Source organism: Borostomias antarcticus (genome assembly GCF_949987555.1).
Source record: "Borostomias antarcticus genome assembly, chromosome: 28".
In the NCBI taxonomy this organism is placed as follows: domain Eukaryota; kingdom Metazoa; phylum Chordata; class Actinopteri; order Stomiiformes; family Stomiidae; genus Borostomias; species Borostomias antarcticus.
Window position 1 is genome coordinate 7,090,602 of NC_140261.1, and position 128,339 is coordinate 7,218,940.

Here is a 128,339-nt window from a genome sequence, read left to right on the forward strand (position 1 = left end):
GTGCCTGGGTCCAGGTAGAGGCAGGGGTCAGGGGTAGGGTGGGGGTAGGAAGAGGATACGGACCCGGGGTAGGGTGAGGGGAAGGGGGTACTGGACCCAGGCCTAAGGCCGGAAGTGGACTGTTGTATGTCTGTGTGTGCGTGTGTGTGTGTTAACTAATTTGCTACGACATCTGCAGCAGACACAGGGGTATCTATCGGACTCAGGGTGGTCTACTGGTGACAGTGGGGCATCCACTGGACCTGGTTAGAAGATAGGAGGGAGAGAGAGACGCACTAGGGAGAGGGGAGGCAGAACAGGGTTAGTAGCACACGGAGCCATATATAGAGCAATACATTACGTCAAACTACATTTTCAGAGCAAGAAAGGCTAAGAGCATCATGGGAGAGGTGTGGCAAACACTAATGTGTGTGTGTGTGTGTGCGTGCCTGGGCCCAGATAGAGGCAGGGGTTGGGGTAGGGTGGGGGGTAGGAAAAGGATACGGACCCGGGTTAGGGTGAGGGGAAGGGGATCTGAGCCCAGGACTGGTGTCCAGTTTGTGTGTGAGTGAGTGTGAGTGTGCCTGGGTCCAGGTAGAGTCAGGGGTCAGGGGTAGGATGGGGGTAGGAAGAGGAGGTGCAAGCCCCACCTGGACTGGACATGGCCAGACAGCAGTATCTGATCATGGATGGCTGTGACTGTGTCCATGATACAGCAGCGTTTCCGCTGGTAAGTTTGCCGCCACACCAAACATTTGATACAAAAAACAATAATACAAATTAGGCTATATATAAATAAAACTTTCTAAATATTTCTGCCTAAATGCGCTTTCAAAACCACTGTCGCGCCCACATTAGGACTATTTATTTTCAATAAAGAGCCTATAGGCCGCGCGCTCTGTGCCGCTCCATGCTGCTCCTTTCTGAGGTGATCGGAAGACTCGTGAAGGGATTTTTTCTTCAGTGAGCGGAATGAGGTTACAAGGAAAGATAGGTAGGATATTGATGCTCAAATATTACCATAGTGTTAACCAGTGTTTGAATTGGGCCAAACACTGGTGCTGGCACCTAGGCCTACAACTCAAAATGCCTAGCCTACTGTCTAAAATACATTTATGTTAGTAATCTAAGTGCCGTTATAGCTACAGTTAGACGTGCCGACAGCTCCTGCCCATCTCAAGCACGTTGGTAAAGCCTTTGGTTTTATAATTCCCTGATGACAACTAGCGGATCCTATAACCTAATATATCAATAACATTTTCCAGATGGACATACAACGATTTTTGAAGAGGAAGAGAGGGGAGAATGATGAGACCAGTCAGGTAGGCTAGGTTATTGAAGAGGAAGAGAGGGGAGAATGATGAGACCAGTCAGGTAGGCTAGGTTATTGAAGAGGAAGAGAGAGGAGAATGATGAGACCAGTCAGGTAGGCTAGGTTATTGAAGAGGAAGAGAGAGGAGAATGATGAGACCAGTCAGGTAGGCTAGGTTATTGAAGAGGAAGAGAGAGGAGAATGATGAGACCAGTCAGGTAGGCTAGGTTATTGAAGAGGAAGAGAGGGGAGAATGATGAGACCAGTCAGGTAGGCTAGGTTATTGAAGAGGAAGAGAGAGGAGAATGATGAGACCAGTCAGGTAGGCTAGGTTATTGAAGAGGAAGAGAGAGGAGAATGATGAGACCAGTCAGGTAGGTTATTGCCGGCTAGCCATGATTCACATCGGGGGGATTAAGGAACAAGGCAAACTACCTGTAGTAAGCTAACAGTTTGCCCGCTTCCCAGGGACCAGTAAACTCTGTTCGACCAAGAGGAATACCTCATGCAGTTGTCTGATCGGACAAGTAAAAAATGAATATGATAAATTGGCCTTGTGTTGCTAACGTTACTTAACGTTATCTGAAAATACAGTTTGAGCCGAAGCGGAGCTGCTCTATTTGAGCTACGCGCTGCTGTCTGTCTGTCAGTCAGCCCTTCAAGGGAGCGTTGCCAAGGAGACATCTACCTACTACTGTAGAGGGCCTCCGGTGTCTACTGTAGTCTACTATAGAGCGCCTCTGCTGTCCACTGTAGAGATCCTCCGGTGCGGTGTCTACTGTAGAGCGCCTCTGGTGTCTACAGCGCCTCTGGTGTCTACTATAGAGCGGCGTTCCTCTGGTGTCTACTGTAGGGTGGCGGGCCTCTGGTGTCTACAGCGCCTCTGGTGTTTACTGTAGAGCTCCTCTGGTGTCTACAGCGCCTCTGGTGTCTACAGCGCCTCTGGTGTCTACAGCGCCTCTGGTGTCACTGTTCAGAGCATTGGACTCCCACCTGGGAGACCGGGGTTCAAGACCCGGTGGGGATGACTTTATGTTATCATCAGTGTAACTGCTTTAGCCACTGACCGCTACCATTAATGTTATGGAAGCTTCTGCTAGTTGTTGTGAGCTCATGAGCTAACTATCCCGCTCTCATTGTGCTGGATTAGCATTGGAAGCATTGGAACTGATGTGTCCAGGCGACAAGACCTATCTTCATTTATCAGACATTATTTCATGTCTATTTCAGTTGCATGACTAGCTTCCATCCTACCAGTCCTGAACAGAAACAAGCCAGCCACACACATAAACCAGGCTGGACCTGGTTTGGGTAATTTGGGGAATATGTAGTGTATACTGTATAGTACACCAGATGTAGCAGCACAATCTGGATGTAGCATGCTGCATCTGGCGTAGCCTACTGAGAAGAACCAGAACCACCCAACAGAGGGAGGAGCTGGTTACTGGGTTCAATAGAGAATTGCGCTGCCACCACCTTTTATTAACCGGTGGGGTCCGGCGTCAGAACACACACGCACACACAGGCGTTAGAAAAAGGACATGGCTTTATTAATCATTTCATTTCAAATGCACACATCAGCATGGCTCAGGACGCTCCCCAAACCCCCTATAGCTGCCCCATCCCCAGGCGCTCCTGGCTTAAACTATAACACTGCACTCTCACTGCAAAATAATATAAACTGCACTGCAAAAGAATATAACTGCACTCTCACTGCAAACGAAACATGCGCGTGTAAAACCAAAACTCCAAAACAACCGGCCTGCCACACCGTCTGAGATCAGGACACATCACTTTCCCTCTCCGAAAGCTTAGCTTCAGTTAATATAGGATTCATTCATTAACAATGGTTATGGTTAGCCATAGTTTGTGACAGGCTGTTGACATGCGACAGCCCTGAAAATGATGTTGAAGGGCATTCCAAACGAGCGTTATTATGACACTCTACTCCCCATGCCCATTTTACAGCATTGCCACCCAGTGGATATAATCGGAATTACACACTCTATTCAAGGAGGGGAATCGGGACAAAATGAGTTTGGTCGAGTTTTTATTACAGTGATTTGATCACGATTCAAAGACCAACCGTGCGGTAACAGTGCCAGCATTGTATATATAAGGAATACATTGATTATTTTGTATGTGGTTTTAAATGTTTAACTATGATTGGTGCATTTCATATATTCTGTAGGCTTAGTTGCCTTAGTCATATTAATTTTGTTATTTTTATAAAAAAATGTTCACATAATAAGAATACTTCTTCCTTGACTTGAGTCAGTCATGGCAATTCTAGAATTCAAGTTTGGTCATACTGTAACAGATTGTGTCACAATGATATGACATCATATTGGAACACAATCTATGACAGCCACATTCTAGTTCATAGTTCCATTTTTCTCTGTCAGTGGTCAGTGACATTTTGAAGTGGTTGGTTTATGCAATGCAATCCAGTGCTCCTAACTTCTCCATGGCCTCCCTGTACGTTGGGGATCTGCACCCCGATGTGACAGAGGCCATGCTGTGTGATTTATTTAGCCCCATGGGGAAGATCCATTCTATCCGGGTCTGTAGAGACAGGATCACCAGGCGCTCCTCAAGGTACGCATATGTCAACTTCCAGCAGCCAGCTGACGCCAAACGTGCTCTTGACACCTTGAGCTATGAAACAGTCATGGGCCGACAGCTCCGGATCACGTGGTCTCGACGCGACCGCACCCTGAGGGACAACGGAATTGGGAACGTCTTCCTGAAGGGTTTGGAAAAGTCCATCGACAGCCAGGCCCTGTATGACACCTTCTCCGCCTTCGGCACCATCCTCTCCTGTAAAGTGGAGAGTGACGAGAACGGCTCCAAGGGCTACGGCTTTGTGCACTTTGAGGCTCCGGAGGACGCTGAGAGGGCCATCAAGAGGATCAATGGCATGCTCCTCAACGGTAAAAAGGTGTTTGTTGGCCCTTTCAAATCCAGAAGAGTACGAGAGGCCGAGCTGGGCGTCCAAATCAAACAGTGTACCGGCATCAGTCTCTACATAAAGAACTTGAAGGAAGAGATTGATGAGATGCGACTGAGGAAGGAGTTCTCTCCCTTTGGTACCATCATCAGTGCCAAAGTCGTGATGGAGCGCGGCCGCAGCAAGGGCTTTGGGTTTGTGTGTCTGTCCTCCCCTGAGGAGGCCACCCAGGCCATCGCAGGGATGAACGGACGCATCCTGGCCACCAAGCCCCTGTATGTGGCCCTGGCCCGGCCCAAGAAACAGACCAACAGATACAGGCAGCGAATGCCTGTCAGGCGTGCCACGCCCAGCATGGAGATCAAACTGCCTGCTCAGCCCTCTGGATCCTCCATGGCTGCCATCCCTCACGCGTCCATCCAGTGTGTCTCCGCCCAGACCACGGGCCCTCGTCCAACCTCTGCTCCTACAGCTCCTGCGCGTCCTGCTGTCTACCCGCTGGGCATTCGGGAGCGTGCGAGAGAATGGAGGTCTCGGACGACCTCTGCTCCTACAGCTCCTGCGCGTCCTGCTGTCTACCCGCTGGGCGAGGAGTCTCGGACGACCTCCATTCTGGCTGCCACTCCACCACAGCAGCGGAAGCAGATGCTGGGTGAGTGTAGTGGTCTGGTTGACTGTTCACTGTTAATTGTCTGGTTCACTGCCAATTGCCTGACCCACACTTAAAGCCCTTGTAAAGACTGTGCCCCCAGTTAATTTAAATTAACCGTCCAATTTTCCCCTCAAGAACACAACATGGAGCCTTGGTCCAGCCCACACGGGACCATGTCGGGTTACAAAAAGGTAAGTAACCCCCCTAAAGGTTTATATTTCATATACCATGTAAGCATGGTCAGTCAACTTTATCTGGTTTTGTACAGTCCTGGACCTACACCCACTCTCTATTGAGACCAGACAACTCTTTAATGCCAGGCCACTGTAAAGGTTCTCAGGATTTTGTCATTTCTCAATATCCATACTCAATTTCTATAGCTGAGCTTAAGAGGGAGAACATCAAGCTCAGGATTTACTTACATACCATGAGCAATGAGCAAAGAAATTATTGGATTAGTTTCAGTGACTTTCTTTTCATTAAAACAGAAAACTCCACCTCAGATGATCTCCTCAACAATGGAGGATGAGGTCAACGACCTAGCGCTGCAGCTGGAGGCCAAGCTGAGCCCCCCTCGGCCAAGGGAGAGTGGGAAGATGGGTTTTTGGCCTTGTGTTGCCCCTGCGCCAACTCCACCTACTGGCCTGGCACTGGAGGCAGAGGGCAGGCCTCTGAGGAAGGACAGAGAGACAGGGCACTCCTGCTCCTACATCCGTGCTCCCGTGAGTGCCCTTAAGCCTGCTCCCCCTGTGATGGCCTCTCCAACACTCGAGGAGGAGGTCAACGACTTGGCACTTCAGCTGGAGGCCAAGCTGAGCCCCCCTCGCCTCAGGGAGAGTGGGAAGACAGGTTTTTGGCCTTGTGTTGCCCCTACATCCACTGCAACAATTGGCCTGGCAATAGAGGCAGAGGGCAGGCCTCTGAGGAAGGACAGACAGACAGGGCACTCCTGCTCCTACATCCGTGCTCCTGTGAGTGCCCTTAAGCCTGCTCCCCCTGTGATGGCCTCTCCAACACTCGAGGAGGAGGTCAACAACTTGGCACTTCAGATGGAGGCCAAGCTTGTGTTGAGCTGCCCTCTGGTCAGGGAGCAGGCTGGGGATAACCCTCTGGCTAGGGAGCAGGCTGGGGCTAACCCTCCTCCTGCCAGTGGACCTGCCAGCACAACGCCTCACACCGTTGGTGCCTGTAAACCCACTCCACCTCTGATGGCCTCCCCAACAATCGAGGAGGAGGTCAACGACCTAGCGCTGCAGCTGGAGGCCAAGCTGAGCCTCTCTCACCTCAGGGAGAGTGTCGCCCCAGCTGCCTCAACTCCACCGATGGGCCTGGCGCTGAAGGAGGAGGACAAGCCTCTGAGGACGGAGAGACAGACACGACACTCCTGCTCCTCCACCCGTGCTCTGAAAGGCTCTGGACGAACAACTCGTAGACAGGAATGGGGTGAGGTCAAAACAGCCTGGACAGCCATTTGTTTTTTGATGCTTTCCATTCTGCAGGTTAAACAATATTAATTTTGTGATTTCAGATCTGACGGACATTAACGTCCAGCTGAACCCTGCATCAGTGAGCTCGAGCTTCACTATTCAGCTGGGTGTTGACTTTCAGACGAGAAAAAGCTGGTAAAGTCTATCTATCTATCTATCTTTCTATCTATCTATCTATCTATCTATCTATCTATCTATCTATCTATCTATCTATCTATCTATCTGTCTATCTGTCTGTCTGTCTGTCTGTCTGATTACACTGACATTGTCTGTTTTGACAGATTTGACGGATCCAGTTTCGGATGTTCGCCTGCCTGTGCGGACAGTGCACACATACACACACACACACACACACACACACACACACACACAGAACTACACACACACAGAACAACTACACCCCCCCCCCCCCCCCCCACAGACAAACACACACACACACAGAACAACAACATACACGTGCACACACACACGCACACATACAGACATTTGTATTCTCATGTTAGCTTTGACACTAGACATTTCTAACATAGCACATTTAGATCAAGGTCCAAGTCAAATTACTTGAGGTACAAACCTGAGGTCATTATTTTGCTAGTACACTGCGCTACCAAGTGTGCTTCATGTTCTGCTGGAATGTTACCCGAGTTGGTGGAATGTTTTCCAGAGCTCCAGACTTCTGTGTGGAGAGCTGTCCTTCTGGTTCCTGGTTGAAAGAAGGTTCTCAAGGGTTCTAGACTTCTGTGTGAAGGGCTCTTCTTCTGGTTTCTGTTTGAAGGTAGGTTCTCCAGGGTTCTAGACTACTGTGTGGAGAGCTGATCTTCTGGCATCGTTCACATCCGTCCTACTGTCTGGTTGGGTCGTACATCAGCACCACTAATCTCTCCAGCAGTAACATTGACCCTCTACTGACCAGGGTTATAATAGTTTTGCTTTTTTCATTAGTTTTTATTTTAGCCTCGTGAGACCATCCTGATCTCGTGAGCTCATGTTGTTTCACTCTGTGCAAAACAAACCATCTGGCGCACGTCAGGTTACTTCTGCGCAGGGGCACAGCTAAAGAAATAATGGAGGATAGATTTAATATCCACCCAAAATACTAGGCTTATGTATGAAATGAAAAAGACTAAAACTAAGGACATTTTCTCTACAATTTTAGTTTATTTTAGTTAGTTTTGTAAACACACAATACAGTTTTAGTTAGTTATCGTTTTTTTGTAAAGCCTAGTTTTTATTTTTATTTCAGTTAACTAAAATGTTTTTTCACACCTAGTTTTCGTTTTTTAGTTAGTTTTCGTTAACTATAATAACCTTGCTACTGACCTCACTGGGCATGTAGAAGAGTCCACTGAAAGCAGTGTTGACCTCTGAGGAACACGTCCACGTTGTCCAGGCGTCCTGTCAGACAGTGTAGATGTGTCCCAGCCTGTGAAAGGACTGGGTGGCTCAGACACTGGGTGGCATTCATAGTGGTAAAACATTTGGTGAACAGCTATGTACCGCGGGTGTATGTCTTTTTATTATGGATTCATTCAGCATACGGCTCATGATGTAGGTGTCGGCCTCTGGTGTCGGCTCAAACTTTTGGTACAGAGCTGTTCAACAAATGTTTTCTGAGTCTCCCAGTCCTTTCACAGGCTGGGACACGTCTGCACTGTCTGACAGAGGAAACAGGACACCTGGGGAATGTGGACGTTTCTCAGAGGTCAACGCTGCTTTAATTGATCTCCTCAGCATGTCCAGTGAGGTCAGTAGAGGGTCACTGTTACTGCTGGAGAGATTAGAGGTGCTGATGTACGACCCAACCAGAGAGTAGCACGGATGTGAACGATGACAGGAGAACAGCTCTCCACACAGAAGTCTAGAACCCTGGAGAACCTACTTTCAACCAGGATCCAGAAGATCAGCTCTTTACACAGAAGTCTAGAACCCTTGAGAACCTTCCTTCAACCAGGAACCAGAAGGACAGCTCTCCACACAGAGGTCTCGAACTCTGGAAAACATCCCACCATCCTGGGTAACACTCCAGCAGAACATGAAGCACACTTGCTAGCACAACGTACTAGCAAAAGAATGACCTCAGGTTTTAAAGTAATTTGACCTGGACCTTGATCTAAATGTGCTAGGCTTTTCTCATACATTCCGTTACATTACTACATACTGCATTTGTTGTACTGAAATAAATATTTTCAACAATATAGCCTACATTTGTGTATGTGTTTTTGTGGCGGGCCTCTGGTGTCTACAGCGCCTCTGGTGTTTACTGTAGAGTGGCGTTCCTCTGGTGTCTACTGTAGAGCTCCTCTGGTGTCTACAGCGCCTCTGGTGTCTACAGCGCCTCTGGTGTCTACAGCGCCTCTGGTGTCACTGGTCAGAGCATTGGACTCCCATCTGGGAGACCGGGGTTCAAGACCCGGTGGGGATGACTTTATGTTATCATCAGTGTAACTGCTTTAGCCACTGACCGCTACCATTAATGTTATGGAAGCTTCTGCTAGTTGTTGTGAGCTCATGAGCTAACTATCCCGCTCTCATTGTGCTGGATTAGCATTGGAAGCATTGGAACTGATGTGTCCAGGCGACAAGACCTATCTTCATTTATCAGACATTATTTCATGTCTATTTCAGTGGCATGACTAGCTTCCATCCTACCAGTCCTGAACAGAAACAAGCCAGCCACACACATAAACCAGGCTGGACCTGGTTTGGGTAATTTGGGGAATATGTAGTGTACAGTATACTGTATAGTACACCAGATGTAGCAGGCACAATCTGGATGTAGCATGCTGCATCTGGCGTAGCATACTGAAAAGAACCAGAAGCACCCAACAGAGGGAGGAGCTGGTTACTGGGTTCAATAGAGAATTGCGCTGCCACCACCTTTTATTAACCGGTGGGGTCCGGCGTCAGAACACACACGCACACACAGGCGTTAGAAAAAGGACATGGCTTTATTAATCATTTCAAATGCACACATCAGCATGGCTCAGGACGCTCCCCAAACCCCCTATAGCTGCCCCATCCCCAGGCGCTCCAGGCTTCAATTATAACACTGCACTCTCACTGCAAAATAATATAAACTGCACTGCAAAAGAATATAACTGCACTCTCACTGCAAACGAAACATGCGCGTGTAAAACCAAAACTCCAAAACAACCGGCCTGCCACACCGTCTGAGATCAGGACACATCACTTTCCCTCTCCGAAAGCTTAGCTTCAGTTAATATAGGATTCATTCATTAACAATGGTTATGGTTAGCCATAGTTTGTGACAGGCTGTTGACATGCGACAGCCCTGAAAATGATGTTGAAGGGCATTCCAAACGAGCGTTATTTTGACACTCTACTCCCCATGCCCATTTTACAGCATTGCCACCCAGTGGATATAATCGGAATTACACACTCTATTCAAGGAGGGGAATCGGGACAAAATGAGTTTGGTCGAGTTTTTATTACAGTGATTTGATCACGATTCAAAGACCAACCGTGCGGTTACAGTGCCAGCATCGTATATATAAGGAATACATTGATTATTTTGTATGTGGTTTTAAATGTTTAACTATGATTGGTGCATTTCATATATTCTGTAGGCTTAGTTGCCTTAGTCATATTAATTTTGTTATTTTTATAAAAAAATGTTCACAGGTCATAATAAGAATACTTCTTCCTTGACTTGAGTCAGTCATGGCAATTCTAGAATTCAAGTTTGGCCATACTGTAACAGATTGTGTCACAATGATATGACATCATATTGGAACACAATCTATGACAGCCACATTCTAGTTCATAGTTCCATTTTTCTCTGTCAGTGGTCAGTGACATTTTGAAGTGGTTGGTGTATGCAATGCAATCCAGTGCTCCTAACTTCTCCATGGCCTCCCTGTACGTTGGGAATCTGCACTCCGATGTGACAGAGGCCATGCTGTGTGATTTATTTAGCCCCATGGGGATGATCCATTCCATCTGGGTCTGTAGAGACAGGATCACCAGGCGCTCCTCAAGGTACGCATATGTCAACTTCCAGCAGCCAGCTGACGCCAAACGCGCTCTTGACACCTTGAGCTATGAAACAGTCATGGGCCGACAGCTCCGGATCACGTGGTCTCGACGCGACCGCACCCTGAGGGACAACGGAATTGGGAACGTCTTCCTGAAGGGTTTGGAGAAGTCCATCGACAGCCAGGCCCTGTATGACACCTTCTCCGCCTTCGGCACCATCCTCTCCTGTAAAGTGGAGAGTGACGAGAACGGCTCCAAGGGCTACGGCTTTGTGCACTTTGAGGCTCCGGAGGACGCTGAGAGGGCCATCAAGAGGATCAATGGCATGCTCCTCAACGGAAAAAAGGTGTTTGTTGGCCCTTTCAAATCCAGAAGAGTACGAGAGGCCGAGCTGGGCGACCAAACCCAACAGTGTACCGGCATCAGTCTCTACATAAAGAACTTGAAGGAAGAGATTGATGAGATGCGACTGAGGAAGGAGTTCTCTCCCTTTGGTACCATCATCAGTGCCAAAGTCGTGATGGAGCGCGGCCGCAGCAAGGGCTTTGGGTTTGTGTGTCTGTCCTCCCCTGAGGAGGCCACCCGGGCCATCGCAGGGATGAACGGACGCATCCTGGCCACCAAGCCCCTGTATGTGGCCCTGGCCCGGCCCAAGAAACAGCCACGGGTGTATCCAACCAACAGATACAGGCAGCGAATGTCCGTCAGGCGTGCCACGCCCAGCATGGAGATCAAACTGCCTGCACAGCCCTCTGGATCCTCCATGGCTGCCATCCCTCACGCGTCCATCCAGTGTGTCTCCGCCCAGACCACGGGCCCTCGTCCAACCTCGGCTCCTACAGCTCCTGCGCGTCCTGCTGTCTACCCGCTGGGCATTCGGGAGCGTGCGAGAGAATGGAGGTCTCGGACGACCTCCATTCTGGCTGCCACTCCACCACAGCAGCGGAAGCAGATGCTGGGTGAGTGTAGTGGTCTGGTTGACTGTTCACTGTTAATTGTCTGGTTCACTGCCAATTGCCTGACCCACACTTAAAGCCCTTGTAAAGACTGTGCCCCCAGTTAATTTCAATTAACTGTCCAATTTTCCCCTCAAGAACACAACATGGAGCCTTGGTCCAGCCCACACGGGACCATGTCGGGTTACAAAAAGGTAAGTAACCCCTCTAAAGGTTTACATTTCATATACCATGTAAGCATAGTTAGTCAACTTTATCTGGTTTTGTACAGTCCTGGACCTACACCCACTCTCTATTGAGACCAGACAACTCTTTAATGTCAGGCCACTATAAAGGTTCTCAGGATCTTGTCATTTCTCAATATCCATACTCAATTTCTATAGCTGAGCTTAAGATGGAGAACCTCAAGCTCAGGATTTACTTACATACCATGAGCAATGAGCAAAGAAATTATTGGATTAGCTTCAATGACTTTCTTTTCATTAAAACAGAAAACTCCACCTCAGATGATCTCCTCAACAATGGAGGATGAGGTCAACGACCTAGCGCTGCAGCTGGAGGCCAAGCTGAGCCCCCCTCGCCCAAGGGAGAGTGGGAAGATGGGATTTTGGCCTTGTGTTGCCCCTGCGCCAACTCCACCTACTGGCCTGGCACTGGAGGCAGAGGGCAGGCCTCTGAGGAAGGACAGAGAGACAGGGCACTCCTGCTCCTACATCTGTGCTCCTGTGAGTGCCTTTAAGCCTGCTCCCCCTGTGATGGCCTCTCCAACACTCGAGGAGGAGGTCAACGACTTGGCACTTCAGCTGGAGGCCAAGCTGAGCCCCCCTCGCCTCAGGGAGAGTGGGAAGACAGGTTTTTGGCCTTGTGTTGCCCCTACACCCACTGCAACAGTTTGTCTGGCAATAGAGGCAGAGGGCAGGCCTCTGAGGAAGGACAGACAGACAGGGCACTCCTGCTCCTACATCCGTGCTCCTGTGAGTGCCCTTAAGCCTGCTCCACCTGTGATGGCCTCTCCAACACTCGAGGAGGAGGTCAACAACTTGGCACTTCAGCTGGAGGCCAAGCTTGTGTTGAGCTGCCCTCTTGTCAGGGAGCAGGCTGGGGCTAACCCTCTGGCTAGGGAGCAGGCTGGGGCTAACCCTCTGGTCAGGGAGCAGGCTAGGGCTAACCCTCTGGTCAGGGAGCAGGCTGGGGCTAACCCTCTGGTCAGGGAGCAGGCTGGGGCTAACCCTCTGGTCAGGGAGCAGGCTGGGGCTAACCCTCCTCCTGCCAGTGGACCTGCCAGCACAACGCCTCACACCGTTGGTGCCTGTAAACCCACTCCACCTCTGAAGGCCTCCCCAACCATCGAGGAGGAGGTCAACGACCTAGCGCTGCAGCTGGAGGCCAAGCTGAGCCTCCATCACCTCAGGGAGAGTGTCGCCCCAGCTGCCTCAACTCCAGCGATGGGCCTGGCGCTGAAGGAGGAGGACAAGCCTCTGAGGACGGAGAGACAGACACGACACTCCTGTTCCTCCACCCGTGCTCTGAAAGGCTCTGGACGACCTACTCATAGACAGGAATGGGGTGAGGTCAAAACAGCCTGGACAGCCATTTGTTTTTTGATGCTTTCCATTTTGCAGGTTAAACAATATTAATTTTGTGATTTCAGATCTGACGGACATTAACGTCCAGCTGAACCCTGCATCAGTGAGCTCGAGCTTCACTATTCAGCTGGGTGTTGCCCTTTCAGACGAGAAAAAGCTGGTAAAGTCTGTCTATCTATCTATCTATCTATCTATCTATCTATCTATCTATCTATCTATCTATCTATCTATCATCTATCTATCTATCTACCTGTCTGTCTGTCTGTCTGTCTGTCTGTCTGTCGATCTATCAATTTATCTATCTGATATAATGTTCTGGGCTGAATTACACTGTCAGTGAGGATAATGCACTGAAAATCTTACTATTGTCTGTTTTGACAGATTTGACAGATCCAGTTTCGGATGTTCGCCTGCCTGTGCGGACAGTGCACACACACACACACACACACACACACACACACACACACACACACACACACACACAGAACTACACACACACACACACACACAGAACAACTACACCCCCCCCCCCCCACAGACACACACACACACACACACAGAACAACAACATACACACACACACACATACAAACATTTGTATTCTCATGTTAGCTTTGACACTAGACATTTCTAACATAGCACATTTAAATCAAGGTTCAAGTCAAATTACCTTAAAACCTGAGGTCATTATTTTGCTAGTACACTGCGCTACCAAGTGTGCTTCATGTTCTGCTGGAATGTTACCCGAGTTGGTGGAATGTTTTCCAGAGCTCCAGACTTCTGTGTGGAGAGCTGTCCTTCTGGTTCCTGGTTGATAGAAGGTTCTCAAGGGTTCTAGACTTCTGTGTGAAGGGCTCTTCTTCTGGTTCCTGTTTGAAGGTAGGTTCTCCAGGGTTCTAGACTACTGTGTGGAAAGCTGATCTTCTGGCATCGATCACATCCGTGCTACTCTCTGGTTGGGTCGTACATCAGCACCACTAATCTCTCCAGCAGTAACATTGACCCTCTACTGACCTCACTGGGCATGTAGAAGAGTCCACTGAAAGCAGTGTTGACCTCTGAGGAACGTCCACGTTGTCCAGGCGTCCTGTCAGACAGTGTAGATGTGTCCCAGCCTGTGAAAGGACTGGGTGGCTCAGACACTGGGTGGCATTCATAGTGGTAAAACATTTGGTGAACAGCTATGTACCGCGGGTGGATGTCTTTTTATTATGGCTTCATTCAGCATACGGCTCGTGATGTAGGTGTCGGCCTCTGGTGTCGGCTCAAACTTTTGGTACAGAGCTGTTCAACAAATGTTTTCTGAGTCTCCCAGTCCTTTCACAGGCTGGGACACGTCTGCACTGTCTGACAGAGGAAACAGGACACCTGGGGAATGTGGACTTGTTTCTCAGAGGTCAACGCTGCTTTAATTGATCTCCTCAGCATGTCCAGTGAGGTCAGTAGAGGGTTAATGTTACTGCTGGAGAGATTAGAGGTGCTGATGTACGACCCAACCAGAGAGTAGCACGGATGTGAACGATGACAGGATGACAGCTCTCCACACAGAAGTCTAGATCCCTGGAGAACCTACTTTCAACCAGGATCCAGAAGATCAGCTCTTTACACAGAAGTCTAGAACCCTTGAGAACCTTCCTTCAACCAGGAACCAGAAGGACAGCTCTCCACACATAGGTCTCGATCTCTGGAAAACATCCCACCATCCTGGGTAACACTCCAGCAGAACATGAAGCACACTTGCTAGCACAACGTACTAGCAAAAGAATGACCTCAGGTTTTAAAGTAATTTGACCTGGACCTTGATCTAAATGTGCTAGGCTTTTCTCATACATTCAGTTACATTACTACATACTGCATTTGTTGTACTGAAATAAATATTTTCAACAATATAGCCTACATTTGTCTATGTGTTTTTGTGCGTGGCTGTAAGCCAGCGTTAGTATAGTATAGCAGTTGTCCGGTTATCACTCCCTCCCTCCGTCACTCTGGACAATGTTGGCCTGCAGTTCTCTGTTGGAACCACAAGAGGCAGTAGTCCCAGCACACCAAAATCAAGAAGGACACCAAAACCACCGCCGAGCTCCACTGCACAAATAGAGTAGTGGTGAGAGCATTGGACTCCCACCCTGGAGACTGGGGTTGAAGACCTGGTGGGGATGACTTTATGGGACTTTACCCCAAACCTCCACATGTTCATCCTTTCACTCCAACCTTTACCCCTTGCCTTATAGATCAGATCCTGTCCCAACCCCACCCCATATTCTAACCCCAACCCACACTAGGGACTGGAAGAAGGACACCAAAACCCACCCGCCGATCTCCACTGCACAAGTAGAGTAGTGGTGAGAGCATTGGACTCCCACCCAGGAGACCGGAGTTCCCGGTGGGGATGACTTTATGTTGGGGATGCCGCCCATGTTGGGGATGATGCATTACATCTTAAATGGTGTTGAGAGACTCGTGTTGAGGAATCTGATTAGCGAGAGAACATTTACGCTGAGTTATTAACTATGGCAAATTTTAAACTTTAAAACATGTAAATAAAACATGTAAATAATGTAATGAAATGTAATGCATCATCCCCAACATGGGCGGCAGCAGTGAGTAGGCTAAACAAAGCGGAGAGCGCCGAATCGCCGGTAGAAGAAGACAGTCGATGCGCTGTGGATATTAGACATTTAAGTGTACAAATTTGCCTTTTATTTGAAAGGTGGGGGATTACAAACTGTAGCGACCTCAGAGAAAAGACTTTAATCTTTCCAACGGTGTGTTTACTTTGGTGAGTAACAAAACGGTTTTGTCTGTAGACTCGGACGAGCGGGCCGAGGAAACGCATTCATAGGTAAATTGCATTGAGAGTAACAGGGCGTTATCTGTAGGATATCACCCTGGACCAGGTCTACGACAACTCGTGCTCAAACACCACAACGCCTTTTATCAAACTGAAATAGCCCTGCCAGTGCTAACCATCTCTGGGCTACTGTATTTAACATAATAACATCGCATTCATAAGCCATCGTTCTGACACCATAAGGGGAAGCTTGTCAACGACATGCGACAACAGGTCCTTATCTCTCACATAGCAGCAAATTCACACACATTGCCAACATGATCAATCTGAAATGCATACGGTTGCGTGTCCACCGACAAGCTGTATTTTAGGGCGCTATAGGGACGAGAAAATAACTTACCTGATATAAAATGGGCACCGCAAATGTCCTCAGTCCAGTCCGTAGGCTATGCTTAGCCAGAGGCGACTCCATTTCTGAAAAGGCCGGTTTCCTCTTGAAACGAATAAAGTTTGTCACTAGAGCGCCGATTTGTAGCCTACACTCGTAGACGCAACAGCCAGACATATTGATGGTATATAAAATACTAGTCTTTGCACTAAAATACAGCTCGCTCTGAACTCGTCTGTCTCCACCTGCTTCTGTTTCAAGAATGCCCGCATACATAGCTGGGTCTATAATGAACAAATATGACCCACGCTCTATTTTAACAAATGCTGGGTTTTGAAGCCTCGGCGCTACCAGTAAATAACTTATTTAGACGCGTTCTGTCCGAGTGAAATTATTTTTCTGAGGTAGTCTTCTTCTGTGGTGGTGGCGGTGCTTTGAAGCTTCAACCAAGCATTTGTTAAAATAGACCCTTTGGCTTAGGTAAGTGAAGTTTCATGTTTATCTGACACTTGTAGGCTAAATATGAGCGCCTCTCCTAACTAGGCCGACACCGATTTATTTTGACGGAAAAGTGAATGGTAGAAGTGTTTTAGAGGAAATGTTTTCGGTGGTGTGTGTGTGTGTGTGTGTGTGTGTGTGTGTGTGTGTGTGTGAGAGAGAGAGTTTGTTAGCAGGATTACATTAAAACGACTGGACCAATTTTCACAAAACTCGGTGGAAGAGTGTAGCATGGTCCAACCTAGAAACCATTCAAATTTGGAGCAGATCCGAAACATGGGTCGGGTCCACGGGCCGCCCAAACACGGCCGGCCGTTCATCTCCATTCATTATTTGAACCGGGATTATCGGGAAACATTCATGATGTGTTAGCTAGTTAGTCTGTACTTGCTAGCTAGCCAAGTCAGCTGGCTACAGCTTGCTAGCTACCTTGCTAGCTAAAAATGATGTCTTGCTTCAAAGTTAGCTAGCACTAGGACTAGCTGACAAGCAATGATCTACATACCATATTCGGGGATCATCAATCTATAAAACGTTCACAGTATAATAAGCCTGCTCCCCGGCCTAAGCATAGCCCAGTCCACCGAGGGGACCCCCGGCCCCCACCCTCTACCACTTGGCCTTCAGGTGTGAGGCAGCAAAGGAAGTCCCCTAAGCCCAGTGGGCCCGCCACTGATCCCGCCCCCCCATCTGTGCTCGTCATCGGATCTTCCATGGTGCGCCATGTAGTGATCCCGAAAGCCCGGACCTGCTGCTTCCCAGGAGCTAAGGTCTCGGACATCAGGACTGTTGTCCCATCACTCCTCGCAGAAAATCCCCTGGCCTCATCCATTATCATCCATGTCGGAACAAATGACATCAAGCTCCAGCAGTCTGAGCGGCTGAAGGAGGATTTCAAGGACCTGATCTCCACTGCTCAGGCGTCAGGAAAGACCTGCATCATCTCTGGCCCGTTCTCCTCCCCCCGGTATGGTGATGCCAAATATAGTAGGATCCGTCAGCTCCACATCTGGCTGAAAGGCTACTGCTGCCAGTTGAAGCTTCCCTTCATAGATAATTTCACCACTTTCTTAAACCGCTCGGACCTCTTCGCCAGGGACGGCCTCCATCCTAGTAGGTCAGGTGCCCGTCTGCTCAGTATGAATATGGACCTGACGCTGAGATCTTCCAGCGTCTGATGTGGGGTTAGCCCGACCCGTCTCAACCACCCTACTGCCAAACATAAACCTCCTGTACCCGCGGGTCGGGCTACACCAGCTCCATCTCACCAGCGCCCCATCACCATAGACCTTGATTCCCTGCCCCTCACTGAGACCTGGCATAGCGACGTCTATATTTTTATAAACAAATTCTGCCCACCTGAATATGCCATTCAGCGAATTATCTCCCACCGCACCCCTAGTACCATAATGAAACAGTCAGGTGGATCTAATATAAAAAACCTGATATCCGTTCCAGTGAATATACCATCCAGGCCTACTAGTCAGGCGAGCCAGCCCTTTTTTCCGGAAGCTATTTCAATGGCGATTCTAAATGTCAGTTCCCTACCAAACAAAACTTTTCTCATTAATGATCTTATATGTGAACGCAAACTAGACTGTATGTTCCTAACTGAAACCTGGCTAAATATAAATGGATCAGCAGCCCTCATTGAAGCCTCTCCTCCTAACTACAGCTTTTTTCAATCTATCAGAAGTGGGAAAAAAGGTGGAGGAACAGCCACCATAGCTAAAGATGCCCTCAGCTGCAGGACCATCTCCTTTGATGATTTCGCCTCTTTTGAATACCACGCTATTGTCCTAAAATGCCAGCCCCCAGTTCTGGCAGTAACCATGTATAGGCCTCCCAAACAATGCCCTGCTTTCTCTACAGAATTTTCAGAACTCCTGTCCATCATCCATACAAATTATGATAAGATTATCATCATTGGAGATTTCAACATACACATAGACACTGAGGCGGACTCGAAAGCTAGGGACTTTATCAACCTCCTAAACTCCATGGATTTTACCCAACATATCTCTGAGCCAACTCACAACCGTGGCCACACCCTTGATCTAGTGATCACTAAGGGCCTGACTATCACTGTTTCCTCTATTAGTGACCTCGCCCTCTCCGACCATTTCTGTATCTTCTTCACTGCATTAGTTCCTAAAGTCAAAAGTAATACTGAGCGCTTTATAAAGAAACGTTATCTTACCTCCGCAGTAGCCGATAGTTTTAGAGAAATAATGACCACAAACAATTTATCAACTCCAGAAGTGGGGCCCTTAGGAACTATTGAAGACCTGGCAACCACCTTTAACACCAGAGTAAGGGCAGCCTTGGATTCTGTAGCACCTATTAAACTGAAAAGGATCACAACCAATAATAAAGCCCCATGGCGAAATGAGGAAACATATCAACTAAAGAGAACCTGCAGAAGTTCTGAGCGTATATGGCGAAAAACCAAGCTACAGGTCCACCATGATATTCTCAAAGATCATCTCTCTGCTTTTAATAAAGCAATAAGAAATGCAAGGAAAGACCACTTCTCAAAATTGATATCTATCAACCGAAATAATTCAAGAGTGCTCTTCTCAACAATTGATAGCCTAATAAACCCTGCCGTAAAAACACCTGATAACCTGCTCTCTACCTCCAAATGTGAGGAATTTGCAGCTTACTTCAGAGATAAGATTATGAATATTAGGAGAAATATCACCCAGGAAAGGCCATGCATCCCGTTTACAGATCCTCTCCCTCCATGCAATGGACATATGAGCCTGTTTACACTGATTGACACAGAAATGTTGAGGAAAGTAGTATCCAAACTCAAAACCTCCACATGCCTGCTGGATCCCATCCCCACCGATTTTTTCAAAACTATTTGTGACTCTGTATCCTATGACATTTTAGCCATTGTTAATGACTCCCTATCTACAGGTGTCTTCCCACCAATACTTAAAACTGCTCTGGTGAGACCCGTACTGAAGAAAAACAACTTAGACACTTCAGTTTTTAGCAATTTTAGACCAATCTCCTCCCTTCCATTTTTGAGTAAAATTCTGGAAAAAATTGTTTTCACACAGATTAATGATTTCCTAGCTACAAGTTGTACCCTTGACCTTTTCCAGTCCGGCTTCCGCGCCCATCATAGCACAGAGACGACTTAGTCAAAGTTGTAAATGACCTCAGAATTAATGCTGACTCCAAAGAGCTTTCTGTTCTTGTCCTCCTGGACCTGAGTGCAGCCTTTGATACTATAGATCATGCAATCCTCATCGAAAGACTGGAAAAGTGGGTTGGCCTCTCTGGTCCAGTCCTAAATTGGCTTAAGACCTATCTAACCGGTCGGGATTTCTTCGTTGCCCTCGGTGAATATAGCTCAAGAAAGATCCCTATGACCTGTGGGGTGCCCCAAGGATCGATCCTAGGACCTCTACTCTTCAGCCTGTACATGCTGCCCCTTGGCAGTGTCATCAGGAGGCACAATATTAGCTACCATAGCTACGCAGATGATACTCAACTTTATATTTCCGTAACGCCCAGTAACTACAGCTTGGTTGACTGCCTTGTCAAGTGTATTACAGATATAAATGTATGGATGTCACATAATTTCCTCCAACTAAACCAGGACAAAACAGAAGTACTGATCATTGGAGAAAAAGCTGAAAGAGAGAAACTAGCTGCACACCTAAAAACTCTGGAAATTGACACAAATTGCCAGGCTAAAAACTTAGGTGTCATACTTGACTCAGATCTTAATTTCGAAAACCACATCAAGAATATTACAAAGACATCCTTTTACCACCTAAGGAACATTGCCAAGGTGCAACCCTTTCTCTCTCAGGCTGACACCGAAAGATTAATGCATGCTTTCATCACAAGCAGGCTGGACTACTGCAATGCTCTACTATCAGGCCTACCAAAGAAAGCAACCTCTAAGCTACAAATAATACAGAATGCTGCAGCAAGAGTCCTCACTAAGACTAGAGGAAGGGCACACATCACACCAGCGTTAAAATCACTACACTGGTTACCAGTCAACTCTAGAATAGAGAATAGAGATTTAAAATACTATTACTAGTCTATAAATCTCTCCACAGTCACTCACCAGAATATATTTCAGACATGCTTGTTAAGTACATGCCAAACAGACCACTTAGATCCTCAGGCACTGAACTTTTAACAGTTCCAAAAGCCAGGACCAAGAAACATGGAGAGGCAGCTTTTAGTTTCTATGCCCCCAACCTCTGGAACACCCTACCGGAGTGCCTAAGAAGGGCTGAAACAACGGAGGTCTTCAAGCGAGACCTCAAGACGTACCTTTTCGACCTAGCCTACAATCACTAGCTAGGACCCTGAGATACAGAAAGGCAGCCTCAAACCTACCTGTGAATCCTCAATCAATCAATCAATCAAAGCTTTATTTATATAGCGCATTTCATACCCAGAGGCAACACAATACGCTTTACAGAGAACAAGGGAGGTGGGCAGACATCCCACCCCTTCATATTCCAGAGGGAAGCAAAAAAAACAGTAATCACCCGGGGGCCAGATAAGTGAGCTGTAAAAATTCTTCCCTGACCCCTCTCAACGAGGCGATCGAGCAAGCTCCTGGAGCATGTTTGTCTACCGGCTAAGAACATTTATAGAGCAATAAATAACATTAAATTACATTTTCAGAGTAAGAGAGGCTAATAACATCATAGGAGAGACATGGCAAACATTGGTGTATGTCTGTGTGTGCATAAATGTGCCTGGGCCCAGATAGAGGCAGGGGTTGGGGTAGGGTGGGGGGTAGGAAAAGGATACGGACCCGGGTTAGGGTGAGGGGAAGGGGATCTGAGCCCAGGACTGGTGTCTGTCAGTGTGTGTGTGAGTGTGCCTGGGTCCAGGTAGAGGTAGGGGTCAGGGGTAGGGTGGGGGTAGGAAGAGGATACGGACCCGGGGTAGGGTGAGGGGAAGGGGGTACTGGACCCGGGCCTAAGGCCGGAAGTGGACTGTTGTATGTCTGTGTGTGCGTGTGTGTGTGTTAACTAATTTGCTACAACATCTGCAGCAGACACAGGGGTATCTATCGGACTCAGGGTGGTCTACTGATGACAGTGGGGCATCCACTGGACCTGGTTAGAAGATAGGAGGGAGAGAGAGAGGCACTAGGGAGAGGGGAGGCAGAACAGGGTTAGTAGCACACGGAGCCATATATAGAGCAATACATTACGTCAAACCACATTTTCAGAGCAAGAAAGGCTAAGAGCATCATGGGAGAGGTGTGGCAAACACTAATGTGTGTGTGTGTGTGTGCGTGCCTGGGCCCCGATAGAGGCAGGGGTTGGGGTAGGGTGGGGGGTAGGAAAAGGATACGGACCCGGGTTAGGGTGAGGGGAAGGGGATCTGAGCCCAGGACTAGTGTATGTCAGTGTGTGTGTGAGTGTGCCTGGGTCCAGGTAGAGGCAGGGGTCAGGGGTTGGGTTGGGGTAGGAAGAGGATACGGACCCGGGTTAGGGTGAGGGGTAGGGGGTACTGGGCCCAGGCCTAAAGTCGGAAGTGGACTGTTGTATGTCTGTGTGTACGTGTGTGTGTGTTAACTAATTTGTTACGACATCTGCAGCAGACACAGGGGTATCTATCGGTCTCAGGGTGGTCTGCTGGTGACAGTGGGGCATCCACTGGACCTGGTTAGAAGATAGGAGGGAGAGAGAGAGGCACTAGGGAGAGGGGAGGCAGAACAGGGTTAGTAGCACACAGAGCCATATATAGAGCAGTACATTACATCAAACTACATTTTTAGAGCAAGAAAGGATAAGAGCATCATGGGAGAGGTGTGGCAAACCCTGATGTGTGTCTGTGTGTGTGTGCGTGCCTGGGCCCAGATAGAGGCAGGGGTTGGGGTAGGGTGGGGGTAGGAAAAGGATACGGACCCGGGTTAGGGTGAGGTGAAGGGGATCTGAGCCCAGGACTGGTGTATGTCAGTGTGTGTGTGAGTGTGCCTGGGTCCAGGTAGAGGCAGGGGTCTGGGGTAGGGTTGGGGTAGTATACATTGATACTTGTCCTGCTATGCAATGTATGTATATCAAGTAGTGTACAGAAGCTGGTTATCCTGAAACAGGCCTGTTCTGACTGTTGTGTTGCTTCAATGACTCAGTGTGCTACTAACCGTTTTTCTGTCTCCCCTAGTGTCTCTCTCTCTCCCTCCTATTCTCTAACCAGGTCCAGTGTCAGCTGCGGAGCTGTGGATATCGTAGTATTTAGTACACACACACACATGTACACACAAGACACACATCAGTCCACATCTGGCTCAGGCCTGGACCTGATGCTCTTAGCCTTTCTTGCTCCGAAAACTTAATTTAAACTTAATTTAATATTATTTATTGTTCTTTAAATGTTCTTAGCCATTAGACAAATATATTCCAGGAGCCTGCCCCAGGTTGCCTGTTTCAATATCTGTGTGGTCTGAATGGCTCTATGTGCTACTAACCCTGCTCTGCCTTCCCTCTGCCTTCCCTCTCCCTGGTGCCTCTCTCTCTCCCTCCTATCTTCTAACCAGGTCCAGTGGATGCCCCACTGTCACCAGCAGACCTCACGAAGTCCGATAGATACCCCTGTGTCTACTGTGGATGATGTAGCATGTCCATAGAATATTCTCTCTCCTATGATGCTTTTAGCCTCTCTCACTCTGAAATGTAATTCAATGCAATGTATTGCTTCATAAATGTTCTTAGCCGGTAGACAAACATACTCCTGGAGCTTGCTCGATCGCCTCGTTGAGAGGGGTCAGGGAAGAATTTTTACAGCTCACTTATCTGGCCCCCGGGTGATTACTGTTTTTTTGCTTCCCTCTGGAATATGTAGAGAGTGGGTCGTATGCCCTCCTCCCTTGTTCTCTGTAAAGCGCATTGTGTTGCCTCTGGGTATGAAATGCGCTATACAAATAAAGCTTTGATTGATTGATTGATTGAGTATTAAGATATCCCTACAGCGACCATGCTTAACAATACACCTTTGCCAAATATAAAAATAATGTAGCTACTGTTTATCATCAAATTTGATGATTTAGTTGTTTGTTGGACGCCGCCGAGGAAAACCTCCAATACCGAACTTCCCGCCCCATTTTTAGTTTCTGGCTGACCGACGGCAAGCTCAGCCAATGAGAACGGTTCAATATACCAGCGTGCCCGTTTGAAAGACACAAGAACCACAAGATCACTCAAATAGCCAATCGGGTGCAACAATCATGACTTATTTCCTGAAGACGCTCATACTGAAATGCATAAAACATTTAAAAAAACAACAATTGTAGTTAGTCTTTGTAAAAAAAATTGTTAGTTTGGCCCCGTCGAATCGTTATGTTTAATCTTCTCATTCATGGAAGTTCCACTATCGAAATGTCTCCTCTTCTTTTATTAGGCCTACAACCATGGATGTTTAGGGGTTGTAGGCCACAGGAGGGCAACAGAGGGCCCTCTGAAAGACCTGAATAACACAATCACAAACTAGGCCTATCAGAAGGAGAAAAACACTTTATTAACAAATGATTTACTACTGCAGATTAAATATAATCATAATTGCACACAAACATTTCATGAAAACACCACAACAGAATTATCTAAGCCTCAGAGGGAGTCTGGGGGTATAACAGGAAGGTGCAGATAGTCAGTGTGGAAACTAAACTACTGCTGGTTTCTAGTGATCCGAACGATCCGATTCTTTTGAACGGCTCTTTAAAACGAACGATGGGAACCGATTCGCAGTTGTGGGAGTTCTTTTTGTGTGTTGGCTGTAAGCCGACACACCAAGAAGAGGGAATCCTATTTGTCACTCCTTCCCTGCCTCCCTGTTGTCGTTGTTGACCTGCAGTTCTATGTTGCTACCACAAGAGGCAGTGGTCCCAGAACATCAAAACAAAAAGACTCCACAGATTTCCCAGGTCAGAGGTGGCCGAGTGGATAGTGTGCTGTTTGTATTATACCTCCATGTGCGCTGCCTATCACCGCAAAGGTTGTGAGTTTAATCCTTGGTGTGGACATACCAAGGTACCATGACATATTTTGATACTGGATGTTATAGAAGTTATGTAACGAGCGTGGGTCATATTTGTTAATTATATACCCTTTTACAGCCTAGTCAGCACAAGTATGCGCGCGCATTCTTGAAACAGTGGCAGAGTCAGAGGAAGACAGACGAAATCGCCATTATTAAGCGTACGGACTGGACTGAGGACATCATCAAAAATGCCTGAGTTTGCGGTGCCCAATTTATATCAGGTAAGTTATTTTGACTACCTGGTTTCACTGGAATGTCTGGTTGAAATGTAGCCCTTCTCAGTCCCGTTGTCAACAGTCCTTTGCTGGTGCATTCACTTTTCCGTCCAAATAAATCGGTGTCGGCCTAGTTAGGAGAGGCGCTCATATTTAGCCTACAAGTGTCAGATAAACATGAAACTTCACTTACCTAAGCAAAAGGGTCTATTTTAACAAATGCTGTGTTGAAGCTTCAAAGCACCGCCACCACCACAGAAGAAGACTACCTCGGAAAAAGTTATTTATTGGTAGCGCCGAGGCTTCAAAACCCAGCATTTGTTAAAATAGACCCGTTTCCTTAGGTAAGTGAAGTTTCATGTTTATCTGACACTTGTAAATATGAGCGCCTCTCCTAACTAGGCCGACACCGATTTATTTTGACGGCAAAGTGAATGGACCAGCAAAGGACTGTTGTCTGGCATGAGCGAGCGGAATGTGACAACGGGACTGAGAAGGGCTAGTTGAAATGTAGAGTAATATCTGAAGTAAACAGTAACCCATAACCTGGCTGCATGCTAAGCTAAAGCTAAGTTCAGGAAATGAAGCCAAATGATAGCTAGCTAACGTTAGCTAGTGCTGGCTAACACGCTAGCTAGTGTTAGCTACCTAACTCGAGGCCCGAGGAGTTGGAGATACTATACACGTTCTCTCAAAGTGTTTTAGCTAAGGTTAGCTACTACAAGCTAGCTAGTCCTTGTCACCAACACTTGCCTCACAACGTACGTAGCTAAACTATTCACACAGCAAGCAACGTCAGCTGACTGGGACTGTCTCGTGAGTAGAATAACCAGTGTTGTGAAATACATTGAACAACTGGTCAGTTGATATGTTGCACAGCAAACGAGCAGGACAATATCATTAGAGCTAGGTTAGGTAGCTAGCAAAGTCAGCTTGCCCAGCTGGTAGGGTTATAGGCTCATTCCTATGGGATAGCTTAGTAGTTTGTGATTTAGCAATGGGTTGACTAATCACTAGATCAATATTTTCAGTTGGGGATAGGACTACAACCCCACCTGTGCTGTGGCACCAGGAATCTGCTCTGACCACTGTTTTTATTCACCACCATATCATGTTATTATGCAGATTAAATGTACTGTATGTCTACGCGACACTAAAACGGCTTTATATAAATGTTATTTGTGGCCAATATTTTAATGCACTATCTCCCTTCTGTTCTGTTGCAGCTTTGATGCTGGGATGCCTAGTGTGGTTGAGGCCAGAGAACACCGTGATGCAACATCAGTCAGGTGTCGGCTGCAGTGCAACGCTGATGTCCAGCCCCCCCAAAGATGGTCTTCAGGTGCAAGCCCCACCTGGACTGGACATGGCCAGACAGCAGTATCTGATCATGGATGGCTGTGACTGTGTCCATGATACAGCAGCGTTTCCGCTGGTAAGGTTTTGCCGTGGCGCACCGCCACGGCAAGATCCTTGCCGCCACACCAAACATTTGATACAAAAAACAATAATACAAATTAGGCTATATATAAATAAAACTTTCTAAATATTTCTGCCTAAATGCGCTTTCAAAACCACTGTTGCGCCCACATTAGGACCATTTATTTTCAATAAAGAGCCTATAGGCCGCACGCTCTGTGCCGCTCCATGCTGCTCCTTTCTGAGGTGATTGGAAGACTCAGCGCGTGAAGGGATTTTTTCTTCAGTGAGCGACATGAGGTTACAACGAAAGATAGGTAGGCTATTGATGCTCAAATATTACCATAGTGTTAACCAGTGTTTGAATTGGGCCAAACACTGGTGCTGGCACCTAGGCCTACTCCTCAAAATGCCTAGCCTACTGTCTAAAATACATTTATGTTAGTAATCTAAGTGTTGTTATAGCTACAGTTAGACGTGCCGACAGCTCCTGCCCATCTCAAGCACGTTGGTAAAGCCTTTGGTTTTATAATTCCCTGATGACAACTATCGGATCCTAATATATCAATACAATTTTCCAGATGGGCATACGACGATTTTTGAAGAGGAAGAGAGAGGAGAATGATGAGACCAGTCAGGTAGGCTAGGTTATTGAAGAGGAAGAGAGAGGAGAATGATGAGACCAGTCAGGTAGGCTAGGTTATTGAAGAGGAAGAGAGAGGAGAATGATGAGACCAGTCAGGTAGGCTAGGTTATTGAAGAGGAAGAGAGGGGAGAATGATGAGACCAGTCAGGTAGGCTAGGTTATTGAAGAGGAAGAGAGAGGAGAATGATGAGACCAGTCAGGTAGGCTAGGTTATTGAAGAGGAAGAGAGAGGAGAATGATGAGACCAGTCAGGTAGGCTAGGTTATTGAAGAGGAAGAGAGGGGAGAATGATGAGACCAGTCAGGTAGGCTAGGTTATTGAAGAGGAAGAGAGAGGAGAATGATGAGACCAGTCAGGTAGGCTAGGTTATTGAAGAGGAAGAGAGAGGAGAATGATGAGACCAGTCAGGTAGGTTATTGCCGGCTAGCCATGATTCACACCGGGGGATTAAGGAACAAGGCAAACTACCTGTAGTAAGCTAACAGTTTTGCCCGCTTCCCAGGGACCAGTAAACTCTGTTCGGCCAAGAGGAATGCCTCATGCAGTTGTCTGATTGGACAAGTAAAAAATGAATATGATAAATTGGCCTTGTGTTGCTAACGTTACTTAACGTTATCTGAAAATACAGTTTGAGCCGAAGCGGAGCTGCTCCATTTGAGCTACGCGCTGCTGTCTGTCCGTCGGTCAGCCCTTCAAGCGAGCGTTGTCAAGGAGACATCTACCTACTACTGTAGAGCGGCGCGCCTCTGGTGTCTACTATAGAGCGGCGCGGCTCTGGTGTCTACAGCGCCTCTGGTGTCACTGGTCAGAGCATTGGACTCCCACCTGAGAGACCAGGGTTCAAGACCCGGTGGGGATGACTTCATGTTATCATCAGTGTAACGGCTTTAGCCACTGACCGCTACCATTAATGTTATGGAAGCTTCTGCTAGTTGTTGTGAGCTCATGAGCTAACTATCCCGCTCTTATTGTGCTGGATTAGCATTGGAAGCATTGGAACTGATGTGTCCAGGCGACAAGACCTATCTTCATTTATCAGACATTATTTCATGTCATTTCAATTCACAGCTATTTCAGTGACATGGCTAGCTTCCATCCTACCAGTCCTGGACAGAAACAAGCCAGCCACGCACATAAACCAGGCTGGACCTGGTTTGGGTAATTTCGGGAATATGTAGTGTATACTGTATAGTACACCAGATGTAGCAGGCACAATCTGGATGTAGCATGCTGCATCTGGCGTAGCCTACTGAGAAGAACCAGAAGCACCCAACAGAGGGAGGAGCTGGTTACTGGGTTCATTGGCGATTTTATAGGGGGGGCAGGGGGGACAAGTGCCCCCCCTGATTGGACAGCCCAACTCTGCTGAGATTCTTTTTTTCTTTTTTTTTTACTAATTAACACAATTATTAAATACATACTTGTGGTTGGTACCAGTTTGTGTTAGATCATCATTCATTTTAAAAGTGTATTTATTACTTAAACTAGGCTACCTTTAAAAAAAATATATATATATTCATAATCCACTAATGGCACAACTCGTCCGTCGAAAAAAATGAGATCTGACTACTGCTCAGTGCTCAACAAGCTACAACTAGCCAACCTGCTCACAATGGCAAAAAGAGCTATACAAACAATTTACCACTTCTTCATAAAATAAAATAAAATCTGGCAATGCTAATGAAGAAGCTACCACTCGAAATGACAGCGCAGCAGGTGCAATCGAATGCAGAAGTGCTCCAGAGGCTATCGAAGCTAGCACACTAGCACTAGCAACATCACCAGCACTAGCACTAGCACTAACACTAGCACTAACACTAACACTAGCACTAGCACTAACACTAGCACTAGCACTAGCACTAGCAACATCACCAGCACTAGCACTAGCACTAACACTAGCACTAACACTAACACTAGCACTAGCACTAGCACTAGCACTAGCACTAACACTAACACTAGCACTAACACTAGCACTAACACTAGCACTAGCACTAGCAACATCACCATCACTAGCACTAGCACTAGCACTAGCACTAACACTAACACTAACACTAACACTAACACTAGCACTAGCACTAGCACTAGCACTAGCAACATCACCATCGGCGAGGAAGCTAGCACCAGGCAGGCAGTTGCAGTGTGATGTTGTGGTGTTGGGTATAATGGCCTAGTGCTCGGTCATAAAGTCATATTGACATACTCGTGGTGTCTAGATGAAGTTTGATGCGTTGTACATATTGAATTGTCATACGGATTTCTTATTAGCATACTGTTCACAACTGGTATTCTTTGTAAATAGATGGGACGAGACGGCAGAACTGTTTTTTTTTTTTCTCACGTCAAAATGTTGCCCCCCCTACTCTCAGAGGGTAAAATCGCCTATGACTGGGTTCAATAGCGAATTTCGCTGCCACCACCTTTTATTAACCGGTGGGGTCCGGCGTCAGAACACACACACACACACACACACCACACAGGCGTTAGAAAAAGGACATGGCTTTATTAATCATTTCATTTCAAATGCACACATCAGCATGGCTCAGGACGCTCCCCAAACCCCCTATAGCTGCCCCATCCCCAGGCGCTCCAGGCTTCAATTATAACACTGCACTCTCACTGCAAAATAATATAAACTGCACTGCAAAATAATATAACTGCACTGTCACTGCAAAACTATATAAACTGCACTGCAAAATAATATAACTGCACTGTCACTGCAAAATAATATAAACTGCACTGCAAAATAATATAACTGCACTCTCACTGCAAACGAAACATGCGCGTGTAAAACCAAAACTCCAAAACAACCGGCCTGCCACACCGTCTGAGATCAGGACACATCACTTTCCCTCTCCGAAAGCTTAGCTTCAGTTAATATAGGATTCATTCATTAACAATGGTTATGGTTAGCCATAGTTTGTGACAGGCTGTTGACATGCGACAGCCCTGAAAATGATGTTGAAGGGCATTCCAAACGAGCGTTATTTTGACACTCTACTCCCCATGCCCATTTTACAGCATTGCCACCCAGTGGATATAATCGGAATTACACACTCTATTCAAGGAGGGGAATCGGGACAAAATGAGTTTGGTCGAGTTTTTATTACAGTGATTTGATCACGATTCAAAGACCAACCGTGCGGTTACAGTGCCAGCATCGTATATATAAGGAATACATTGATTATTTTGTATGTGGTTTTAAATGTTTAACTATGATTGGTGCATTTCATATATTCTGTAGGCTTAGTTGCCTTAGTCATATTCATTTTGTTATTTTTATTAATTTGTTTGCACAGGTCATATTAAGAAACTTATTTAACCTAACTATATAAATAGTTAATACTTCTTCCTTGACTTGAGTCAGTCATGGCAATTCTAGAATTCAAGTTTGGCCATACTGTAACAGATTGTGTCACAATGATATGACATCATATTGGAACACAATCTATGACAGCCACATTCTAGTTTATAGTTCCATTTTTCTCTGTCAGTGGTCAGTGACATTTTGAAGTGGTTGGTGTATGCAATGCAATCCAGTGCTCCTAACTTCTCCATGGCCTCCCTGTACGTTGGGAATCTGCACTCCGATGTGACAGAGGCCATGCTGTGTGATTTATTTAGCCCCATGGGGATGATCCATTCTATCCGGGTCTATAGAGACAGGATCACCAGGCGCTCCTCAAGGTACGCATATGTCAACTTCCAGCAGCCAGCTGACGCCAAACGTGCTCTTGACACCTTGAGCTATGAAACAGTCATGGGCCGACAGCTCCGGATCACGTGGTCTCGACGCGACCGCACCCTGAGGGACAACGGAATTGGGAACGTCTTCCTGAAGGGTTTGGAGAAGTCCATCGACAGCCAGGCCCTGTATGACACCTTCTCCGCCTTCGGCACCATCCTCTCCTGTAAAGTGGAGAGTGACGAGAACGGCTCCAAGGGCTACGGCTTTGTGCACTTTGAGGCTCCGGAGGACGCTGAGAGGGCCATCAAGAGGATCAATGGCATGCTCCTCAACGGTAAAAAGGTGTTTGTTGGCCCTTTCAAATCCAGAAGAGTACGAGAGGCCGAGCTGGGCGTCCAAATCAAACAGTGTACCGGCATCAGTCTCTACATAAAGAACTTGAAGGAAGAGATTGATGAGATGCGACTGAGGAAGGAGTTCTCTCCCTTTGGTACCATCATCAGTGCCAAAGTCGTGATGGAGCGCGGCCGCAGCAAGGGCTTTGGGTTTGTGTGTCTGTCCTCCCCTGAGGAGGCCACCCGGGCCATCGCAGGGATGAACGGACGCATCCTGGCCACCAAGCCCCTGTATGTGGCCCTGGCCCGGCCCAAGAAACAGACCAACAGATACAGGCAGCGAATGTCCGTCAGGCGTGCCACGCCCAGCATGGAGATCAAACTGCCTGCTCAGCCCTCTGGATCCTCCATGGCTGCCATCCCTCACGCGTCCATCCAGTGTGTCTCCGCCCAGACCGTGGGCCCTCGTCCAACCTCTGCTCCTACAGCTCCTGCGCGTCCTGCTGTCTACCCGCTGGGCATTCGGGAGCGTGCGAGAGAATGGAGGTCTCGGACGACCTCTGCTCCTACAGCTCCTGCGCGTCCTGCTGTCCACCTGCTGGGCGAGGAGTCTCGGACGACCTCCATTCTGGCTGCCTCTCCACCACAGCAGCGGAAGCAGATGCTGGGTGAGTGTAGTGGTCTGGTTGACTGTTCACTGTTAATTGTCTGGTTCACTGCCAATTGCCTGACCCACACTTAAAGCCCTTGTAAAGACTGTGCCCCCAGTTAATTTAAATTAACCGTCCAATTTTCCCCTCAAGAACACAACATGGAGCCTTGGTCCAGCCCACACGGGACCATGTCGGGTTACAAAAAGGTAAGTAACCCCCCTAAAGGTTTATATTTCATATACCATGTAAGCATGGTCAGTCAACTTTATCTGGTTTTGTACAGTCCTGGACCTACACCCACTCTCTATTGAGACCAGACAACTCTTTAATGCCAGGCCACTATAAAGGTTCTCAGGATCTTGTCATTTCTCAATATCCATACTCAATTTCTATAGCTGAGCTTAAGAGGGAGAACATCAAGCTCAGGATTTACTTACATACCATGAGCAATGAGCAAAGAAATTATTGGATTAGTTTCAGTGACTTTCTTTTCATTAAAACAGAAAACTCCACCTCAGATGATCTCCTCAACAATGGAGGATGAGGTCAACTACCTAGCGCTGCAGCTGGAGGCCAAGCTGAGCCCCCCTCGCCCAAGGGAGAGTGGGAAGATGGGTTTTTGGCCTTGTGTTGCCCCTGCGCCAACTCCACCTACTGGCCTGGCACTGGAGGCAGAGGGCAGGCCTCTGAGGAAGGACAGAGAGACAGGGCACTCCTGCTCCTACATCCGTGCTCCCGTGAGTGCCCTTAAGCCTGCTCCCCCTGTGATGGCCTCTCCAACACTCGAGGAGGAGGTCAACGACTTGGCACTTCAGCTGGAGGCCAAGCTGAGCCCCCCTCGCCTCAGGGAGAGTGGGAAGACAGGTTTTTGGCCTTGTGTTGCCCCTACATCCACTGCAACAATTGGCCTGGCAATAGAGGCAGAGGGCAGGCCTCTGAGGAAGGACAGACAGACAGGGCACTCCTGCTCCTACATCCGTGCTCCTGTGAGTGCCCTTAAGCCTGCTCCACCTGTGATGGCCTCTCCAACACTCGAGGAGGAGGTCAACAACTTGGCACTTCAGATGGAGGCCAAGCTTGTGTTGAGCCGCCCTCTTGTCAGGGAGCAGGCTAGGGCTAACCCTCTGGCTAGGGAGCAGGCTGGGGCTAACCCTCCTCCTGCCAGTGGACCTGCCAGCACAACGCCTCACACCGTTGGTGCCTGTAAACCCACTCCACCTCTGATGGCCTCCCCAACAATCGAGGAGGAGGTCAACGACCTAGCGCTGCAGCTGGAGGCCAAGCTGAGCCTCTCTCACCTCAGGGAGAGTGTCGCCCCAGCTGCCTCAACTCCACCGATGGGCCTGGCGCTGAAGGAGGAGGACAAGCCTCTGAGGACGGAGAGACAGACACGACACTCCTGCTCCTCCACCCGTGCTCTGAAAGGCTCTGGACGAACAACTCGTAGACAGGAATGGGGTGAGGTCAAAACAGCCTGGACAGCCATTTGTTTTTTGATGCTTTCCATTTTGCAGGTTAAACAATATTAATTTTGTGATTTCAGATCTGACGGACATTAACGTCCAGCTGAACCCTGCATCAGTGAGCTCGAGCTTCACTATTCAGCTGGGTGTTGACTTTCAGACGAGAAAAAGCTGGTAAAGTCTATCTATCTATCTATCTATCTATCTATCTATCTATCTATCTATCTATCTATCTATCTATCTATCTGTCTATCTGTCTGTCTGTCTGTCTGTCTGTCTGATTACACTGACATTGTCTGTTTTGACAGATTTGACGGATCCAGTTTCGGATGTTCGCCTGCCTGTGCGGACAGTGCACACATACACACACACACACACACACACACACACACACACACACACACACACACACACACACACAGAACTACACACACACAGAACAACTACACCCCCCCCCCCCCCCCCACAGACAAACACACACACACACAGAACAACAACATACACGTGCACACACACACGCACACATACAGACATTTGTATTCTCATGTTAGCTTTGACACTAGACATTTCTAACATAGCACATTTAGATCAAGGTCCAAGTCAAATTACTTGAGGTACAAACCTGAGGTCATTATTTTGCTAGTACACTGCGCTACCAAGTGTGCTTCATGTTCTGCTGGAATGTTACCCGAGTTGGTGGAATGTTTTCCAGAGCTCCAGACTTCTGTGTGGAGAGCTGTCCTTCTGGTTCCTGGTTGAAAGAAGGTTCTCAAGGGTTCTAGACTTCTGTGTGAAGGGCTCTTCTTCTGGTTCCTGTTTGAAGGTAGGTTCTCCAGGGTTCTAGACTACTGTGTGGAGAGCTGATCTTCTGGCATCGTTCACATCCGTCCTACTCTCTGGTTGGGTCGTACATCAGCACCTCTAATCTCTCCAGCAGTAACATTGACCCTCTACTGACCAGGGTTATAATAGTTTTGCTTTTTTCATTAGTTTTTATTTTAGCCTCGTGAGACCATCCTGATCTCGTGAGCTCATGTTGTTTCACTCTGTGCAAAACAAACCATCTGGCGCACGTCAGGTTACTTCTGCGCAGGGGCACAGCTAAAGAAATAATGGAGGATAGATTTAATATCCACCCAAAATACTAGGCTTATGTATGAAATGAAAAAGACTAAAACTAAGGACATTTTCTCTACAATTTTAGTTTATTTTAGTTAGTTTTGTAAACACAATACAGTTTTAGTTAGTTATCGTTTTTTTGTAAAGCCTAGTTTTTATTTTTATTTCAGTTAACTAAAATGTTTTTTCACACCTAGTTTTCGTTTTTTAGTTAGTTTTCGTTAACTATAATAACCTTGCTACTGACCTCACTGGGCATGTAGAAGAGTCCACTGAAAGCAGTGTTGACCTCTGAGGAACACGTCCACGTTGTCCAGGCGTCCTGTCAGACAGTGTAGATGTGTCCCAGCCTGTGAAAGGACTGGGTGGCTCAGACACTGGGTGGCATTCATAGTGCTAAAACATTTGGTGAACAGCTATGTACCGCGGGTGTATGTCTGTTTATTATGGCTTCATTCAGCATACGGCTCATGATGTAGGTGTCGGCCTCTGGTGTCGGCTCAAACTTTTGGTACAGAGTTGTTCAACAAATGTGGGGCACGTCTGCACTGTCTGACAGAGGAAACAGGACACCTGGGGAATGTGGACGTTTCTCAGAGGTCAACGCTGCTTTAATTGATCTCCTCAGCATGTCCAGTGAGGTCAGTAGAGGGCCACTGTTACTGCTGGAGAGATTAGAGGTGCTGATGTACCACCCAACCAGAGAGTAGCACGGATGTGAACGATGACAGGAGAACAGCTCTCCACACAGAAGTCTAGAACCCTGGAGAACTTACTTTCAACCAGGATCCAGAAGATCAGCTCTTTACACAGAAGTTTAGAACCCTTGAGAACCTTCCTTCAACCAGGAACCAGAAGGACAGCTCTCCACACATAGGTCTCGAACTCTGGAAAACATCCCACCATCCTGGGTAACACTCCAGCAGAACATGAAGCACACTTGCTAGCACAGCGTACTAGCAAAAGAATGACCTCAGGTTTTAAAGTAATTTGACCTGGACCTTGATCTAAATGTGCTAGGCTTTTCTCATACATTCCGTTACATTACTACATACTGCATTTGTTGTACTGAAATAAATATTTTCAACAATATAGCCTAGATTTGTCTATGTGTTTTTGTGCATGGCTGTAAGCCAGCGTTAGTATAGTATAGCAGTTGTCCGGTTATCACTCCCTCTCTCCGTCACTCTGGACAATGTTGGCCTGCAGTTCTCTGTTGGCACCAACAGGGGCAGTAGTCCCAGCACACCAAAATCAAGAAGGACACCAAAACCACCGCCGATCTCCACTGCACAAATAGAGTAGTGGTGAGAGCATTGGACTCCCACCCTGGAGACTGGGGTTGAAGACCCGGTGGGGATGACTTTATGGGACTATACCCCAAACCTCCACATGTTCATCCTTTCACTCCAACCTTTACCCCTTGCCTTATAGGTCAGATTCTGTCCCAACCCCAACCCTTATTCTAACCCCAACCCACACTAGGGACTGGAAGAAGGACACCAAAACCAATTTGCTGATCTCCACTGCACAAGTAGAGTAGTGGTGAGAGCATTGGACTCCCACCCAGGAGACCGGGGTTCCCGGTGGGGATGACTTTATGTTGGGGATGCCGCCCATGTTGAGGATGATGCATTACATCTTAAATGGTGTTGAGAGACTCGCGTTGAGGAATCTGATTAGCGAGAGAACATTTACGCTGAGTTATTAACTATGGCAAATTTTAAACTTTAAAACATGTAAATAAAACATGTAAATAATGTAATGAAATGTAATGCATCATCCCCAACATGGGCGGCAGCAGTGAGTAGGCTAAACAAAGCGGAGAGCGCCGAATCGCCAGTAGAAGAAGACAGTCGATGCGCTGTGGATATTAGACATTTAAGTGTACAAATTTGCCTTTTATTTGAAAGGTGGGGGATTACAAACTGTAGCGACCTCGGAGAAAGGGCTTTCATCTTTCCAACGATGTTTTTACTTTGGTGAGTAACGAAACGGTTTTGTCTGTAGACTCGGACGAGCGGGCCGAGGAAGCGCATTCATAGGTAAATTGCATTGAGAGTAACAGGGCGTTATCTGTAGGATATCGCCCTGGACCAGGTCTACGACAACTCGTGCTCAAACACCACAACGCCTTTTATCAAACTGAAATAGCCCTGCCAGTGCTAACCTCTGGGCTACTGTATTTAACATAATAACATCGCATTCATAAGCCATCGTTCTGACACCATAAGGGGAAGCTTGTCAACGACATGCGACAACAGGTCCTTATCTCTCACATACCTTGAGATGTCGTATGTCCACACCAAGGATTGAACTCACAACCTTCCGGTGATAGGCAGCGCACATGGAGGTATAATATAAACAGTGCACTATCCACTCAGCCACCACTGACCTGGGAATTCTGTGGAGTCTTTTTGTTTTGATGTTCTTGGACCACTGCCTCTTGTGGTAGCAACAATGGAACTGCAGGTCAATAACACGACGGAAAGAGGAAGGGAGCGACAAATAGGATTCCCTCTTCTTGGTGTGTCGGCTTACAGCCAACACACAAAAAGTTATGTATCCAATTGTATCCAGTTCTTTTTAAATGTCAATTTCTCTGCCATCTTGGGACACATGCACCATACACACATGTGAAATATCGAACCAGCCTTTGCTCGTTGAACGGAGTTTATGGAGTTTCATGGGATAAAGTCGCATGGTGACATGGCTACTTTTCTACTAGACCGGTAAGCTAGCTAACTAGCTATTGTTATCTTTCTTGGAATCTGCATAGCCAGGCCTAACGTTATCTCCAAACTACTGCATCTAACGTAACTTATTACATGGCACTCTGAAATACTTGATTGTGATTACTGATTAGTGTAACGTTATGTTCCTCTCGGAGTGAAGATCTTATCACAGTATGACTGAAACAGTGCATTCTCTGGCAATTTGGCAACCAATACGTTGTGTTGTTGCAGTTCTTATCTTTAGACACTAGATGGGGAAATAATCCACATACAACATATTATACCTTTAAGTGCTGTAATAATTAAAATAAAAAAGTTTCTGGGATGTGTTCCCAACAGTATATTGTTTGTTCTAGATACCCCACTCTCTTGAACATTTGTTCTATTATATGTTAGATGTTTGTATTTTTATACATGTAAAACACTAACTACCTAAATGCGCTTTCAAAACCACTGTCGCACCCACATTAGGACTATTTATTTTCAATAAAGAGCCTATAGGCCGCGCGCTCTGTGCCGCTCCTTGCTGAGGTGATCGGAAGCGTGAAGGGATTTTTTCTTCAGTGAGCGGAATGATGTTACAACGAAAGAGAGGTAGGCTATTGACGCTCAAATATTACCATAGTGTTAACCAGTGTTTGAATTGGGCCAAACACTGGTGCTGGCACCTAGGCCTACTCCTCAAAATGCCTAGCCTACCTTCCCTGATGACAACTAGCGGATCCTATAACCTAATATATCAATAACATTTTCCAGATGGGCATACAACGATTTTTGAAGAGGAAGAGAGAGGAGAATGATGAGACCAGTCAGGTAGGTTATTGCCGGCTAGCCATGATTCACACCGGGGGATTAAGGAACAAGGCAAACTACCTGTAGTAAGCTAACAGTTTTTCCCGCTTCCCAGGGACCAGTAAACTCTGTTCGGCCAAGAGGAATGCCTCATGCAGTTGTCTGATCGGACAAGTAAAAAATGAATATGATAAATTGGCCTTGTGTTGCTAACGTTACTTAACGTTATCTGAAAATACAGTTTGAGCTGAAGCGGAGCTGCTCTATTTGAGCTACGCGCTGCTGTCTGTCTGTCAGTCAGCCCTTCAAGCGAGCGTTGTCAAGGAGACATCTACCTACTACTGTAGAGCGGCGCGCCTCTGGTGTCTACTGTAGAGCGCCTCTGTTACGCGCCTCTGGTGTCTACTGTAGAGCGCCTCTGTTACGCGCCTCTGCTGTCTACTGTAGAGGACCTCTGGTGTCACTGGTCAGAGCATTGGACTCCCACCTGAGAGACCGGGGTTCAAGACCCGGTGGGGATGACTTTATGTTATTATCAGTGTAACTGCTTTAGCCACTGACCGCTACCATTAATGTTATGGAAGCTTCTGCTAGTTGTTGTGAGCCCATGAGCTAACTATCCCGCTCTTATTGTGCTGGATTAGCATTGGAAGCATTGGAACTGATGTGTCCAGGCGACAAGACCTATCTTCTATTATCAGACATTATTTCATGTGATTTCAATTCACAGCTATTTCAGTGGCATGACTAGCTTCCATCCTACCAGTCCTGAACAGAAACAAGCCAGCCACACACATAAACCAGGCTGGACCTGGTTTGGGTAATTTCGGGAATATGTAGTGTATACTGTATAGTACACCAGATGTAGCAGGCACAATCTGGATGTAGCATGCTGCATCTGGCGTAGCCTACTGAACCAGAACCACCCAACAGAGGGAGGAGCTGGTTACTGGGTTCAATAGAGGGAGGAGCTGGTTACTGGGTTCAATAGAGAATTGCGCTGCCACCACCTTTTATTAACCGGTGGGGTCCGGCGTCAGAACACACACACACACACAGGCGTTAGAAAAAGGACATGGCTTTATTAATCATTTCATTTCAAATGCACACATCAGCATGGCTCGGGACGCTCCCCAAACCCCCTATAGCTGCCCCACCCCCCAGGCGCTAAAGGGTTAAATTATAACACTGCACTCTCACTGCATATAATGTAAACTGCACTGCAAAATAATATAACTGCACTCTCACTGAAAACGAAACATGCGCGTGTAAAACCAAACCTCCAAAACAACCGGCCTGCCACACCGTCTGAGATCAGGACACATCACTTTCCCTCTCCGAAAGCTTAGCTTCAGTCAGTGGCGATTTTACATTAGGGGCAGGTGGGGCAGTGCCCCACCAGGTGGCGCTGTTGTGCAAGATGCATCTTAGCCTACAACTGTGTTTCGGAAAAATCTATTTTATAATTAATACAAAATAGTGATTCAGTGGTGAAAATGAAAATAGCATGTATAAATATAATAAAACTGACTGACACTATGTATAGTGCTGTTTTGCAGTAATTCCCTTTGTATGAGTGTGTCACAGACTGCTCTGACTCGGCAGAGGGGCACCGAAGCGTTCTCCCCTACTGTTGCTATAGCGACAATGTGAGCGTGGTCGGGAGTAATGTGAAAAAATATCACGCAGATTTAATTGGGTGGAGGGGCAGAAAAGTCTCTTCCCCTACGAAATCTACCTGGCAACAGGTTTAGCCAGGGAATAATGAAACAACGTTGATCAAAGTTGAACTACTGGGTCATTGTCGATGTCGATCTACGTTAGCCAATGCTGCTAGCTAAAGTTTTGTAGAGATTAAAAGTGTTTTCAGGTGCAACAATGAATAGTGTAGATTATTTGTTGAATGTGCGGTTTAGTACATTGAAACTTGAAGAGAAACTGGAAATAAAACGTTTAGGGCCATACGACCAGAAGAATTGGTGCTGCTCCAGGCTGGAGATAAGGTAACCCGTACCTTCAAACAGGAATGGTTTGAGAAAAAGAAGTGGCTAACTGCTAGCACCTCGAAAAGTGCGCTGTTCTGTTTCCCTTGTATTCTTTTTGGTGGAGACTGTTTGGGCATCGTCTGGATTCAAAGACATTAAAAATCTGTCAGAAAGAACAGCGAAGCATGAAAGCTCTGCGTCCCATCTGAACTGTGCCATGAAGCTGGGTTTACTGGGGCAGCTCAACGTCCCATCTGAGCTGTGCCATGAAGCTGGGTTTACTGGGGCAGCTCAACGTCCCATCTGAACTGTGCCATGAAGCTGGGTTTACTGGGGCAGCTCAACGTCCCATCTGAACTGTGCCATGAAGCTGGGTTTACTGGGGCAGCTCAACGTCCCATCTGAACTGTGCCATGAAGCTGGGTTTACTGGGGCAGCTCAACGTCCAGGCACAACTAGATGATGCGTTTCGCCGTTCCATCGCGGAGCACAACAAACAGACCGAGGAGAATCGGTATGTTCTGGGGAGGCTGATCACTTTTATTAAACTCTGTGGGAAGTGTGAAATGGGTTTGCGTGGTCACGACGAGTGAGCGAACTCACTGAACCCAGGCATTTTTCGGTGCATTTTTGAGACGATGTGTGAGGGGGACTAATGTGGACAGTGCGCCTTCACTGTAGTAGACTATTTGGCTGTGATATAAGTGGAGTACTAATAGGTTATGCGTAGTGCCCAGGTCTGATGGGTGCACACTTGTCACTTGTCACTTTCAGAACCCTGGACCGGGCATGCGCTCTCTAATTAGCCTACTCTGCGTGTGTTAATGTGTCGTTATCTTTGTGTGTTGTAGCCTCTGCTCTGATGTACCTACCGTAGACTAATTGGCTACCTTTAGTTCTTGTGATGGTGACATAATATAAAACTGCCCCTCCAGAAATGCCATGCTAAAATCGCCACTGGCTTCAGTTAATATAAGATTAATTCATTAACAATGGTTATGGTTAGCCATAGTTTGTGACAGGCTGTTGACATGCGACAGCCCTGAAAATGATGTTGAAGGGCATTCCAAACGAGCGTTATTTTGACACTCTACTCCCCATGCCCATTTTACAGCATTGCCACCCAGTGGATATAATCGGAATTACACACTCTATTCAAGGGGAATCAGGACAAAATGAGTTTGGTCGAGTTTTTATTAACGTGATTTGATCACGATTCAAAGACCAACCGTGCGGTTACAGTGCCAGCATTGTATAAGGAATACATTGATTATTTTGGATGTGGTTTTAAATGTTTAACTATGATTGGTGCATTTCATATATTCTGTAGGCTTAGTTGCCTTAGTCATATTAATTTTTTTTTTTTTTTTTTTTTTTTTGCAAAGGTCATAATAAGAAACTTATTTAACCTAACTATATAAATAGTTAATACTTCTTCCTTGACTTGAGTCAGTCATGGCAATTCTAGAATTCAAGTTTGGTCATACTGTAACAGATTGTGTCACAATGATATGACATCATATTGGAACACAATCTATGACAGCCACATTCTAGTTCATAGTTCCATTTTTCTCTGTCAGTGGTAAGTGACATTTTGAAGTGGTTGGTGTATGCAATGCAATCCAGTGCTCCTAACTTCTCCATGGCCTCCCTGTACGTTGGGGATCTGCACCCCGATGTGACAGAGGCCATGCTGTGTGATTTATTTAGCCCCATGGGGATGATCCATTCTATCCGGGTCTATAGAGACAGGATCACCAGGCGCTCCTCAAGGTACGCATATGTCAACTTCCAGCAGCCAGCTGACGCCAAACGTGCTCTTGACACCTTGAGCTATGAAACAGTCATGGGCCGACAGCTCCGGATCACGTGGTCTCGACGCGACCGCACCCTGAGGGACAACGGAATTGGGAACGTCTTCCTGAAGGGTTTGGAGAAGTCCATCGACAGCCAGGCCCTGTATGACACCTTCTCCGCCTTCGGCACCATCCTCTCCTGTAAAGTGGAGAGTGACGAGAACGGCTCCAAGGGCTACGGCTTTGTGCACTTTGAGGCTCCGGAGGACGCTGAGAGGGCCATCAAGAGGATCAATGGCATGCTCCTCAACGGAAAAAAGGTGTTTGTTGGCCCTTTCAAATCCAGAAGAGTACGAGAGGCCGAGCTGGGCGACCAAATCAAACAGTGTACCGGCATCAGTCTCTACATAAAGAACTTGAAGGAAGAGATTGATGAGATGCGACTGAGGAAGGAGTTCTCTCCCTTTGGTACCATCATTAGTGCCAAAGTCGTGATGGAGCGCGGCCGCAGCAAGGGCTTTGGGTTTGTGTGTCTGTCTTCCCCTGAGGAGGCCACCCAGGCCATCGCAGGGATGAACGGACGCATCCTGGCCACCAAGCCCCTGTATGTGGCCCTGGCCCGGCCCAAGAAACAGCCACGGGTGTATCCAACCAACAGATACAGGCAGCGAATGTCCGTCAGGCGTGCCACGCCCAGCATGGAGATCAAACTGCCTGCACAGCCCTCTGGATCCTCCATGGCTGCCATCCCTCACGCGTCCATCCAGTGTGTCTCCGCCCAGACCACGGGCCCTCGTCCAACCTCGGCTCCTACAGCTCCTGCGCGTCCTGCTGTCTACCCGCTGGGCATTCGGGAGCGTGCGAGAGAATGGAGGTCTCGGACGACCTCCATTCTGGCTGCCACTCCACCACAGCAGCGGAAGCAGATGCTGGGTGAGTGTAGTGGTCTGGTTGACTGTTCACTGTTAATTGTCTGGTTCACTGCCAATTGCCTGACCCACACTTAAAGCCCTTGTAAAGACTGTGCCCCCAGTTAATTTCAATTAACTGTCCAATTTTCCCCTCAAGAACACAACATGGAGCCTTGGTCCAGCCCACACGGGACCATGTCGGGTTACAAAAAGGTAAGTAACCCCCCTAAAGGTTTACATTTCATATACCATGTAAGCATAGTTAGTCAACTTTATCTGGTTTTGTACAGTCCTGGACCTACACCCACTCTCTATTGAGACCAGACAACTCTTTAATGTCAGGCCACTATAAAGGTTCTCAGGATCTTGTCATTTCTCAATATCCATACTCAATTTCTATAGCTGAGCTTAAGATGGAGAACCTCAAGCTCAGGATTTACTTACATACCATGAGCAATGAGCAAAGAAATTATTGGATTAGCTTCAATGACTTTCTTTTCATTAAAACAGAAAACTACACCTCAGATGATCTCCTCAACAATTGAGGATGAGGTCAACGACCTAGCGCTGCAGCTGGAGGCCAAGCTGAGCCCCCCTCGCCCAAGGGAGAGTGGGAAGATGGGATTTTGGCCTTGTGTTGCCCCTGCGCCAACTCCACCTACTGGCCTGGCACTGGAGGCAGAGGGCAGGCCTCTGAGGAAGGACAGAGAGACAGGGCACTCCTGCTCCTACATCCGTGCTCCTGTGAGTGCCCTTAAGCCTGCTCCCCCTGTGATGGCCTCTCCAACACTCGAGGAGGAGGTCAACGACTTGGCACTTCAGCTGGAGGCCAAGCTGAGCCCCCCTCGCCTCAGGGAGAGTGGGAAGACAGGTTTTTGGCCTTGTGTTGCCCCTACATCCACTGCAACAATTGGCCTGGCAATAGAGGCAGAGGGCAGGCCTCTGAGGAAGGACAGACAGACAGGGCACTCCTGCTCCTACATCCGTGCTCCTGTGAGTGCCCTTAAGGCCGCTCCACCTGTGATGGCCTCTCCAACACTCGAGGAGGAGGTCAACAACTTGGCACTTCAGATGGAGGCCAAGCTTGTGTTGAGCCGCCCTCTTGTCAGGGAGCAGGCTAGGGCTAACCCTCTGGTCAGGGAGCAGGCTGGGGCTAACCCTCTGGTCAGGGAGCAGGCTGGGGCTAACCCTCCTCCTGCCAGTGGACCTGCCAGCACAACGCCTCACACCATTGGTGCCAGTATACCCACTCCACCTCTGATGGCCTCCCCAACAATCGAGGAGGAGGTCAACGACCTAGCGCTGCAGCTGGAGGCCAAGCTGAGCCTCTCTCACCTCAGGGAGAGTGTCGCCCCAGCTGCCTCAACTCCACCGATGGGCCTGGCGCTGAAGGAGGAGGACAAGCCTCTGAGGACGGAGAGACAGACACGACACTCCTGCTCCTCCACCCGTGCTCTGAAAGGCTCTGGACGAACTACTTGTAGACAGGAATGGGGTGAGGTCAAAACAGCCTGGACAGCCATTTGTTTTTGGATGCTCTCCATTTTGCAGGTTAAACAATATTAATTTTGTGATTTCAGATCTGACGGACATTAACGTCCAGCTGAACCCTGCATCAGTGAGCTCGAGCTTTACTATTCAGCTGGGTGTTGCCCTTTCAGATGAGAAAAAGCTGGTAAAGTCTATCCATCTATCTATCTATCTATCTATCTATCTATCTATCTATCTATCTATCTATCTATCTATCTATCTATCTGTCTATCTGTCTGTCTGTCTGTCTGTCTGTCTGTCTGTCTGTCTGTCGATCTATCAATTTATCTATCTGATATAATGTTCTGGGCTGAATTACACTGTCAGTGAGGATAATGCACTGAAAATCTTACTATTGTCTGTTTTGACAGATTTGACAGATCCAGTTTCGGATGTTCGCCTGCCTGTGCGGACAGTGCACACACACACACACACACACACACACACACACACACACACACACACACACACACACAACTGCACCCCCCCCTCCCCCCACAGACACACACACACAGAACTACAACATACACGTGCACACACACACACACACACATACAAACATTTGTATTCTCATGTTAGCTTTGACACTAGACATTTCTAACATAGGACATTTAGATCAAGGTCCAAGTCAAATTACTTTAAAACCTGAGGTCATTCTTTTGCTAGTACACTGCACTACCAAGTGTGCTTCATGTTCTGCTGGAATGTTACCCGAGTTGGTGGAATGTTTTCCAGAGCTCCAGACTTCTGTGTGGAGAGCTGTCCTTCTGGTTCCTGGTTGAAAGAAGGTTCTCAAGGGTTCTAGACTTCTGTGTGAAGGGCTCTTCTTCTGATTCCTGTTTGAAGGTAGGTTCTCCAGGGTTCTAGACTTCTGTGTGGAGAGCTGATCTTCTGGCATCGTTCACATCCGTGCTACTCTCTGGTTGGGTCGTACATCAGCACCACTAATCTCTCCAGCAGTAACATTGACCCTCTACTGACCAGGGTTATAATAGTTTTGCTTTTTTCATTAGTTTTTATTTTTATATCGTTTTAACTTTTTGTGTTGAATTTCAGTTTAGTTTTAATTAGTTTTTAAAGCAGATTTGCTAGTTTAGTTTATTTTTTATTTTTTGATAATGCTTAGTTTTAGTTTAGTTTTTATTAGTTTCAGTATTAGTTTTAGTTTTTTCTTCACGCTAGCCTCGTGAGACCATCCTGATCTCGTGAGCTCATGTTGTTTCACTCTGTGCAAAACAAACCATCTGGCGCACGTCAGGTTACTTCTGCGCAGGGGCACAGCTAAAGAAATAATGGAGGATAGATTTAATATCCACCCAAAATACTAGGCTTATGTATGAAATGAAAAAGACTAAAACTAAGGACATTTTCTCAATAATTTTAGTTTATTTTAGTTAGTTTTGTAAACTCACAATACAGTTTAAGTTAGTTATCGTTTTTTTGTAAAGCCTAGTTTTTATTTTTATTTCAGTTAACTAAAATGTTTTTTCAAACCTCGTTTTCGTTTTTTAGTTAGTTTTCGTTAACTATAATAACCTTGGAAAGGACTGGGTGGCTCAGACACTGGGTGGCATTCATTAGTGGTAAAACATTTGGTGAACAGCTATGTACCGCGGGTGGATGTCTTTTTATTATGGCTTCATTCAGCATACGGCTCGTGATGTAGGTGTCGGCCTCTGGTGTCGGCTCAAACCTTTGGTACAGAGCTGTTCAACAAATGTTTTCTGAGTCTCCCAGTCCTTTCACAGGCTGGGACACGTCTGCACTGTCTGACAGAGGAAACAGGACACCTGGGGAATGTGGACGTGTTTCTCAGAGGTCAACGCTGCTTTAATTGATCTCCTCAGCATGTCCAGTGAGGTCAGTAGAGGGTCAATGTTACTGCTGGAGAGATTAGAGGTGCTGATGTACGACCCAACCAGAGAGTAGCACGGATGTGAACGATGACAGGAGAACAGCTCTCCACACAGAAGTCTAGAACCCTGGAGAACCTACTTTCAACCAGGATCCAGAAGATCAGCTCTTTACACAGAAGTCTAGAACCCTTGAGAACCTTCCTTCAACCAGGAACCAGAAGGACAGCTCTCCACACAGAGGTCTCGAACTCTGGAAAACATCCCACCATCCTGGGTAACACTCCAGCAGAACATGAAGCACACTTGCTAGCACAACGTACTAGCAAAAGAATGACCTCAGGTTTTAAAGTAATTTGACCTGGACCTTGATCTAAATGTGCTAGGCTTTTCTCATACATTCAGTTACATTACTACATACTGCATTTGTTGTACTGAAATAAATATTTTCAACAATATAGCCTACATTTGTGTATGTGTTTTTGTGCGTGGCTGTAAGCCAGCGTTAGTATAGTATAGCAGTTGTCCGGTTATCACTCCCTCCCTCCATCACTCTGGACAATGTTGGCCTGCAGTTCTCTGTTGGCACCACAAGAGGCAGTAGTCCCAGCACACCAAAATCAAGAAGGACACCAAAACCACCGCCGATCTCCACTGCACAAATAGAGAAGGGGTGAGAGTATTGGACCCCCACAGATGGGAGTGGCTGTTTCCATGCTGTGCCAGCTGCTTCTGGATGCTCATCACCTGGCCTCTTTGTTGCTACTGGGGCTACTGGGGCTGGAGGCCACCCTGGTCGCCCGTTGGCCACTACAGACCCGCAGGCTGAGAACCTCCCACTCTGCCCGCCATACCTGCATCCTGATCTGGGCGCTGGTGCTACTGGAGCCCCTGGCTCTGCAGGCCTCCCAGTCCCACCAGGCCCGGGCGCCTCCCTCTGCTCCTTCACTTCCCCCAGGCTCTGTGGCTGCAGCTCCACCGCTCCACACTGCCTCCTCCTACCTGAGGGGGGCGCTGTGGCTGGCAAATGCATTGCTGCACTATGACGTCCTCTACCACAAACCACGGAGGAGCAAGAGCTGCTTCCATTAGAACCACAGACTGCCCCCCCCCCCCAAACAGGCTCCTAAGCCCTTCCCCCTACACTTTTATGGAAATCTGAATGGATGGGATTGGTCAAAGTGATATGGTGGCAATTACAACCTGCCAATCAGAGAGGAAATTGGAGATATTGCGACATTGCTCAGGTGTATCAAATACCCTAAGATCTCTACAAGTTCTTAGGGGGAGACAGTTTTCTGTGTGCGTGTTTGGTAAGACTTTTGGACTGTATCAATGTATTTATATGTATTTTATCACTAACTGCTTATTTACCTCAAAGATAACAGTTAACAGGTTGACAGAATCAGAATCAATTAAATGAACTTGAGCCTTGAGTGTTGGTTTTGTTGTTCTCCACTGAAGAGAGTATAACAATAAGTTGCTTAGAAAAAATATTTTTCTAAGCATCTCTATTTATTAAATCTATTTTACTCTGCATCCTTACTTTTGTATTCAATATCAAAAAATGTTTTCATTATTTCTTGCAAGATTTAGATTTAGATTTGATTATTGTGTAAGATTGTTTACTGAGTAAAGTTGACATGTGTGCTGTACAGGTCGCATCAAATTCTCACCAGGGAGGTAACAATTGAAAAAAGAACAGTTCAAGTTTACCTTAACGTTAACTAGCTAGCGCTAGCTACAGTAGCACTATCTATCTCTTGTCACTTTGGGCATCATTACATACACATAGCAGATTGTAGTGCATAATCGTTTGTATTATTTTGATTACAACGTACAGATTTACTTTACGTTGCCCTAAAGTTATCTTTGTCGCCATACCTATGTGGGCTACCATCTTGTTTAGAGGGCTGTGTGACATCAGAGAGGGCAATTGGGAGTACATCGATCTGGTACGAGTTCACAGGTGGGAAGTTACGGGTTTGACTGCCATTCCAGTGCATTTTCACGTGTAGAAGGTCGGAAAAACACGGGTTACGGGTTGCCTGGAACGCGGCATTAGTAACACCTGTGTGTGTGTGTGTGTGTGTGTGTGTGTGTGTGTGTGTGTGTGTGTGTAGGGAGGGGGCTAGCCATCTTTGTCAACGAGACATGGTGCAACACCGGACACATACTGTAACTCTGAAGGAGAACATCAGCACTTGAGCTGAGAGTGACAGGTCTGAGACCATGCTGAGCTGAGAGCGACAGGTCTGAGACCATGCTGAGCTGAGAGTGACAGGTCTGAGACCATGCTGAGCTGAGAGCGACAGGTCTGAGACCATGCTGAGCTGAGAGTGACAGGTCTGAGACCATGCTGAGCTGAGAGTGACAGGTCTGAGACCATGCTGAGCTGAGAGTGACAGGTCTGAGACCATGCTGAGCTGAGAGTGACAGGTCTGAGACCATGCTGAGCTGAGAGTGACAGGTCTGAGACCATGCTATCTCCCTCGCTAATTCTCGCATGCTATTGTCCCACGCGCCTGTGATGTCATCCATCCCACCCTGCGTCCCAAACAGAATACCCCAGCGCTTTCAGAATGTACAGGACTGTTTCCAGACCACAGACTGGGACCTATTCACAGAGGACTATGGGGAGGACATCAACGGTCTCCGCTGCTACACACTGCATCAGGTTCTGTAAGGAATACATCATACCCATCAAAAAGGTACGTTGCTTCCCCAACAACAAACCGTGGATCAACAAGGACATTAAAGCCTTACTCAACAGAAAGGGGGAGGACTTTTATGATAAAAGATAAGGAGGAGGCCAGGTTAGTCCAGAAGGAGCAGAAGAGGGAGTTGAGAAAGGCCAAGAACAGCTACAGGGAAAGGTTGGAGGGTAAATTTAAGCAAAACAGCTCCAAGGATGTATGGGACAGAATTTAAAAAAATCACTGGGCAGTGTCTCAGGCCCAGCTGTGGGGGGAGGTCAAGAAAGTGGTAATGAGCTAAACCAGTTCTTCAATCGGTTTGACCTGGCTATCACCCCCCCACACCCACCCCTGTGAGTTCAAAGGGCACAAAGTACACTGACTACCTACGTTAAATGAAATTATTGTAAGTCGCTTTGGATAAAAGCGTCTGCTAAATAACGGTAATGTAATGTAAATCTAATGAGAGAGAGAAAGGGTACTGTATGTGTGCGTACTGTAAGTGTGTGTGTGTGTGTGTACTGTAAGCATGTGTGTGCGTGTGTGTTTGCGTGCGTGTGTGTGCGTGTGTGTGCGTGTATGTGCGTACTGTATATGCCTGTGTACTGCACACAGGGGCGGTTGAGGGTGAGGGGACGGAGGTGATGAAAGGAGGAGGGTCTGCAGTGATGGGGAGACATGAGAGAGGAGGAGGGTCTGCAGTGATGGGGAGAGATGAGAGAGGAGGAGGGTCTGCAGTGATGAAGTGCCACTCCACATTCAAGTGATGGGAAGAAGGCAAACAGGCTCCAGAGCTCCAGAGCTCCACAAGCCATGCGTGCTCCATCTCACCGTTACATAATCATGTAGTATTATACAGCACCTGATGTAACCACAGGTAAAATACAACACTTCACTGTCACATGGTCCGCCAAGGTCTTTGAGATGGAGAAAAAGAGCGCGCTGGACTGGGCTGCAGCGCTGCAATGCAGCCAAACACAAGTTGATGAACCATATGATGGATCATTCCTCCATTTCTCCTCCAGGTGGTGGTCGGAGGGCGTGACGAAGAGGGACTGGTCTGAACTGGCGAGCATGTCTGGGGAGGACGGCTGCTGCTGGTTTCTGAGGCTGGAGAGAGACAGAGAGATGTGGAGGGTAGAGAGAGAGAGAGACAGAGAGAAAGAGAGAGAGTAAGAGAGAGGGAGAGAGTGAGCGAGAGAGAGAGAGCGTGAGAGTGAGAAAGAGTGAGAGAGAGCAAGTGAGAGAGAGAGAGAGAGAGAGCAGGTTAGAGATGAGCTGCAAATAAATAAACCATTTCTTTGTCCCCTATAGGAGATAAACGTAAACATATATATTTCTCTATTCTCCCGGCCTGTCCACCATTTCACACCATCTCCTCCTCTAACCTTCGGTCCCATTCAGGAGCTCACACACACTGACCTTTCACCTGGGTCTGTACCGCTGCCATTACAGTGAGGCTCCGCAAATGAAAAAGGTTCCAAATGAGTGATCAGTCTGGAGGCGTTGGGCTGTGTTGATATTTGTGTATCTGGCTGGTGCAGACAGACGGATAAAAAGAAAAGCAGCCTGACCTCCCTAGATGCTCCCTTGTCTCTCTTTGTGCTGGACTGGATAATTCACACTGCTAATAACGAACACAGAACAAGGACTGGGGGGGTACGGGGGGGGGGGTTATGGGTTGGAATGGCCCAGAGAATAATCACAAGGGATTCTATGGGCTTTTCTTCTAGGCAGTACAGAGCAAATTATAGTTTATGTATGATTTTGATTCCTTGACCCAGAGGACCACATGATTCTCTCTCTCAGGTAGTCTGTTCTGTTGTATGGGGCTAAGTAGACAAGACTGGAAAACAGTGGTTTAATGCAAGCCTGTCTGAGAGGAAACAAGGCTATTTCCATAGAGCAGCAGGGGCCGAAATGAACATTATTACAGGGATGTGAGAGCTAAGGCACAGGCAGAGTGACTCACTCATCAGCAGGGCTCTCCAGACATGGACTGGAGGCATCTTGCCTTGAAACCCATCTTGAAGGACACCAACTGAAAAAGGCCACAGGACTATTCCAGTTGTATACAGTACTGTAGTGCTACTGTTGCATCGTGTTACCTCATGACTTCACTAGACTACATACGGTCAAAGACAGAAAGATACGTCATGGAAGAAACCTGTAAGTTACATGGTAATCAATAATGACAACCAAACAGATGCTGCAGGTCATCCCTTTCATCCCACACAATAGAGCAGGGGTATGTATGTAGAATTGCAGCCTCCCTAGTGAATCAGAGCAACTTATATCCAACAAATATCATCCAGTATCGATATATAAAAACTTTTTTTTTTACTTCAAATTTTTTATTATTATATTTTAATGTAAATAATCTTGCACAAACTGGTTTCCTATTCCCCAAGTTGCTGTAATAATGAATTGAGTTGAATTTGCGCGGATTTCTTGAGTGAATATTACCGATGGGGCTAAATAAAGTGGTTCTGATGAGCCAAGAGGGGATGGGGTCTATGCATGGGAACGATCCCAATCATCTTTCTGCTCGCCGAGCTCTATGAGTCTATACTGAGTCTATAGTATACTATCTCTACTGTCTATACTGAGTCTATAGTATACTATCTCTACTGTCTATACTGAGTCTATAGTATACTATCTCTACTGTCTATGCTATACTGAGTCTATAGTATACTATCTCTACTGTCTATACTGAGTCTATAGTATACTATCTCTACTGTCTATACTGAGTCTATAGTATACTATCTCTACTGTCGGATTGAATCCCTGTATATATATATTCCGCTACCTGCGGAAACTATGACTTCAAAATGCTAAATGATCACACCATCGTCTCACTTCTGAATCTGACACATTTCCATAAGACACAATCGTATTGTTTCATTCCTTTTCGTTCTTTCTTTTCAGTTGATACACCATGCGCAGAAGGCTCACCTGATTCAAAACTGCGTTGACTTATAGTATATATTAAAAAATATCAGGCTATTTAAAGATTGAAACGTGTGTAGATCAGTGTAATAGCAGGTATGGAATTATGAGTCTAGTCTATCTTTCATTTCACCACTAGATGGAGGACTTATCCTTTCACAAAGACTGTCTATCTAGTTCCAGTGCCAGTTTTAGTGCAGATAGACTGTAATATTGAAAGTTAATATGAAAGCAATTGCATGTTAAAAACAGCTACGTATTGTGGTGTTACATATGTAACAAACGAATTACAGTCTGTCTTTTGGGATTTTGTGTTAATTGTCCTTCAGTGTACTGAATTGTATTCTAACAAATAAAATATCACTATTATACATTTTATCTGGTTTAAGTTCAAAGTGTGTGTGTGTGTGTGTGTGTGTGTGTGTGTGTGTGTGTGTGTGAGATCCACATCAAGCTAATCAGAACTGAACACAGACTACATGACAGCATAGAGTGCTCACACCAGGGACTGCCCACCTGTTCTAGAACATTGAGATGGAATTTGAGCGGCATGTCCATTATTGAGTGTGCTATTCTTTGATGACATCATGACACAATTCTGTTCTTTTTTGGTTTGTTTGGAGTTACTATGGAAATTTCAGCAGTACTTTGGCATTCACACTCACCAACTCTCAAACAGAATAGCTACTTTAAATGTCTGGTTCAACATGATACACCGTAACCCATCACATTTGATTGATGTCAGGGGGCAGGAAGAACAGTAAGTTGTTTATATTTCCAGGTTTGGAATATCTATTTTAGTTTATGAAGCAAAAGCTCACAATCTCTCTCAATTCAATTTAATTCAATTCAACAAGCTTAAACATACACAGTACATTAATATTGCCAAAGCATAGAAGAAATCAAATAACAAAAAAGAAAAAATGCATTCTCTCTCTCTCTCTCTCATCAAGGGTCAAGACTCATCTGGCCCAACAGAAAGAAAGGCATGCCTCTTCTGTCTATAAGGTAAGACAAGAGTGCCCTGTTTTTGAAATAATGCTAATACAGTACATAGAGTGAAGTGGATAGGAACATGAAGCCCAGCCAAGCATACCATTCCCCAGGTACTGCAGAGACAGAGCTGAGCAGTTTGAAGTAGGGCTTAGGCCAGCAAGGACCCACCATATTAATAGTAATCTTAATAGGGTAAGAAGATGTAGAGCATGTAGCAAATGCAACTGTAATATCAAATCTGGTCATAGGCCAAAATTGCTCCAAAGTTGGCATTGTTTGTTTCTATGGCAACCTTTCTGGTGTCATGGAAACCTCCCTGACTGAAATCTGGTGTTTGCTATGACGATATGGTGATGTCTCCATGCTACTTTGGATGATATGCAGTTGCTGTGTGTGTGTGTGTGTGTGTGTGTGTGTGTGTGTGTGCATGCTTCTGTGTATGTGTTAATACCAGTATTTTGTTTCCTCAGAGCAAGTTGAGGTACCCTCAGATCCCCCTAAGCATGATGGATACCACAGTTACCATGGCAATAGACCGCGCCCTGCAGTTCACAAAAGCCTGCTTAGGCCGGGAACGGAGAGCTACAGCCTCTGCCAACCCTGGCTGGTAATTGACTATATCAATATGTGAACATATTGACAGTCATATCTCCCAATATGCATGCTTTCCAATTTGATCCTGTCAACCAAAAACAGGATAACTCCCAACAGCCATCCTGTGATGGCGTCCTCCTGTGTCTGGCTGGAGTCGGAGGAAGGAGCCACGTCTGCCCCTGCTCCTGTCCCTACCCCTGTCCCTGCCAGTGGAGCCATGGGTACCAGGTCCATGACAGAGAAGGCAACCCAGACCGTGGCTCTACTGATTCCCATCACTAAGACCTGTAGTGTGATGACACCGGGGCAAAGGCAACAAGCGGAAAAGCAAGTACCAGTATTACTCTGAGACAGCGAGTGTACACAGTTACTGCGACCTCTCTATAAGATATTTATTCATGTCATCTCATTCTATAGGCAAATTAATATTATGTAAGCTACAGGTGTAATGACTGATATCATAACTTATAGGCAGCTGGCCAAACGTGCGCAGGCGCTCCTGAGCCAGCGTCGCCTTGCTGAGAGGCTGCTGGCGTTTGAATGCGAGCTAGATACCATGAAGGAGTCCGTGCACTGCTTGAAGGTGGACCTCGTGGGAATTTTGGATGACATGACGGAGGAGGTGGCAAGTGAGGTGCCAGAGGAGATGGTTGGGGAGGAGATGCAGGAGGGGAAGGCTGCCCTTACCCCTGCTCCTCCTCCATTGCCAGTCCCTGCTCCTTCCTCTGCTCCTGCCCCTGTTTCCAACCCTGCGCCTGTTCTCGCCTCTGACCGTGAAGCCATGGCTATAAGTTCCATAGATGACAAGGGCAACCAGACCTGTCCTCTGTCGATGCCGGACACTGAAACCAGCATGATCCTGGGCAAAACACAACAGGTGGAAAAGTAAGTCTTTCTTGTGTGTGTGTGTGTGTGTGGGGGGGGGGGGGTGCAACCACCATTAACTAATATCACCCACAGTGCTCGTGATATTGATTTGATGTCTTTTATGTAATTTATATTATAGGCTGCTGCTGACAGTGACATCTCAAGCAGAGTGCATTGTGGATGACAAGAGGGAGGTTCCACATGTGACAGTTGAGGAGAGGGCCACGCCTGTCTCTGCTAGAGAGAAGGCTGAGACACATGGCCTTAGAGAGACCTTTGAGGACACGCACAACTTTCCTGACGACCTCTCTGATGACTTCTGTGGTGACATCCTTGAAGACTTTCCTGACGACTCTCTGTTTCTTGAAAAACCGTGCCTTGATGCTCTGGGCACCTCCAAAGCAGAGGAGGTCTCCGCGGTAAGCAGGCTGGTGCAGATGGCTACTCAAGAGTTCTGGAAGACCTGTGATCTGAACCAGAGACCATGTCTGCTGAGTGAGGAGGACAAGCCCTCCCTCCCTGCCTACTACCTGAGCAACGACACCCACCATCAGGGGCCCAGCTTGCATCACTCCTACCGGGTGGTGAGTTGTGTTGCCGACTGAACCTTAGAGCAGAACTGCTGGAGAAACTTGGTTTCGTCTTTAACGCTGCTCTGAATGACTGTATTTTGTTTGTTGATGTGGTGTGTGTTCTACAGGCTGTGTTTGACTGCACATGGGAAGTGTTGAGAGAGAAGCTGGCAGGTGACACTACTTGTGATAGCCTCAAAGAGCTCCAGGTGAGTCTGTGTGAGTGTATGTCTGGGTCTGTGTGTGCCGTGTGTGTATGTGTCAGAGAGAGACAGAGTCAGTCAGACATACAGGTATGACGAGAGACACAAACCAAGGAAGGCATATTTTTAAAGAAGAATATGTTTACTGAGTATTTACTGTTTGTGTATTTCATGTAGGATTACCTTACTCAAGCGGTTCTGTTCTACTACGGACTTGTGGAGAACACAGAGACTCCCAAGAAGGAGGAAGTGGAGGTGGCCAAGGAGATCAGGGTGGGGGAGGACTGCGTTGTGGAGACGGAGAGAGAGACTGACCTGGAAGAGGAGATGAAGGATGTCAGTGAGGACAGTGAGATCCCAGAGGAGATATTTGAGGAGGAGGAGGAGGAGGGCTTTGTGGAGGAGAAGGAACTGGAGGTGGAGGAAACAGAGGGAGAGCTTGGCCGTTTGAGCGAAGCGCCGTGCCTCTTCAAGGACGCCCCGACTCTCAACAGCCAAACGGCAAAGAAGAGGCTGGTTAGCGATGACAAGGTACGTCAACAATAGTTGACTGCTATATTGACTATACAACTTAAAGTCACAGGCTCTCAGTAATAGCCTCTTGCTGTGTCATCCCACAGGCCGATGGCAACCCTGAGGTGGCTGCTGAACGGCCTGCTGGGGAAAGCAAAGAGGAGAGGAAAGAGAGCGCAAAAGATGTAAGCGAAAGAAAGCAAGATAGTCATTCTGTATATCTTGACTTGTAAAGCATCAATGAATACATTCCGTCCCCCTCCAAACACCCCTAGAATGATGACGAGGACTATGAGGTTTCCTTCGAGCTCCCCCTGGTGGAAGGTGTGGAGGAAGAGAAGGTGGAAGAGGTAAAGGGTCTTTGGCTAAAAAAACAACAACTGTAAAATGAAGATGCATTATCCAGGGGTGATGCATTATGGCCTGATTCCCACCCTCAGGCTGAGGCTGACTATGAAAATGACTTTGAGTCGTCTGAGGAGAGTGAATCTCAGGACACTAGCTCCAGCTCTAGCACCCGCTCACCCCCCTTCCCTCATCAGAGCCCCTCCCAGGTGAGCAGCGTTAGCTGGTTCCTGATCACTCTAAGTCTCAGTGACCCCACGTTAACTCTTGATTAAAATGTCAAGCTTATGTAATAACACAGTCTTTCGATGTACATTCAGCTTTTCCATGTCTTGTCCTGCCAGGTCAAGGAGGCTGAAGGCACAATCCAACCAGGACCATTGGCTGTGTGTAAAGCGGACGAGCTTGACGGTCTCCTTGAAGAGTTTGACAATGAAATTTTCCATCATGAGCCCTCCAAACCAAACCAAGCCAAAGCCAAAGCCAAAGCCAAAGTCCCCCTGGTGGTGCCACACAACATGGCAGAGGTGACCAGGCTGGTCCACTTGGCCAGCGGGGAGATGTGGAGGGGCTGCCAGCTGGGCCAGGGACCCCGCGTCCTCACTGATGCCATGAAGCCGCACGTCCCCCTGGGCATCTACGCAGAGGGCGAGGACCTGGAGACCAGCAGCAAGCGCAGCTACCGTATGGTATGATGACAAGTCATGACTTAAAAGTAGCCCAAGGACAGTGTAAAATGCAACTGTAGTATATTAAAGGTTATGTTAAAGGGTTTGCAAGGAGGTTTCTCTTTGTAGTTGTGACAGTGACATTGTAAGTCATTTTTCTGTTTTCTCTGAAGGCTGTGTTTGCCCTCACCTGGGAGATCCTGAAGGACATCTACCCAGAGGGAAATGTACCCACAAAGCCATGGGAGAAGCCTGTGCCCAAGCAGCGCATGTATAAGTGCAACATCTCCAACTTCAACAACCTGCAAGAGGTTCAGGTAAGACGGCAGCAGTAGATACATTCCTCTTTCTTTACTGCTCTCTTAGTTTCTGTCTATCAGTGTTGATCTCTCTCCTTCTCCCACTTTAACAGATTTGCCATGCATATTCATTTCTATCTAAGCCTTTCTCTCTTTCCTTCTTTTTTCTTTCTTGAAGGATTTCATTACTGAGAAGGTCCTGATAGCATTCGGACTGAAGAAGGATGAAGTTGATTTATCCAAAAAGTTTGGAAAGACCTTCGGAGCCAGCCTCAAGATGAAAAAACATCACAGAGTCGATAATATTTTGGTAAGATATTGTGTTGCTTCTCAGACCCTACCAGTAACTGCTATGTGCTCTCTCTCTATCCATCTCTCTTTCACACACACAAAGACACACAATTAATTCTCCTACTCTATTTCAGCTCCAAGAGTTACCTATGGAGCAGCAGCAAATGCAGAATTGGCAAGAGGATGAGTACACACTTAAGATGAAACTGGCAGACGACCTTCACAAGTACCTATTAGACGACACTGTTGAAGCCCTGAACAAAATCTGGGAGAAGAAAGCCAATGACCAGGCCACCTCTCATCCTCCTGCACCTGCTCCAGTCCCTGCCACTGTTTTCAACCCTGCGCTTGGTCTTGTAACCCCGGGACTCGATGCTCTGAGTGCCTCTGAAGACAATGCCAAGATTGATGAAGGGAAGGGTGCCCAGTGTGAGGTAGAGGAGAGTGAGGATGAGGAGGTTGAGGAGGAAATCAAGGAGGAGATTGTTGAGGACAACAGAGGGATTGTGGAGGAAGACAATATGAAGGGAGAGAAGGCTGAGACACATGGCCTTAGAGAGACCATTGAGGACACGCACAACTTCCCTGACAACCTCTCTAATGACTTCTGTGGTTACCTTGAAGACCTCCCTGACGACTCACTTTTTCTTGAAAAACCGTGCCTTGATGCTCTGGGCGCCTCCAAAGCAGAGGAGGTCTCCGCGGTAAGCAGGCTGGTGCAGATGGCTACTCAAGAGTTCTGGAAGACCTGTGATCTGAACCAGAGGCCATGTCTGCTGAGTGAGAAGGACAAGCCCTCCCTCCCTGCCTACTACTTGAGTAACGACACCCACCATCAGGGGCCCAGCTTGCATCACTCCTACCGGGTGGTGAGTTGTGTTGCCGACTGAACCTTAGAGCAGAACTGCTGGAGAAACTTGGTTCGTCTTTAACGCTGCTCTGAATGACTGTATTTTGTTTGTTGATGTGGTGTGTGTTCTACAGGCTGTGTTTGACTGCACATGGAAAGTGTTGAGAGAGAAGCTGGCAGGTGACACTACTTGTGATAGCCTCAAAGAGCTCCAGGTGAGTCTGTGTGAGTGTATGTCTGGGTCTGTGTGTGCCGTGTGTGTATGTGTCAGAGAGAGAAAGAGTCAGTCAGACATACAGGTATGACGAGAGGCACAAACCAAGGAAGGCATATTTTTAAAGAAGAATAAGTTTACTGAGTATTTACTGTTTGTGTATTTCATGTAGGATTACCTTACTCAAGCGGTTCTGTTCTACTACGGACTTCTGGAGAACACAGAGACTCCCAAGAAGGAGGAAGTGGAGGTGGCCAAGGAGATCAGGGTGGGGGAGGACTGCGTTGTGGAGACGGAGAGAGAGACTGACCTGGAAGAGGAGATGAAGGATGTCAGTGAGGACAGTGAGATCCCAGAGGAGATATTTGAGGGGGAGGAGGAGGAGGAAGAGGGCTTTGTGGAGGAGAAGGAGCTGTAGGTGGTGGAAACAGAGGGAGAGCTTGGCCCTCTGAGCGAAGCGCCGTGCCTCTTCAAGGACGCCCCGACTCTCAACAGCCAAACGGCAGAGAAGAGGCTGGTAAGCGATGACAAGGTACGTCAACGATAGTTGACTGCTATATTGACTATACAACTTAAAGTCACAGGCTCTGAGTAATAGCCTCTTGCTGTGTCATCCCACAGGCCGATGGCGACCCTGAGGTGGCTGCTGAACGGCCTTCTGGGGAAAGCAAAGAGGAGAGGAAAGAAAGTGAAACAGATGTAAGCGAAAGAAAGCAAGAAAGTCATTCTGTATATCTTGACTTGTAGAGCATCGATGAATACATTCCGTCCCCCTCCAAACACCCCTAGAATGATGACGAAGACTATGAGGTTTCCTTCGAGCTCCCCCTGGTGGAAGGTGTGGAGGAAGAGAAGGTGGAAGAGGTAAAGGGTCTTTGGCTAAAAAAACAACAACTGTAAAATGAAGATGCATTATCCAGGGGTGATGCATTATGGCCTGATTCCCACCCTCAGGCTGAGGCTGACTATGAAAATGACTTTGAGTCGTCTGAGGAGAGTGAATCTGAGGACACAAGCTCCACCTCTAGCACCTGCTCACCCCCCTTCCCTCATCAGAGCCCCTCCCAGGTGAGCAGCGTTAGCTGGTTCCTGATACCTCTAAGTCTCAGTGACCCCACGTTAACTCTTGATTAAGATGTCAAGCTTATATAATAACACAGTCTTTCGATGTACATTCAGCTTTTCCATGTCCTTTCCTGCCAGGTCAAGGAGGCTGAAGGCACAATCCAACCTGGACAATTGGCTGTGTGGAAAGTGGACGAGCTTGACGGTCTCCTGGAAGAGGACCGTGAAGCCATGGATATCAGTTCCATGGATGACAAGGGCAACCAGACCTGTGCTCTGCCGATGCAGGTCACTGAGACCAGCAGTGTCATGATCCTGGATGAAATGCGACAGGTGGAAAAGTAAGTCTTTCTTATGGGAAACCTCTCTGATGATTTGTTGATGTGGTGTGTGTTCTACAGGCTGTGTTTGACTGCACATGGAAAGTGTTGAGAGAGAAGCTGGCAGGTGACACTACTTGTGATAGCCTCACAGAGCTCCAGGTGAGTCTGTGTGAGTGTATGTCTGGGTCTGTGTGTGCCGTGTGTGTGTGTCAGAGAGCTTTGTGGAGGAAAAGGAACTGGAGGTGGAGGAAACAGAGGGAGAGCTTGGCCATCTGAGCGAAGCGCCGTGCCTCTTCAAGGACGCCCCGACTCTCACCAGCCAAACGGCAGAGAAGAGGCTGGTTAGCGATGACAAGGTACGTCAACGATAGTTGACTGCTATATTGACTATACAACTTAAAGTCACAGGCTCTCAGTAATAGCCTCCTGCTGTGTCATCCCACAGGCCGATGGCGACCCTGACGTGGCTGCTGAACGGCCTGCTGGGGAAAGCAAAGAGGAGAGGAAAGAGAGCGCAACAGATGTAAGCGAAAGAAAGCAAGATAGTCATTCTGTATATCTTGACTTGTAAAGCATCGATGAATACATTCCGTCCCCCTCCAAACACCCCTAGAATGATGACGAAGACTATCCTTCGAGCTCTCCCTGGTGGAAGGTGTGGAGGAAGAGAAGGTGGAAGAGGTAAAGGGTCTTTGGCTAAAAAAACAACAACTGTAAAATGAAGATGCATTATCCAGGGGTGATGCATTATGGCCTGATTCCCCCCCTCAGGCTGAGGCTGACTATGAAAATGACTTTGAGTCGTCTGAGGAGAGTGAATCTGAGGACACAAGCTCAAGCTCTAGCACCCGCTCACCCCCCTTCCCTCATCAGAGCCCCTCCCAGGTGAGCAGCGTTAGCTGGTTCCTGATCACTCTAAGTCTCAGTGACCCCACGTTAACTCTTGATTAAAATGTCAAGCTTATGTAATAACACAGTCTTTCGATGTACATACAGCTTTTCCATGTCCTGTTCTGCCAGGTCAAGGAGGCTGAAGGCACAATCCAACCTGGACCATTGGCTGTGTGGAAAGCGGACGAGCTTGACGGTCTCCTGGAAGAGTTTGACAATGAAATTTTCCATCATTTCATCCAAACCAAACCAAGCCAAAGCCAAAGTCCCCCTGGTGGTGCCACACAACATGGCAGAGGTGACCAGGCTGGTCCACTTGGCCAGCGGGGAGATGTGGAGGGGCTGCCAGCTGGGCCAGGGACCCCGCGTCCTCACTGATGCCATGAAGCCGCACGTCCCCCTGGGCATCTACGCAGAGGGCGAGGACCTGGAGACCAGCAGCAAGCGCAGCTACCGTATGGTATGATGACAAGTCATGACTCAAAAGTAGCCCAAGGACAGTGTAAAATGCAACTGTAGTATATTAAAGGTTATGTTAAAGGGTTTGCAAGGAGGTTTCTCTTTGTAGTTGTGACAGTGACATTGTAAGTCATTTTTCTGTTTTCTCTGAAGGCTGTGTTTGCCCTCACCTGGGAGATCCTGAAGGACATCTACCCAGAGGGAAATGTACCCACAAAGCCATGGGAGAAGCCTGTGCCCAAGCAGCGCATGTATAAGTGCAACATCTGCAACTTCAACAACCTGCAAGAGGTTCAGGTAAGACGGCAGCAGTAGATACATTCCTCTTTCTTTACTGCTCTCTTAGTTTCTGTCTATCAGTGTTGATCTCTCTCCTTCTCCCACTTTAACAGATTTGCCATGCATATTCATTTCTATCTAAGCCTTTCTCTCTTTCCTTCTTTTTTCTTTCTTGAAGGATTTCATTACTGAGGAGGTCCTGATAGCATTCGGGCTGAAGAAGGTTGAAGTTGATTTATCCAAAAAGTGCATTGTGGATGATAAAAGGGAGGTGCCATATGAGACAGTAGAGGAGAGGGCCACGCCTGTCTCTGCTAGTCTCCTTGCACCATCGGCTGTCCCTGCACCTGCTCATGCCTTGGCCAGTGGAGCGATGGAGGAGTACAAACGCAAAATAAAACTGGCAGACGACCTTTTAGAGTACCGACTAAAAGTCACTGTCGGGGCCCTGAACAAAGTCTGGGAGAAGAAAGCCAATGACCAGGCCAACGACCGAGCCACTGGTGAAACCCAAAAATAGGCTTAATGGCCGCCAATTACCTCTGTTTACATTTTCAATGCCTGAGGAGTAAACTCCGGCTCATGAGAATGATTTAAATCTATTAAAACCGCATTCCGTTTCTGTCTGAAGTTCACCGTATCCACCACAGTCTCTGATCTTGTCTATGGGTCAGACAGCAGACAAGGCCAACCATTAAGAGGACATGCACTGTAGGACACTAAGCAATATATATATACACACACACACACACACACACACATACATACACACACGTCAGCACAACCAAGGAACCACCAGGACGTGTAAAACTTTTTTTGTCTGTTTTGTCTGTCTTGAGGCTGTCCATAGGTTTCTATGGTTGTAGGAAGATGTTAACCAAAACCTGAACCTGAAATGACAGGAACATGCCAAAGTGGTAGAAGCTGTGAGATACATCCTTCTCTTTCTCTATTGAGGATGAGGTCATTATCTTTCCACTATCCATCTATGCATCTCTCCTTTCATCTGGAGCCAAAGAGTCTCTTGCATCAGCGTTATGAGGACTGGGATGAGGAAGGTACATAGTCATCAGTGTAATAAGGTTTGGACTGGTTCTTCTGATGAGAGGAAATTACCATAAGTCTCCTCTCCTCCCTCCCCCCTCTTCTCCTCCCTCCCCCCTCTTCTCCTCCTCTTCTCCTCCTCTTCTCCTCCTCTCCTCTTCTCCTCTCCTCCCTCCCCCCGAACAACACGGTTACTGTCTGGTTGGTCAGGCTGGAGTTCGTGGTCAGGGCTGGGGACAGACTCTGATTGGTCAGGCTGGGGACAGACTCTGATTGGTCAGGCTGGGGTTCGTGGTCAGGGCTGGGGACAGACTCTGATTGGTCAGGCTGGGGTTCGTGGTCAGGGCTGGGGACAGACTCTGATTGGTCAGGCTGGGCGATCTGGAACACAATGCCAACGCGTGCAGGTAGAACCTCCTCAGCACGGCCCGCAGCTCCGGGATCAAGTCGAACTGCATGATCTCACACAGCAGGGGGTAGAACCAGGACGCGTGGGCCTTGAACTAGAGCAGAGAGAGAACCTGCATGATCTCACACAGCAGGGGGTAGAACCAGGACGCGTGGGCCTTGAACTAGAGCAGAGAGAGAACCTGCATGATCTCACACAGCAGGGGGTAGAACCAGGACGCGTGGGCCTTGAACTAGAGCAGAGAGAGAACCTGCATGATCTCACACAGCAGGGGGTAGAACCAGGACGCGTGGGCCTTGAACTAGAGCAGAGAGAGAACCTGCATGATCTCACACAGCAGGGGGTAGAACCAGGACGCGTGGGCCTTGAACTAGAGGCAGAGAGAGAATATTATATTATACAAGTACATTACATGGATATACTTGGCTTGCACTGGATTTGAAATTTCTTCTACAGGCCTCCGAATTACACCAAAGTGATCTCGGTGAGTGAAACGTCTTATAATATGCCGTAAATAAGGTCCAGGTTGTCAAAAACGAGCATTCTCCTTTAAGTGGTCCATAGAGGACTAAGATGCCACATGATTGCTGTTACTACGGTTACTACTACTTGTATCAAATCATTCACAGTGGGGAGATGAGGGGAGATAAGGGTTTTTTAAGGGATAAGGGTGTTCATTTTGGGGGCAATCACACAGTCAGCGTAGAGATATACAGTGTCAGAGTCAGAGTGGCCAGCAGATTAGGTGTCCTTACCCTGTCATCGCTGATCTTCATCACTTTGGTGAGGAAGAGGAGCAGTAGGTTGGTCCACGCCTCCCTGTGGCTCTCTGACGTCAGGGTGAGGAAGTACGCCAGGGCCTCGCTGCACACACTGAGGGGGAGTAGAGACAGAACGCTTCTGTCAGAGATGAACACTTTCATGACAGAATGAAAATATGTGACAGCCTTATGTCTCCACCAGTCCTCAAAATGCGTTAGAGGGCAAATACATATATATATTTGTTATAATCACAAGCCCATAAGACTCTCTGGCAGTGGGAGGCTCTGCGCTGTTCCCTTTCCTAACTTATTTCTGTCTGAGGGGAGCTGAGAGAGCCGTTTTCAACGCCAGAGGCAGCATTTTTTCCCCTCGGATTTTTATACCCTTGGTACTAACCTGAGTAGACCTACTTTCGTATCAAGTCAGTTACATTTATGTTATTAAATTGCATTATTTTGGGTGAACTATGGGCCGATTGTAATGCCTTGTCTGCTCATTTATTGCTTTCACCATAACTAAAAGACCAGCTATGCCATGCGTAAACACTGCTCAAATGTGTGCAGCAGACCATGAAGACAAGATGACAAGGGTAAGGTGATATGCAAAATATGTGACTAATTACACGGGTGTCTTGAGTTGCAGGTCGCAAAACAGTCTCATTTACTGAGGAACAGCTAATAAATAAACTCTAAACAGTGCAATCAACAGGCAGGCATGAGGAAATTCTTGTGAGACTCATAAATTAACCACTCTGATTTCCAGTGTCCGCAAACGGAGATGTCGGTAAATTAATGAAAGGAATTATTCATAACATGTATATCCTCAGACTGTTCTTAAAAACATTGTTTTTGTAAGGATGGAGTAACAGTATCGCTCCGGGCCACTCATTATGAGGCAAAGCAAAGAAGGTTAAGTAAGCTTCATTCCCTAATTACCCCACATCTTTCAGGGGTTACACACCCACGCAGTTAAAAAACTCATTCAGACGTGCGTAGGGAATTTAAGACAGAAAACGATAATAAACACAAAGTATACGAGGAACTGCGCAGTTTGAGCCACATGGTGACACAAATAGCCTAGTATACTGTACAAATGTAGCCTACAGTATTTAGGCGTACAAAGCCAATGATTACAATGAGTCGCTTAAGCTTAAGTCATTAACAATTTAATCCAGAACAACAATCTTGACCGTGGAATTGAATTTGATTATTTTAGGGCGTCATGAACATTCTAGAGAGAATATACGATTTCCCCAAAATAAGGGAATTCTGAGTATTATTTGTAATTATCTTCATTTGGAACAAAGATATTATGATAAAGCTACATTACAGTTCAAATACTAAACAGATTACAGTATCATGAATATTGGATACAAATTAGATATCCTACTGTAGGACCAACAGTAAGATGACAAAATATTATAGCATTCAGGGGATGTCATAATCATCTCACACTCAGCGAAGTCTGTTCAAGTTCCTCCAAGTAAAACAATGCACTTACTGCTAACCCAATTACCTTTATTTCTACAATAAATATCACATATCAAATACCACACAGGTCAGATTGAAAAACAGGCAGTCAACGGAGAGACTTAAAACAACCAAACACACCCCAGGCCAAGGACAGTAACTTACACTGACACAGGAAAAAAGACAGTGAGCTGAGCTCTCTTTTCTACTAAGCGTTTCCAGGGAGCTGGTCAGCCCCGGACCCCCAGTGAGGGCAGTGGCAGGCTGCGTGCGGTGTGTGGGGGCAGGGCAGGCCTGGGGAGCGGGCGGGTCAGTCTCACAGAGCCAGGCGGGGGCAGAGCTGGGCTGCGTCCTCGCTGAGCAGTCCTGCGGTCACCGGGATCGTCACGTTACGCATCCTACCAGAATGAGACAGTTTCAATGGCACGGTTCCACAGAATGGTTGATAATCAATGACTATCTATTCCTCTTTTAGTCTCTCATTTCCCAGGAGGGATATGGGTATTCAAATGGGCATGCAAATATGAAATAATATATTTTGAACATTACCCACTAAAAGTACAGATTTCCATGGCAATACAGTGCATAGAGTCACAGTAATGTTGCTATTTATATACAGTTAAGGCCAAGCCCACAGCAGTGGGGAACACTGTTTATTTGCATGGGAGGTATTTGACAAGCTGCAGGCCTCGTGTCAAACATGGAGCAAAAGGGGGGAAATAAACATTCTAAAAGAAACATGTCAACATTCAAATCACTTATTCCAATTTAATGCAAACCGTGTAATATTAATTGGTCTCTTTTTTTTGATTGAAAGAAGAAAATCATGATACTGTAAACAGTGTACAGTGTGGAGGAGAGAGTAAGTTTAGGATTGGTGGTAGTAGAGAGAGTTAGTTTAGGATTGGTGGTAGTAGAGAGAGTAAGTTGAGGATTGGTTGTAGTAGAGAGAGTTAGTTTAGGATTAGTGGTAATAGAGAGAGTTAGTTTAGGATTGGTGGTAATAGAGAGAGTTAGTTTAGGATTGGTGATAGTAGGAGTAGAGAGAGTAAGTTTAAGATTGGTGGTAGTACTAGTAGGAGTAGAGAGAGTTAGTTGAGGATTGGTGGTAGTAGAGAGAGTTAGTTGAGGATTGGTGGTAGTAGAGAGAGTTAGTTTAGGATTGGTGGTAATAGAGAGAGTTAGTTGAGGATTGGTGGTAGTAGAGAGAGTTAGTTGAGGATTGGTGGTAGTAGAGAGAGTTAGTTGAGGATTGGTGGTAATAGAGAGAGTTAGTTGAGGATTGGTGGTAGTAGAGAGAGTTAGTTGAGGATTGGTGGTAGTAGAGAGAGTTAGTTTAGGATTGGTGGTAATAGAGAGAGTTAGTTGAGGATTGGTGGTAATAGAGAGAGTTAGTTTAGGATTGGTGGTAGTAAAGAGAGTTAGTTTAGGATTGGTGGTAATAGAGAGAGTTAGTTGAGGATTGGTGGTAATAGAGAGTTAGTTGAGGATTGGTGGTAGTAGAGAGAGTTAGTTGAGGATTGGTGGTAATAGAGAGAGTTAGTTGAGGATTGGTGGTAATAGAGAGAGTTAGTTGAGGATTGGTGGTAGTAGAGAGAGTTAGTTGAGGATTGGTGGTAATAGAGAGTTAGTTGAGGATTGGTGGTAATAGAGAGAGTTAGTTGAGGATTGGTGGTAGTAGAGAGAGTTAGTTGAGGATTGGTGGTAGTAGAGAGAGTTAGTTGTGGATTGGTGGTAATAGAGAGAGTTAGTTGAGGATTGGTGGTAATAGAGAGAGTTAGTTGAGGATTGGTGGTAGTAGAGAGAGTTAGTTGAGGATTGGTGGTAGTAGAGAGAGTTAGTTGTGGATTGGTGGTAATAGAGAGAGTTAGTTGAGGATTGGTGGTAATAGAGAGAGTTAGTTGAGGATTGGTGGTAGTAGAGAGAGTTAGTTTAGGATTGGTGGTAGTAAAGAGAGTTAGTTGAGGATTGGTGGTAATAGAGAGAGTTAGTTGAGGATTGGTGGTAATAGAGAGAGTTAGTTTAGGATTGGTGGTAGTAGAGAGAGTTAGTTTAGGATTGGTGGTAGTAGAGAGAGTTAGTTGAGGATTGGTGATAGTAGGAGTAGAGAGAGTAAGTTGAGGATTGGTGATAGTAGGAATAGAGAGAGTTAGTTTAGGATTGGTGGTAGTAGAGAGAGTTAGTTGAGGATTGGTGATAGTAGGAGTAGAGAGAGTAAGTTTAGGATTGGTGATAGTAGGAGTAGAGAGAGTAAGTTGAGGATTGGTGGTAGTAGAGAGAGTAAGTTTAGGATTGGTGATAGTAGGAGTAGAGAGAGTAAGTTTAAGATTGGTGGTAGTACTAGTAGGAGTAGAGAGAGTAAGTTGAGGATTGGTTGTAGTAGAGAGAGTAAGTTGAGGATTGGTGGTAGTAGAGAGAGTAAGTTTAGGATTGGTGGTAGTAGGAGTATAGTTAGTACCTCATGGCTACACTGTCCATGTGCGTGTGGTCAGAGCGGACCTTTCTCCCCGCTGGCGGCCTCCTCTTACCCAGCACGTTGGTGTAGGTGTAACTGTATGAAGGATGGGGGCCCATGTGAAATTCAGCTAGAACATAAATAAAGCCTGTCACATACACTGTGTTACAGCCTGATGCTTCGGCCACACACACCATGCACACACACACAGCACTTTGTCAGTGGGGAACAACCAGGCTTCCAGTAAGGACGAAGACGGTGTGATGACAATAAACAGAACATAATGTCGTGTACTGGTGTTAGATCATCTCACCTGTAAAGGGATACGTGATCTGTCCAGTCATGATTCTTTCATCTTTCACTTTTTTCTTGGCTTCCTTCGAGGCTTTCCAGTTGATCAGGAACTGCCTAGACAACTCGTTTATTTCCTTCCCATCAAGTTCCTCTGAAAAAATAATCAAGTTCCATGATCATAATCACCAGTTCAATAATATGTTTTAGACAATACATACAGTACGTTACTTGGGCAGTAGAAAATCTAAAAAGCTTGGCTATAGGGAATAGTGAAGTGTAAATTAGATTTACAATATTCAAAATGTCATAATATGGCACTGGACCTCCACATGTCTCACCCAGTCTTGTGCACACGGTGATCAGCCTGTCTCTGTACTTGGGCTTCTGACAGACAGGATTTCCACTCAAATCCATTCGATTCAGCTGAGACCACAGGCCGCACGCGCCCTCTAACTCCTGAAAGCACAACAAACACACCTTCCAGCTCCTGAAAGCACACCGGACCCTTCAACTCATGTTGAGCACACCTGCACAGGTAAAGGGTGACACATGCTGCATCAGGGCTCTGGCCATGGCCAAGTGTGGGAAGAAAAGAATGGCACTTGAGCCATTAAAACAATAGACCAGGGCTGAGTTTCCCAGAGGCATCGTAGCGCTACGTTCATCGTAAGCTATGGCGTTCATCATAGCGCTACGATGAAGGTAGAGCTACGATGAAGGTAGCGCTACGATGCCTCTGGGAAACTCAGCCCAGGGTTAGTAGAGGCCACTTCAAAGCCCTGGAAAAGTATTCCAATCCCAGAATCATACATCAGCACACCCGTATAAAGACACTAACAACGCTAATGCTGGCAAGAACAACAGCCAAAGGAAAAAGTGTAAACATCACATCAGATTGTTCTAATAAACATAGTCGCTGGTGTCGTGTGACTAACAAGTTTCCCCCCGGGGGCAGTGAGCTGAGCGTTAGGCTGACTCCTCCAGCCCGTAGCCTCTAGCCTGCAGTTGTATGTTTATCTAGAGGCACATTAATCCAAGCCTGGAAATATGAATACTCTCTGGACACGCTCTGATTGTTCATTGCCTTCCTGTCTCGGCCAAAGCGCTTCCACTTTTCCAGCCTGCGCCGCAATCAGTTCAGGGGGGACCTCTGCGCTGTGCACTCCCAGGCTTTGATAAATGATCGTGTCAGGGCCGTCACTCAGACGGGCCTCGCCGAGGAGCGGCCCTGCGCCAAATTGCCCCCCACGCGGGGGCGTGGAGAGCAGCCTGGCCCAGAGACGCGCGGGGCTGCCTGGCTGGCCCCCTCGCCTGGACTAATGATGGGACAGTTATGAACCTGTATTTGACCAGCGCTTCGATTCCCCTGTCCTCCCTGCCCTGCACACGGCTAACAGCCTCGGCTGATACTCCCCCATTTGTCACCCTGGCTGACTGCCTGTCATAATCTATTTTAAAAATCCATAATGCTTCCACAGGATTCTGACCATACGGCGCTGAAGGAGGGATTGATCCTTTGGGGTGCTGTCTTTGCAGGATCAATAGTGGCAGTGGGTTTGTATAAATTAAAGGGGATATCTGCTAAACATGAGAGGTCCTTCTGACACGTGCACAGCAATTACCTGCAGAGGGCGGCTGGGTAGAACATCACCGCTGTTGAGGGCCGAAAGTGGCCAGAGTAAAGAGGCACTCGGTGTGTTCTCAGAGCTCAGTCCCACTGTGACATACCGCGGACGAAGACAGCTTTTTGAAAATTAGCAGTATCCTTCTTTTCAGCCGATACGTCCATAAAAAACAGGAACACGGCTCGCCATCAGAAGGCAGTCTCAGAAACCAAGGGCCGGTCATTTTTCAAGGTCAACATGGTGTGCAGAAACCATATCTCTGTTTCAAATGAATCTCTCACACAGTCCAGCCGTGGTGGGCAGTATCGAATGCAGGAATCGGAGGGGAATAGGAAAAAATCAGCTTCCAAAGGAAGGGGTGAAACTTGCGCTTGTTTAAAGCTGTCAGCAAGGCTTGTCCCCGGGGGACCGAGCCGCTGATTTGTTGAATAATTCTGACCCTGTGCAAGCCGTGGAAACTGGGAAGGCGGGCGGGATTTGCAGGATTTGCTTCTTTAGGACCCCACTCTCCATATCATTTCACACATCACTGCAGAGGGCGGCGGCGCTGTGTTAATGTTACCCTGATCAGCTCTTAGCGTGTTGATCTGAATACGCCGCGCCGTGCAGTGTGCTGTGATGTGGTGAGCGTTCTTCGCTGATTGCAGAGCATGCACACAATCCATACTTCGACCGAGTGATAGGTATAGGTACTGCATTTGTAACGCGCTCCCCACCCAGTTGTTACACTGGCCCGGAGCGCCATTCACACGCCATTCACACACCAATGGCGGCAGCTGCCATGCAAAGCGCTTGCCTGCTCATTGGGAGCAATTTGATGAATGGAGGGAGTGGGGAAGCGTCTGACTGGTAACCGGTCACATCAGTAGATTTCAGTAAAACACTGGCGTTTACCTGCATGTCGTGCAGCTGGTTGTCCACAGCAGATAGATGCGTCAGCTTCTTCAGGACGGCCAAGTCTCTGATATCATCCATGTTGTTCTTATTGATATTTAACACACATAGAGATTCCTGCAAAGATCATGCATTTTAGTTTATCCCGGAGACCAATTATACATCATACCTTTGACTACAGTACAGTACTGTTGTCCTTAATTAAACTCAAGATAGTGAACCACTGCTTCTGAAATGTAATATTATTTTTTGGGTCGAGCTCTTATAGAGAGCATTTATATAAAAGCTGGAGCTCTCACATTTGCGCAGCAATTTGTTTAATTATCCAGATAAACAAGCAGCTCAGATTTACAGTTTGTTTACCCACGGTCTGAGCAGTAAACAGGCCAGGCTGATCTGTCAAACCAGAGAGATCCACAGAGTTATCTTTGGCATCATGAAACCCCGCACAACCCTGCTTTTACACGCATGGTGGCCTTGGCCAAGGCTGTGATACAGATCGGTAAATTATTAAGCTCTTAGAGCTGAAACTGAGACATTACCAATACAGAATTAAAAGAGGTCGATGATGTATTCCTGGGCTTGGGGTATTGCAAATGATTTAGCTGTGATGTAAAATAGGCTGATAATAATCATTATTACTGTACATTATGAAGACCTTACAGAGAGGGAGAGGAGAGTCCGGGAGTCAAAGAGCAGCTTCTCTCCACACGGAAGCCTCTGACCCTCCAGATGAAGCTCCTTCAGCTCTCCAAGCTCCTCCAAGCCCTCCACCACCGTGATGCTGTTCCCACCCAGATACCTCAAACACACACACACACACACACACACACATAGAAGTGTCCTCGTCTAGAAGGAGTCATGAATCATCCAGCGCTCCACATTGTAGGGCTATGTCACTCACAGTTTAGAGAGCTTCTTCAGGGGAGAGAGGTTCTCGATGTGAGTGATGTTGTTGTTTTGCATGTATAGATGGGTGAGGTTGGAAGCAAAGCCCAAGTTGCAGATGTGGGTGATCTGGTTGTCATACAGATAGAGGACTGTGAGGTTTCTGCACATGGAGAGATCGTCCTGAAAAACACATTTGACCTTCATCTATTAGAACAGAAACTAAACAAACGGCCTGAATATGGACTGGCAGTCTTATAAGATGGCACTCACAATGTCCTTGATATTCTTGTTTGAAAAGTTCAAGTGAGTCAGTTTCTTGAGGTACTGAGGGAGGGAGTCGTTCCTCTTGTTTTTGAAATGGTTACTGGACTTAGCAATCAGATCCATGGTGAGACGGACCATGGTGAGGCGTCGGGCGGCGCTCCTGAGTCGGGCGGCGCTCCTGAGTCGGGCGGCGCTCCTGAGTCGGGCGGCGCTCCTGAGTGACCACTTTTCAGCCTCAGCCAAGCGTTCACAGAACAATGGCTGAAAGGTCTGCAGGAGGAGAAAAACACATCCACTTGAGTTACGTGACAAAACTAACAGGAAAACCAAATCTCAGAGAATGACCAATAACCTATATCACAAAACATAATCGATAGCTGAAATAGGTTATTAGCGTTGTTAGTAAAAGGCAGTCCACGACCGGACAGTCACATTTTTCACATGCGTATTAATAGCAAGCTGGCAGTCCAGACACATACAGTAGTTGATGCCACTGTGATAGTTAAATGTTGGTTCTCGTGGTCAAAACAAGCTCCCTCCACAAGGACAAGGGGTAGAGGTGAGATGACTACTCAATAATGTGGTAATCAGCCCAGGCCTGACTACTCCCTCAGGCACGCCTCCAGAGCCTCAGTCATACTCCTGGGGGTTGTGCTCCACTCTGAAACATGTCAAATGTACCCGTGATTTTCACTCCCAATTACAACCCTAATGTCTAATTGTTCCACTCACCAGGCGGCACCCTGCACAATTTATTGTCTACTCATGGTCACAGAATCTGGGATGACATTTTCCTCACTGTTCTCCAGCCTCTGTTGTAAACTGTGAACAGAAAGAATGTGTGTGTGTGTGTGTGTGTGTGTGTGTGCGTGCGTGCGTGCGTGTGTGTGTGTGTGTGTGTGTGCGTAGTGTATCTATCTCGTCTCTGAATCAAGCCAGACTGTAGATGGAGAGGGCTCTGCACAATTGACATGTAATCACCTGATATGAAACGTTTATTACCATGTAGGAAATACTAGTAATGTGTTTCGGTCAACGGGGCATAACATGGAGACACAGTGAACAGGGTGCGGGACAAGACGGGGAATAACAAGCTGGGTGAGTTCACTATTCATGAGTGTGCAACGTGTTATTTGTAAGTGATGTTTATGGTACTAAGAGCAGAATGACATTCAGAAACAAAGCACTAATGCACTCAATTGTTGTTCTAATTTTGATAAGTAAATATGACCAGCAATATCACCTGTTAGCTGGTATGCTAGCTAACGTTAGCTAGCCTGTTTAAAAGGAGGGCTATTTAAGGTGATAGGATATAGAAATATAGCTATACCTACCTCACTTGCACTTGTTGTTGAGTAGTTGTTGAGTGGTTTTTTGAGAAGCTAGAACGAAATGCAGGTTGAGAAAGAAGTGAACAAACTTGTGTTGTGTTTGAAGAGGTCAAATAAGTTACCATGGAGACAGGACACGCCTCTTCGTCTTTGCACCCCCCCCCCCCTCTCTCTCTCTCTCTCTCTCTCTCTCTCTGTCTCTCTCTCTCTCTCTCTCTGTCTCTGTCTCTCTCTCTCTCTCTCTGTCTCTCTCTCTCTCTCTCTCTCTCTCTCACACACACACACACACACACACACACACACACACACACACACACACACACACACACACACACACACACACACACACAGTATCAACACAGAGCTACTCACTTAGCAATGTATTGTATTCTACCACATGGTGTAAACTAATATTCAGTAGGGCTTTCATCAGTGTTTTTGAACCTCATGAACCAGCGATGATATGGATCAGTACAACTATTTGTCTCCATGAGCCATCAAAAATAAGTAAGAAAAATGAACATAGAAATCGTTAGCTGGTAATTGATGCTTAGGATAATTAGAATCTGTCTCACAGGTTAATTTACCCTTTTCCAATATCGCTATAATATTTCAGGTAGGCATACATGTGGACAAGTAACTAGATCTAGAATAAACATAAGAATTCACAAAAGAGGAAGTGGTAGATGAATTGCTTGGCTTTTGGCTTTAACAGTAATTAATGGTGTATGTGCAATTGATTATTTCTGCAGTCACCATGCAAATAAGAAAACAAAACGTTTATTGTTCATTTCTGTGTGAATCATGAATCAATGTGGCTTTATAATGTTGCTCTAGCTTAGTTTTTGTATTGAACAAACCAACACCAGTGGTTGCATGCATACTTTGCAAGTCAGTTTGTATTCAAAACAAAACCAAAAAATCTGTAAGATCACAAATCAAAAACCCTTATCTTCACATAGTGATTATTTATCCCACACATTCAGATCTGAGATGAAATGTCATGATAGGCCTTGGGGCCCGGCGAACTGCCTGTGGATCAGTACATGATGAAAGCTGTGTTTGGCACTCAGGCCCTCCAACATTTTAAACTGAATTGTCCCCTCTCTGCAGCCAAGAGAGTAAAGCTGATCGGTCCTGGAGGTCACCGAGCCGAGCCAGGAGCAAGGCCACTGACAGGGCGAGTCTCAGCAGTGACCTCTCATTGTTATATAACGGCAGGGCCCGTCTTCCTGACACTGAGTGGCTCCCCTCCACTTATGCATACAGAGCAGAGAGGGAGGGAGGATGTGTAGAATGTAGCCTAGTGCCAGACAGCGCTTTGTTTTCACTCAGCTCCCCTCTAGGAGATCCAAAGTAAACATAATATCCACAGCCCTCAGTGGGGTCATTAGTTCCACAGGACCCACAGGTACCCGGAGATAAATAGTTATTAATCACAGGCCTTATCAATCTGCTGCTCTCACAACTACAGTTGTATCCGTGTCAAATGACCCGTTTGTTATTGTAGTGTATTTCTGAAGAACACACCACGAGATGGAATTCCTCTGTAACTCATGGGGTCCTTTGGGAAGTATTGAATGGCATAGATTTTGAGAAACTGCCCCGATCACCGTCATTACATGGATATACTGGCTCGCGCTGGATTTTAAATTTCTTCTACCGGCCTCCGAACTACACCAAAGTGATCTCGGTGAGTCAAACTTCTTATAATATGTCGTAAATAAGGTCCAGGTTGTCAAAAACGAGCATTGCCCTTTAAGGATGTCACATCGCACAGCCATGTCATTCATCGACGAATTATGAAAAACTAACGCAGACACACTTTAACTTCATTATTTATTTATGCACTTACATCCTTCTTGTGCAGAACAGTTGATGAAGAGGTGAGAATTAAGCGTTTCTAAAATACAAAGACAGAATCCTCCTGAGCGGAACCTAAACACTCAGCACACACAGAGAGAACACATGCTGGGGGTGAACCTCCATCAGACGCTTCCAGCTCTTAGTTGGCAGATGTGTTGATTTGATTGAAGAGTTTATCTTTGATGACTTGAGACATCAGGCCATGGATCGCCTCGATGGTCGTCTTGCAGCTAAAATACAGAGGAGAAACGGGAGCTTTTAGTCTTTCCACACTTGATACAACTTACTTGTGGGTTTAGAGTAACAGTATCAAATTAGTTATAGCGAATCAAAAATCAATTATTTATTAAAGGACCATTTCAAAAAAACAATCGTGTCAATCAATATTAAACTACACAATGCAAACAAAACATTGATATATGGGAGATGGTCACAGATTAACTGGTCATGAAAATATGGATTAATTGCCTTTTTCCTCATTTGTATTGAATGTCCTCTGTTTGTCCTCTGACTTCCTGTCGTGTGTGTCCAGACCCAGCATGAAGCTGCCCCGGCCCAGCTGCGCCTCCGACTGCTCCAGCTTCTCCGACAGGTCAAACACCTGGCCTGTGGTGTAGTCCGAATTCTAGACACACACACACACACACACACACGCACGCACGCACGCGCACGCACACACACACAAACACACACAATTAACATCCTATTAACCATGGCAGGTTCCTGCATAATTTCACAACAAAAACATTTTTTTCTCCCTCTACCGTTGACACATTCATAAATTAGCAACAAACACGGCAAATTTGTCAAGAGCTCAAAATGGTCACTGCAAAAGGAGTTGTTTAGACAGTTTGCTTAAGGTGAGGCCATGTTTTCCATGGACAAGGTAATTAAGACACAATGACACGGGGGGCCTGTCTGTGGTGACAGTGTAGGGACGGACAAAGGCCTTCACCAATGCAGCAGGCCGCTCCTGACATCTTGTCAATTCATCCCCATCCAGACTGTCCCGAGCGCTCTGTTTGAACAGTCTGCTACCTATTTACACTCTAGCCAAGCCCAGGAGAGAGCGACGGCATCCCACAATGGGAATCCATACGGGGCTTTCAATCTTTAGAATGTACTAGCGACAAGGCAGATGATCCGTGGTGAACCACAACAGCATCTGTATCACCAGATCTAGGACACACAGCTACCTCTCCCTAAAGCTTAGAACACACAGAACTCACCAGATCTAGGACACACAGCTACCTCTCCCTAAAGCTTAGAACACACAGAACTCACCAGATCTAGAACACAGCTACCTCTCCCTAAAGCTTAGAACACACAGAACTCACCAGATCTAGAACACAGTTACCTCTCTCTAAAGCTTAGAACACACAGAACTCACCAGATCTAGAACACAGTTACCTCTCTAAAGCTTACACCGTGTCCTAACTGCTTGTACGCGACATCGCATGCTTGCTGTCCTACTGAAACCGTTAAATGTGCTGTTCTGTTACGTCATTTGTCTATATTCCCAACTGAAGACAGACGCCTGTCAACGCGAGCGACAGGAGGAAAATAGGAACAGGGCGAGCGTCAAAAGGGCAGTTAAAACGTCGCGCCGCTTTGCGCTGCGTCGCTCACGTCCAGTTACATAACAACAGAAAACACGTCCAGTTACATAACAACAGAAAACACGTCCAGTTACATAAGAACAGAAAACAACGCAATGGAACGCATTTTGTCGCTGACTCTCGCTCACGTCGCGTGAAGTTAGGACACGGTGTTAGAACACACAGAACTCACCAGATGTACAACACACAGCTACCTCTCTCTAAAGGTTGGAATTACGGACGCTTTCATCATTACTAATATTCATCACTGGGACTTTCATCATTACTAATATTCATCACTGGGACTTTCATCATTACTAATATTCATCACTGGGACTTTCATCATTACTAATATCCATCACTGGGACTTTCATCATTACTAATATTCATCACTGGGACTTTCATCATTACTAATATTCATCACTGGGACTTTCATCATTACTAATATTCATCACTGGGACTTTCATCATTACTAATATCCATCACTGGGACTTTCATCATTACTAATATCCATCACTGGGACTTTCATCATTACTAATATTCATCACTGGGACTTTCATCATTACTAATATTCATCACTGGGACTTTCATCATTACTAATATCCATCACTGTCAAATAGATGTGAAGTATGAACTTTTTTTTTTAACAGATTATGAAATGACTGGGAGTATACACTAGACCACTGGGAGTATACACTAGACCACTGGGAGTATACACTAGACGACTGGGAGTATACACTAGACCACTGGGAGTATACACTAGACGACTGGGAGTATACACTAGACCACTGGGAGTATACACTAGACCACTGGGAGTATACACTAGACCACTGGCTTCTGATGATTTTTGTATGACAACTGAAAAACTGGGTATCGCACATTTAACGACTGGACCAGGTGGTGACGAGTTTACACTACACGATTGCGTCCAGAATCTGCTCAAAAATATCAAACATGTTTGATATGCTCCGACCCGCTCTGACTCGGATCAGGAGAAGACTGTTCTCATCATACACTTGCCGATTTAAATCTGTACCCCTCATACACTTACAGATTTCTGTGCCAAATTGCCACTCCGACTACCCCCAACTAGTGCAGACTGCTGCTGACTAGGACAGACTCGGCAGGATTGTGAATCGTGTATAAAATCGGGAATAATATCTTGTAGTGTATCCTCATCTTAAGAAGCAAATTCACAATTCTGTCTCAAATCAGCAGTGTAGAATAATAACCTGAGAATAGAAAACAATAGTTTCCATGCATATCTGGTTTGAACACCTACCGTCAGCAGACTGGAGGAGCTCAGGGTATTCACCCAGGAGACTGGAGGAGCTCAGGGTATTCACCCAGCAGACTGGAGGAGCTCAGGGTATTCACCCAGGAGACTGGAGGAGCTCAGGGTATTCACCCAGGAGACTGGAGGAGCTCAGGGTATTCACCCAGGAGACTGGAGGAGCTCAGGGTATTCACCCAGGAGACTGGAGGAGCTCAGGGTATTCACCCAGCAGGCTGGAGGAGCTCAGGGAGGAGCTCAGGGAGGAGCTCAGGGAGGAGCTCAGGGAGGAGCTCAGGGAGGAGCTCAGGGTATTCACCCAGCAGACTGGAGGAGCTCAGGGAGGAGCTCAGGGAGGAGCTCAGGGTATTCACCCAGCAGGCTGGAGGAGCTCAGGGTATTCACCCAGCAGACTGGAGGAGCTCAGGGTATTCACCCAGCAGACTGGAGGAGCTCAGGGTATTCACCCAGGAGACTGGAGGAGCTCAGGGAGGAGCTCAGGGAGGAGCTCAGGGAGGAGCTCAGGGAGGAGCTCAGGGAGGAGCTCAGGGAGGAGCTCAGGGAGGAGCTCAGGGTATTCACCCAGCAGACTGGAGGAGCTCAGGGAGGAGCTCAGGGAGGAGCTCAGGGAGGAGCTCAGGGAGGAGCTCAGGGTATTCACCCAGCAGACTGGAGGAGCTCAGGGAGGAGCTCAGGGAGGAGCTCAGGGAGGAGCTCAGGGAGGAGCTCAGGGAGGAGCTCAGGGAGGAGAAAGGGAGGAGCTCAGGGAGGAGCTCAGGGAGGAGCTCAGGGAGGAGCTCAGGGAGGAGCTCAGGGAGGAGCTCAGGGTATTCACCCAGCAGACTGGAGGAGCTCATTCACCCAATATTTATTCCAAAGGAGTTCCAGTAATTTGCGGTCAAGAGAGGGCTTGAAATAAGTCACTTCCAACGCATAATACCTAAACAAAGAACATTTTATATAATATGAATTTGGTGAAATCATGTAATTGCTATTATAAAATAGTATAAAATATAAAAACATTTCAATTGAATACATTATAGCAGTGATAAGGTACTATAACTGTGCTGATATGTAGGTGCATATACTGTAAACTCACTTTACTAATGCACAAAATATCTTCAATGTCACCATTCACAAGAAATATGAGCACTGGTGATTATAACATACTGTTTGCAGTGCACACCAAAGAAGAAGAATAAATATGAGCACTGGTGATTATAACATACTGTTTGCAGTGCACACCAAAGAAGAAGAATAAATATGAGCACTGGTAATTATAACATACTGTTTGCAGTGCACACCAAAGAAGAAGAATAAATATGAGCACTGGTGATTATAACATACTGTTTGCAGTGCACACCAAAGAAGAAGAATAAATATGAGCACTGGTGATTATAACATACTGTTTGCAGTGCACACCAAAGTGTTCAATCTTGTTCGAGGGAACGGTCTGATACTCCGAGGGTCCCTCATCAGGGGGCTTGTAACCCTGAACACAAACACAGTAAACACTCTCATTTTCAATAACAGAAAAGGGTGATAATTGAAAATTCCTGTTTCTAATAAAGAATTTAAAAGTGACCAATAATTATATTAATAAAAAAAAAACATCAAGTAAAGTCAAGTTAAGTGCCACAAAAATGAAATGAACAAAAACACTTACAGTAACTATAGATACTGTATATTTCATTTAACAATGGGCTAAATATTCAGATAGAATGGGGGTTCAGTCTCCTCCTTACCTTTGGGTCGGTTCTACAGGCTCCCAGATGGACTTTCCCTGCAGATATGGTTGGAGTGGGTCGATCTGGAGAAGAAAGACACAGCAGAGCAGGAAAGGACGTTCAGACCCCCAGAGACCACCCCAAGCTGGCCACCATGACCGAGGTTTTTTCTTCACTGCTGCTGCCAGTGTGCTAAAAGAACATACTTAATTATACTATGCCCATGGCACTTCAGGTCTGCAAAACCAATGAAGTGTAAATAGCATATACAGTTACAAAGACAAAATATTTGTCTGTCTGTACTGCATGGTAGTCTATGACCATACATCAACAACCACTGGGAGGATGCCTAAACCTGATTACCCCCTTCTCAGTTACTCAGGCATGAACTTGTGCCCTCAGGTTTTTGATAGAAATGTACTGTAGTGCATTAGTCAGGCAACATCTTAATGGGAGGCAAAGGGGAATTTGAAAAGTAGTGTTTGAGATGGAATGTACAGCAGAGCAGGAGAGGATGAAATTCAAAGGGTGATATTTCCTTGAACTTACCACAACGGCCACAAAAGGCTCCTGGAACTGCTGGTTGAGCATCTGGGTACTGACATCAATCCCAGAGAGCCAGCATCCATAGCCGGGGTGACTGTGGTACCAGCCTATGGCATTCTCCAGACGACCAACCTGAAACCCAAATACAGATACAGACCTGTGCCGGGGGCTGGTGCAGCATGTGATGACTCTAATGTGACCGCACAGATCTACATTTAGTCAGCTTGCTGCACTGTTGCTTTAGACTCCTTTCTAGGACCTGAGAGATCAGGAAATATCTCAGGTAGACCCATTAGAGAGGCCATAGGATCAACGTAGGGTATCTTGTTAAGGTTACCCGCTCACCTGTTTGGCATTCTCAATGTAGGCAGCCATGTACTCATACGCCGCGGCCTGAGCGTTGACCCGCGTCTCTGTGCCCTCCACAGGCAGAGCAAAGCTGTCCATGATGTTCATGGTCTCCCCGTCCACCTTGCCCAGCATCAGACCCATCACCTCCAAGTTCCCCCCGGACCTGGCGTGCATCACCATCTTCAGAAGAGCCAGGGCCGAGATCTTGCTGTACTTAATCCCCTTAGCTAGCCACACTGCAGTCAGACCACCACCTCACAACCTCACATCCCACGCTAACAAAGCTCACTGTGTCTTACTGCAGTCCAGCTCCTACCCAAAACTCTCACAGTCACTTAATGGTGACTGTGAGACGAAGACAACAGAGAAAAACAACCCACGGACATGAAATCACAGGAGTGTGTATGTGTGTGTTTTATTATTGTATGTGCTTGCTAACTTCCCTCCATGATACAGCTCAGCTACCTCCACTTCACTGGCATCAACTGTTTTGGCCAATAACTGATAGAGCCCCCTAGCCAGTTAGCTGCTAGTGCTAGCCAGTTAGCTGCTAGTGCTAGCCAGTTAGCTGCTAGTGCTAGCCAGTTAGCTGCTAGTGCTAGCCAGTTAGCTGCTAGTGCTAGCCAGTTAGCTGCTAGTGCTAGCCAGTTAGCTGCTAGTGCTAGCCAGTTAGCTGCTAGTGCTAGCCAGTTAGCTGCTAGTGCTAGCCAGTTAGCTGCTAGTGCTAGCCAGTTAGCTGCTAGTGCTAGCCAGTTAGCTGCTAGTGCTAGCCAGTTAGCTGCTAGTGCTAGCCAGTTAGCTGATTTGTCCTTTTACGACAAATATTTTCGCACACACAAAGCTGGCTAGGTTCATACCTACTACCCCCTACAGCCCTTTACTACCCCCTACAGCCCTTTACTACCCCCTACAGCCCTTTACTACCCCCTACAGCCCTTTACTACCCCCTACAGCCCTTTACTTACCCCCTACAGCCCTTTACTACCCCCTACAGCCCTTTACTACCCCCTACAGCCCTTTACTTACCCCCTACAGCCCTTTACTTACCCCCTACAGCCCTTTACTACCCCCTACAGCCCTTTACTACCCCCTACAGCCCTTTACTACCCCCTACAGCCCTTCACTACCCCCTACAGCCCTTTACTACCCCCTACAGCCCTTTACTACCCCCTACAGCCCTTTACTTACCCCCTACAGCCCTTTACTACCCCCTACAGCCCTTTACTACCCCCTACAGCCCTTTACTACCCCCTACAGCCCTTTACTACCCCCTACAGCCCTTTACTTACCCCCTACAGCCCTTTACTACCCCCTACAGCCCTTTACTACCCCCTACAGCCCTTTACTACCCCCTACAGCCCTTTACTACCCCCTACAGCCCTTTACTACCCCCTACAGCCCTTTACTACCCCCTACAGCCCTTTACTACCCCCTACAGCCCTTTACTGACCCCCTACAGCCCTTTACTGACCCCCTACAGCCCTTTACTACCCCCTACAGCCCTTTACTACCCCCTACAGCCCTTTACTACCCCCTACAGCCCTTTACTTACTCTGTAGTCCACGGCTTCGCAGCCAGGATTTCTTGTTGTTGTTTTTTGTCATATTTGTAGATTTCATCTCTGAACCTCCTGCATGCTGCAGGCTGCTCCCATGCTCGTCCCGGCCATGTTTACAACCAAAACACACGGGTAGGCGTTACTACGGCAATGTTACAAAATAGTATTTGTGTGGAAACCAACAAATATGCGATCAAAAACTCAGTTTTCCCACTGAAATCTGTTCATATTATGAATACAAGAATATAGCGAGCTATGCGATCCACTCGCTCAGCGGGGAGCCATGACAGGAGTTGGACGATACCAATATCTAATGGAGGGGGGGGGGGGGTGTAGGCTATGGTGGTGCTCTGCACACTTAACTAAGCCCGGGGAAACAACTCCCAGATAACTGAAGTTGGCAATTGTTGTTAGAATCCCTGGAAGTTTAAAATTCAACTTCAAAAATCTATCCAACCAACGCCAACAGTCAACAACAGACATGGCACAACCCCCGACGTAGGTGTTGGTTGGTTGGGGCAGTCTGTACGCACTTTAAAAAGTAAAAGATGAAGTTGAAAAATGGTCACTCACGTGATATTTGCACAATTACTACAATTTGAAAATGATTCAATATTTATAATGCTTTATTATTTGAATCATCTAAGATATTTACATTACATCAACATGTTTGAATACTTCACCAAATAGCTATATGGTTTAGTCCTAACAGTGTGGTTGGACGTGGTGAGATAAACACATGGGAAGAGCGCCCTCTGGTGGTGATTAGAGATGCATCTCGCTTGCTCACATTCGGTTTACGAAAAGGCTCAATAAATCCATGTGTGCCAATCAGCATTCTCAGAGGACTGAGATTTGACACTGTCACAACGAATGAAAAGAAAAGTGCTTTATAAATCAAATTAATTATTATTAGGTTATATTATTATGGCAGCTTCTGGCGTGGTTTAGGTGTGACGACAGTGAGAGACGGTGAGAGACAGATGGTTCATCCAATCTGCCAAGTATTTTTGAAAGCGCCTGCCCTTTTCCAAATAGACCCTGGGCTAAGACGTCGTATCTGCTTTAGTTATCGAAATGAATGATGGATGGATTAGCCAGATTCACTTGTTGGCACATCACTAATACTAATACTAATACTAAACTGTTTCCAATCAAGCTTTCCCAGGTGGCTGCCTGTGTGGAACTAATCATATGGAACTAATCTTCTGGTGCAAATAGGTCAGAAAAAGGCGAAAACCTTCGATCTTCAAGGTATTCAATATCTGGCTTGGCCACTGACTGAGACAAGTTAACAAACATATCGAAAACTGACTGTCAAACTTTCAAAAACCACGAAAAGAAGATTACGAGCTCGAACTGACAAAAGACCCTGTTGTTCCCCTGTCGGAGCGGGACACCTGCTGAACACGTCATCCTCACACTTGATTGATTTTTGCGGTAGAAGATCGTTTTCAACGGTGAGAATAATAGCGAAATCATGCTGGCAGGCAGACATTTTACAAAAGGAAATATTAGTTTTGAGACGCTCTGAGTCGTTTTATGTGTAATATTTCCCAGCTTGTTGCTCGTTACCAGTGCTGCGCGCTTGTTTGGGCGTGGTTGCCATAACAACGGGGTGGGAGCCGGGTTGAACCATTTAAACATCTCATCAATATGGACCAGCACTCCGGGTCTGTTTTTAATCCTGTTCTGAATGATTAATGCACTTGCATGATTAATTCGCCTGTATATTCACTTAATGCACATGGCAGGTAGAAATGGATGAAGTTAGGGACCTTTTCGAGGAGCAGAGGGCTAAAGTGGACAAGATGTGTTTGGAAAATCTACCTTACATGGAAATCCAGGTGCGTTGCTTCTTGTCAGCCTGTTCATATTTACCCAGTTAACTATGCTGATTTACTTTGATCATCTCCTTGGCATCATGGTTATTTTCAACAGACAAAGGCTGATTCAAAGGACAATGATCCTCCAACTGCCTCAACACGTGGAAATGCATCTAAGCCTACCAGAGGTAATAATGCGAGTAGCAGTTTTTCTTTGGTGTCATCAATGCAGAATTGGTATGCTGTTGATAGGTATCTGAAATGTGTTACAATGTTGGTGTTTTTTCAGACGAGAGCACGGGTCTAAGTTTGCAGCTGGGAGCAGAATATGAGTTGAAGAAACAGAGACTCCAACAGGAGCTTCGTGCGGACTACAGGCGTTACGTTTCTCAGGTCTGGTCCTCGATCACAACGAGGAGGACCTATGATAAGTTTATAGGATTTGATGGAAGGAGTGTGGCTATCTTGTGAAAGCTTACAGGACTGATAGCATAGGGGACATACCGATTTAAGGAAGAACCAAAGCCCTCTTTTCTCTGGTGTCTTGGTTGTAGAAGAAGGACCTGAACGCTGGTGAGCCTGGTCCATCACAGCCTCAAGGTCTTTCACTTCTCATAGGAGAGAGGAGATCTGCAAAGGTAGCCAGACATATACTGTGTGTGTGTGTGTGTGTGTGTGTGTGTGTGTGTCTGTGTGTGTCTGTGTGTGTGTGTGTGTGTGTGTGTGTGTGTGTGTGTGTGTGTGTGTGAGTGAGTGATAACCTGCTGTAGTGGGAGGAGTAAACATAATGCTCTGTCTCCATGCTCAGTCTCCAAGGTGGACACACAGAGCACAGTGGCTTGGCATGACTCAACTTGCTCATAACAACATCAGTAGTGATATAGTGCTTTAGATTATGTTGTTACCAATGTTGATTGTACAAGACTTTGATTCCCACAGCAACTGGTTCAGTTGACGTGTGGTTGGCAGAGCTGACTGAAAGCTGTAAAGATTTGTCTGTGGGTTTGGTTTAGAACAAACTGAGAGATGAGAGAAACAAGGAATACAATGACTTCCTCCAAAGACAAGCTGGACACGGACAGATAAAGAGAAATTATCCCTTTACCTCACAGGTAAAATAGCAAATGGTGTCCATCTGTTCTTCAATCTATACAATTAATTTGGTGGTGGGGTTATGAACAGGGGTTAACGGCCACATGGTTCCCTATCCCATGTCTGTTTCTTCCCAGGTGCAGGCCTCAGAGACGGTGCGTATAGCTGCTCCTGACGCTCCCTCCCCTGCCCCAGAGACCCGGCCGGAGGTACAGCCCGGCCGCCCGTCCAGGAGGGACGCGGTCACGCCAACAGAAACGGGTGGGGCAGGGAGGTGGACAGGCCCTTGGGGTCCGGCCCCGCCGAGGGGAAGGAGGCGCAGGGGGAGTCACAGAGCTGAGGAGGAGGCCGTGGAGCCCTGGGAAAGGAGGCCCCGGAGACAGAGGGGGCGCAGGGAGGAGCACAGCTCTGAGGAAGAGGTCTCCTCAGACGAGGAGGAGGAGGAGGAGCTGGAGTTCCTGGATAGGAGGAGGTCCAGAAGGAGCAGGGAGCCTGAGTACATCGGGAGAAGAGAGAGGAGAGTCTATCACAGACCAGACAGGTGGCTCAGGATCCTCATTGCTTTATATGCCGTCCACTTCAATCATGTTTTTTTTTAAGGGCATTGGAAAATTGTGGCTCAGCGTTTTTTGTGCTCCATAGCCCCGCTGTAGTAAAGGTTGTGTATTCCTCTCAATGGCAGAGCTGTGCGGGAGAGGAGAGAAACAGTGCCCCCTGCTGCCCGGGAGGAGAACAACAGACACCAGGCCAGGAAGTCACTGTCAGCAACACCAAAACCCAAGTACTGTCCCTCTGCAATTAAACTACGCGAGCCAAGTCCAAGACTCCATAACTACGCTAGCCAAGTCCAAGACTCCATAACTACGCTAGCCAAGTCCAAGACTCCATACATTAACTAACTAAAACAGACAGCAAAGATATTGAATGGTTAGGTAGGCAATCGCTCCATTAGAGTCAGGAGCCGTATACATTTTCTGTATTGATCAAGTCCGGTATTGATTGGAGAGAGGCTTCAGAGGGAAACTATACGAGCCACACGCTTTGTTTATCGTGCCGGGGTAGCTATGTTCATTTACTGCACTGCTGCAAATATCCCCTCGTTACCTTGCGTTTATTTGTTTCCATGTGACGCCATTCATAAGCGTGTAAATGGAGCCTCTTTCAATAGGCTTGACAGGAGAGCACTCTGTGGTCTGGCCCAGCCCAGACACTCACTGCAGCTCCATCAGTATTGATCTGAGTGAGGAGGATCAGGCGTTCCTCTTGCTTTCTGGGTCACTGGGTAGGAGCTGGACTGCAGTAAGACACAGTGAGCTTTGTTAGCGTGGGATGTGAGGTTGTGAGGTGGTGGTCTGACTGCAGTGTGGCTAGCTGAGGGGATTGATGGATCAGCTGTGTGATTTATGAGCTAGTATTGATTGGATAAGCCTAAGTCTCAGTCTGTGTGTGTCTTAACTGTTTTGTAGACTACAGATGCCAGCAGCCACGAACGCCAGCGAGAGGTGCAGGTCCGCCTCCAACAAGGACAAGGCTGAGTTTGCCACAGGACTCATGATTGGTAGGACCCACTCTTCCTACATACGTAGACTCACATTACAGTTATCTAGCAGACGCTTTTATCCAGTCCAATACAAGCGTTAGCATAGGTAGTCGAGAGCACTACTGGTCGCCAGAAGTGCATCTCCTTTCTAAACAAGCATCGTAAAAACTTAACCAGGGCTAATGTAGAAGTGCAAGAACAGCCAAATACAAAAATGATAAGTGCTAGGAGGAAGGGTGGTACTTCTTGAAGAGGTGACACTGGGCGAACAGAGTCTCTCCAGATATATCCTGATATATGCTAATTAGGATTTATGTCATATCCGGGTAGTATCAGAACTCCGGAAGGGGAACATATTGGTGTGCAGCGTGATGCGTTTTCAGCCTGCGACGAAAGATGGGCAGCGACTCTGCTGTCCTGACGTCAGTGGGCAGTTCATTCCTCCACGGTGGGAACAGGACAGAGAAGAGCCGTGACCGGGTCGATCCAGCGCCGGGGCCTCGGAGCGACGGGGCAACTTAGCACATGTGTTTGATATAAGTAGCTGATAGCACATCGGAGGGGGAGTTGTACCTGCTGGATGGTTTCCTGTGATGTTTGCCCCCCAGGGACGTCAGAGGGGGGTGTGGCCACTCAGAGGAGGAAGGACCGGTACAGACAGGACCTGCTGGAGCAAATGGCCGAGCAGCAGAGGAACAGAAAGAAGTGAGTCTTTCACACAGGGGCCTACGTGTGTGAAGAAGCGTTCTTCTATTTCTTTATTGAACCTTTATTTAAGGGAAGAACAAATTCTTATTTACAATAGCAGCCTGGCAAGATGCAAAAGCCTCATGATGGAAGGGGAGGGGGCTGCAAAAGAAATGTCAAAGTTCATTTAAAAAAGTCTGGGAAACAGCTGACAAGTGTCAATCAATCAATCAATCAAAGCTTTATTTGTATAGCGCATTTCATACCCAGAGGCAACACAATGCGCTTTACAGAGAACTGTAAAGTAAACTGTAAACTGACGTTGGGATAAATGAGTCCACTAGTGTTTCTTGTAAGTTGTCCCAGTCTCTGTCTCAGCAGACCAGGACGATGACGGTGTTAAGTTGTCCCAGTCTCTGTCTCAGCAGACCAGGACGATGACGCGGTTGCTTTCCTGTGTTTGATGATGAGTGCAGTGTTTGTTTGGGGAATTTTGCGCACAATATGGCAGCTGAGTTCCTCTCAGTCATTTGAAGTGTCCAGGGATACTTTGGACGCTGTTGTTGGGGATGGGAGAGGAGAATGTGTAAGAATGGATCTTCTGGTTCTAGGGAGAAGGAGCTGGAGCTGAGGGTTGCCGCCACCGGGGCCGTTGACCCAGAGAAGCAGGTAAAACAACAGGGCAGGAAAGTTTGAATAAAACAGTGAAAGACTGCACTGATTTTATATGATACTAATACAATAACTTGTACTCTTGCATTTATTGCAGTGCCAGAACGTTAATTATGTGAGTTGTGAAACTTTTGTTGAGCAAATGTTTGTTGTACTGTATGTCTTTAACTATGGAGTTGTGTTTTGTATGTTTTCATATAAGACTTGACATTATTCCTTCAATGGGAATAGCTTGGCAAGTCTTGTGGAAACAATTTTCGTGATTGTATTGCTTACAAAAATGGCATGATCAGCACATTTCACTTTGCACTGACTGAGGAATGTAATTGAATGATTGAATTTTATGAACGGAGATCTGATACATAACACACTTCACCTTTCTTAATCCCTCTTTCATCCTTTCTCCTCCTTACTGTATATTGACGTGTTCCTCTTCTATCATCTTTGACCGCCATGACCACATCACCTCTCTCTCTCTCTCTCTCTCTCTCTCTGTCTCTCTCTCTCTCCCCCCATCACTGCTTCCAGCCTGATCGCATTAAGCAGTTCGGGGCGGTGAACCGTGACTATGAGGGCAGGAGACGGGATGTCCCCTACAGGCCCGGGGTCGGCCTGGACGCCCTGGGGACTCACCGGAGCCCCAGGCCCAGGGAGGAGAGGCCTTCTGTGGGAACAGAAGAGAGAGGCCGTCCTGGTCGTGCCCCGGTCGCTCCCCTGGACTACAGCACAGCCCTGGGGCAGCTAGCAGGGGCCGGGGTGGGCACGGGGGGCCCCAGGGCCGCACCTCTCAAAGAAGACTTCCACAGGAGCCTCTCTAGTACCCTGGGAGAGATGGTTGCCCCAAGGTACGGTATCGTAGACTTTGGCTGCGCTCTGAATCACATTACTCTTACTTTTTTACGACCAGTGCATGCATAAAATTGGGACATTCCACTTTGTCATAACATTGCGCCTTGAAATTTTCCCACAGCCGTCGCAGTGCATAAAGCGACATTCGTCCACAGCTGTCGCGACTCACACGTGACCTAATTTCAGAATAGCCAGAAAAGTCTGCTGGCTTGCACACTGCAAAATACGACCGGATGTAGTAGGACATCCTGGTATTTTTGCCATACTGCATGGGGCATACTATGTATTGGGACATCCTACATCCTTTTTTGGCATGCTATATAGTATGGAAGTATGTAATTCGAAACGCAGCCTTTGATTCATATAGTTTTCTCCTCAAGGTCACCTAATTTCCTGTGCGTTTCCTCTGTGTAGAATTGCTGGCATACCTCCTCCGATCCCGCCCACTCTCACGGTCGCCTACAGGACTCCCTATGATGAGGCCTACTACTACTATGGAGCCAGGAATCCCCTGGACCCCAGCCTACCCTGCGGTTCGTACAGCATCGCACTGTTTTGTTAGCCGCACTCACTGTGCCAGAGAAGCCTGAAGCATGAAAGGATATGACAGAGGTTTTATTCTAAGTCTCAGTATTCCCTAAACGAGCCTGATTTATCATAAACAGTCACGCTGGGGTGACTTACTGTTCTCAGATTGGCTCTGTAGTATCTGGTAACTCATGATCAGATGTGAGTAATTCCACAGCGCCTTAAATCAACCCCTGGAGCTCTCATCCATGGGGGGCCGTTACCATCGGTTATAAACCACTTTATCACCAGATCAATGGCCAAGAGGACTTGGCACGTCTGTTCCTAATATGACCGGCGGAGTTGATTCATGCCGTTGAGGGGGACAGGCGGTTCATGAACGAGTTCCAAAGACCGAGATGGAGGCGAACACATCTGACATGCCAACACAACGATGTTGAGAAATGTCTTCCCCTTCTCATGCTTTTACCGCTGGAGGGAAACACGGCCAGCCAAGTCCTCGTTGGCAAAAATGCTAAAAGATTGAATGATGTTATATGAATACTTGCAATAAGTTATACTCTTGCAGTGCCAGAAGGGTGGGTATGTGAGACGTGAATACTTATACTGTATGTCAAGTGTTACTTTTTCACGCGAATAGTCTTTGAAAAGGTATTTCCATGCCAATAGATGTGTGTGCAGGTGTGTATAACAGTGTTGATTGTGTGTGCAGGTGTGTATAACAGTGTTGATTGTGTGTGAAGGTGTGTATAACAGTGTTGATTGTGTGTGCAGGTGTGTATAACAGTGTTGATTGTGTGTGCAGGTGTGTATAACAGTGTTGATTGTGTGTGCAGGTGTGTATAACAGTGTTGATTGTGTGTGCAGGTGTGTATAACAGTGTTGATTGTGTGTGCAGGTGTGTATAACAGTGTTGATTGTGTGTGCAGGTGTGTATAACAGTGTTGATTGTGTGTGCAGGTATTCATTTAGTGTCCTTTTTAATGATTCCCATCAGACGGAGCCCCTGGAGGAGGAGGGGAGCGCACGGTCCTCCCCAACCCGCCCCCGGGAGCATCTCTTCCCCTGGGATTCGCCGGCCGCCCTGGGTGGGTGTCCTTCACTGCACTCTGACCAGAGACTGGGCCTCAACGCATCCATAGTGTCGCGAATTGAAATTCCTTTATCTTTAGATCGATAGATAATGAATTTGACCATATGGCCCAGCTTGTGTTGTGTTGTGCCGTGTCCTGTTTTCTGCCAGAAGGGGGCGCCCATAGCATGCCTTTAGAGCTGTGTGTCCATGACATCTCTTAGTGCTACTGACATGCATGCATGTGTGTGAATCTCTCTCTCTCCAGAGGAGCTAGCCAGCGCGGTGTGGCTGTTGGGGTGCTTCCAGGGGACAGGCCCAAGCAGTCCAAGGAGAGCGTGCTAAGTTATCAGGAGGCCCTTAGACAGCAGGTACACAGTGACACCTCTATCAGCTGAAATACTGCAGAGGCTAACCACATCCGTAACACATCCGTATCTCTCACACCTGTCAGGGAGAGCTCTTCATTCTCTCTCCTCAGCTGCTGAGTGGGGAGAGGGGGATGGAAGGATTTGTTAGCTGGGGTCTCATCTGTGTGATAAAAGACTTGGGGGAAGTCTGCCCTTACCTCACCCCACGCTGTCTGTCTCTCTCTTTCTCCCTCTCTCTCTCTCTCTCTTTCTCTCTCTCGTTCCCTCTCTCTCTCTCTCTCTCTCTCTCTCTCTCTCTTACTCTTGCTCTCACAGTAAAGCCCTCCTTTGGGTCAATGAACGTTGTGATGTGGTTCAGGAAAATGTTGAGCCCTTCAGAATCCTTTTGTTATTACCCGGATATAATCTTGTTTTAGCGAATAGGAGATGACTATCAGGAGAAAGAATGAAGTGAGGGTTGCGTCAGGCTCATTGAGAGGCAGGTTGGGATACTAATGACGGCTACGCCAGACTAGTGTTGTCAAAAATATCGATTTTTCGATTCATATCGATTCTGAATATTTAAAACAGTTTCAATACTAATTTCCCGCAATATCGATATTTTCCACACTATCGATACCAGCTGGCTTTCTCGCTCTGTCTTCTCTCCTACAGCGAGTTGTTGACACACAGGCACACACACACAGGCGCACACACACAGGCACACACACAGGCACACACACAGGCACACACACGCTGCTGCTCTGCACACATTGCCCTGCCCCGCCCCCCCTCCCCCTCACAGACCTGTCTGGTCAACAAATCCTCTCACTCGCTCCGAAGATGGCAAGTGCAGAGCCTCCGCGACTCGTGGATAAAGAAAACAGCAGAAGTGCTGTTTGGAAGTACTTCGGGTTTGAAGCAAATGACGAAGGAAAAGCTAAAGATGCCACGAAGCCCATTTGCAAGCGTTGTTCCAGAGTAGTGCCAACGAAAGGTGCAAACACAACAAATTTATCAAAACACCTCTAGGACCGACACGCGGATCTCTATAAAGAATTTAGAGAGGGTGACAGCTCCACTTTCAACATCACTGAAACATTAAACAAAATGGCCCAGTAAACTATTAACTTTAGTTTAATACATGAACTCTAGTTTAATACATCCATGAGCTTGCTATCGAAACGCCGCATTGACTGTGTGTGTGTGTGTGGGGGGGGGGCGGTAGATAAGATAGCTAACGTGAAGCTAAGCTAGGCTAGCTAATCCCCCTCAAAGCTATCCAGCAATGGGCCAAAGCAGTCAATGTGGCGTCTGAATAGCTGAGGGGAATTAGCTAGCTAGCTACTAGCTAGCTCATGGATGTAAACTAGAGCTAGTTAGCTTAGCTTCGAGAATGGCTGTTGGGCTAACAGGACAACACCAGCTATCAAGCCTGAGGAATCTTGAGTTAATGGTCAGTAAATCAACTTAGATGCTGTTATGCTTAACACACAGTACTATTAACTTTACTTAATTTCTAAGATTAGATTAGATAATAGAGTTATTTTTAAAGGTCGGATCTAAAGAGAAACCAAGGTTTTTAAAAGTGATATTTCTCTTCTCTTATAGTACCAGAGAGAAGCTGAGGAGAATCGACCAGCAACAAAAGCGAAACACACACAGCCTACCCTACTAGCTGTATTTGAACAACAAAGAACGTATGATGCAAAATCAAATGAAACCAAGAAACTGAACAGGGCTGTAGCAGAGTACATATGCATGGATCAGGTCCCCGTGTATACTGTTGAGAAACCTGGGTTCAGACAACTTCTTGGACAGTTAAATAACAAGTATGCCCTTCCTTCACGGAATCATTTCATGTACACTGAAATCTCCGCCCTATACAATGAAACAAAAGATAAAATCATGGAGAGCCTTGGGGGGGGGAACCCTTCTTTTCATGCACCACTGACCTGTGGACCAGCAGGGCCACATCCACATTCATGGCAGTAACTCTGCAGTTTATAACAGAATCCTGGGACATTCAGAGCTGGTGTTTGGGCTGTGTTGGGCTGCACTCAGAGCACACAGGGGACAGCTTGAGGGAGGCGTTGGAGGAGATGGTACATGAAACATGGGAGCTGGACATGTCAAATATGGCTGGCATCACCACTGATAATGCCTCAAATAACAAAAAACCATTTCAGCAGGACTTCACATGGGTCCCCTGCTTTGGGCACAACCTACACCTAGCCATTAGCAAGGGCCTGGATATAGACCGTGTGTCTGGAGCGCTGTCGAGGCTGAGGAAGACAGTCTGCTTTCAGCAGGTCAAAAATCGAAAATTTTATGCCCTCAATGTTGTCAATTTCTCCCCGTGGTATCGAAAATGGTATCGAGTATCGATACTTTTCAAGGTATCGTATCGAAGTTAGAAATTCCAGTATCGTGACAACACTACGCCAGACTGAGGAACGTTGGGATACTAATGATGGCTACGCCAGACTGAGGCACGTTGGGATACTAATGATGGCTACGCCAGACTGAGGCACGTTGGGATACTAATGATGGCTACGCCAGACTGAGGCACGTTGGGATACTAATGATGGCTACGCCAGACTGAGGCACGTTGGGATACTAATGATGGCTACGCCAGACTGAGGCAGGTAGGGATACTAATGATGGCTACGCCAGACTGAGGCACGTTGGGATACTAATGATGGCTACGCCAGACTGAGGCACGTTGGGATACTAATGATGGCTACGCCAGACTGAGGCAGGTTGGGATACTAATGATGGCTACGCCAGACTGAGGCACGTTGGGATACTAATGATGGCTACGCCAGACTCCGCTCTCTCCACGCTGACGCCAGAGACGCAGGAAGCAGTGATTAGTGACAGACTGCAATATTTTGACTGGACGAGATCAGAGCGTTTCTACAAGGTACAGATCCATAGTCTGAATATTTGGGAAGAGGCCCTCGTCCTTCTGGAGGCTGCAGTAGAGATCACTTTCTGCACTGAAGGAATTCTCAATTCTAAGATATTTTTGATCCTCCTGACGAAGCCCGGGGAGGAGGCTATGTTTTGGGTGGTGAGTGTCTGTTAGTGAGTCAGCAGGATTACGCAAAAAATACGATGCGATGACCCTGTCGTCCCCGGTGACAGATCCAGGAGAGGAAGGAGAGGAACCGCCAGGAGCGCGAGGAGAGGGAGCGCTACGACGCCAAGCTGGAGGCGGAGATGAAGGCCTACGAGCCCTGGGGGAGGGGAGGGGGCGGAGCTCCGCTGAGGGACAACACAGGCAACCTTATCAGTACGCCAACCTCACCACTTCTCATGTGTCATGTCTGTCCTGTCTATCTCTAGTGGATTGTACTGAATATATGGTACTAGACTTTATTCACTGTTACACCAAAATGCATACTAGCTAAATTGTTCTCGCTGAAGCCATAGATATAGACACTATCCAGTATCACCTCTGGTTTATTTATGCTAAAAACATCTACCAACACCTCTGCTATTTATGTAGACACCCTGGTGTGCAGGTGCAGCAGAAACCTGTGAGGTGTGATGGCTGTGTTAGAGATTCAGAGTCTTGGTTGGTTAATGCCTACAGGTGACCTGAACCGCATGCACAGGACCAACGAGGAGGCGTACATCAACCCCGCATCCAGGGACAGGGGGGGGCCGCAGGGCGCCATGGGGAGGAACGGGCCCACCCCCCGGGTGGAGGACAGGGTTCCCTCAGCCCACAGAATATCAGGTACGGTACCTCATACCTTCTTAGCCCCAGACTAAGGGAGCTGTTATCCCTAGCACCATCCTGGGACATTCCAGAGTGGGCTAACCCGACTTTAGCCTAGGGCTTGCTGACCATTCTAGAATGTAAACATTAGCCTAGGGCTTGCTGACCATTCTAGAATGTAAACATTAGCCTAGGGCTTGCTGACCATTCTAGAATGTAAACATTAGCCTAGGGCTTGCTGACCATTCTAGAATGTAAACATTAGGCTAGGGCTTGCTGACCATTCTAGAATGTAAACATTAGCCTAGGGCTTGCTGACCATTCTAGAATGTAAACATTAGCCTAGGGCTTGCTGACCATTCTAGAATGTAAACATTAGTCGCGTGTTCCAACGGACATTAATCGATGGCTAGAAGGCTTAGGTTAACCCTTGGTTAAACTGTGTGTGAAAAGGGCCTGAGTTATCCCAGAGTCAGCTCTTAGCCCATGGCTAATGATAACCCGGACTAAAATTACGCAGTGTGACAACACTACCCTTTATTTTTTTCTCGCGTGAAATTCATGTGAATGTGTATTGTTTGTCCACTTTAGGCGTGTGTGTTTGCGTGTCCCTGTCCTGTGTAGGGCTGTAGGATTGTATCGATACAACGATGCATCGCGGTACGTAGTCTCGCGATACTGTATCGATCTTTCAGCCCGGAGTATCGATACAGCCGGGCGCTGTAAAATAAATTAAAAAAAATCTTTTATTTTTTTTTATTTAAATTTTTAAATCCAGTTTAAAAAGCATATTCTACAATATTAAGTTAAAAAAGCATACATATAAATAATTTTGAAAAACCATAAATACTACAATGTTGACAGTTTAAAAAGCATGGATATCAAGTGTAAAATATTTATTAGCTAGCTCTCTGTCCAGTCATTGAGTTTGAGTTATCTATATAGTGCATTTGAGCCATTCAGTTTTCAGTCTTGAACACTTAAAATCTTTCAGTAAATGATGTGTGTATCGCAATACGTATCGTATCGTATCGTATTGTATCGTGACCTCTGTATCGTGATACGTATCGAATCGCGTGACCTGTGTATCGTGATGCGTATCGTATCGCGAAATCCAAGATGATATACAGCCCTAGTCCTGTGTGGGCGGGAGCATGACTGTGTGCGTCTCCTGAGTCACTCCTTTCTGTCCCTGCAGGATTCGCCCAGCCGTCGCCGTTCGCCAGAGGCAACGTGTTCGCCGAGCCGCCCACTCCCCAGCAGCTGTGGGAACAGGACACGTACAAGGACTCCCTCAGACGACAGGTAGGCTGGCAGCGTGTGTGTGGAGGCCCTCAGCCCTCGGCCCAGAGGGGGTGTGGCCCTCAGCCCTCGGCCCAGAGGGGGTGTGGAGGCCCTAGCCCTCGGCCCAGAGGGGGTGTGGAGGCCCTCAGCCCTAGGTCCAGAGGGGGTGTGGAGGCCCTCAGCCCTCAGCCCAGAGGGGGTGTGGAGGCCCTCAGCCCTCGGCCCAGAGGGGGTGTGGAGGCCCTCGGCCCAGAGGGGTGGAGGCCCTCAGCCCTCGGCCCAGAGGGGTGGAGGCCCTCAGCCCTCGGCCCAGAGGGGGTGTGGAAACGAGGGTGTGTGGGGAGCGCAAACGTCTGAACCAAAGGCCTGAACCCTCCGAGGGGTTTTGAGCTTGAGTGAGGGCCGGTTTGACCGTGGGGATGACGGGGGAAACTGTGGGTGTGTGCCGTGACGGGACAGATCGAGGAGAAGAGGCGGAGGGAGGCGGAGGAGAGAGAGCGGACCAGGATGGAGGAGGAGAAGGAGGAGAAGAAGCTGGTGGAGCAGAGGGCTCGTATCCAGCAGGAGTATGAGCAGGAGCAGGAGAGGAAGAAACGCAAGGAGATCGAGGTGAGGAATCATTTAACTAGCGCAACATTTGTAAGGTCAGGGATTCAGTACAGAGTGTGTGAATGTGATATTGCTGCTGAGTGTTTGGTTGTTGATCTATGGAGCCCCCAGGATAAAGGAAGCCTAGTGAATTATTATAACCCCTGTGAGACGCTAGTTCTTTCTGACCTTGAGGGTATAATAGGGCTGTCAGCTCCCCAGTGATACCACTTGGAAAGGGGGAATGGTTTAGTGTGTGTAAGGGAAAGTTAGAATATCAGTGGCAGATGGAGTGGGCAGGAGAGCAGAAGGGTTGGTGGTATTGGTCAGGTCAGAACTCTTATCAAATCTAAGAGGTGGAAAGTGAAGTCTGGGCGCAGGGATGATGTTGTCTTAACCAGACTCAGACTGGGGCACTGTGGTCTGGCTAGCTCCTTGCCTGTCATTGGGAAGCACCCTGACGGCTTGTGTCGATGTGGTAGTTTGGAGACCGTTCAACATGTACTCCTAACACGTGGTTCCTATAGAAGTGAAAGGCAGCAGCTGTTCAAGGAGTTGGCAGGTTTGGGCTTTGTAGTCTTCTCAGTTCAGTCTATTTTTGTAGTCTTCTCAGTTCAGTCTATTTTTGGGACGGAACACAACAGAAGTGAGCTGGTAGGGAGAGCGGTGCTGAGGTACCTCCAGTCCACTGGACTGTATGGGAGAATATAAATGATGTCGTCGGCCTGTGGGGGGCAGCATTACGCTGTTGCATACAGCCTGTCGGAAACCTGAAGAAGAAGAAGAAGAACTAGGAGATCCAGGTGATGAATCATTTAACTAGGAGATCCAGGTGAGGAATCATTTAACTAGGAGATCCAGGTGAGGAATCATTTAACTAGGAGATCCAGGTGAGGAATCATTTAACTAGGAGATCCAGGTGAGGAATCATTTCCATTCCACTTAAACGGGCACAGTGTGATCGTATTTTAGACTTGTCTAGTCCAAAGATTTACCAAGATACGTTCAAAAGGTTGAGTCTGGTTTATTGAATGAAATCAAATACTTGCGCAAGGACTTCCTGAACAACGCAAACAAAGGTGGTTTGTCAGAGAAGTGAAGTCAGTCACTTCTGGCCTGGCTTATATTCATTCAGAACACAGGTAAGTCTTTCTAGGATTTCATTGGCTGAGTTGTCTATGCGTCATCGTGAGGGGACGGATATCACACAGTGAAAGGAAGGAATGTGGGATGAAACTCGCTTTGAATAGAGACAAAGGTCTGAGTCAGGGCAGGAAGGTGGCCTTTCTGACTTGGACAAAAGAGCGAGGCAGAGCTATGCAGAGTGTGTTTACAATATCAAAAGAAGGGAGAGTTGGTGTTTTACATTAGACTGAAACTGGGGTTTTGCAGGGGACTTGGGGGGGAGGTGATAAATTACAAAGACAAAGGCTAAGGTGTTTGGATGTAAATTCCTGGACAATCCCTCATTTGTGCCTGAACAGGCACACAAAAATAAAATCCAAACACAGTGTAAACAGTCAGCTATGCTATACATGTGGAAAGGAAATAATCTCTCCACTAGGTGGAAACTTTAATTATTTCCTCTCAACGTGCAAAATCACACACCAAAACCCCTTGCTTCAGAAATTTGACAGGAAACAAGATAAAAAATTGACATGATTATATACTATTTATAGTCTAAGAGTGGACAACCATTCACCAAAAAACAAACTTGATTAAACAAGGCAAAAAAAAGATAAAATGGTTACCAGTGTAAGAGGGGCAAAAAACCTCTTGGTCAATTTAGAGGAAAAACCCAAACTTATTTATCAACTCATGTTTCAACCATTGCAATTCTTGTAAACAAATATGATATGTTTCAGATTATTTCAAAGTTCATTCACTCTTGTGAGGAGGTGACCGGCAAGGTCAGTCTCCGATTGCTCATCAGAGGAGGGGAGAGTGTGGCGGTGACTGTCAAGGTCACTCTTGTTCACAGTGTATCCCAACAGTCATTTAGGTGGCACTTCTCTTTTGGGCAATAGAATGTCATTGGGGAATGCAAGGCGTCTTCTCTTCTAGATCGCAACTTCGATGTCACGTTGCTTGAAATCAGTTATGTTCAATGTTAGTGTGTGCAGGTGTGTGTGCGTGTGTGGTGCATCTTGTGAGGAGGTGACCAGCAAGGTCATTTTTCCTCCGATTCCTCGTCAGAGGAGAGGACAGTGTGATGGCCCATGGTTTTGGCCTCTGAGCCCTCTGGTTCAGCTGCATTCTGATCTCCTGGTGTTTGCGATCCCTTGGTGGACCGTCCTCTGCTGCTTGGACCCGTCGGCAATGGCTTGCATGGGTCCAACGAAGTCCTCTCAGATCGCTGTCTGCGTGATGAGTAGAAACTGGTACGTCCCGAGCCACCTCGGCGAGTTCCAGCTCCTTCGTCTGTGGTCGTGGATTAGGACCCAATCCCCAGGAGAGATGTGATGCAGGAACCCCTCCTTAGCCTCAGGAAATGGCGGTCCTCACTCTGTTGGAGACATCTGTTAACATCCTCCGCCACCCCTGTTTTGAAACATGATCTGGCCCGTGGGCTAGTTTGAAAGCATAATGAAAACATGAACGAGGTAGTACAGGTTTGTCATTAGGCCCTAGATACAGGTTAGTTTGGTGGTGGAAATGTGCACTTAGTCCTTCATTTCTTTTTCTCCGCAGGTGGAGCAGATGCTTGTAGGTCAGAAATGTAGGCTCTTGAACTGAACCCGGTCCATCCCTGTACTGCTCCACTTAGGGTCGGCCCGGGTCGTGCTGCTGGAGGGCTCACCTCGGCGCTCCCGCCTCCAGCACAGGCTGATGAAGTGCTCCGTCTGTGGATCCACAGATGAGAGAGACAAACAGAGACAAAACAGAGCAAAAGAGAGTCCTCTGGTCTGGTCTCCCTGTTCCCTTCTTTGGTCAGGAACGGTTATTCAACAGTCTGTAGGAGATACTCAGAAACATGGTTAAGCGCAAGCTCCTGCTTTGGGGAAAAATGTTGTTATTTTGTCAGGAAAACTTAAACAGGGTGACTGTTCAAGTGTCATTTAGAGCCAGTCTGCAGTATCCTACAGTGACATCAGGGGCAGTGTTAGAATGACTTCAACACGCTTAGTCCCCAGTCATGATCAAGGCAATTGGATTTGGCTCTAGCAGTTCTCTTGCGATTTTATGAAAATAAAATACGCTATATTCTCGTCTCAACAAAACAACACCCCCTAAAGGTGAAAGCAAAAATTTCCTGAAGTCAGGATAAAAATAGAGACGAGGCAAAGAAAATGACACTAAAATGAACTGGCTTCATTTACAATTAACTAATCAAAAAACTCCATCAAAGCTTCATTTGTATAGCTAAAATTTGTATATCTAAAAACCTCCCTCTTCTGCATTTGAGGACAGAGTATTTGGGCACTGCTCCTGTTTCATACTTATCTGTCGCTCACAGTGAGTTGGTGACATGGCGTTGGTCTGCATCTCACGAAACCCAGATCGCCCATCTGTAGGGAAACAGGCCAGTAACCTCCGGTGTCCTGTGCCCGTCTCCTGGTTCGGCATTCACCCATCACTCCCGGAACGACAGTTGTCTGTAAAATACCACTCAGAAAAAACACTCAGGCCCGATGAATGTGCCTCAAACTATAAACATGAGATATTTAACATACTCATTTAAAATATATATAAATTGGGTTATGAGATGCTGCATTCAGATTAAGATACTGGCAACCCTTATCTATTCCCCCCACTATTATGCACAACGCTTATGTCTTAAGCTACATATCAGAAAGAGAGACAAAACAAACAGTTAAAACAGACAAACAGCAGGTCCCAAGCAGTCCCCAGGAAGGCATGATCCAGGCTTCTCAAAGACCTGCCGCCCAGGGTCCATAGCACCTGAAAATTAAGACTCAAAACACAGACTGGGTTCAATAGCAGAGGAGAAGGCCTAATGCCAGCTCCTCAAAAAACACATTATCATTATATGAATGAAAATTCATACAGTAGAAATGCATAAAACGAACAGCTTATGGCCATTCATTGACTATTGAAACAAAACTCCTGAATCAAACACCTATTCAACCCTGTCAGACTTTTGAGTTCGCTCTACATCTATTTTATCCTGTTTATTTACCTTAAAAATTAAAACTCTCTATCTTGGCTAGTTTAAAATCACCCTTATGGGTTGTTCAAGGGAAGTCCAGCAGGTGGCGCTCGACTTCAAAATCGGAGGCTCTTCCTTCCGGACCTAAAAAAAAAAACTCTCTCGTTCTACTCTCCCAAATCTTAAAAACAGACCAGTCTAGAGAAGTAACAGGCTTTTCCCTTAACCCTCTAGCTGAGCCCGAATCTTAGAATTTAACACTAAAATGTCAGATGTGGATGTAAGAAATCGAAAATGCTTTAGCACATAACGAAATTCTGCCAACAAACGCTCGCAGAAATATGCTTCAGTGCAACAATGTCATCAGGCTAGACGTTTGCAGTAGAATTCTTTACATCCTCTAGCATATCTTAATAACTAGTGTTACAGGGACACCTAGTGGTGATCCCAAAAATGTTGCATGTATGACCCGGATGTGGTCTTTGGTTGTGCGCGGGGAAATTTAAAGAAACAAATCCCAAATAATCATGACGCAGCCTAAAAACCCCAAAACAGCAACGAAAAGAAACCTTATGGTTAACTCACGGCGGGAAAGAATACAATTTCGAAGAAACAAACATTAAGACACATTAAAATTCGCTTAGTACTCACCCAGTCAGGAATCTCTTTGTTCTCCCTCTGGCTCAAGGCGGATCACCGGGAGTTGTTTTCCTTATCTCCTAGGCAACCAGCTAGCTAGCCTACTGGGAATCTAGCAGAAATGTAACAGTCTAAAAAGGGTACAAAACAATACTTTACCTGGATCCATGGCGCGCGTAACAAACATACAATCAAGAGCCGAGGCTCAAAAATGCAATCAAAAATCCCACTGAGCCGGCGAAAAATAGCGCTTAGACAAACATAAAGACAACACAACCCCGTTCGGGGACAAAAAACAGACACTCCGGAGGTTAGCTGGTAATCGCACTCACTGCGAACTTCAACCCATTTGGAAATCGCACTCACTGCGAACTTCAACTCATTTGGAAATCGCACTCACTGCGAACTTCAAGCCTGTGGGAATCGCACTATCTGCGAACTTCACTCTGTGGAAATCGCACTATCTGCGAACTTCAATCCTGTGGAAATCGCACTATCTGCGAACTTCAACCCAAAACGTTATCCTAGAAGTGTACTCTCACTTCTTAACTACAGCCGAGCCGACAAACAATCTAAACTGTAGTCTACATCAACTGTAAGGGAGCGAGTCCCAAACCCAAAATTGCACCTCTTCTGAAGAGAACCCCCGGTAGCCTAAACAAGGACGAAGTCAAAACGACAATACGATATAAATATGTATATTGCTGTCCACATCTCCTTGGATAGTTACTTACTTAATACCCACGCTGGGGTTTCCTGTTTTCAACCAATCCAGACCAACACAACTGAACCAAATCAAGGCAAATACAACTCAGAACCACAAGAGGGTTCGTTTAAACGTACCTGTGAGCCTCAGGAATCCAGTGGCAGAACTGAGGAAATAATCTCGGCTAGCGCTCTGGCGCAAGAGAGAAAATTGATTTTCCAAGCCCATATGGACCGACACGTCTGTCGATCAGTCCTATCCACTGGAATCCCGGCAACACGCAGGTAGTCCTCCCAGATCATCCGCGTCGCCAAAACTGTGATCGTATTTTAGACTTGTCTAGTCCAAAGATTTACCAAGATACGTTCAAAAGGTTGAGTCTGGTTTATTGAATGAAATCAAATACTTGCGCAAGGACTTCCTGAACAACGCAAACAAAGGTGGTTTGTCAGAGAAGTGAAGTCAGTCACTTCTGGCCTGGCTTATATTCATTCAGAACACAGGTAAGTCTTTCTAGGATTTCATTGGCTGAGTTGTCTATGCGTCATCGTGAGGGGACGGATATCACACAGTGAAAGGAAGGAATGTGGGATGAAACTCGCTTTGAATAGAGACAAAGGTCTGAGTCAGGGCAGGAAGGTGGCCTTTCTGACTTGGACAAAAGAGCGAGGCAGAGCTATGCAGAGTGTGTTTACAATATCAAAAGAAGGGAGAGTTGGTGTTTTACATTAGACTGAAACTGGGGTTTTGCAGGGGACTTGGGGGGGAGGTGATAAATTACAAAGACAAAGGCTAAGGTGTTTGGATGTAAATTCCTGGACAACAGTCACGCTTGATTCAGTTGATATTACTAGTGCATAGAGCCCGTGGAGCCATCGTGGTCAATTGATCGATCTGTCTATCTATAACTGACATTTTGGCTCCTGAGCCAAATTAATGAAGTCCAAATGAATGAAGGTGAATAGACGACCTCTGTGGCGCCCCCCTCAGGTCGGACCTGGCAGGGGGTGATTCGGTGCTCTACCCCCGCACACCTCAGTCTATCCTGGGTCTCTAGCGCCCTCCATACGGGGAGTTGGCTTCTCTTAAAGTTTTGTTTTGTCTCTGTGAGAGTGGGACATATTTTGTATTTGCTGTAACCTGCCTTGGTTACATTGATACCTTTCTGACGGTCCAAACTGCGTCTTTGTGACCTTCCCACACGGAGATATGACCGTTTCAATCCCGTGCCACCGCCTCGCCACCGGAGGAGTGCAAGGTCGACCCTACGTACCGCTAGCCTTGATATGCACTTTGGTAACATCCACTTTGACATGTCACCTCTGCAGCAAGGCGCCAAGAACGAGGAGCTGATCCGTCAGGCTGAGGAGCGCCGGAGGAAGGCGGAGAGGAAGATGAAGGAAGAGGAAGAGCGGGAGAGAGAGACTCTCAGACTGCGGTATGAGAAAGAGAGGCATGCACAGCTGTCTCAGGTGAGGAAGCGAGCGAGCCCGAGCTGATTAATAAAGCTCTCATAAATAAAACAGGGAAAGGACCTCTGGCGATATTATTTGAGTATGAGTCTCTCTCTGTGGTCTGTGGAGTTCCAGAGATATTATCTGAGTATGAGTCTCTCTCTGTGGTCTGTGGAGTTCCAGAGATATTATTTGAGCTTGAGTCTCTCTCTGTGGTCTGTGGAGTTCCAGAGAGAACCGTCTCCTCCTATTCCTGCCCTGATGAAGAAACCAGCCAAACAGCAGCTCACCCCCCGACCTCCCTCTGCCGTTAGCATGTTCTCCTCTAGGACTCTGTCTGTGAGTCACTGTACCACACACTCTCTCTCACACACACACACACACACACACACACACACACACACGTCTCAGGCACTCACATTTTACAACGGACCTCCGATTTTTCTTTTTCCAGGAGCGCTCGATGGCAGCCCCACACTCCCCGCCTGTGCCAGCGAGGAGGAACCAGCTTCGAGCCACAGGTGTGACCATCCTCCTGACGTGTCCTCACATGAGACTGAATCATCAGCTTCTGACATCCAAGCAGTCATGGTGTTGGTACAGCGATCAGGCTTTGTTTGGGTCGTAGAAGTCCCAGCACCAACCGACATAAGTCAGTTTTCCACCTCACTAAATAGAACCGACTCGACTTTACCTCTTTTTTTTGTTTTCCACTGCACACAAGGCGAGTACAGCTGAGTCAAGACTTTTTTCAGCGATGGTTTGGCCTGCAATGGTGAGGTGGGTTATGGGAGACTGCTGGACCTGATTAGGGCTGCTGACAAGTAGATCCTCCGTCTTGCTGCTGTTTAGTTGAAGGAGGTTTTGGTTCATCCATGCCCTTGTCTCCTCAAGGCAGCAGTGAGCAGGCAACAGACTTGGGGCTGTTTTCACGTACAGCTGGGTGTCATCGGCATAGCAATGGAATTATATTTCATACTGATGATACGACCGAGGGGGAGGCATATATAGAGGACGAACAGAACAGGGCCAAGAATGTGTCCACTTGCACATTCAACAGCTGTACATGCTGACGACATGCATCCATGGGTGGAGGTTTTCTATTTCCAGTAGATGGAATCAACTCTGGGTTGGTTTTCGAGCAGCGTCCTCTCCTTGTGTTTCTTCCTAGCTCTTCCACTCGTACATGTTAGCCGGCAGGTACTCAGCCTCCCAGCTGTCTGATCTGAGAGCTGTTCTTAGCTGCCTGCTGCCCAGTTTCCTTGGTGACCACTTGTATACTCATTTGGAATGTTGACAGTTGTGGCAGTTAGCTGACAGCTAGCTAGTTGTTTTGATGTTATTTTTTAAATCCAACCAAAGATGATATTTTGTCTTCTTGTGTTCTTGCTGTCTAATGCTGTTACCGCTTCTTTAGAGTAATTTCTGAAGATAATTTAAAGGTTATTGTGCAAATATTTCCTACTTTTTAGGTCCAAGTTTGAGTTGTATTCGATGACCTCTCTCTCTCTCTCTCTCTCTCTCTCTCTCTCTCTCTCTCTCCCTCTCTCTCTGTAGTTGTATATCAGGCAGGAATGCGGCCGAGGGACTCTCTCACACACTATCTCTCTCGTTCTCATCACGTCTCTCTCTGCCTCTCTCTCTTCATCAGAGGACCAGCAGGGCGTGGTCAGTGAGTTGTCAGCTCTACGCAGACGGCTGCGGAGCGAGCAGAGAAGACTGGAGGGGCAGCTGGGACCGACAGACAGGGAGGAGGCAGACACCCCCCCCCCACTCCAGGTACAGAGAGAGAGCATGTGTGTGAGTGTGCGTGTGTGTGTGTGTGTGTGTGTGCGCGCGTGCATGCATACACTCACACTCAGGCCTTTGAGCCTCTTCCAGTTCCAGGGCTTTCCCGAGGTGGTAAGCTGCTTACATCACGTTGGTTACCCCGTGCTTAGGGTCTGATAAAAGCATTAGGGTGTGTAACTAGCATCCCTGGGCCAGGTGCTATGGGTTTATTCTGACTCAGCTGATCTCAACCCACCCACTGTAAACCGTAATCCCCCTTCATAGTCAAAGCCCTGGACATACCAGAGATCTGTGTGTGATTGAGAAAGCTGTACCGCCTTGTAGAAAAAGTCATAAGTAGCCTTGGGAACCACTGGTTCTGGAGCCTAGTGGCCCATAGATGCAGGAGCCTGTCTCCTGATTCCTTAGCGTGAGGCAGCTTGATGTACAAGTCCACCCCCTGGACATGACGCTAGTATGACGCAAGGATTTACCCCCAATCCAACCCTTGATGCTGAGTGCCAAGCAGGGAGGGATTGGGTACTATTCTTATAGTCCTTGGTATGACTGGGCCGGGGTTCGAACCCCCAATCTCCCAATCTCAGGGCGGACACTCTAGTTGCCAACTTGGTGACTTTGTCACTTTATTTGGTGACTTTCCAGACCCCCTCGGCGACTTAATTAGTCAAAAGCGACTAGCGACAAATCGAGCAAGTTTTTCTGGTCATTTGGGGAATGATTATGTTGACAGAGCTCCTCAAACGCATCTAAAATATCCAGTTCCTCGGTTCATGTTACAACATTAACGGAGGACAAAGGGGCGGCTGTAGCTCAGTTGGTAGAGCGGGTCGTTCAGTGATCGAAGGGTCAGCGGTTCGAATCCCAGCTCAGACTGTCCACATGTTGAAGTGTCCTTGAGCAAGACACCTAACCCCAAATTGCTCCCAATGAGCAGGTTAGCACCTTGCATGGCAGCTGCCGCCATTGGTGTGTGAATGTGTGTGTGAATGGGTGAATGAGAGGCCATTGTAAAGCGCTTTGAGTGCCGCTAAGGTGGAAAAGCGCTATATAAGTGCAGTCCATTTACCATTTACAACCGAGCTCACGAGAGCCGAGTACGCCTACAGCGAGGGCTGCCCTCTCCTCCTCACCTCTCTGGCTCTAAAGCGGCCAGTCTGACTAGATAGCAGCCCCACAGCACACATGTAAATAGTTTCTAGGTCTACGTTCATTAGGCCACTGCATAGAAAATAAAAAAAGCTAACGTTATATTTACATGGCAACAAAAAATAAGTTTGGGTAAATACGTTAATAGTTAAATTGTAAACTACCTGGTCAGCCTGAATGAAAGAAAGCCTAACCGTAACCCTAACCCTAACCCTGAATGAAAGAAAGCCTAACCGTAACCCTAACCCTTTTTTACCCTGATGAAGGCTCTAAGCTGAAACGCGTAGGTCCAGTTCTCTATCTGTGTAGCCATGCCATAATAAAGGCTTTTTAACTTTCAATATACAACAGAGATGCCTTGGATTTTTCTAGTTTTTTCATCCTGCACTCCACTCTCACACTCCCCATTTGGGGTATGTGCACGGACTCACTTGAACCTGTTTAGCCTCGTTAGCCTTTTCTATTCATTTAGCCTCTTTCAGAATTGCATATTATGCAAATTAGTTGATTACGTCATCTAGCTACTTCTAGCTACTTTTGGGAGAGGCAACAGCTCCTTCCCTTACAGAGGAGTTGGTAACACTGTTGTAGACGTAGGCAGGGTAGAACAGTGCTCTAGACGTAGGTAGGGTAGAACACTGCTCTAGACGTAGGCAGGGTAGAACCCTGCTCTACACGTAGGTAGGGTAGAACAGTGCTCTAGACGTAGGTAGGGTAGAACAGTGCTCTAGACGTAGGTAGGGTAGAACCCTTCTCTAGACGTAGGTAGGGTAGAACAGTGCTCTAGACGTAGGTAGGGTAGAACCCTGCTCTAGACGTAGGTAGGGTAGAACCCTGCTCTAGACGTAGGTAGGGTAGAACCCTGCTCTAGACGTAGGTAGGGTAGAACAGTGCTCTAGACGTAGGTAGGGTAGAACCCTTCTCTAGACGTAGGTAGGTTAGAACCCTGCTCTAGACGTAGGTAGGGTAGAACAGTGCTCTAGACGTAGGTAGGGTAGAACCCTGCTCTAGACGTAGGTAGGGTAGAACCCTGCTCTAGACGTAGGTAGGGTAGAACAGTGCTCTAGACGTAGGTAGGGTAGAACAGTGCTCTAGACGTAGGTAGGGTAGAACCCTGCTCTAGATGTAGGTAGGGTAGAACAGTGCTCTGGACGTAGGTAGGGTAGAACCCTGCTCTAGACGTAGGTAGGGTAGAACAGTGCTCTAGACGTAGGTAGGGTAGAACAGTGCTCTAGACGTAGGTAGGGTAGAACACTGCTCTAGACGTAGGTAGGGTAGAACAGTGCTCTAGACGTAGGTAGGGTAGAACAGTGCTCTAGACGTAGGCAGGGTAGAACAGTGCTCTAGACGTAGGTAGGGTAGAACAGTGCTCTAGACGTAGGTAGGGTAGAACAGTGCTCTAGACGTAGGTAGGGTAGGTAGGGTAGGCAGGGTAGGTACTGTTGTACTACGGCCGTGTGTTAGCGACAGTGGTTTGGCTATGGCAAATATTGAATATCAGAACAGTATGTGATGGTACATTTGGTATGGACGAAGTGTCCCTTGGTTTTCCCCTCAGACGCAGAGGGCGCCCCCCAGTGGATGTGTTCGACATGGCGCGCATGAGAGCCCAGGTGTCGACCAGGAGACCCGCGTCCGGAACGGCTACTGCTCCGGTCAACGTGCAGAACATCAGAGAGTTCAACCGGCTCAAATATAGAGGTGAGAGTCCGATACCGTACCACACACACTCTCCAAATGTTCAGAGATTTACCGCCTCATATGGAAAAAGTACTGTAGAGATAGTATTGTTCTCCTAGTCTCTCCGAATAGGCCATGGCCATTACTGCATATTTATGTTTAACTTACTGTCCTTCCTGGGATTGAACTAACATACTACACTAAACAAAACCACCCACACCAACACACTTGACCAAAAGTATGACTCTCTAGGTGACTAGAAAGGAAGCTTGGAGAGTGCAGTAAGTTTAGGGTTTAGGGTTAGGTTGTTTTTTTTTGGGGGGGGGGGGGTTATAGGGTTAGGGCGAACATTATTTGTAAATATATGCATGTATGTGTGTGCATATGTGTGTGTGTGTGTGTGCGTGCATGCGCGTGCGTTACAGACGGCGCGTCCAGGGAGGAGGTGCGTCACGTGTACCCAGACCCCCCCAGTGATGGACAGAGTCTGGACATCCAGCAGCAGGCTCTACTCAGAGAACAGCAGCGCAGCATCGGGACCATGAGGAGGATGGGGGAGGAAGGTCTGTATGTTTGTATGTATGGTTATGGTTAGGGGTTAGAGGTTAGGTTATGTTTTTTTGTTTGTTTTGTTTTGTTTTTTATTTTGCGGGGGGTGGGGGGGTTAGGTAGGGTTAGGTTTTGGGTTAAGGTTAGAGTTAGGGTTTATTAATGCTAATAAGTCAGGAAATACAAAGGGACTTACAGGCAGGTTATACCATGGAATCACATCGTTGAATAAGGACACGGCAGACTATGTGAGACAGTGGTGAGAAAAAGATTTGGGCATCGTAAAAACTGAGGATGTGTGGCTGAAGGCTTCGGAGGTACAGTCATCTTCCACCAACTCCTTGATTTGGAGACTTCTGTTTGAAAAACTTGATTAGTTTCTTCATCACTCCTAAAACAGAAGTCCAAACAAACTGGCACTTCCCTCTCCTCCTGGAGGGAACCAATCAGGTCGTCCTCAGGCGAGCTTCACAGCGGAGCTTCCAGCCATCTCGGTCCTCCGTACATCTGGCTGGCTCTCCAGCGCTCTCCTCTCCCACATCGGCCTTCAGCGCGTCCCAGTATGTTGATGCAGGAGGCCCCTGTGATCCATGCCCGTGTGTTGGCTCCCAGAGCACCAGCATGCATGCTGGGAGTTCTGGGTGTCTTTGGCAGTGACCGGTAAGTCTCATTCTCCTGGCCACTCTCTCGCTCAGCCTTGGCGCTCCCCTGTAGAGGGGCCTGTTCCTAACACGCTCGTCCTTGTTGATGTTGAGTACTGAACGTAGCATTCTGGCGTGGCGTCCATGGACGTCTGTAGATTGGGCTTCAGGGTCCATGTTTTGCAGCCATATACAGTACAGTAGGAGTACTGGCTCCACAGTCGCATAGCTTGGTGTGTCGGGGGAGGTTGGAGTTCCGTACGCAGGCCGTGCCATTCAGTGCCTCCATGCAAGTGCCTTCCTCACCCTACAGTCCTCATGCTCTGATGAGTTGACCCATGAGCCCAGACATTTGAAGTCAAGGACTTCCTTCAGGGCAGTGCCCTCAAGATGCTTTCAGAGGTGGATGTTCCGGGAGGATGTTGTAAGTGATCACCTCAGTTTTCTTAGCGTTTAACCTGAGACCAACTTTGGGGCACTCTTGTCTCCACTCTGGTCAGGAGCTCCTGTGCCTTTTCCACTCGGTTGGATATCAGGCTGATGTCAGCTGTGTAGTCCAGGTCCGTTTGGGTATCTTCTAGACCTCCTAGGGGTGATTGTGAAGCCTAGCTGCTGCTCCCGTCCGCTGATAGCTTTCCTAAGTGCATGGTCCAGGACTACGCTGAAGAGGAAGGGAGGAACAGGCTGACCACGGACATATAGTCCATGCAGCTTCAAAAAGGGATAGGAGAGAGACAGTGGGAAAAGTGGTGAGTTTATTTAGCCAATGAGGCAGATAATTCATACTGACTGCATATACTCTGACTGTGTTACATTATAACTTGGTAAGGCAAACTTGCCATTATTTATTGATCATACCATGATCATCCGGCTGCTAATATTATGCATTTGTTATTTTCTTTAAAAAATACACATATTTCGCAAGGGGTGACAAGTGGGGTGGCAAGCAATTTATAGGGGTGGCTTGTGCTACCCCTTGCCACCCCTTGGGGGAGCCACTGATAGGCAGTCCTCACAAAGATATGAATATAAACATGTGTGCTTGCGTGTGTTACAGACGGAGCGTCCAGGGAGGAGGTGCGTCACGTGTACCCAGACCCCCCCAGTGATGGACAGAGTCTGGACATCCAGCAGCAGGCTCTACTCAGAGAACAGCAGCGCAGCATCAGGACCATGAGGAGGACGACGGAGGAAGGTCTGTATGTTTACACACACACACACACACACACACTCACACACACACACACCAGCACTGGCTGACACACGCACAGACACCCACGCTGGCCCGACACTCACGCGCACAACGACGCAAGCCCCGCCCCCATTCATTATCCAAGAGTCTCCGCTGTCTGGCTGCCTGCTGTGTTGTCCAAGTCATTCTGCCTCCCGTCTTCCCAGAATGCTTTGAGCCGTCGCCTCTGGAGCGCCAGAACCATCACCACCCAGTGAGTCGTCTCTCATTACATCCCTCTGGTTCTGTTCACCTCCGCCTGCCGGGAGAAACACATGTGACTGAGTTTGCTCAGTCCTGAACGGTGTGCTGGTGTCCTCCTGTCTTCTCTGACCTCTGCCAGGGGGAGGAGCCTGTCCACAGCTACGACCGCCACCACGTCTCCTTGCTGGACTCGGAGAGCGCTTTTATTGGTGAGCCTGGTCAAACAGGACTGGTGTTTGTGAACAGTCGTTTGGTTTTGTACTTTGTGTTTGAGACAGAACAGCTGTTCCTCTTTTAGAGTAAGCCTTAACTAATAGTAACTGAGAACTGAGAATAATGTTGTACTCCTGCAATGGTGAAAAACGTTTTTAAGCCTCAAGGAAATGGGCACACACACACACACATACACACACACACACATACACACACACACACACCAGGATGCAACACAATTCCAGTTTGAGTGGGTTTCTGAGTTGCTGCCAGAGCAAACGTGGCGCAATTAGCTGAAGGGGGTTGGCTAAGGTCAGGAGCTAGGTCAGGAGCTAGGTCAGGAGCTAGGTCAGGAGCTAGGTCAGGAGCTAGGTCAGGAGCTAGGTCAGGAGCTGCTTAGGTCAGGAGCTAGGTCAGGAGCTAGGTCAGGAGCTAGGTCAGGAGCTAGGTCAGGAGCTAGGTCAGGAGCTAGCTGCCTCCGCTTCCACTCATCAGCGTCTCGCTGGGCTGATTCCTCAGATGACCCCCGCGGCGAGGCTTCCCCAGGTCCGGTCCGGTCCAGACAGCGCCAGAACAACGCCCAGCTCGGCCACAGGGACAGGAGGAGAGACTCCCTGGAAGTGAGCCCTGCCGTTGACTGTGTGTGTGTGTGTGTGTGTGTGTGTGTGTGTGTGTGTGTGTGTGTGTGTGTGTGTGTGTGTGTGTGTGTGTGTGTGTGTGTGTGTGTGTGTGTGTGTGTCGGTTGTTACATCATACACCACTCTGTGTGCCGAGAGTTTTCCCCCAAAACAGATCTTGACAAATTATGTCATAATGGCGAATGAAACTGTTGTGTACTGTAGCTGTGGGTAATACTGTATGCTGTGCTGAAGGAGATGGTGACTCCTAGTCCTGGCGTTGGGAGGGCGTACGAGGGCCAGTCGGACACCCAGTCCCTGGTCTCGGTGACCAGCTTCGACGCGGAGGGCGTCATGGACCGCAACCAGCGCTACATCAGGAGACTGGACCTCCTGCACGACCACGGTGAGACAGGAAGTAACGTCACCCTTGCACGTGTGTAGTAGACGGAAGGAAGGATGGACATTGGAATAATATAGCCACATTAACTCAATATGGTTGTCTAATCAGCATCTTTGCGATCACACATTGGTAAGTAAGTAAGTAGCCTTGAGAACCAATGGTACAAGTACATACCCTGGGCATGAAGGCCACTGAGCTGGTCCAATCACACATTGGGAAGATGCAAACTGTCCTGTGATTGGACGTACTTGCAGACAGCTCATCTCCCTCTGCATCTCATTGGGTCCCAGGGGGCATGACGACGGGCGACGAAGGGGACGACTTTTCGCTGCGCTCCGCCCCCTACGGCGCCCTAGACGGGCGGGTCTCCGTGGAGACGGTCGCCACGGAGCCCTGGCTGCGGCCCGGTACGTCGGACACGACGGCGAAGCGGGTCACGGCGGGTCAGAGCCGTAGAGACGGACACGTCTCCATCAGCGACCTCCTGGATCGGGAGTGGGACGGGCCATCGACCTATCACGGCTGACCTCTGACACTCGGCTCCTCCTCCCTCTCGTCATCAGAGCCCAGCGTGTCACTCGACTGAAATAGCTTCTGGTTTCAGTGTCACACGTTTAGCGCAGACAAGGAGGAGGTAGGATATGCCATTAGAAATGTGTGTTAAGGACATAACATAGCCTATTCTCCCTAATGAGTTGAGAATGAAATATATGAAATATGATTTAAAATAAAATATTTTTATATTCAGTCTGTATTTCTCAAAAGCTTTCTGTCTCAGGATCGAGAGAGAGAACATTTTGACCTTTTGTGTTTTTTTTTTCTCTGACACTTTGTTGCAGCTGAGGTTTGTGTGGATTTCTGTGTGCAATCTTAATATCTACTTGAGTTGCTAAGGAAAACGAGAGGCCCACACAGCAGCCAGGCCTGAGAACAGAGGAGCAGAGCAGCATCAGGCAGGGTCTGCTTGGCCTCGACGTCAGGGTAGGAGACAGGGGAGAGACTAGCCAGGGAGAGACTAGCCAGGGAGAGACTAGCCAGGGAGAGACTAGCCAGGGGAGAGACTAGCCAGGGAGAGACTAGCCAGGGAGAGACTAGCCAGGGAGAGACTAGCCAGGGAGAGACTAGCCAGGGAGAGACTAGCCAGGGGAGAGACTAGCCAGGGAGAGACTAGCCAGGGAGAGACTAGCCAGGGGAGAGACTAGCCAGGGAGAGACTAGCCAGGGAGAGACTAGCTAGGGGAGAGACTAGCCAGGGGAGAGACTAGCCAGGGAGAGACTAGCCAGGGGAGAGACTAGCCAGGGGAGAGACTAGCCAGGGAGAGACTAGCCAGGGGAGAGACTAGCCAGGGAGAGACTAGCCAGGGAGAGACTAGCCAGGGAGGGACTAGCCAGGGAGAGACTAGCCAGGGGAGAGACTAGCCAGGGGAGAGACTAGCCAGGGAGAGACTAGCCAGGGAGAGACTAGCCAGGGAGAGACTAGCCAGCTTCCTGAGTCTGCACCACTCCTGTGTGATCCGTCTGGCCAACAGAGGGCTACAGACCTACTGCACTAACAGAGCAGACAGGAGAAAGTACGCTGTTGCATTTGAGTGAATATTCTTTGAGATTTGTGGAATGTAAGATGTAGTTTCAAGAGTAAGATTAATATATAGAAATAAAAATTGTAAAAATAAATAATTTTTTAATAATTCTGTGTACCTGGATTTTTTGGGGGGGTGTTAAAGGGTTTGATAACATGTGTGTCCTTTCTCTCCTCTACATTCAGAATCAGTCAATCACTACAGTGTAGCTTATCACCATGATTCAGCATTATCTAAGAAAAATAAACAATTGAATCAAAAATAAACCAAGTTCAAAAACTTTATTGACCTAGAGTGACCTGATTAGAAAGCCAGATGACCAGTGTACAGAAAGTTGTACAGAATATTTCTTCAACATAGAAAACTTTACATTGCTGTACCATATACATCTGTTTTCTACATCCGTGAGCAGGACTGCATCAGATCCATACCCCGTCGTCCAGAAGCACAGCTGACGGTAGTCATGTACTCTTCACATACAGCACTCCCCCACACCTAGACAAATTAAATATATTACTCATTTATTCCATTTTGTACACAGTGAAATCTAGCTTCAAACGTGAAAACTGAACCAGTGACTCAGAAGCAGCAGTTCACATCAGGGCTGTTCCCTTCCAGTTTTAAAGCCCAGTTATCGACTAGTAGTTAAAAAGCCTACGCCTCAATTGGAATAATTTAACCCTTCAGTTTCCGTTGCTCAATTACACACCTCTAAGGACTACCTGCAGGAGAGATGGTACAGTCAAATAAATTATCACACAAGTAAAAATCTCCAGTGCATTCATTGAGATCAAGTGCAGCAAATCCAGAAAAAAACAGCAAAGAAAATAAAATAAAGAAATGAAATCTAGTGTTATGAGTGCTACGGCGAGGTTTAAAATAGTAGGCCTATTCATCTGTTGAAGGTGATGTTACAGAGTGACAACATGCGAGACATGGGCAGACGTCGGCGTAGTCGTAAAAAAACATTTGCACACCCTAATCTTTATTGTTAAGTACAAACTTCTGCGTCATTACTGACATAAACCTGTTCAATAGCCTGTCTCGTTATATTCAAGTCTCGTCATAATATGGGCGCTATAAAGCCTAATTTATACTTCATAAAACGGCTCATGGCTCTTGCATTGTCTTTAGCTTCCATTCCATGGAAAACAAATTGCTTGGCCTCCATTCATTGTGAACATTGTATAGGCCCAATCGATTAGCCTGTATTGTCCTGTAAATGCCACATCGAAGTATTTGCTAATGTAGCCTAATGTAGCCTAATCGACCATAATGTGCTAATCAAATGCAACTTGGTCATTTGAACGGAGCACATCGCTAAGGGACAGCTTACGATGGGTTCAGCCCGCCCTTAAAGTATCCCTTGTACCTTGGCTAAGAAGGCTCTGGGAAACAGCGCATTGGCTCCCTCCGCCCCGCCCCCTTATTGTGAAGATAAATGTTGTGATCATGCAGCTGACCTCACCAGCAGACCCAACATCGCTTGATCAAGATGAAGATCTCAACTGAGCAAAGTGAGCAGATCAAGACACTCCATCTGAACGGCTACTCCACCACACAGATAAGAGCGGTCTTGAATGCAATGGGGGTTGATGTGACCGCTAATTCAGTCCGGCGCCACTACAGCAAGTCACCTGTAGTGGCCAAACCCCGCAGGCCAAGGAAACTGACAAGGTACAGTAGACCTAGACTATAGACCTGTATTAGCCCTAGACTATAAATGCACACTAGCTGTCCGACATCTATCTATATTATATAAGGCACTGTTCTTATATAATTCATTGTATTTGTATATAGTCAGATCATGCAAACCATCAACGGACTTCTTGAAGCCGAGGACGAGCGGTCAGCCAGAGACATACAGAAAATCTTGCTGTCTGACCACAACACACGTCTCTACCAAGACCATCGGGAAGGCTGCTAGAAGAATGGGGTGGAAATACGGAATGACTAGGTAAGGGAGTGCTTAATTGTGACTTATTTTGTGAAGGATTTTTATCCTTGGTTTAGTTAGATTGTCAAAGAACACGCTGAGTGGTCGCTCAAGCTGGTTTTAAACAAAGTACAATAGTTTATTCTATGTTACGATTCTGCAGAGTCGGACCCTCGCACAGGAAGTGAATCCAGGCAAGAGTGAGTTCACGGGAGGACGGGGTCTTAGTTTATACAGTGAAAGAGGAAGTGACAGTTTCAGGGGGAAGACAGGGAAGTGATGTCACACAGGGAGGGATTTGTAGTTCTAACAGACTGATCTATGAGAACGAACTACAAAGTTTAGAATAACAGTCAAGGGGGAAAACAGAACACTTTGTTGAGACTTGAAATTCATTCACAATTCCCCACTTTGTGGATTAAATATCCACAACTATAATAGAAATGAAAGAATCAACAATGTGGAGTCAAATTATAAAATAGGCCTATCATAAAAATAATCCAACATCTTTGGCAAAAATCCTACTCTACACATATGGAAAGGAAGTAATCTATTTCTCCACTAGGTGGAGCATAATAAAGATTAACAAACTCAAAGTTATTTAACACACCAAGATCATTTTCTTCCCATATGCAATCACGTACCAAAACTCCTCACCTTAATTTGGCATAAGCAAGGTAAAAAGATAACATGATTATTAATCTAAGACATCATATATTCATGACTGAGTGGGAAAAAACCTCTTTGTTTTAGAGGAAAACCCTTAAATTCAAATTAGAACCAACAGATTATGTATCAAAATATTCCAAATAGTCAATGTCAATGGCACAGACATCATTAAGATCTTGAATTGAATTAATAGTAAATTTAACTTTTTCTATCATTATTTAGGCAGCATAGGCATATCTGGAACAGCATTTAAACATACACTTAAGAATATTTAAAAAAAATAATAACGATGAAGAACATACATACAACTGAAAACACACATATTTGAGAATATCCAGGACTTGCAAAAGCATTCCATTTAGGAACATTATCTAAGATCTGAATACCTTTATCGTTTGCTTCATAGAACTCAATGTAGCATTTGGATCTGAACTAAACGAACAGCAGATATAGCCAGTATTATCTCTAAGTGAAGTCTATTTTGTAGCACCATCTTTTTCATGTAATCCACTTCTTTAGCTAAGGCTGAAATTACTTGGTATTATGCGATCATGTGTCATGCGTTCATGAGAGAAATAATATACTGAAACTAAATTGAAAATTCGAGACAGCTCTATGGTGTCTAGTTTGATTGCTGATGAATTACTTGCATTTGAGTGTGATCAATCTTCTTAATCCTGGAAATTACATGAGCAAGATAACATTCATATGACACTGTTGCACTTTAAAGTTGAATACGCTATTTCCCTATAGCTCAAAAATACGCCATTTGGAATGGCTCTCTGAACCTTAATTTCACATCTCATAAATATGCTTAAAACATTAATTTGTCCTAATCTATGTGTTGTATCTGAAAATATTAATACATGCTGTGATATATTGAAGAGGTCACTTCAAATTGTTTAACTCGCTTTTCAAGTTCAGCCCTGTGGATGCAATTCTGTTAGGCTTCATTTTAAATACTTGGTTGATGTAGTTAGGTGCAGGGCAGTTAAACACAGTTAAACACAGTCCCCTGAGAATAGTCTGGAACAGCTCTACAAAGATCAACTTTATAATTATGAATTTTCAATACTTCTATACCCACTCTAAACTAAACTCCAGTCACAGTTTCAACAGTATAACCTGGAAATCTCTGTTGCTTTCAAATCTTATATATGTAGAATGTAGTATTTTCCATTCATCTTCGTCTACCGTATAGACCCAACAGTCAAGTGGAGTGCAACATTCAAATAGGACAACCGCTTGTCCACGTTGCCATAACGATCCTGGGAAGGAGGTGACAGGCAAGGTCACTTCTTTCAATAGCTCCTCCTCAGAGGAAGCCACAGTGTGGTGGCCCATGATTGTGTTTTGCTGAAGTGGCGGTCAGAGTTGTCATCCTGACAGCAATGAGGAAAAGTAGTGCGTTATTCTTTGTCTGATTTCTCATCTGAGGAGACCAGAGAGTGAGCTTTCGCCCTGGTGGTGACACAGGGTATTGCATCTTGGTTGTTGAATCCTCGGGCCGGGTGCCTAGTCCTGGTTTGGAACCAGCCTGCAGTGGCTGGCGTGTACCCACGAAGTCCTCTCTGCTACGTCTGAGTTAGCAGCAGGAACTGGTACGGGCCCAGCCAACGGGCACTCTGGTTTCAGGTCTCTGCTCACAACCCATTGGCCTGGTTGGAAATGATGCAGGTCGGCTCTCTCAGGTCGGCAGAGACCTGTGAATCCACAGATGAGAGACAGCATAGACAAAACAGGATATCACCGCAGCTTTTAGCAGCGGAGTTAGCAGCCATACTACCTATGGACACAGGATCAGAGGTTTCAATAGGAGCTTGGCCTTTGCCACCATCTTAAAATATTACACATTAAGTTTCTTCTTCAGCTCTGCATCTTGTTCTTTCAACTACTTTCTAATTTCCTTCAACTACAACCTCCTCACTACCTTCAATTCAACTTCCTCACTACCTTCAATCCAACTTCCTCACTACCTTCAATCCAACTTCCTCACTACCTTCTTCACTACTACTACTAGTCTGTTTCATTAGCAACGACCAGTTAACGTGATAACATCCTTCACTCCCCCTCTTTTTTGAAACATGATCTGGTCAGTGTGCTAATTTGAAAACATAATGAAAGCATGGAAGATGCAGTATAGGTTATGCTAACTATGAAATGAGCATTCATTCAAAATCAGAGCGAGAGAGGAGAATATCTGAGAGGTTTGAGCGTGGCTTAATTGATCTCGTTCAATATGTTGAGTCATGTCTCTCTGCCTTCTGGAGGAGGAAGCAGAGTTAAGAACAGTGCATCTGTGAAATGTACGGTCAACAGTTCATTCTTATTAAAGCAGCAACCACGCTGTGTGTAGGTGCGATGTAAAAGATGAATAGACACAACATGCCGGACATTACAAAATCGCGTGCGCAGTGCTACTAGGTCTAAAACAGCACCAGTGGTAGCTGCCACTGATTTCAAGTAGGACCCAAGTCCTTTTAACAGAGTCAAGTCTTAAACAGGGTGTAGTCATTGTTAGAGCCAGTCGGCCTCGTCAGTCCATGTAATCTTGTCAAGTGGAGCTAGCTTTTGTCTAATGAGGGTTATGTCTGCAAAATCATGGGATGACTCTGCAGTAGCCTAGTCCCAAGCAGTGCATTTTTGTTTATTTATCATTATTAAGTGATCAAGGTAATTAACCTGCTCACGCACCAATTAGATTTAGTTCTTAGAAATTCTATGGCCATGTCCTAAAATAAAACAACATATTCGTATCATCAAACCATGAGTCCTTGTTTCTAACAAGAAATTGTTATTCAAAATAATCATTTAAAAAGGGGAGCGCAAACACATTATGTAAAACAACACTCTAAAGGTAAAAGCAAAAATTCCCTTAAATCAGGGTGAACAAATGGAAAAAATGCATTACTCAAACCAAAATAACATTAAATTAATAGCTTCATATGCGGTTCTTAAAGCCTGAACAAATATAATTATCTAAACCGTTCTCAAAAGAACACTAGGGGTGTTATAAGTTGAGCTCAATTTCAAATAACCACATTTCTGCGTTTGAGGACAGAGAGTTATGAGCACGCTTAGGACGTGATGGTTCCTTGGGTCTGACAACCGCTTTGTTACTATTCTTAAATTTAGCCTAGATCATATCTATCTCTTACCCACAGTCAGTTGGGCAACGTGGGGGTAAGGCGTTTGACCAGCGTCCCCACGAACCAAGGTGTCAGCCCATCTAAATGGGAAGTCGGTTACCCCGGTTGTATCCAATTCTTGGAGCAGCCTCCATCTCTCGTCCCGTGCCTGTGTCTACTCTGTAAACAAACTTCAGAAATAATACGTGACACATTTGTTTTACCATGCAGCTGTCTCTGTGGGCCATCAGACGCACAGACAGAGCTGCATGGGCAGTTTACATACAATAAAAGACAGACAAAATAAAAGACAGACAAAATGAAAGACAGACAAAATAAAAGACATTTCAATTTCTCACCACTCTTGTGGGTAACACCAGGTCTTAGAAATTATGCGCCGGAGGCACATAAACATAACAAAATAAATCATAGAACGCAGTTTTGATAAATTGGAGTGATGTCTTTTCTTTTTTCTTTTTTTAAGAATATGTCCAATTAGTTAAACCCTCTAAGGGCTGGATGATATCAATTCCGTTGGATTCACACCTCCGAAAACTAGTTTGCAAAACAGATCTGAGCATATTAAGTTAACATGACAATACAGTGAATTGAGTTTGAAGTTAGCATCATCTAACACAACTTTAAGTGGCAGTCATTTCAAATTATTAAAATACTTGCGGTTCCAACCGGTTTGCCATTTATCCGGTAGTCCAGGAACGTCAATTCTCTGTAAAACTCAAAACCAATGAATGTGCATCTGAAATCAGTAAAACATGAAATCTTAAACAAAACAAAATTCTCAAAATTGGGTTGTCAGACAATATGTATCAGACTAAGATATTGGCAAATATGAATATTTTCTTTTTTCTCTTACCTTTTCCCCTTCCCCCCACGTGTCACGTACACCCTCACTCTCCCTAGCTTTCCCTACTGCACTGTCTACCTGTCCTACATCTAGTCAGGAACCACCTCCCTGTGGAGTATTAACAGAAGACTTTTGAAATTTAGCATATAGTCTACATGTCCTCTGTAAATGTCCTCTGCGGTTGCAAAAATAACAACTCTGATCAGATTTGTAAACCCTGCTGTTTTGTTGTGAATATCTCTGATTACTCTGATTATCTCTATAGCCTCCATCTTGTTTTTTCTGTACCCCCATTTGTAGTTGCTTAGTGCGAGCGATGTTGTTGAAATACCTACACTGTGCAGCTCGACTCACAGAGTCCCTTCTTATCTCAGCTTCACATTGTTCACTTAGCAGACGGATTATTGGCAAGCATAGTTTACCAAACTCATTAACCAGATGTCCAACAGAATCAGCAGAACCTGGACGGTCAACTTGTGAGTTAGAAGCAGAAACAAAGGGATGGGGCAGAGACACTGAAGTGTCAAATAGGTGACATGGGGTCACAGAGACATCAATTGGAGCGTGAGACAGCAGGAGGGTATGAAACAGGAGAAGCAACCATATGATCAATGGAAGAGGAACCAGAGGGAGGTGTCTCAGAAGAGTAATAACCTAGGGGGGCCGTTATTTCAGACATCCTTGTTTGGGGTAAGGGGGTTCCAAAAATAGTACCAGTTAACGGTAAGGGTGTTATCTGAGATGTAGCAGGCGTAGAGGTGACAGTTGGTTGAACAACAGGAAGGGACGTAACAGGAACAAGGAACGTGGCCTGAAACAACAAAACTCTTGTTTGGATAGGTGTCAGAACAGGAAGGGGGGCCTCCTGTATAGGGCCAGGATTGGGGGTTGGTTGAAACATTTTACATCTGCCTAGTAGATCATCCCTATCTGTCCCTTCACTATTCTCACACACATGCTTTCCTGTACTAAAAGTAGCTCCCATTTTAAAAGAAAATATGAGAACAAACAATGTAATAAAAAGTTACAGAAAAAAAACTAAACACGTTCAGTCAACCAAATTACTGCTGTGCTGAGAGATACTTTTTTATTTTTTATCCTGTTATATATTTTTCCCCCCAAAATGGCAGAATTCAGAAGCCAAATTGGTTGACCCTCAAGAAGAAGAGAAGAGGGAACAGGAAGTCTCTCTTTTTTTTTCTTTTCACACAAGCAGCAAAACAGGAAGTTAACCACGTGTGCACAGAGGGTAGAAGAACTAACTAACACATGGGCTAATCAACATGTGGATGAACCAGCTAGCATTGAAACAATAGAACAGAGAAGATAGCTAGTTTGTAGCTAGTTTTGAGCAGAACAAGAACAGTAGCCTAGCTAGAATGCAGCTAGCATGAAAATCAATCACAAATGTACACAAACCAAAACCCAGCATAAAACCAAAACATCCAGCATATACCATGGGTTTAACAGTAAAACAGGACCTCAAATCCCAAAACAAAAACAGATCTACCTTGGCGTAGACTCAAACATACAATGGACCAATATCTTAAGAAGCCTCAGCTTCACATGAAACAAAACGCAGCACAAACACACATCCAAGTCTACAAACAAAACGAAACAAATTAAGGATTACGTCGTAGGTACGACTACCTAGCTAACCCCCCCGGGGATTCCAAATAATCTTTCGAATTGAAACAGCCATCTTCGTGTCGTGCTCCTTCACAACAAGAGTAAACAGAAATAAATAAAAATAACGAGCCTAAGACAACAGGCTCTCACGCGCCGCGGCAACCCCCCACAACGCGGATCCCAAAACAATCAAAAGAGCAGGCTTTCCGAAAGTGAAACGTTGTGTAGTACTAAACACACCCGTTCTCAAAATGCACGCTTACAAAACCAACCCTGGTATATAGGTCTTTAAGCGGGCATGCGGCTCAAAAACCGACTTTCTAACCAGGACACGTGTGCGCGACACCGGCTCGAATAAACACTATTGTCTAAGTTATCACACAGCTGAACAAACAAAGGGACCACTCTAAACTAGGTTCAAACAACGTACAAGACTCACAGCAAGTTCCAGGCTGACTCGGGCCTCGGGGGAAAAACAGCACCAGCTAGATGTGTCCCCAAGATTGAACTCCCCCGTCCTTTGAGAAAAGCACGTCACGCGTCCGTGAATTCAGCCCAAAACAAACCGAAAGACCAGTTGTCGTCCCATTAGAACATTTTCGTCGCCATTATTGTGAAGGTTTTTTATCCTTGGTTTAGTTAGATTGTCAAAGAACACGCTGAGTGGTCGCTCAAGCTGGTTTTAAACAAAGTACAATAGTTTATTCTATGTTACGATTCTGCAGAGTCGGACCCTCGCACAGGAAGTGAATCCAGGCAAGAGTGAGTTCACGGGAGGACGGGGTCTTAGTTTATACAGTGAAAGAGGAAGTGACAGTTTCAGGGGGAAGACAGGGAAGTGATGTCACTCAGGGAGGGATTTGTAGTTCTAACAGACTGATCTATGAGAACGAACTACAAAGTTTAGAATAACAGTCAAGGGGGAAAACAGAACACTTTGTTGAGACTTGAAATTCATTCACAATTTATTTAATGACATTGTATTGTCTCGGCTCGTAGGCTATGTGAATAATTTATGTCTAAAACGTATAGAAAAAAATGTACAGTAGGCTACAATATAACATGACGTCTGTTCTGTAGTTGGGTTCCCATGATCCGGGAGAAGAACAAAGAGCTTCGTTTGCTGCAGGCACAAGAGTGGATCGCGACGAGCGAGCGCTTCGAGGACGTCATCTTCACTGACGAAACGACAGTGTCCCTTGAGCGTTTCGCCCGGACCTGCTACTTGAAGAAAGGGAGAGCTTCCTTCAAGCCCAAACCGAAGCATCCCCTGAAGCTCCATGTCTGGGGTGGAATTTCTCGGCAGGGACGAGGACCGATGATGATTTTCGAAGGTAGCCTAGCTATTATTTAATCGTTGCGCGTTTTGCGGGCTATTATCCATTATGCTACATCTGTTGCTGTAGGTAGCCAATAATCTAATTATTTAGTGTTGTTCTTTTATTCAGGAATCATGAATGGCGACTACTTTAAGAACGAAATCATCACAATGGCTGCTGCACCGTACATCAAAAACAACTGGAATGGACCAACGCATCGTTTTTTTCAAGGTAGGCCATTGTAACGATGGGCTACACGCAAAGCACTCATTGAGTGAAAAATCTGTTGTTAAGCCTAAATTGGTGTGCCTAATATTTTTTCTCCCTTTATTTATGCAGACAACGACCCCAAGCACACTGCAGCTAGAGCCTACATCGCTGCCGAGGGGATCAATTGGATCAAAACACCAGCAGAGTAAGTTGTTTATGTAATATTGCATATGTTGTTTACAAACTACCGGATAGTGAGGCGATGACTTCGGGACAGTGACGGTGGAGTGGCCTACTTTTTAATATATTTAGCCTAATTTATTATCTTTTCTCAAGATCTCCAGATCTGAACCCCATCGAGATGGTGTGGAACCAGTTGAAGACGTACATTCGGCGCACGGCAAAACCCAGCAACAGACAGGAGCTGATTCATGCCATTGAAACTTTCTGGTATGAGGTACTGGATGTGAAGACATGCAACAACTACATCAACCATCTCAAGAACGTGTTGCCGAAGATCGTCGAGGTTGCTGGTGGCCCGACAGGAATGTGACATCCCCCGGGACTCTGTAGCAGGCTACTGGTAGCCTACTAGTACACAGCTGTTTTTTTGTTTTGTGTATCTATTTCGATGTGTGTACATAGCCTTTTTTGCAAATAAATAAAAACAAAAACACAACATTGACCAACGGCATCTTATTTCATTCAAAATTTTGTGTGTGTATCGTGGTGCCCACAGGTGCCCCTGTGTCTGAAATGAAGGAATATGTCATGAGAACACTGCTAGCTAGCTAGTTAGCCTACTGTATTAAACCTCTACTTGTCCCGATACCTTGTTCCATATGAGTTAACAGATACAGACCCGAGGACAGTTACAGAGATGGATACTATAGATAGGCTTTGTTCGTAATAATTAAATTACAACCAGACAGAGAACAAGGAGTTTGAGTTCATAGATGTTAGCTAACTGGTACAGTAGTTAGCTAGCTAGCTGATCCCTGTGTCATGTGTTGTTTGTTTACGTTGCAGTCTAGCTTACAATAGCTTCTCACGCCGTTCACTACCATTCCACATTTTTTCTGATTTAAGGTCCCATGACGGTTTTGTCTTCCTGCTTCTGCCTAATCACTCCACAATACCACAATATCAATACAACTGTGTCATGTTTTACCGAAGTGTGATCGTATTTTAGACTTGTCTAGTCCAAAGATTTACCAAGATACGTTCAAAAGGTTGAGTCTGGTTTATTGAATGAAATCAAATACTTGCGCAAGGACTTTCTGAACAACGCAAACAAAGGTGGTTTGTCAGAGAAGTCAAGTCAGTCACTTCTGGCCTGGCTTATATTCATTCAGAACACAGGTAAGTCTTTCTAGGATTTCATTGGCTGAGTTGTCTATGCGTCATCGTGAGGGGACGGATATCACACAGTGAAAGGAAGGAATGTGGGATGAAACTCGCTTTGAATAGAGACAAAGGTCTGAGTCAGGGCAGGAAGGTGGCCTTTCTGACTTGGACAAAAGAGCGAGGCAGAGCTATGCAGAGTGTGTTTACAATATCAAAAAGGGGGGAGAGTTGGTGTTTTACATTAGACTGAAACTGGGGGGTTTAAGGTGTGGTTTAAGGTGTTTGGATGTAAATTCCTGGACAATCCCTCATTTGTGCCTGAACAGGCACACAAAAATAAAATATAAAATCCAAACACAGTGTAAACAGTCAGCTATGCTATACATGTGGAAAGGAAATAATCTCTCCACTAGGTGGAGAAAAACAAAAAAAAAAAATCTCTTTTTTTTTTTTTCTTTTTTTTAAATTATTTTCTCTCAACGTGCAAAATCACACACCAAAACCCCTTGTTTCAGAAATTTGACAGGAAACAAGATAAAAAATGACATGATTATATACTATTTATAGTCTAAGAGTGGACAACCATTCACCAAAAAACAAACTTGATTTAACAAGGCAAAAAAAAGATAAAATGGTTACCAGTGTAAGAGGGGCAAAAAACCTCTTGGTCAATTTAGAGGAAAAACCCAAACTTATTTATCAACTCATGTTTCAATCATTGCAACTCTTGTAAACAAATATGATATTTTCCAGATTATTTCAAAGTTCATTCACTCTTGTGAGGAGGTGACCGGCAAGGTCAGTCTCCGATTGCTCATCAGAGGAGGGGAGAGTGTGGCGGTGACTGTCAAGGTCACTCTTGTTCACAGTGTATCCCAACAGTCATTTAGGTGGCACTTCTCTTTTGGGCAATAGAATGTCATTGGGGAATGCAAGGCGTCTTCTCTTCTAGATCGCAACTTCGATGTCACGTTGCTTGAAATCAGTTATGTTCAATGTTAGTGTGTGCAGGTGTGTGTGCGTGTGTGGTGCATCTTGTGAGGAGGTGACCAGCAAGGTCATTTTTCCTCCGATTCCTCGTCAGAGGAGAGGACAGTGTGATGGCCCATGGTTTTGGCCTCTGAGCCCTCTGGTTCAGCTGCATTCTGATCTCCTGGTGTTTGCGATCCCTTGGTGGACCGTCCTCTGCTGCTTGGACCCGTCGGCAATGGCTTGCATGGGTTTAACGAAGTCCTCTCAGATCGCTGTCTGCGTGATGAGTAGAAACTGGTACGGCCCGAGCCACCTCGGCGAGTTCCAGCTCCTTCGTCTGTGGTCGTGGATTAGGACCCAATCCCCAGGAGAGATGTGATGCAGGAACCCCTCCTTAGCCTCAGGAAATGGCGGTCCTCACTCTGTTGGAGACATCTGTTAACATCCTCCGCCACCCCTGTTTTGAAACATGATCTGGCCCGTGGGCTAGTTTGAAAGCATAATGAAAACATGAACGAGGTAGTACAGGTTTGTCATTAGGCCCTAGATACAGGTTAGTTTGGTGGTGGAAATGTGCACTTAGTCCTTCATTTCTTTTTCTCCGCAGGTGGAGCAGATGCTTGTAGGTCAGAAATGTAGGCTCTTGAACTGAACCCGGTCCATCCCTGTACTGCTCCACGTAGGGTCGGCCCGGGTCGTGCTGCTGGAGGGCTCACCTCGGCGCTCCCCCAGTACAGGCTGATGAAGTGCTCCATCTGTGGATCCACAGATGAGAGAGACAAACAGAGACAAAACAGAGCAAAAGAGAGTCCTCTGGTCTGGTCTCCCTGTTCCCTTCTTTGGTCAGGAACGGTTATTCAACAGTCTGTAGGAGATACTCAGAAACATGGTTAAGCGCAAGCTCCTGCTTTGGGGAAAAAATTTTGTTATTCTGTCAGGAAAACTTAAACAGGGTGACTGTTCAAGTGTCATTTAGAGCCAGTCTGCAGTAGCCTACAGTGACATCAGGGGCAGTGTTAGAATGACTTCAACACGCTTAGTCCCCAGTCATGATCAAGGCAATTGGATTTGGCTCTAGCAGTTCTCTTGCGATTTTATGAAAATAAAATACGCTATATTCTCGTCTCAACAAAACAACACCCCCTAAGGGTGAAAGCAAAAATTTCCTGAAGTCAGGATAAAAATAGAGATGGGGCAAAGAAAATGACACTAAAATGAACTGGCTTCATTTACAATTAACTAATCAAAAACGCCATCAAGCTTCATTTGTATAGCTAAAATTTGTATATCTAAAACCTCCCTCTTCTGCATTTGAGGACAGAGTATTTGGGCACTGCTCCTGTTTCATACTTATCTGTCGCTCACAGTGAGTAGGTGACATGGCGTTGGTCTGCATCTCACGAAACCCAGATCGCCCATCTGTAGGGAAACAGGCCAGTAACCTCCGGTGTCCTGTGCCCGTCTCCTGGTTCGGCATTCACCCATCACTCCCGGAACGACAGTTGTCTGTAAAATACCACTCAGAAAAAACACTCAGGCCCGATGAATGTGCCTCAAACTATAAACATGAGATATTTAACATACTCATTTAAAAAATATATAATTGGGTTATGAGATGGTGCATTCAGATTAAGACACTAGCAACCCTTATCTATTCCCCCCACTATTATGCACAACCCTTATGTCTTAAGCTACATATCAGAAAGAGAGACAAAACAAACAACAGTTAAAACAGACCAGCAGCAGGTTCCAATGTCCCCAGGAAGGCATGATCCCATGATCCAGGCTCCTCAAAGACCTGCCGCCCAGGGTCCATAGCACCTGAAAATTAAGACTCAAAACACAGACTGGGTTCAATAGCAGAGGAGAAGGCCTAATGCCAGCTCCTCAAAAAACACATTATCATTATATGAATGAAAAATTCATACAGTAGAAATGCATAAAACGAACAGCTTATGGCCATTCATTGACTATTGAAACAAAACTCCTGAATCAAACACCTATTCAACCCTGTCAGACTTTTGAGTTCGCTCTACATCTATTTTATCCTGTTTATTTCCCTTAAAAATTAAAAACTCTCTATCTTGGCTAGTTTAAAATCACCCTTATGGGTTGTTCAAGGGAAGTCCAGCAGGTGGCGCTCGACCCCAAATCGGAGGCTCTTCCTTTTCATTCAGCTTGCGGTAACTGTGACACCGTTCAATCCAGTGGCCATACTGACCACAATGGAAGCATGAATCATCTCTATCTTCACTTCGATTATACCTTTTTCCTCGCCTAACCCTACCAGAACGCTTCCTATTGTTTCTCTGTCGCCACTGTGGTCGTTGTTGGTTCCACCTCGCACCAGCAGTCTGATTGTCCAGCTGTTGTAACTGAGCAGCTTGTAATCTGGCTGCACCTAGCTTCATTTCTTTCAACTCCCTCTCTTCAATGTGATCACGAAGACGCTCCGCATAGCGGAAATGATTAACAACTTCTTCGAGAGAAGTCGATTCCCAGGTGTGGCACATCAACCTAACTTGGTCGGACAAAGAGGAGAGAGAGTTATTCATCAATTGTTGTTTCAAAATCTTTTTATAATCGGCGTTCGCTTTGTCCATGCCACTGTGTGCTGCGAAAACTGATTCTAGTCGTTCCCAAAATATCTCGAACTGTTGATCGGAATTTTGTTTGCAATATGTGATACGGTCCCAATCCATCTTTTTAGGGAATCGAGTTTTGATTCTGTTCAACAGCGCAGTGTTTTGGTCAGAAAAATCGGCATGATTAAAAGGCAATGTAATGTCAAACGGATGTTTCACATCCACCCATTTTAGCCCAAGGCACTGTCTCATGATCATGGCGATTTCCTCTGCGTGAGGCTCATACATACGAACTAAACTGTTAAAAAGATTTTCAAACTCGTCAATGTCTTTGGTTGGATCGGGCAAGGTTTTAGCTATTTCACGTAGTTCATCAGAGCGCCAGGGTCTATAAACCGTAATCTCTGGAGTCCAGGCCGCATAACCAGCTGCATAATTTATTTGTGAAGGGCGAGGAACAGGGTTTGGGCAGCGTATCAGAGGCGCGTGTATTTGCGGTCCCTCCAGACTATCTCTAGCCATTTGCAGTTGTTCCAAATTAACCTTAGCCTCAGATATAGCTCTAGCCAAATCTTCCTTATACCTCGTAGAAAGGGGCGAAATGAGAGAAGGGGCGTGGCTAATGGCGGGAGCATGAAAAGGGGAAAGAACAGCCTGGTTGGGTGTGAGCACGGAGCAACGAGTCGAGGGGGGATCTAATTTTAAATCAGAGTTATTCTGCTGGGGAAATGGCGGAGAGACTGTTTGCTGAATCTCCTTATCTTTCCTTCCTGACCCAAAAACCCGCTCTCGTGCTACTCTCTCCCAAATCTTAAAAACAGACCAGTCTACAGAATTAACAGGCTTTTCCCTTAACCTAGACATCTCAACCACCTGTAGCTGAGCCCGAATCTTAGCTAAAAAATTTAACACTAAATGTCAGATATGATGTAAGAAATCGAAAATGCTTTAGCACATAACGAAAATCTGCCAACAAACGCTCGCAGAATAATGCTTCAGCGCAACAATCTCCTCAGGCTAGCAGTAGAATCCTGTGACCTCCTCTAGCCCTATGTTATTAGCCGGGGTTACAGGGACACCTAGTGGTGATCCCAAAATGTTGCATGTATGACCCGGATGTGGTCTTTGGTTGTGCGCGGGGAAATTTAAAGAAACAAATCCCAAATAATCATGACGCAGCCTAAAAACCCCAAAACAGCAACGAAAAGAAACCTTATGGTTAACTCACGGCGGGAAAGAATACAATTTCGAAGAAACAAACATTAAGACACATTAAAATTCGCTTAGTACTCACCCAGTCAGG

At 46.5% G+C, this 128,339-nt stretch overlaps 2 protein-coding genes and 1 pseudogene across 3 annotated transcripts; 1 reads left to right on the forward strand and 2 right to left on the reverse strand.

Annotated features, from left to right (window-relative positions):
* Nucleotides 1-62,132: 62,132 nt before the first annotated feature.
* On the reverse strand, nt 62,133-71,082 carry LOC311326676 (protein phosphatase 1 regulatory subunit 42-like; the record flags this gene model as incomplete). Its single annotated transcript, XM_084459611.1, has 12 exons — nt 62,133-62,384; nt 62,472-62,522; nt 62,610-62,660; nt 63,046-63,163; nt 64,842-64,919; nt 66,980-67,106; nt 67,290-67,421; nt 67,609-67,726; nt 69,790-69,906; nt 70,453-70,591; nt 70,694-70,860; nt 70,951-71,082. The coding sequence occupies 12 exons, from the start codon at nt 71,080-71,082 to the stop codon at nt 62,133-62,135; spliced, it is 1,482 nt and encodes a 493-aa protein (XP_084315737.1).
* Nucleotides 71,083-74,174: 3,092 nt separating this feature from the next.
* LOC311326677 (COP9 signalosome complex subunit 5-like) lies at nt 74,175-81,305 on the reverse strand (annotated as a pseudogene). The gene is made up of 9 exons (XR_014631363.1): nt 81,185-81,305; nt 79,631-79,863; nt 79,285-79,417; nt 78,758-78,822; nt 78,419-78,504; nt 77,848-77,952; nt 77,022-77,031; nt 74,618-74,766; nt 74,175-74,371 (listed from the first exon to the last, which is right to left on the reverse strand). The product of XR_014631363.1 is annotated as a COP9 signalosome complex subunit 5-like (transcript).
* Nucleotides 81,306-82,968: 1,663 nt separating this feature from the next.
* Nucleotides 82,969-111,323, forward strand: LOC311326678 (centrosome and spindle pole-associated protein 1-like; the record flags this gene model as incomplete). Its single annotated transcript, XM_084459612.1, has 31 exons — nt 82,969-83,041; nt 83,136-83,208; nt 83,310-83,413; nt 83,575-83,658; nt 84,034-84,132; nt 84,250-84,653; nt 85,579-85,670; nt 86,261-86,357; nt 86,951-87,008; nt 87,540-87,856; nt 88,275-88,393; nt 89,386-89,476; nt 89,729-89,831; nt 92,961-93,108; nt 93,412-93,558; nt 94,739-94,845; nt 95,284-95,433; nt 102,197-102,340; nt 102,554-102,661; nt 102,777-102,843; nt 103,974-104,084; nt 104,438-104,522; nt 106,818-106,960; nt 107,365-107,502; nt 108,101-108,148; nt 109,187-109,324; nt 109,528-109,574; nt 109,704-109,773; nt 110,297-110,397; nt 110,620-110,800; nt 111,088-111,323. Exons 1-31 carry the CDS (start codon nt 83,006-83,008, stop codon nt 111,321-111,323), a joined length of 3,846 nt encoding a protein of 1,281 aa, XP_084315738.1. The 5' UTR covers nt 82,969-83,005.
* Nucleotides 111,324-128,339: the final 17,016 nt, after the last annotated feature.